The sequence below is a fragment of the Poecilia mexicana genome, unplaced genomic scaffold, assembly GCF_051168715.1.
Source record: "Poecilia mexicana isolate PSO_F unplaced genomic scaffold, ASM5116871v1 scaffold_12, whole genome shotgun sequence".
Classification (NCBI taxonomy): domain Eukaryota; kingdom Metazoa; phylum Chordata; class Actinopteri; order Cyprinodontiformes; family Poeciliidae; genus Poecilia; species Poecilia mexicana.
The window spans coordinates 17,574,169-17,689,736 of NW_028263381.1; the positions used below are offsets into that span (position 1 = coordinate 17,574,169).

The following is a 115,568-nucleotide window of genomic DNA, read 5'->3' on the forward strand; positions in this document are numbered from 1 at the left end:
GCAGAAGTGTCCAGTTGAACCCATTTAAGGCACTGGGGTTGTCTGTTCAAGAACTGAATGAGTGGCGCTTATGGGCGTTCACTCTGACTCTGTTCTCTGTAAGGAAGAAAGAAACTGTTTTAAGATGCTAACATCTTAAAAGTTATTCCAAAAATATATTTTCTTTGCTTTTGGTCCTTTTGTCATTTCTAGGTATTTTTATTTAATATAGAAACTATATGCAACACTCATTTTGAAATGTTTTATTATTGTTAGCTCAAGGCTGCCTCTTCTTTTGAATTTGAGAAATAAAATTGATATTGTACAAACACAAAGAAAGCTCTAGTTTTATTTTATAGGGGCTGTGAGAACTCGACATCGTTTCATTGATACATAAAACTGCATTACTCAACTGCTTAAGCTTTTCAAAGCATTGCTAGCACTTTGAGAATATGACTCATTGATGGAATAACTTTTTTATGATCATTATTAATCTCTAGTATTGAAGCAATGGGTGAGCAACACGAACTCATCAACCCTGCTTAACTGTTTAGCACTAAAATCGGAACAAATTTTAATGACCTACCAATAACTCATGTTTATTTCAACTATCTTTAGCAACTTCCTGTTGCATTTTTGTTTACTTATTTCAAACATGTTTTTAAAAACAATACAAGCAATCAGTTGGACAGAGAAAACATGTACATACATAATCAAGATCCAATAAGTGGAGGTTGGATTTCATTTCTGTTCTTCCCTATGAACATTTTTCTTTCAACATTTTTCATAATGTTTCTTGTAAAAGGAATAAAATGCTCACTTTCATATTTAACCATGTATGTTGGATGTATACATGCATGACTTCCGCAACTCTTCTCTATGTCCAAGCTATTTTAAAAGGACAAAAGGGTGTCATGTCTCATTTGAACAATGCCCATTGTCCGGAGGGTATTTGTTACTGAATATTGCTTCGATGTGGAAATAGTTTCGTTCCCTTTAATCGTTCCTTCCACCTTTTTTCTGTCGACATCAGAAGTGCTGATGATCCTTGTCTAAGATTACTTGACCAGAAGAAAAGAGGGAGGGAAGTGTGACAACAGTAGACGCCAGAGATGAAATCAGATGCACATAAAACCAGTTTGCATCCTTGAGATCATCTTCACAAATAAAACCATGTAGTAATAAGGAAAAAGGTAGTCCATGTTGCAGTCTTGTTGCAATGACCACATTCTAATGACTGTGATTTGTGGTGGCTAATTTGTGTTTGGATTCAGCAGTGAGCAATTACAGAGCCAGCGTAGCACATGTGGCACTTGGTTATGGTTTGACATGGACATATAAATGCAGTTCAAAAGTGCAGTACTGCTGTCTGAAGAGTTCACACAAGCTTAATTAGATTTTGCCTCTGTCTGGTTTGCATAAGGGCTCCCTGGGCTTACACAACACTTGTGTGTGTGTGTGTGTGTTCACATAGATATGTTGATTTTGTCATGTCTTGTAAGGTGAGTCTTGCTCTGACTTGTCTGCTCCTCCCACGCCAAAGTTTCCTAACACACCTACTGTTGCCACTCTGACCAGGATATCGTATTTTCAGTAAGTACGAACCTCTCCTGTTCTTCTTTATGCTCATTTAAGTTCTTTCCACTTTCACGCCAACGTTCTTGTGACGGTTATTTCCTAAATTCCTGTTTTTTTCCACATGCTTTCAGTTTTAACTGGAAATCAGGATGAGTCACCAGCAAACCGAAATGTGTCACAAGATGGATTAAACCTTGTAACATGTCAAATTATGGCATCCCTGACCAGGGATGTTTGTGTGACGTCGTTCATGTGAAAAGAGGGAGGAGGGGACTCTCTTTCCTTGTTTGTAGGGGGGGAAAAATACAGGCATTTGTTCACAGGACTCAGTTTTCGTCTTTTGTTCTCCGCCCACTTTTTTTTTATTCCCCAGGTGATCAAACTGACGGGGAAGTTGAAAGAATCTTTAGCAAGACAGCAGACGACTGGACGAGCCAACGGCAGCAGCAAAACCACCAGCTCACACGTTTGAAGATCCCAGAGTTTTCTTAATTGTTTCTGTGAGTTTTTTGGTGTTTTTACATATATATATATATATATATTTTTATTTATTTTATTTTTTTTAAAGCTTCTTCAAAAAAGGGATGCAGCACTCTAAAGCTATATTAACCAAAACAATACTATTTCATACGTGGAATATTGACACAAATTGTTGGGTAGAAACTGATATACATGTTTGGATTCTGTCTTATTGTGACTTCAAGTTACTGTAGCCCGTTCAGACAGAAATCTCGTGTTATAGATTGAAATGGCATGCGTTAGATTAGTCTACCAATTAAGTTAGGACCATAAGCTCAAAGCAGAAATGGCAAAAACTGATGGCATTTTGTAAGGCCAAAAGAGTAAAGTCATTTTTAAATGTATTTTTCTTTAAATGGACTGGTAAACTTTGCAAATAATTTGTTTGTGATGTTGCCTTTAAAATATTTAAGGGCAGGGTGCCAAACAATTTCTAATTCTGTGAAGACAACGCCTGCACTAATTCATTGTATTTGCCTTTCTGAGAAAGACTAATATAGTAAAAATTTGCATATGAAACTCTGTGAAATTTTAGTTGCATGAAAATTTTTTGTACCATCATTGACGAGGAAAAAGTTTAGAAGCGCATTTAAGCTGGCCCAAAAACAAACGGTACAGATGGTAAATTTAGCTGAAAGGCTTATTGTTTAAAATGAGATCCGGTTTATTATGAAATTAGCTTTTTGAGAAAAATTTAACCATTTTGCAAGACAAAGTGTACAAAAAAAAAGAGTTGAGTTCCACACTGTCCATTTTGATCACGCTTGTCAAACCGGTTTTCTGACTAGTTTTATTTTATTTTTTTTTTACAAATTCTTTGGCAAAAAAGTTTAGCTTTTGCACGATAAAACATAGTGGCATTTAAGAGAAAATTTGCTCTACTGTTTTTTTTAATTATTTGTAGAAGTGTAAAGATTGTTCATGTATTGCCCTGACCTGTCCTCAAGACATCAATTTCAGCTCCTGTTTTTGTCTTGCTTGTCATTGTCTTTTAGGGTGTGTTCTAACCAATTATTCATAATCTTTTCTCCTTCTGCTTTCCACTTAGCTTTACAAAGTTGTAGTGTGTTTTGTCCTCCCCTTGAACTTCTTCTAACACCATGGAGGACGACCACTGCAGACACAGCCAGTGCCACAGCCACGGGGCCTGCGAGGCTCCTTCGGACGGCGGCGATAATCTGGTTTGTACATGTGATCTGGGCTACAGCGGGGAATTCTGCGAAACAACAGTCAACGGGCATTTGAGTGTACCACTGACCATAAGCGTAATTGTTGTCATCGTCGGGCTGGTGATCCTCGCTTTTGTCTTTGCTAAGATAAGGCAAAGGCAAAAGAGGAACAAGAGGTACTTGGACTTATCATATAAAATACATTGTTGCGGTTTAGAATGTGTTGAAATGTTGTTGTTGTTTTTTTTTTGTTTAATTTAGTTTGCTTAAAAGATTTATCCATTTTTTTGTTGAATAAAATGAGAACATTTACTGGTGCTTGATTTGTAGCATTCATTAAATATTTTTGAATTCTTACTTGATGTTTACCAGCATTTAATTGTTTTTTATTTAGGATTGGGAAATTCTTTATTCAAACTTACACCTCAGTTTGTATGTCCTGTATGGTGTTTGTAGTTTTTTGGGGAGAATTTGTTTGCCTCTCAAGTAGACTTGCCTTAGTCTGCCCCTAGAGGACATTTGTAGTTTTGCACTCATTGTTTTGTGAGTGCAAAACTGCATCCCATTGGTGTGTTGAATGGAAAGTATGACAATACTGAAAAAAGAAAATTAACTCAGTCCCACTATGTTTTTTTTTTCTTTGTCAACAGAAAACAACTGGCAGCACAACAAGGTTACAACGTATCACCTTAATGTGGATAAATATGGAATATGTCTAAGGTAAGCATGTTTTGACCTAACCAGCTCCTTATTTTTGAATACTGATTACAAGGAAGAGGAAAGTATTTACATATTTTTTTCTTACTTGGGTAATGTGGGTAATCAAATGTATTAGCCTAACATTACACATACTGTCAATATTACTACCAATAATTTAAAAAAAATGCATCATGTGTCACTGGATCACATTGCTACAAGCCTAAAGTATTTAACTGTTAATCTTTCTAAAAGTAAAATATAATAAACACATCATCTAGATGCTAGTTTGTCAGCTGTTTTGCTCTTGAACTTTATATTAATTGATTAAAAAACCAAAATGTTTCTCATTCTTGTCCAGGTAAAAAACGTCTTGGATAATCCCCCCCCCATCGTGTTCCTGCTGCAGCCTCTGAAAGGCACAAACACTGAATTTACTGAAGCACCTTGACTGATGAGCCCGTTTGCTTTGTTCAGCTGACACAAATAATATTTTCTGCAGGACAAATATGAGGTTGTGTTGGATTTTGTTTCTACAGTCATGGCACTGTCCATGTCTTTATAGTTGAGTTAAACTCACTCTTTGACATTTATTTCATGCAAAGTCGTGCCAAGCACAATGATGCAAATGTTCAACCACTTTCTATGATGAAGCAGGAGCTTTGGCCGGAGGCATTGATCTCATGACAACCAGCTTCTTGTATTTAACTGGTGTTAGCAAGGATTTTTCAAGGTCATAAGGTTTTTGGTATCTCTACAAACGATATATAATTTACCCATAATTGCATAGTTTTATGTTTGAAATAATTTATGTGCTGTGTAGTTCACATTTTAGTGCTTTTGGTCTGTTTTTTTTTCTTTTGGTCTGTTTTTTTAAGCTAGATGAGGAAAGTTTTATTATATTTTATGTCCTGACACAAAATATGCCACACCTTGCAGACTTTTTTATATTTAGAAAAATATGTGGGTCCATCTGATCATTGTCTAATGCTTTGTCATAATGTTTTTTAATCCATTTTATTTCCTTGATTATGCACACAGCTGATAATTTTGTGTCCCATAATAATCACAACCACTACCAATGCAAATCCAAACTGCATAGTTATCTGTCCTTCTGTTTAATTTTTTCTTTGTTGTTAAGCAGAACATTTGTTTCTGTTTTTGTTCTGTGGAGCATTTGTTTGGTGAAAGTATCCAAGCAATTTTTTATTTTTTTTTTTAAGTGGTAGTGTTTACAATTTTCCTTGTAAATAACTATTTGATCCATGTAATGTCTTAATTCATGGATCAGATCATGGCTCTGTCATGTCATGTCTCCAAACTTATGGTCCTTCAGATGGTTGTTTGCTATAGGTAAGATGCTGACTGCATTCAATGTCCCCACAGAACCCTTGCGTCAAAGATCTAAGTAAACCCATTTTAAAGTAGCGTAGTCACTTTATACACTCTACAGCACCAGTAAAAGAAAAGGTTTGTGTGTATATAGAAGACATTGGCCATGTAAATTATGCTTGAAAAAATAGCTTCTTTTTTTTTTTTTTTGTACAAAACTGAACTATGAATGTTAAGCAGATCATTTGTGGATGTCTGCTTTAATAATTTGATTTCGACAAACTGCAAGACTTGTTTAGTTAGTTATTTTTATTGAGCACAAGACTAACAATCTTTTCCCAACAAAACCAAAATCAAGTCTTTGTTTTAGTGACTTGTTCTTTTTCTTTTTTTTCTTTCTTTTTGTTAGTAATTTTTTTCCCAAATTCCTCTGAGTAGACTGGAGTTTTCACATTTCTAAGCTCTGCTGCTGAACATCTATATTGTCACAATAGGGTAATTAGTCCTTAATTTCTCAGTAGATATTCTGGTGAGTTTAATTTTATACATCTATAAAGGAAAAATGCAGTAAACTTTTTAAGTGCTTTTTATATACACTGTTAAACAGTTGTACACAATATAACACTTGTCCTTTATTTTATTCTAATAAAATTTATTCTAATAAAATTTATAAAACCGTTTCTTTCTAAATGTCAGTTTTTGTATTGTTTTTGTAGCTGTCTTTCAGATTTCTTGAAGCAGCACAGCTATAGGTCGGTCTCTAATGCACAGTGTCACTGCAGTTAGAATTTAACTTCTGAAAACCATTCAATAAATCACTATCCATTTTGAATTTGCCCACAAACTTACTTATTAAAACAACTCTTTCTTTTTTTCAAATTTACCATGCAATCTGTCATCTGACAAATTTGGTGGTGAAAATCCTTTTATAATTCTAGACTTTGATTTGGCCATTCTGATGCATATGATTTTGTCCAAATCGTTCTATATTTATATTCTCAAGTGTTAAATTTTAGGGAATAACAGGAATGTAATTTGTATGCAGAGCTCATACAGTGGGTATAACATTTTTTTCCAAAACTAAATCATGCCAGCGTTTAAAAACTGTATGTTGTATCTAGTTTACCTCTGCCTAAAACTACAAAGCAAAAACAGAAGTCATCTTTATCAAAACCCTGGAAATGCACAGCACAAGCATGAGAAACTGTGGATTACCATTATGAACAGGCATGTTGGGTGCATGCTGAAAGATATCCGATTTCAGATGCCTCCTGCTCAGCTGTGTTAATCTCAGATTTCTGCTTCAAAAGCAGAAGCGGTTTTTGATATGGCAGATATGCCTCACAAAATGAGGTGGCATTCATTCAGGGACAGTACAAACACTTAAAAAAAATCTATCACTCGTGTACTAAACAAGTTTCCTGTTATCAAATCCTCTATATTCTGTTTACCCTCCTTGTCAAAGCTTGGTGTGTTAATCCTGTCCTTGCATACTCTCTCTCATCTGCTTTGATAAACTACCAACCTGCCTTGACATGTTTGTACAGCAGCCACAGAACCTACCAAACTCCTCCAGCAGGTGGTGCCAATCTGCTTTAGGATTGATGTGGGCGACACTGGAAATATCTGCTGCAAAACGGTAAAGGGGAAGTTACGTAGGTCTACCACTGACCATCATCATCTTCACTTTTGTTCTCGCCAAGAGGCTGAAGAGGCCAAAGCACAGCTTCAAATCAAATTCTCATTATTAATGTGTGTAGAATTAAATTATTAAATTAATTTTATTAAAATTATATATAAAGTAGAAGAATGAAACCTTTCGATTTACTTTCGATTTGCTTTTGCATGCAAAAGCAAACTCAGGGTGTTTTGTCAATTTCTACCTAATAAATTTGGTATAGACTTTCATATAGCTTTCTTAGAATTGTGATATCGGCATTGGGCCTTACTTTCCTCAAGGCCCAATGTCTGAACTTTTCTTTGTCCATTATTCATATATCACTCACATATATTATTTAATTTATTTTTTTCTTTAAACATTCTCTTAAAGTATATTTACCCAAAAAAAGCCTCATGGCGTTTTGTAGAAAATATCTTGACTAAAAAACGTTTTGTGGTCTCCCTCTACAGGCGAGCTGGGATTTTGCAATTAAAGCAAAATTACAACATGGCCTTCATATTCCTCAAAATTTACTATGTTTTTGTAAATTGGTCTTGTTTGTTTTCTCATCTAGTTTGATCAAAATTATCAGTGAGATTAAAAAATTAAGAAGTTTTGTCTTTATAGAAATGTTTGTAACCACAGATTTTCTAAAATTCACATATTTTGAAGCTCTAGGTAAGATGTATATATATGTGTGTGTGTCTATGTATGTGTAACCTACTATATAGGTTAAATGGGTGAATATTTATTATTTTTTAACAAAAAAATGGATGCCAATCAGATTTTCACCTTGCTCAACAAACGTGAAGACATGTTTCATATGTCTGCTTCACTGCTCTCTCTGGGGATCAGCCAAATCTTCACTTGCAGACAGACCAGTAGACTGTGACAGAATAACAGGTCTAAGGTCTCTGCTGAAAATGAGAAAGCTAACAAAACACATTTGTTTTTCAGTATTATAAGTGTTCTTTTCTGATTTTTTTTTTTTTTTTTGACTGTTTGCCTTTCCTCAGTAGAGGTTGTGCTATAACCTCTGCTCATAAATATACATGCAGTTATGGTGATTATATTTTGCTTTCTAATTTTGCTGTTTAAGATTATGCCATTGTTATTGACATGTCTTTGAGAAAAATGCAATAAATCCTCTGCCTAAATATGTTAATGAATACTCTACAGTTTACTTTTAAGTGCCTTTAAATTCTTTAGACTTTATGTAAAATAGTGTTCTTTTTAACTAAGGAAAGAAATATTGTGAGATTTCAAATGCTTTTTCTCCCAATTGGTCAGGTAGTTAGATGTTGAAACTTTCTTGTATATTACATAAACTACTACAAATACAGGGAATCAGATAATGTAGCAGGGTGCTGCTTCATTTAGACTTTAAATGACTAATTATTGATTAGGATAGTTAGATGGTGTATGTACAAGCTGCATTTTAACGTCATTCTGTGTTTGATTGATGAGCTAACATAAACTCCACTACATAAACTCCAATAGTCATACAAGACCAGAAGCAACCAACCTTGGTAACCTGAGAAAGTGTCTGAGACGAGATCAAACTCATGTCATGTCCACACGTGTTTTTAAAGTAATAGGCAAACCTCACGAGTCCGGTGCGTACCGACATGAAACTTGAAACTTTATGCTAATATTGACTCTTCTGGATACTTAATAGGAAGTTTAAAAGTATTATGGTACTTTCATTATGTAACTTGCTGTTACAGAATATATTTTTGTGAAGAAACAAAGTTGACTTTGATCACAATCCAAGTGTAGAAACCTTGAGGCAAACGATGAACTTTCAACAGAAAGTGTTTTGGATCGCGTGAAAAACTTGCCACTGGTTAAATAAAGGGGGATGATGATAGACGTGTTTCATAAGTGCTTTGTTTCATATTATGCCATTGGTTGATTTTGGCAAACTTATTGCCAAAATCAAATGTAACTTCTATTTACCTCCTGCAATACATTCTTTTATAATAATTCTATGTTGTGTTAGCTATTTTAAGTGAATCGACTTAATAAAGTTGATTCTGCCTCTGAGTTACTGAGAAACTTTTGAAAATTTTCAATGACCCCGTTAGTCATGTGTTGGTGTTTATTATGCTTGGGTGGCTGGGTTTCTAGCATTTAGATTTGTGTTTTCGTTTCTCATTCGCTCTGTTTTGGATAGTCTGTCTCTTTCTCTTCTGTCTTCCCTTTACTTCCTGATTTCTTACCGTTTCTGAGTTTCCCAGTCGTTCTATCAAAATTCTTTACAGACCATAAACCCTGCAGTGAACCAGTAGAATCTGGATAGAACTGAACAGAAGCTCCACCCACAACCATGTTTATCTTCAATGGTTTCATCCAAGAAACAATCACAACCTAAGTTGGATTTAAAACTGTCATTAGCACTAAGAGAAAACTTTATTTCTTAAACATCTGGGTTTTAACTTTGTTCAGGTGTTGGTGTGAGAAAATATGCTTGCCGCACCCCAGACACCTCTTGCACTTGTCATAAACTAGCACTCTCCTGGGTATTCAGTGTATAGATAACAAACAATTTACATCTGTAAAGCGGAGAGTCATCACAATGTTTCATTATGTAGGTTTACTACTACATACTTTGCCAGCATAAAAATCGTAATTAAAATTGTTTTACTGCATTAGTATTTCTTATGTTGTGCCTTCCTCAACTTTCTCACTAAAAATATTCCACTGACTTCCATGAAATACACTTTAAAAAAAAAAAATCTCATTGTGGTTATATTCAACTATTAATTCTGCAATACATTTTTCATAGTATTCAACCATCTCCATATGTTAATACTGTATAGTAGGTTAATCCTGTATAGTAATTTGACTATCAGGAGGTCCTAGAGAATAAACATCTGATTCATATGTATTTAAAGAATTTAGGAAATATGTCACTGATCAGGGCTGAAGCATACTTTTTTTCTTTGACCCAAAGCCTGACTCCTACTTGTGTGGAGGAAAATATTTCATATTTTTGAAATAATATTTCAAATAAATAAACTCAATTTTGAATATACTGAGTTCAGTAGTTTTGAAGTAATAGTTTTTAATGCATTGCCATGAAGTTGTAAATTTGAGAAGAGCGTATGTATTAAAAAAAATGCTTTCACTTAAGCTTGACTGAGACTGTGCCTTAAATAACAGGTCCTGCAAGAAGAACTGCATTGCAGTTTCCTGCAGGACTGTTGAGTGACAAAAGACTCACCAGGAACCTCACCTTTCTTTTTAGCTTTAACAAAGAAAATAATGCTGTTGTACAAGATGCATAAAGAGCCCAGCCTCTCAGACAGGTCAGACTACATTGTCTGTATACTTTGGGAGGAGAAGCCAGTAAACATGTGCGACTGAGGAAAAGAGAAATATAGAATGCAACTTGGAAAGAAAGCTTTGCTTCTTTGTGCAGAGGGAGGCCAAAACATTGTCCTTAGCCATTTTTTTCTAGCTTTATCAGCATCATTGCAAATATTTATTTTCATCATACTTTACTCCAACAGCAAATGCGCCACACAGCTTTAACCTAAACCAATAGACATATGTAGCAAGCACAAATTTCTAGCTAAAGAAAACGTCTCCAATTCTTTGCACTTTTAAGTAAAAAGGGGAACTCAGTAAGGAAGCAGAGTGCACATTTAATAAAGACATTCAGAACAAATGGCAACACGTTAATCACTTTGGGATGCTTCTTTCAACAGAGACTGCCTTTTATAAAGTGCTTAAGAACACAGTATTTACATAAAATAGAAGTACAAAAGCTGAGAAGTTCATAGACAGCAACATATAAAAATGCTTTCTTCATTAACAACAGGTTGATCGCCAGACATACTCATTTTTGTTCTCCAATTACAACAGATGTAACTTTTATATTTGCCTATTTAAAACCTGCAATACTCTTCATTTTATGTTCCCCATCTTTTCATTTTCCCCGTTTTATAACAAGTCTCTAACTCAGTCAGTTGCCTAACTCAGATGAGTCTCATAGATCAGCATCGTAGGGTCTGCCGGTGAAGGAGGGGTTGCTGGCTCCTGAGCGGGCCCCGGGGCTCTTGGCCCTGGGGAAGGACACATCTATGTCATCATCGACGGATTCCCTGTTGGAGGCCGGATAGCTGCTGGCGGCGCTGCTCCTGGGTCGGCTCAGGCTCGGCACCTCCACGCGTCTCGGCTCCCTTTTCGGTTGGCTCCTGGGGCCGAGGACATCTTCAATCGGCCTCTCTCCGCGGTTCCTCCCGCCACAGCAGCGGCAGCAACCGATGGACATGACGATGCCGCCCAAGACTTCAAATATTCCACCGATGAAGCCCAGTACAAGACAGTAGCCGGCGCGGGTGTCAGTCCGCACGAAGTCTGTAGAGATGTCTTTGAAGATGTGCGTGTACCAGGAGACAGGGATGAGGGTCAGGACGCCTGCGCAGAAGATAAGAATGCCGCCCACTGTGCAGAGGCCCCACCGAGGTTGGTCTTTCCAGCAGCGCACCCCCGGGATGGCAAAAGCAATCCCCACCAGATTCACAATCAGGGAGGCCAACATCAAACCCTGAGAGATCTCAATGATGTTGTTCGAGTTGTAAGCGGTGTCCGTTACTGCACAATTCTGTCTTTCAGTGGCTGTGGCGGCGATGCAGACGTCAAAGATCCCTTGCTCGTAGACCCGATCAACTGGAACGCCGGTGACCCCATGAAGAGTCCTCCAATTTGGGGCCACGGTAGTGACGAGACTCAGGATCCATCCGCAGGGAGCCATCACCATCCCGAAGATCAGGATCCCCGGGGTGCGCATGCTCGTGCGGACCCATTCTGTATTTCTTCTTCTGAAGTTATCCAAGAACGGCATGGTTGTTCTCAGTCCCTAACCTCGTGTTCAGAGATGGGAGCGACTGACTTTTGACAGCTATGAGCGGTGGCATTAAAAACAAGTCCGACTGAAACTTTGCAGTGGGCGGACACTTTCCGGTTTGTCCCAGTCTCTAAACAGGACAGGTGCGGCGCACCGCGCTGGAGGCGGGCGGGGCATTTTTTATTTTTTTTCATCTTCACCTGCTACCAAGAACAAGGACGAGGGCAGTTTCGACGAGGCTTTTTCTGTTTCAGATATGCGTATCTGATAAAGAACACGCCAGTTATTAAACACGTTTCAAATAGAAAGTCAAAATGAAGATAGAGCCTCGTTATTTTTCTAAAATGCAATTAAATTTGCGCTACTGATTGAAACTCACACTACAGGTAACACCCAACTAATCCACACAGGCTACAAGATGAAAACAATTAAGCCAAACAGAAATTAAGCCATTAAAAAAGGAAATAAAGGAATGAAGATAAAAAGGTGAGGAAAAGAAAACAAAAATCCTTACAATCTGTCAGTATTCAGAAAGCACTGCTTATCAGCTTAAATTAATAACAACTGGTTAAGTTGATGGCCTTTAAAATACATCTCATATTATCACAGCATGGCATGGGTAAAAAGAAAAAGATGAGTGAAGAAATCATCAAAAATCTGGAAATAAAACAAGAGTGGATTTTTCTGCAAGACCATAACAACAATCTCACAGTCATAGCAACTTTCATCAGGTTTCAGGGAGACAAAGTGAATGGCTGTGTAAATGATCTAGTTTGAATTCAATGGAAAGAACAATATCATAGAGATTACATTGGGATTAGATGGCAGTTTGTGTGGAAGGACATGCCAAACTCACACCTTAGCAATAGTTCCTCCACACATGAGAAATCTTAAAGCTGTCAGAACCAAAAAAGTATTATTGACTAAGTATTTAGTAAAGTTTTATAAGACAGGCTCAATAGTCTACGAACTGATTTGTGTGAGATTTATTATTCATTCAATTTATTAATTTACATTTGTGTATATTTGTGTGTGTGTAAAGTTTGCCCATTTTATTACAGCAGCATTTCACAGCCTCAGACATTTGTTAAGGTTTTTAGGTTTGCTTTACCACCCCAAGATTAGTGATCAGTGGTCTCCATCTTGTCAGTGTTTTCAAAACTTTTCACAAATTCATCTAAAGCTTCAGAGATAAAGTCTTGTTTTGACTATAGCTTGAAAAGGTCAAAACGGCTGGAAGAGAACTATTGATAGAAACAATGCTGTGCTGCTGGATTTTCTTGAAATAACTTGGGCTCATTTGTGCTCCAGCATCTTTCTCTTTCTTGTAGCCCCTTTTCTATCATCGTAGAGTACCCTGCAGAAAGTATTTCTGCACCTTTTATTTTATTCATTTATGTCTCCCAATACATGAGTCATAGTGGGTTTCTTGAGGATTCGTTTCTTCAAGTTAAGCATAAGCCTCAAGGGTAACTGGGTGTTTCTAAAAATGAAAATAAATACTCTTTGTGAATTTCAATGGGCTCAATAAAAGTAGTCAACATTCCAAACATAACAAGATTCCTTCAAAAGCATCTGTTAAGTTCACACAGCTCTCAATCAGTCTTTAATTATCAACAAAACAGATTAAGTTCTAGGGAGGACAGTTAGGTTCTAATCCAGTGCAAATGATCTTTTTCTTATTGTGGCTTAAATCGTATAGTTGAAAAATAATTGCCTTTTTTAACTGATTGGGATCAATCACTGATTGAATGCTAATTTATGCTAATGTTTTCACCAAAAGTGGAAAATTCCAATTTTGAGGTCACATTTTTCTGAAGGTGCGTGAGGTTGTTTGTAGTTTTGTTCCCAGAACTTTGAGAGTTTTGATACTTAAAGAGCAGCTGGCAGAGGAATGGCAGGCATGTCAACCAACCAGACTGACTTTGGATTATCATGGTGACGTGGCCTTATTTTTCTGTCCACATTTACAAAACTGAATCCTTGTCATGGTGACTGTTATCAGACGTCACCAACTTTTTAAAAATTATTATTAACATGAAACCATAGCTTCCCATCAATCTGGAATACGTTATAATGTCATCTACAAGCAATATGAATCCATCAACAAAAGGTGAAAAGTGTTTTCCAGTGGAAAACAGTTCTGATTTTCTCAGGAGGGAAGGTCCAAGCAATTTGAAGAGATGATTTATGCTATATAGCTAACATAGAACCATGACACATTGGAATCGTTAGGATGACCATAAAATCCTCTGAATATTAAAGTATTCTGGAGTCAAATGTGTGACCTGATGGCTGAATCGTAGCTAAAACTGAGTCAGTAACGGGACAGTTTTGCCAAACACAGTAGAAGAGATAGAAAAAGAATCACAGTGTTGCAACGACCCAGTCAAAATCCAGAACTCAAACTGATTCAAATGCCATTTTCAAGCCTTCAATGATCTGTGAAGAATGTGTTGTCTGTAAATTTCAGTGAACTGAAGCAATGTTACAAAGGAGACAATCTGGGAAACTTATAAAGACACACAAAAAACAGCTTCAAGTTACTGATGCTAAAAATAGCCCTACCTGCCAACTGACCATGGGATAAATATATATTTATGTAAATAAAAAATAATTAATTTGTATTTTTTCACATGCATTATTTTAGTTTTTTTATATTTACTTGAAAAATACAACAACAACAACAACAACAACAACAATAACAACAACATAAAAGTCTGCCTTACTTTACCTTAAAAATATTAATGTGGAATTGGTTGTGCATATGTTCTGATATGCAAAACACAATAACTAAAAGAGGGTGTACTCATTGTATGTTCTACACCAAACAGCCTAACAGATTTTTTTTTGTCTATGTTTTGATTTTAAGGTTAGCCCTGCAAAAGTAGGTTGATCAAGTTGTTTCCTGTAACTGGTGCCAAATATTTACACGTTTACAGTTTCGACTGACGAGCTGACTGACGAAGTGTTCAGATGCCAATGATGCCATTTTAGATGTGTCATAATTCATTTAAAAAGTTGTTAGTAAACAAAAGACATTGGACACATATATTATTAATTTGTAGTCATCATTTTTGCTTAGCTGTGGGACAATTATTGAGCTTGTTTATAAAAATCTAAAGAGGTAACTGACAGACACATTAGTCTAAACATATATCATTACATTTTGTTTTAATGGACTGCATAATATTCCAACTTTGAATCATGAATTTTCATTTGTTAAAACATTTGTTTGAGTTCATCTTTTACATTTTCAAGGATTGCTGTGAAAGCTAAACCTCACAAGGCTTTACCCTAGAAAGTCTGCTGCCATCTGATGGCAAATAAGTGTAACAGCTGTAACATTACTGGATACTTGCTTAAGGTTTATGTTTCAAAAGTGCATTTAAACATCCTTTTTGTTAATATTACAGACACCTTGGACCATGTTGTTTGTCTACTCTGGTTTTAAGGATTTATTTTTTATTTAATTACCTTTAGAAATCTGAACGTGTAAAAGAAAAAAAAAGCATTGGTTTCTACACCTGGGCAGATGGCCAGTCAATCATAGGGCAACACACAGAGGCACATCCAATAACCATGTACGAACAAATTCACACCAAACTGGAATTTAGAGGGATCATTTAACCTAAAAGTTCTGTTTATGGACTTTGGGAGGAAGCCTGGGGAAACCTAATTGAGCCACCGAGCAGTCTGTAATTATTTTTTTGAAAATAAATTGAACTTTATGCTCCCAGATATGTCAACATTGTTCAATATAGCAGCTATAAGCTACTGAAACTAAAGAACAACAAATTCGCGCATAAAATAATCACAGAATATAACAGAACAAGACATTATTTAGAAATCTAACGACGTAATAAAGTATTTAATAAATTCCTTCACAAAGCCTAGGGTATTTTTTCGTTTTTATTAAATTTTTATTTGTTTCCGTGAAGTTTTTGCCAAGCAGCTGTTATCCTGGTAATCCCGAGCGGAAGTTTGGTTTTCCAGGCAGGAAATTGTCAGCAGTGTTTGTGTTGCTGCTGGGGACTGTTGTGTTGTGAAAATGGCGACGCCTCGTCGCTCCTCCCAGCAGCAGCAGCAGCAGCAGCTGAGCGCCCTGCTGTCCTCACCCCCTCGCAGCGCATCTGTACCCGTCAGCCCGCCGGACTCGCCGTCTGCACCCGCCGAAGATGCTTCCCCGCTTTCCCTTGGAGCAGAAATGGAAAACGTGGCTGATGGTGAGGTAGCGCTGACCTCTCCCAACACCACTTCCCCGGCTCTGGCCCTCACACCCAGCAGCAGCAGCAGCAGCAGCAGCACTACTACTAGCTCCCCGACCACCACCGAGGGAAGCGAGACTAGCCCTGGCTCTACGCCGGACTCTGGCAGTTCTAACCCCCGCAGCTGCAGCAGCACTATTAGCGGCGATGCAAACGGCGCTTTTAGAGAGCTATTTGAAGCCTGTCGAAACGGGGACGTTTCCAGAGTCAAGAAATTCGTAGATGCGGTGAATGTGAACGCCAAAGACATGGCTGGACGGAAATCTACACCCCTGCATTTCGCTGCAGGTAACCATATGAAAACATAAAAAATAATAAAAAAATCAAATTTGTTTTGCTATGAAAAGATTGTTTTTGTCGAGCCAAAGAGCTACAAGAACAGGAAAAGTGTGAGCACCGAGTGCATTTAATCGCACGTGCAACAAGTTTTCTTCCATAAGCGGCAACGTTTGGAGAGAAAAATAACAGAAATAAAGAAAGTACAGATTTATTTTTTTTAATTCACGTCACTTTCAGATTTGTCGAAATTTAGTCAATATTTAACTTTTGGCTGATATGGGTTTCCCTGGCCAATGCCGATATTTATTGATCAGGATGGTCAATTCTGTTGTCCGTCATATTGACCGATGGGATTTAAAAAAAACGTCATAATCTATTTTACCCGTCATTTATTAAACATAATGACATCCAATTACATTTAATTTTCATTTAGTTTATTTAATATTCAAGCTGAACAGATAGTCCACTAGGGCTGTAGTGATACAATAATTTTACGATATGATACACATTATTCTGCTCACGAAACTATATATATTGCGATATTCAGCAAATGATACAATTCAATACACTTTTGCGATTTTCTGAAAGGTTTTAGAGGGACAGAGTGATTTTGGTGACATTTTGTGACTGTTATAGAGTTGGATTGAATTAATTTAACTGAAAACTGATCAAAAGCACCAACTACACAATACATGGCTCTGGTTGGACATGGACACAGACTTAAAGTCGACATCTGGACAAAATGAATCAAAGAAGTGGTGAGAAAACATGTTTCTTTTAATTGAAACAGTACAAACTGTAGCTTACATGCATTTGTAAAGTAAATAAAATGCACCAAGTACCCTGCTCTGAATAGTTTGATACCTTTTTAACCTTGACACTTAACATCTGAAGGAATCACTCTAAGCCTGATGACCTAATCACTCCTGGTAAAGCAAGCAGTGAGTGAGCAAGGTGACAGTTGGATGTTACGATACTTGTGGATGAATATCGATTTTTTTCTAGGAAAAAAATATAGATATATATTGCAATATTGATATTATTACACAGCCCTAGAATCCACATAGTCCCATCACACATCAAGCAGATTAATACGTGTCAATTTCCCTACAGTGATAAAAACCGCTGATTGCTGCCTCAATGATTACAGAAGAATTGAGTGCAAACAGTGAAATAGCCCTTTATTTTAGCACCAAATAGCAATATTGAGTCAGGTACTAAAGTAGGGCTATTACCCCATGTATTTCTCCCCAATTATTTGGACCAATAAATCATGGTTGTTGTTTTTTTTCCAACGACTATTAAAGTTCTGATTTTATGTTTTCATTGTTTACTTTTTATTCACTCCAGATATTACAACCAAAATATTCAAAATAACACAATTTTAGCAACATGATTAACTCCAATAATGAATTCATTAGAGTATTTTAGCACAGTTTGGATTAACTGTTGGTCCTTTGTTGTAATTAAACATTCTTTTCTATTTTTACTCAAGGTTATCATGCTGTGAGAATATTATGCAGTTAGCATATGTAGCATAAAATGCTACATATGTGTACTGGTGGGCTGAAATGAACTCCCTGAAGCAGCTGCTTCTTTCTGCTTTTTGGCTCCATAGATTTGGTGGTGGAAACGTTTTAGGGGATTCACATCCCATCGTCTTTCCTCACACACCCTCCAAAAAAAAGAATGATTTCATTGTCTAGCTGAAACTGTCAGAGTTTCCATCCTGAACGCGTTGTCTGCTTAGATACAGCCGACTCAAAGCATGCTTTCGCACAGAATCGATGTGTAGCTGATCCTACTTTTAAATATTGGTCAAATGTTAGCTTTATCAGCCAGCATTTATGCTAGCCCTGTTTCTACAGTGAGTCATTATGCAATTCTGTACTTGACTTCTTAGTAGTTCAGCCTGAACAGTGTCATAAAAGTGACATCACACATCTCTAAGTGTTACCTTTGAGTCAACACCCTGATCAAACTGTGTATATTTAATATGGTCATCAACATGGATGACACAACTGGCTGATTTGAATGTGTGCAAATAGATCAGGGTTAGGGTTTTTTCCCCCTTCTAATCAGCACCCTGCCCACTTTCATCTTTTGTCTTAGGTTTTGGACGGAAAGATGTGGTGGATCACCTGCTCCAGACAGGCGCAAACGTGCACGCCCGAGACGACGGGGGGCTCATCCCGCTCCACAATGCTTGCTCTTTTGGTCATTCTGAGGTGCAAACTTTTAACTATTTCACCAATACTTTTTTTTTGCCCTTCTGCTTCTAAGATCAGACTCATGTCTGTGGTTTTTGATGTTTTAAAGACATGGTCAACAGGGTTGGGAAATATATATTACGTATGATGTATGCGTTATCGATAATATTAGTTATTGACCACAGCAGAAGTATTGATATCGGCCCAAATTTTCATATTGGTTCCCTACATGGTTCTATTAAAAAAGTTGCATTTGGATACATTTGATTAGCAACAGCTGAGTTGTAGTTTTGTAATGACTCTACAATTGCATTCTTATTAAAACAAGAATCAATCTGTGTTTTTGAATGCATTCTACTTTTGTAATTAGCTTAAATATATCCAGTTAAAGCATGTTTTTTTGTGATATTAGCATTGCATACAGTCATGCTGTGAAAACAATATATTTTCTGTGCTTTGTGCAGCCCTGCTTGGAGCCTTGCTGATACTTCGGGATACCTAATTCTGTAAATTTGTAAAACCAAAACATTGTTCTTCAATAGAGTATTGATGTAATTCTAAATCTTGTTTTAGGTGGTGTCCTTGCTTCTGTGTCAAGGCGCCGACCCCAACGCTCGAGACAACTGGAACTACACGCCGCTACACGAAGCAGCTATCAAGGGCAAGATTGATGTATGCATAGGTAAGCCCACAGAAACAGATGCCAACGCCTGTACCTTACAAGTGGTTGTGTGAATGGGAGCCATTTACTGTCTCACTGTCCGGTGAATGTAAATGTCTAAGCTTATTGTCTTTTTGCCCTCTAAGACAAAAGTAGACCGTTGTGCGAAGGCAACAAAACGAGAAAAAAAACAAAAAACGGTGCTGCTTTGTTAATTTCAGCACAGTAAAAGCTGTTGGCTCCTCTGTGACGTGAATAGATCCCTTCATTGCTTTAGTTAACGCCGTGCATAATTTCTTGATATTAAAATCTGTATTGGCATTAACATAAAGTGTGCGTTTGCGGTTGTCTGTCGAGTTGTGTGTGTGTGTGTGTGTGTGTGTGTGTGTGTGTGTGTGTGTGTGTGTGTGTGTGTGTGTGTGTGTGTGTGTGTGTCAGGACACAACCTTGAGTTTTGTGGCGTCACAGATTCGTTTTAGAAACTGTAATGAACCACCCACAGGCTGGATGCGTTCATTTCCCATCTACAATAAAGCATCAAATATCCTATAAATTGCAATTACCGCATCAGTGTTTATACTCTTCGTGGGGAGAAGAGGCCATTGATTTTTGTGTCTCACAGGAATTTCACATTAGTATTTCAGAGGCTGCCTCAAAAGCATTACAGAGGTGTTTGGTTCCTTCACTCCACGGCAGCCTCGGCCTTTGTTTGGACATATCTGACATCACATCTAGATGCCTGTCAGTCAGACATAAACTGAAGCTGGCAGGCGAGAGCAGACTGACTGACAGTAGACAATCTTCTGAACAAAAATAATCTGTGAAATTATACTGGAAGGAAACAGATTTGACAATATTGATTGATCCATTCTTTTCATATCCCCATCCTCGCAGTTTTGGATTAGCAGAATGAGTCTTTGGTAAAATAAACAGATGAGCAACAAACATGTCTGTCAGTGTTTTTGTTTTAAACTGCTTTTGTTGTAAAAATCACTAAAAATCAACTGAATGTCCTTTAGAATCCATCTCAATCCAGGATATCTGTGCATTCTTAAAAACATCTTAAAATAATTTTTTTTAAAAGGAAGTTGGCCTTAAATTCATTAACAGGTGTTAAATTTTGTCATGGCAGCACTATATAATGTCGTAAATTTATTTATTTATTTTTTTTTAATCTTGCTGGATGTTTCTGTCGGGCAAAAGTTTGAGTCGTGCGTAAACATGTTCATTGGCTTTTGTGTTAGCCGTTTTTTTTTTTTTTTGCGTCCATCATGGGTAAGTGAAAATATGTCACCAGTTGGCTGAACTTCTGTTGCAAACTCTTACAAGGTGCAGTCAGTAGGAAAAAGAACAAACTTCTAAGACTAGCACTGTTGGGGTTAAGGCTGTGAAAAGCACAAAGCTGCTGCAGGAGGCATAAACAAAAAAATTACAGTTTTTACTATTCTTGATTTTAATACAGAAGAACCAACCATACCTTATTTTTGTAATGTTTTGGTTTTACATTTCATTCACAGTGGCATCAAAAGGACAAAAAAAGAAAGAAAGAAAAGAGGGGGTTCTTAAAATCTGAATCTTACAAACTTAGTCTTGTACAGGAGAGTGCAAAGCCAGGATTTAAGATTTAAATAATTGATACATGACATTAAGTTGTGGGTTGTAAGTTGAAAGAATGTGGAAATGCAAACCCATGCACATTATGCGAACAATTGGATTTCATCATTTTGGAGAATATCAAGTGCTGGCACCTCCATGCAGTTCAGTCTGACAGAAGTTCAGAACCTGCTAAAAGCAAACATTTTCAGGTCACATTATAAAATAAAATTCTGGCACCTACAGGACTTCAAGGTTCAGCGTTCATCGTTTTCACCCCTCTGGCAAAAAAAAAAAAAAAATCTACAATGCACTTTCTACTTGTCATTCCTCTGCTGGATCTGAACGTCCTTGACTGCAGTAGCGGGAGGGTGGTGGGGGTCCGTCACTGCAATACCATGTAGCAATAAGGGAGCAATGGTGTGCTGTGTTGAATACAAATACTCATGATGATGATAAATGTGTTTTTCTTCAGTCATGTTTTAAAACTGGTTTTCTCATATTTGTGTACTTTTGTTGAGTTGTGATATTTCAGTCTTAATGCCAAACAAAACAAAGCATGTACAACCTTCATCAAGTTGTTTATTTTTAAAAGAAGAAAAGTTATTTTTCTAGAGATTCAATAATTGGAAATCTTCCAGCTGATGCCAAATTTTCATTTTGGCATTTCTTTGACCTGTTCATTTTTGGAGGATTTCAATTAAGGTCACTGAAAAATATTTTTCAAGTCATTTCTTGGTTTACTTAAAACCCTTGTTCAAGAAATTTGAGCCAAAAGAGCACAATTAACCATAACAATTTGTTGCAGAACTTTGTCTCTTAGTTGCTGGAGGTATAATGTCATCTAAAGTTCTCGGTTTGGAAAACTTAAAAAACTTTCATTTTCTTCTAGTGAAGCTGTCCTTTTTTAATTCATGCTGATAAATGAAATCCTTCTCCATTTTCAGCTTTATTGGGTTAAAACTAACCAGTTCTCAATTTCATTACCCTTGACAAAATAAATCATTTTTTTTTGTAAATCCTATTATCCAATGTTCTTCAAAGAGTAGTCCTGGGCAGTCAATATTACACCGACTCTGAAAAAGCCTCTGACTGAAGACTGTTGTTGTAAATCAGTCATTTTAGGTTTGATTACTGCATAAATTAATATTAATAAAACACAGAGGCACTGTTGGCTTTACAGCTACTCATTTTGAACAGCTCTACTTATATAAAAAATTATAGCATAATGCAGCTGTACCTATAACTAGATGTGTGTTTTTAAAGGGTTAACACAAAGATTAAACTTTAGCTAGCATTACTAATAACGAGGAACACACATGGCAACTTTTTATCTTTTAAAATTTATTTGCTAATGTTAAAAGTTTAGTGGTTTACTGACCAGTTTTACCTGCATTTATAATAACACATATGTGACTTTATAGGCCATTCAACAGTTGCTTTTTGCTTTTATGCTGTTTGCAAGAATTTTTTAACTTGAAGTTGATTGGCTACATAATCCTTTTGTTTTCCACATTCAAGTGGAAGTAAAGCCACTAAATTATGTCCATCAGTCTTTTATAATCTGGTTTGAAGCCAAATGAAGAAGGGGCACCCTGCTTTATTGGAGGCGTTAATTTATTGGATTTGAAGAACAAGGGGTTCTTCAATTTCAAACAAAGGAACTAATGTAAAACCTGGCACTGATGCAACAACAAAACTGTTGGTTTCTAATTGTTATTATTGCCTTATGCTGCAGGATTACATGCAGTTAAAACTAGTTAGTGGCTTGGCATAGTGGAATATGTTTGCCACTAGTTTTCAGAAGTCTAGAGTGAAAACTTTATGCTTTATTTAGCACATGAAAGATTTGAAGTTCTTCCTTATTAGGGTATGAAGCCCCCACACTCTAAAAAAAATCAGATGTCATTTTCATATTCCTGCATTTAAAAGTTGGAAATAATTGGTTATTTTACAGTAGAGATAAGTAGTTTTACATTTTAAAACAGCTTTAGAAGTTTTTTGCTGTTTAAACACCTGAAGGCTTTCATTTGAACTCTGATCAAGACACTCGCTCCACAGCACAGCGTTTTCTCACTTCTAAAAGTGTGATTGTACTTGAGAAGAACTGCTTTCATTAATGTCTTCCTTTTATCATTTTTACACATTTAAAAGCTGCAGGACTAGGAAGCCCATCTGAATGTGTGTGACTTCTTTTTGTGTCGACTACATGTGCCTTAGCACAGACGTTGTCCATCAAAAGGCTGCAAATCTGACATTGTCCTGAAAACTAATCCCGCACAAAAAAAAAAAAAAAAAAGGATTTGGGTTGTTTGGCGAGGGCTTTAGCAGCTATTATGGGAAAAGCATAATCTTTGGAGACTCGACAGAAAGTGAGTTAGATGTTGACGGTTGTTGATGGAATTGGAGTTGTTAGCTTGCGTGAGGATGTTTTGCTTGAAATCAGACTTCCATTTTTATAGGCATGGATTTATCCTGTGGATGAGAGTCGTAGACCTGCAGTGTCATGGCACTTTTTTCTGATCTCGTCACGTTACAACCGCAAATCTTATTGGACTTTATGGGGATTTTGTTTGATGGGCCAACACAAAGTATTGCATTATATAAAATTTAGATGCAGACTCCCACTCCACACACAGTCAGCTTCATCTCTTTTTGTAGTATGTCGTTACCAACTTTTCATAACTATAAGAGGCAAAGACTACACAATATATTGCAAATGTATTTTCATCCCAATATCAGTGTGTGGAATATTCATATTGCAAAGGACTGTTTGGAGTGCAATAACTTTTGGCTAATGTATTCAAAGTGCGATGATCCTGTGTTTTACATGCTGATGTAATATTTTTGCCAATTGGAGAGAGACTCACTGCAGCAGATGCTCATAAATGACTTTGACCAAAAAGCTAAAAATGTAGGAAGCACAATAAGAAAAAACAAGAGAAAATAGTCATAAATCACAGCTGATGCAGCCTATGGAGAATTTTCTAATGTTTTGTAGCCCTGCAAAAAGATTTACATTTTGTTTTCCAGTCTTCTTTGCTACATAAAGCTCAGATTGGATTGAGAACATATGTGGAGTTTTCAAGCATTGACACAGATTATTTGGACCGATCGTATATTCATTTGAGCTACTTCTGGATTTGATGGGATGCAGCAAGGCAACGCAAATAAATGATACAACACCATTACATAAATCTAATCTACATTTCATAAATGGGTGTTCTCCAATAATTCTGGTGCACTTTTATAAAGCGTGAATTAAAATCGACAAAAACAATGAAGCTGAGCAAAGTTTAAACAAAAATAAAAAAAATGGCTGCAGTGCTAAACATTCATTCAGTCACACTATAATGAGCAGCAAAAATGCATTTTCTAAATTACGAATAATGATGTAAGTAAACTATTTTAATTACAATACCAATTTCGCAAATTTTGACCATATTAATTAAAATTAACCAAAGTCCACTATCAATTTTAAGTCACAGTGAGGCAATAAGAGCCCTATTCTCATTAATTCTCTGATGTGGGATATGAATAATAAAAAACAAAGGCAGAGGTGTTTGTAAATGTCTTTAAATCTGTTAGGCTGTAAGGAATGAAAGCTTTAAAAAATTGGAATACTTTGATATTCCAATTTTTCTGAGCCACATTTTATGTTGTCAATTGTGTATGTATCATTTCTTTTATTGCATTCAACGCATTTAACTTATTTGTTGTAACATGCGTCCTGTATGCTTCTCCAAATTGCTTTTTTCCAGTGCTTTTTTCCAAATGGTCTCACACGTGTCGCATTTATCCCAATTGGTTGATCTTAGCTTTGAAATTAGGGGTTGTTGTCCTTATAGAAGGAGAACCTTCTCACCCATTTCCAGCCTCTAATGGCATCTAACAGAATCATCCAACATTGCTCTGTATTTAGCTTTGTCCATCTTCCAATCAGCTGAAGAGCCGTCTCACTGCATGAAGCTGTCATTACCTCCAGGGTCGTGAGCGGTGTTGGTTTTATGTCACTTAGCGTTGTTGCCTTCCAGTTCAGTTGTGTGTTACTTTGTGTTGCTCCGTCACTTCCTTCCCCATTAACACACAGCGATTCTGACTCTGAATCCTTTTTCTAGGCGTCTAGTTGTTGTTAAGCAGCAGTAGCTATGTTCTGCCTCGGTCCGAGAGCAGAAGTCTATGCCCGATCGTCTCTGTTTTTCCTTTCCTCTCTGGCGGATTTTAGCAGTGCATTGTTAAGTGCCTCTGAGTCAAAGGGCATGTGCAGTGGGAGCCGCTCAACAATCACAATAGTGGCACGTCGGGAGGCAGAGAATCGACACCGGTGCCCTCAAAAGAGCTAATTTACAGCAAAACGGAGTGCGGGCAGAGTTTGTTATTCAGCTCATACCTGTTTGCAAGGCACACGACTCTCTTCTCTTCCCTCTTTCTATCCTCCCCTCCTTCAATCTAATCTGAATCTTTCTATCCGCTCTGCCGCTATTTCCCAGTCCTCTTGTTTTTGCTTTCCCTGTCCCTTCTTCTCATCCCCTCTGCCCCCTCCCTCCTTCCTCTTTTCTCCTCTCTCTCATCTTCCTCTCCGCTGCATCGCTCACTCAGTCGGAGAGGCGAGAGTCTCTCCGCTCGCACTCCTTCCTCGCTGCCGATGCCTCGATTAGCTCCCCCCCGGTCCTGCGCCTCTCTACTTGTCCGTTTTGCTCAGTCGGAAGCTCCCTCTTCCCGCTATCGTGGAAGTGCGATGGCTTCGGTGGTCTGTCACGTTGCCGCTTAATTAGGTCCCACAGTTATTTTTGCGGCGGAGTGCCTCAGCGAAGCAGTTCGGTGCTGTTTTGTTTTGACATGTCTGTTTACATCAGCGGCATGGCTCGCAGGGCAGGGGCAGCTGGGGGCAGCGGAGGGATCAGCACTAGCAACAGAGGAGGAGCAGCTGGGGAAAGAGGAGGAGATGAGAAGCGCGAAGCAGGGCACGCCGTAACGCTGCCCGGGGGTCCCGGAGTCCCGGCCGTTGGAGGGAGAGGGCCAGCGGAGGAGGAAGCTGGGGAAAGAAGTGGCGGCTCAGCCAGGGCAGTGTACGGAGCGGGAGGCGGAGCGTCAGGATGGGGACTGAGTGGAGGTGTTTGTCGGGGAGTTTGCGTGTCCGTTCAGGAGCTCAGCTACTGTCTGTGTCTGCCCTGTTGTTGCACAGTGCTACTGCAGCATGGAGCAGACCCCAACATCCGCAACACCGACGGCAAGTCCGCCCTGGACCTGGCCGAACCCTCCGCCAAGGCCGTGCTCACAGGTCAGTCATCTGCAACACACACACACACACGCACACAGAGACTTCCGACAAAGTTTGGGAGAGTCTTTAAGTATTACATTTAGTGGGAAGTGTTTTTCTAAACATAAGACAAAGATCCATTCATGAATCATCATCATCATCAGGATGAAAACTTCTTGAGATGAGAAATCTCTTTTACAAGTGCGTCCTGGTAAATATGTCCATCTATCCCTTACAATCCATCCATCCATCCATCCATCCATCCATCCATCCATCCATCCATCCATCCATCCATCCATCCATCCATCCATCCATCCATCCATGGGCCACTACAGTCCATCCATCCATCCATCCATCCATCCATCCATCCATCCATCCATCCATGGGCCACTACAGTCCATCCATCCATCCATCCATCCATCCATCCATCCATCCATCCATCCATCCATCCATCCATCCATCCATCCATCCATCCATCCATCCATCCATCCATCCATCCATCCATCCATCCAATGTTTTACTTGTAATTCCATCCAATGTTTTACTTGTAATTAAAAATGGTCTGTAAGGGATTCTTAAAATTTGAGCCTGGAAACTGAACCTTGTACAGGACGGTGCACATATAAACAGATTCTGTTCTGGTTTTTCCCTGTGTTCTCCTTTGTCCTACTTTCTTGTTTGTTGTTTTCCCTTTCTGCCCGTTTAGCATTCTGTCCATAACTGTGGGGCTACAGGCAGTGTCACCTTTCCATTTTATCTATCATCCATAGACACAATCTTATTGTCATTCAGACTATACACCATACAGCACACACCAGGAAGAAATATTGTTGCAGTGGCTTTGAAAGACAAAATCCTAAGTTGATAAATAATGAAAAACGTATATACCAATTCTTATACATTTAAACATTGCACCTTGGATTTATGAGACATATTCAACTGTTACAACTGTTTAGGAACAGGGGCCTTTTTCCCATGCTCTGCGTACACTATGCACAGTTTATTTCTCACAGTTTCCATACCTTTAAGGCTCCTGTTCCCATTTCGAGGAGCTGCTTTTGCCTCAAACAGCATGCATCAGTCTGCAGCTCAATAGAACCACTGTCTATGAAGGAACTTTCTGTTTCCTACCTTCCCGGTCCGTCTCCAGTCTTTGCCTCGCAGCTTCTTTTGTCATTCTGTAAACAGCATGGAAACAGTTTGAGCCCAGAAGGAGTTGGCACCTCTCATTCATTACACTGTTGGTATGTGGAGCAAGGATCATTATCATGACTACCCTCATTATCATTAGTGTGCAGCTCCAGCTAACATGATGCGACCTAAATGATTTGAGTAAACATTATGCAAGTCCTGGTAAATAAGGATAATCCTTAGGAATAAAACAACTTTTGCTGCAGGTAAGTCCGAACGAAAATAGCAGCCTGAATGGCCTGTGTGCACAGGAATCGAGTTATGCATCTCAGTTTAGTTCATTTGTATAAATTGTTTCCACAGAGAGCACCATGAACGTTGCAGTCTTTGGGTTTTCAAAGGGTGCCGCATCTCTGCTTTGTGGCTGGTGCAATATGCATCTTAATACCCAGTTAAATACATTAAACATACAAAAGTAGCAAATTAAAGTTCCCCCTCATTTGGCGTTTTATTTGAAAAAACTTTAATTTGGATGGAGCAAACAAAAAGCCTTGAGAATACAGTTTTAATTCAATTAATTTGATTATTACTTAATGAAATAAAAGCTTTCTCTAGCTGGCTTTGCATAAGAATTCAAGAGCAAGTTTTAGTGCAATACGGAAAATCAGCCATATCAGTCTTTTAAGTTACTCAGCAGGGAGCAGAAAGATGTATTTTGTAGATTATGAGAAAGAAAAGAAAACTCTCAGTGAGCGAGTGATTAGAATAATGCATATGAATTTACACATTTATTCCCACTGCATTATAGCCCACATGCCATTTAATGATGCGCTTCTGCAGGAATACTGGTTGATCCGCTTACTGGTAAATATTCAAGCAGAGATACATCAGCCCATCAGCCAGAGATTTAGATTAACTGATTTTATTTTGATCAGCTCTGATTGGTGACTGGGAGGGAAAACACTGGCAGACTCAAAGTTAAGACCATCCAGCATTTTTGGTCTAAAAAACCAGCCACATGTAATTTGCTTTGAGATTTATATAAAAATGGATAAAGGACATACTACCTCTATCAACAAACCTGGAGCGTAGTTCTTAGAAAAACTAGCTTCACAAGCTAGGTTTCATTAAGCAATACTGCCCTTTTAATTTGGTTTGTTTTGTTGCTTTTGTTTTCCTTTGTTTTGAGGTTGAATTTTTTGAGACACAATGTACTTCAAGTGCAAATTATTAGAAACTTTCTTAATCTTGATATTGTTTGGAAAAGCTGCACACAAAGAGTGCAATTAAGAGATTTGTTAAAAATGTTATTGGGAATAAATTCTCTTTTGTGATTTTGACATAGAGTTAACTGTGATAAAGTCACCAAGTCATTCATTGACTTGTTTTTGAACATAAACCACCTGAATAAGGTTATTTTTCAGCATCTCAATTGTATTTGAGTCAAGACTTTTACTTTTTTCCCTTCCAAAACTTGCACTTTAGTTTGTCATTTAGAGATGCTCTTGCTGCTGTGTTTTGGACTGTTGTCCTGCTGAATAAGCCAAGAGTGCCAGAGCTTATTTACCAAAATTGATGGCCAGTCATTTAGCTTCAGGACTTTCTGGTTGAGAGCAGAATTTATGGTTCTGTCATTACAAGTTGTCCTGGTCCTCAAGCAGCAAGTCTGCCTTAGACCATTAAACTACCACCACTGAGCGTTGTTATTGTTCTTGTTTTTTTTTTGTTTTTTTCAGAAATGTTTTCAAGTAGATCAAACGTTGTGTGTACACCTTTCATAAAGTTTACCAAAAGTTAGGTTGATCATCCAGAAGCTTTTGGCAAATATGTTTTGGAACAGTCTCTCTTATGATGCATGAAAACTGGCTTTATCGCAGGCAAGTTAAAGTTATTCAGGGTTCATTTATGACCTCGTCGTTTAGTCGTCCACGAGCTCCTGGAGTAATTTTGCTTGTCTGCTGTTCTGTGTTTTCTCCATTTGATGGTAGCGACTCTCACTGCAGTTCATTCTAGTCCCGAAGTCTTAAAAATGACTCTGCAATCCTTTCTGCACAGATGAAAGGTCAATGATGTTGTTTGTCATGTGCTGTTGAATCCCTTTAGATCAAGGCATGATGTGTTGCTGCTTGACATCTTTTAGCCTTCATGTTATTGGACACATTCTATTGAAGTGATTTGTGGGTTTCTGCATGGCTGCCAGCGGTCAGATCTGGGTGTGGCTGGTGAAATTCACTTCAGCTTTCCAAAACAGTGTAGTTGATCGTTTAATTAGTGAATTAAAAAAAGTGGAGATTATTACTTGTTTTAATATCGCTTAAGAATAATTTAATAAGTTACTCATCATTTAAAAGCCACTTTCAGTTTGATTTAAAAGTTGGCAGAGTGAAATATGTGAGAGGCCAAATACTTTTACACAGCACTCTAACTAAATTATCTTCATTTTGTTAGCTACACAAGTAAAAATACATTTAAATCCTGAAGTTCTAACAGAACTCATCAGCTCTTCTTCACTATGGCTCTTGACATTGACTGTATTGATTTTCGCAGCATCAGATCTGTTTTGCACACACTTGCATCATCGGTCCCCATTGTTCTGCCTCTGTGGTAAATGAGGTGGACCTGTGGACACTTCAGAGATGAGCCAGACTGTGGCAGAACATGAGGGCCAATGATCCTGTGGAGAATGATTTATTTATGCAGGCGAGATCTGGTGTTGGTGTCAGGATTATTAAATGTTACCACATCTGTAGCTAACTACACAGCTGTTGTCAAAGTGGATTTAAGACGAGGGGAACTAAGTTGGTACAGAAAGTGTTGCCACATATTACATGCTCAATGAAGTCAATATGAGTGTGCTTGTGGAATATGATGGCATGTGGTAAAAGTTTCAGATTTATTTAAACATTAAGGAAACTATAAGCAGAAACCTCTGCAAAACAATATTTTTGCTTTGACAAACTGAATCTTCAACTAAGAAAGATGTAAGATGATGATACAATGGGAGCCACAATAAACAAGTCCATTCTTGTCCAAAGCAGTAACCCAGTGGTGATTTAGTTATTGTGGATGTCTGTGCTGATGTAGTTTATGTAGAAGCAACTATGGTAGCTACAACTGGGACAGCAACTCACGGAGGCAATTAAAACGTATTAGTCACCTCTAGCATTTCTTACCCCTCAAACAATATTAACGTTGGAATCTATAGGGGCAAAAGACGATCTATAATTCTACCTAAATTAGAAATGGCAATGAAAACGGTGGCTACACCTTCATTTGGATCAATAAGCAATCAAATGCAGAGTGACTCAACTTGAAAGTGGATTAAAAATACAGCAATAATGATCGAGGAATCAGCACAACCAAAGTTGACCAAGCTGGACTTTAATATTCTTAAAAATAAATAAATAAAGCAATATCAGTGGAGGAGTAAACGGAAAGCAGCACAGATTTACTGTCTATATAAACAAAACAATCAGCTTAATATCTTAAACGTTTTGTTTTTGCACAGTTAACACTTAACCATTGTAAACTGAACACTTTAGGCTTAGATTTAAGAGGTCCCATCCTTCCAATTTCTTCACTCCGTTCATCCATGCATCGTCTCTCGGGGGCTAGTGTCTACCTCCAAGCAGTCAGTGGGGGGAAGGTAAAACTAGGTTGTCTGTTAATGTAGGTTCAATGCAGAGACATGTGAGACAAGCAAGTGTTCACACACAGATTCAGAGGGCACGGACATTTAGGAATCTATAGACCAATGTAAACGGCACTCTGAAAGTACTAAACTGTCACTAAAGGAGATAGTTGCTACGGTTTTCTTAGTATGTCATAACAGAGAGCACACAAGACCACAACATAAAATAAATTGGAGAAAAACAAAAAATGGGACTAATCTGAAAAGCTGGATTCAGTCCAGAACTGTGTGATGTCAGTCTTTGGTTGCCCCGTTGCACATGGCACAGATCACCAGGAAACACATCAACAAACAGGCCAGAGAGAGACTTGAACTCAACTGTCCTTTAGCCATCCATCGGTGGGAGTGGATGTAAATATTTGAGCCTGCATCTCTAATTTGAACCCTTTTTTGGATCAGAGAAAATCTTTTGTACATCATCAGAACTTACCGAACTGAAAATGTTGTTTTTGTAACATTTAGGAAGCTATTTTGAGCGTAGCCTTTTGTATGTAAGGTTGCTCATTACAATGCCTAGTGAACTAAAGTAGGTGTGCGATTCTGGAAAAATGTCCATTTATCCCAGCAGGCCCTGAAATATTCTCTGATCCTGTAACTGAAATGTTTCTTATGAAAAATAATTAAAACATTTACTCTTGCCCGCTTGAAACATCTGAATCAGCTTTCCGTTGTCGCAGATGACGATTGAAAAGTAACTATCTGCGTGTAAAGACAGACGTTTGTTGCTGTTCTTCTTTGATTTCAGTCAGGTAACATCTTGAAAGTGCAACCTGTCTTTTTACTTGTATTGAAGGGCGCTAATTACATAAACTATCATCCTGCCACACTTTTTGCCATTCTGGTCGAATCCTACAGTTGTAATTACCGCAGTAAGTGGTGCGTTTAATGCAATGCACAGAGAGGTTGTTTTATTAATGGACAAAGGGTCACGGTTCCCTACAAGCTGTTACATTTTTACTAAGTTTTCAGAAAAAAGTCCGATCAAATAGCATGTGTTTATCTGAAGGATAATTCTACCTCGGTAAAGGTAAGGGCTCCATTTTGTTTTCTCCACTTAGAAGCTTTGCTCTATTCTTCATCCTCTGTTGCAGCGCAGCTTTCTGGTTCAGTCTGTAGCAATGAAAGCTCATATTGAGTCATAAATTAGCTATATTGCTCTGCCAAATCCAACAGGCTGCTCTCAGACATGATAAACTCAGATAGAAATGTGAAATAAAATGTGTAAGAAAATGTCTTCTCTAAGTGGCTCTAGTATATCGCAGCAATATCATAAAAAAAAAAAAGGTTTTAATTCGATGCATATGCAATTTTGTTCAGCTCTGCTGTCACAACAGTTGTTTTATTTGTGGTGTTAAAATGGAAACCTACCTATGCTTACACTTTATCAAGTGATAAAAGAGAACATGCCCAAGTTTGCTGGCAAATTATTAAACATCTCTGGAGCTAATTATGGATGTTTATCAGTTACTGGAGTGAATCTGCTTTGTTCAGCCTTATTTAAGGTGAGGCAGGTTAAAGAAGCCTGAGCAAATTAGCATTCTGTGATCAAGCAACGCAATTTTCAGCACGACCTCAAGGAGCTCCTGTCTGTGGAAAAGGTGAATGAGAATGTTACTCTAGAGGTGCTCATTTAATCAATTATGCACAGCAGATGATGGACTGCACAGCTAGAATTGTAACAAATACTTTTCAAAGTTTAGGAACAGTGGAGTTATAAGAACACAAACCTATAAAATACCAGCTAGGAAGACGCGGTTAAGGCTAAACACAGATTGCATTTTTCTGACTGATCACTGGTTTTTAAAAAGCCTTACTTGTGGAGGTGGATATGATCAGTTTTATCTGCAAGTATTGGACAATTATTTAGAAAGGCCCAAAAAATCCAACCCAACCCGACCCAAGCCCGTAGACGATGTGTCGGAGACCCGATCCGACCCCACTAATTAACTTTAATTGTACGTCCGAGCCGGAATAAACCCGACAATTACGTTTTTACTGCTTTTGTTTTTAGGGCATAATTTGAGTAAGCAGTGTAACTTCTCCCATTTTTAGCTTTTATTTAACATCTTCCGGCACCGTTTTGTGGCATGTTGTAAACGCAGAGTGATTGATAGGAGCGCAGCACGGTGGAGCTGTGTGTGCATTGTGCCAGTGTGCTGCGCTTGTTACAGTCTAATGAACTTCTGCCCCTTTCTTTCCTCAAAGCTGCCAACTCCTACATTTTGACAATACATTAACACAACTTTGTATTGTATATTCTTGTTTGGTTTTCACTGTGCTGAATGTATTGTAGGCTTTTTAAAAGCACCACAGAACCCAACTCCACCTGACCCGACCATCAAGCAAATCATTTTGGTCTGGTCCAGTCCTGCCCGAATTATGGGTCATGTTCTGGCTCGACCCATAAATCTAAACTCTTAACACCTGATCGCCGATCATTCAACATTTAATAAATCAATGCAGATTTATCGATGTACCCCTGAACTTTACATTTAATTTTAATGCGCCATTGTTTTGTTTTTTTCCTTTTTGCAGTATGTAACATTTCATGACATCTAAAATCTTACTTTTAGACAGAAATCCTATTCAGGATATTATTTGAATTTCTTAATGTTGGTGAAATTTGTATTAGCCAGGTACCTTTATGTTCAGATATTTTTAGACAATCAGGCTGTTTTATGGTGTAGTAATTTTTATACATCCGTTTCTGTAGCATGGTTGTGTTGACATTTCCTCTTAGATTTTTTTTGCAGTGTTTATGTATCAACACTGACCTTTTATTTACCATCTGTAGCATGATGGGGAACATGGAGCTGTTACACAATCAGTGTATTTTTAAACCGTGCCTTTTCTTAACCCCCCACATCTCTATTCAACTGCTTTCAGCTAATTACATAAACTGTGTTTTGACTGAGTCATGTTTGTTTGAATCATAGCTTTGATTCACCTGATTCCTATCATGAAAAAAAAAATCTGTTTTGATCTTAGCTGCCTTAGAGCTTAAAAACAGACACAGCCATTACTTTTCTGCCTCTATTCACTAGTGTGTAGCTGAATTGCTTTCATGCAAGGTCAAAGCAGTGATTTGAAGTGCTTTTTACAACTCCGAGGCCAAGGTTGCTTTCTTACTCTCCCATTCTTGCAAGTAAATGGGAAATTATTAGTGATAAAATCACAACGTCCATTTTTTTTGTCATTGTAATCATAAATGGTGAGTAATTAGTTCTGCATGTTCAGCAAAGTTTATAGAACGGTTTGGTAAGATGCTATGATAATTTGTAATTAGCTGGTAAAATCTAGAAGAATGTTCCTTAAAGGTGCTTGGGCTGTCATCAGTTTTGGTATCAAGTATTTATGAGGCAATGGAAAGCAAACTACTCACTGAAGGTAAGGAGCCTTCAGTAGAAACTAAGTTCAATGATACTGAATGGTGAATGAGTTCTGATGGCTACATATGAAGCTGTTCTATTTATTTCCAAAGGCAGAACTTGGATCTGCTTTAGAAGATCCAAGTTCTTTATACTGTAAGAGACTCGTCTTTTTCATATTAACCTACGTCACAAAAATATACAAAGGAAAATTGGTTTACATACTCCTCGTTAGGGTGTACAGAGAAGTAGACACAGTGTGAGCATTTGAACTGCTACGTCACTGGTTTGTTCCAACGTGTTTCTTTGTCTTATCACTTTTCTGTTAATGTGAAAGTGACTCGACTCGGTTGTTTGGTTAATTAAAAATAATTTCTAAGTACTGGCTTGTGCTGGTATTCAGTTATGCCTGCAGCTTGGGTTCATTCCAAGTGCAACAGCTAGCTAAGGCACTTGTACACTAACAGCCTGAAAAATCACTTTAGCAAACTGTGGATAAGTAATTGGGGGAAAAAAAAACAAAGTAATGATGTGAGAAGTCTCAGGGGAGCCAATGTTGGATCACCGCAGGAACTTTCCTTTACATCAGTCTGCTCTGTCGCTGCTGATTGATCTTTTTCTGCCCAGAAAGCAGTGATTAGGACACTTTCATCAAGTTGCGTCTACCCTTGAACACTCCCCCCTTGGATCCAATGATCTCTCAGACACTTTTTTTTTCTTCCTCCTCATCAGCTAATGTGGTGTTTAATGAGCTTGCAACTACAGCACACGTCCCCCTTTGCTCTTCATCTTTTCATCAGCCACAGTATCTGGTCTCACTCTCTTTGACACTTTGTCCATACTTTTTTTTATTTTCTCCCCCGCTGCTGTTTCTGATTACTTTCACTTATTCCATTTCAGCACTTGAAATGTTACACTTGGCCCCATCCTCTGCCAATCTGACAGGAGCACACAACTCGAAACCCTGTCAGTTGAACTGTTGGGTAATCTTCAGCCAACCACCCACACGCTAAAGTGAAGATTACACTGCCAAACATCGCCGCCAAAATGTTATAAATCCAGTATGAGGATAGGTGTTTATCCAGCATATTCAGCCAAATTAAGTGATTTTTACTGGAGGGGAAAAAAAGCCTGCTGAGCTCATTACATCCATCTGTTACTGGTTGGGTTAATAATGTTGTTAAGCTCTTGGTGTTTTAATGCTCAGTTGTAGAAAGCTGATTCTATTAAACTTCTAAAAACCAATAAATAACCTCTATTTAACAATATTTTATATACTATATATACATATATATTACTATCCGAAAGAAACAAGTGAAGCAGTGACTTCACCACTGCTTCACTTAAATAAACTCCCCACAACCGTGCACTGCATCACAAACCAAAACTACAATGACCAGGTGAAAAACCGCAAAGTGCTTGTGTTCAACTCGAACACAAACGACGCGAATAACATTTAATGCATAAATAAATATCTGGAAGCCGACTGAATCTCTATGGCTTCAAAATCTTCACACTGTTCCATTTTTAACGAGCCATAACAAGCAAAAAGTGTGAAAAACAAATGCAATGCGAGGATGTTTATATTCACACCTTCCTGTTTCTTTATTTGCATTGCTATAATTACCAATAAACTTTCTCAACTTAAAACAATGTAAATAAATACATTATTTATTGTCAGTGAGTAACTTATGTCTTTTCTTGTGGGCTGTTTTTATTTTTATGAGAAATATTTTTAGTTTGAAAGGCTGGTATGCATATCTGAATGGTGAAGCAAAAACAGAAGGAAGGTAGCATCTATATGTAGTATGTTTAGATTTCTGAAAAAACCTGATCTTACATAAGTAGTTTTTAATGGCTTTTTTTCTACTCGTTTTTGTAGTTAGTATCATGTAACATGATGTTTCCTGTTACAGAAGAAACCCTACGATCCTAATTGAGGCTACCTACAAAGTCTTAACCACTCCTGAAATGTTCCATTCAAAGTAAAATATTGAAGTTTGAAAAGTTTTAATGTAGGAGACTAAAAATGACAATTAATATTCATTTGTGTGAACTGTGAGTGTTCAGATTTTAGGAGTGAACGAAATGCTGGAATGAATATTCACTCAGAAGATAAATTTGACCAAAAAGAGCGACAGTCCATTAGCTCTTCTTAATTACCTCCATTGCTATTCAAAGATCAGCTGCTGCTTCGCCTTGAAAATCAATTCTCTTCTGTAGGCCAAGTCAACACACACACACAGACAGACACACACACACACACAGAAGTATTTCTCCCTGATCCTCAGTTTTTCATACTGGATCCACAACTCAAGTTCAACTTTTTTTTGCTCCAGTTGCCAAAAAATGTAAGTTTACTTAAAGTGACAACAACACAGAAAAGAAAAATAAAATGCTAGTTTTTATTTATTAATTTGTTGCAAATGGTACATTTGAAAAACTCTGTTTAGAAATCCACCAATCAAACTTTTATGGTAGATTTCCAATTGCCAATTTTTAACCTGGACTACTATGGCGTGAGCACTGATTTGGAGAAACAAAATCAAATGTTTGAGTTTACGACCAGTTGGTCATCAAGCAGACCAACTTTTTGGATCCAGCTGAACTTCATATGGCTGCACCAGTGCAACTAAGATGTCATATTTGTCAATTGGCAGATCTGCAGCCATTTTGTAGTTCTTAAGTTCCCTTCTTTTAATTGTCTGACCAATTTAAGTGTCTCTGTAGCTGATATTTGTACCCTATGTATTTACAAACCAGATTGACTCTTGTACCCATCCTCTATCATTCTATTGTTTTATTGACTTGGGTTTTTTTGTTGGCTGTGAATTGGGTGGCTATCTGGTTAAGCAATGTGTAACTAGTTTGTGTTTTTGAGTGCTGTGGAAACAACTGAAGTGTTCATTGAGTGAAAACACTGTAATCTGGATGACAACAAAGAGAGACGTCGTATTTTGAGCCACAGCTGCTCATTCAAGCTGAAAGAATCACAGCGACCGTCACATCAGAGCTGGCATATCTCAATATGTCCGTTCTAAATTGGTATTGACAAAGTAGGACTTCATCTTTTTGCTCTCCGAATTGATCTAAGGGAATAGACTTCAGATGAGGACGACTTTCTCTCTCTCTTTGATGCAAAGCTTTAGACAGACACAGGGGGTTGTAGGGCTGCTCAGTATCTGTCAGAAACTGCAAGACAACATCAATGTGACATTTTATATAACCGGTTTCTACAGACCTGTGAAGGTCCAGGATTCACTTGGGAATAATATGTCAAAAAGTGTGACGGTGTTTTACAGTATTGCAGCCTTCCTTCAAGGTTCCACATACTGAAGCATGCTGGAATAAGTAAACAGATCAGAATTGTTCTCATTTTTTTGTTATTCCACCTGGTTACTTAATTCCTCTACAACCTCAACACTTTAATAGTGCTAATTCTCACATGCCACAAAATAGTACCTAAACAGATTTGTTCAAATGTGTGAAAAGGTAACAGTGGATGCATTTTTTTCTGTTTCTTAAGTCACCAGGTAGTGACACACTCCTGACCCAACTACAAAGTGAACATCATATGCTAATTTGTCAAAAAAAACTGCTTTGTTGGAAAAAATATGTATTTTTTGCTGCTAACGTATTTTTTTAACCAGTTTTTACAAACTCAAAACTGTTGTCACTAGCAACGTTCAGGATCAGCTACAGCCACTTATTCGTTTTGTTTTACCACTGATGTGCCCCTGCCAATTGTTGAATTTGCACCATAAGAGTAAAAGGAAACGTAAACATAACATTCAGTAGATAGCACTTGTACTGAACAAATGCAGCATTTTTATAAATTAACTCTTGCAGAACTAAGTGCAAAATGCAGCGTTCTGCTTCTTAACTTCAAAAAGTGACACCAAACCAAAGATGACCCCCAGATGTCGCTGAACTCTGCTACGCAAGTTTCTCATGCGGCCATTAAGATTAAATATTCAAAACTTCTTTTGAAACTTCATCTGAATGAAGAAAATATGAAAATAAACAACTTTAATTGAGCGTTTTTGTTCCTCAAGAATTTACCAACAGATGGTCCCGGTTATCTTTTCAGCTTCTGGAGAAAGTTCCAGATGACAGAAACACAGAAAAGTTGTCTTCATGGAGATGTTAGCTGGCATAAAATGGACAAGAAAAATGTGTCCTCTGAGTATTTAATGGCTCTCAGACATTTTTATATTGTATCCCTGTCATCTTGTCACAGCTGGAACATCTACTAATCTAATTTTTTTTTTTTTTTCTCCTGCCAGACAAATTTTTTTTCTCATCCCTTGGAATCAATTAGAGTTTGTGTCCACCCTGTGCTGCCTCTCACACTAACAGAGCTCAATAGAAGCTCCTGGTGCTGTTCGACTGGAGCAAAAAGGGAAAACAAATATAACTTAATCGAAGCTGCGTTCCTGTCTCTCCATGAAGGTTTGGTGCTCCTGCGGCACCGAGATTGCGAGGATCCGACATGAGCAAACACTTCTCTGCTGTAAATAACGTGAAAAAGAAATTGACGCTATGAGGAGAGGCCCATAGTGGGCAGACAGATTCAACACAGAGGAAAATTGGGCTGCGCTCTTTAACGAACGCAGGCGGAAAACGATCAGATACTGTAGTTAGAAGTGCCACGGGCGTCCACAAGATGGAGAGAATGCCAGTGGAGAGGGAGAACCTTTATTGATGTCAAAAGAGGGAACAAAACAATGTCAGGGGGAAGAGAGGAAAGCCTGACGGGGGAGGAAAAAAAAGATGAAGATGTCTTCTGGTCTGGCTGACAGATAAAGAGATGAATTGATGCGACTTCCAGTGAATGTGAAGAAACTGGAAGAAAAGGGCTGGTTGACGGGAGCATATGGAAATCATGCGCACAAAGAGCTGCTGTGAAAGCTCCCTCCTGCTAATGCACAGATTAGTCTCACACCTTTGAGTGCGTATGAGAGAGAGAAAGTGAATTTGTGTTGCTTTCAGCTCCTTATCTGAGACAAACCCATTGATTACCATGAGGACTGCTGTTCGATTGGTCCCCTGTGATGAATGAACCTCAGTCTCAGTCCCCCTGAGATGCTCTGTCTCTTTCACAAACCCAGACAGATTTTTCTTTCGCTATCTTAAAAGGAAGAAAAAAAAGGGGATGGCCTAGTGAATAGAGGCAAAACAAAAATAATATGTATTTTTTTATTATGTGTGCGATGCGTTTCCAGAGTTCACTCACCCCATTTGGGCACTCTTCCTGCAGCTGAAATTGGCTAGTTTTCCACATCGCTACACAGCTCCACAACTCAAAATGAATGATGGTCAGCCGCTATGCAAGAGTAGACTGACAATAAAACGAATTAAAATAAAAGTTCAGTGAATTTACATGAAAATGAAGACAGAAACTTGAGTGCGTGGGTATAAAAAGACATATCCATATGCATCACTCATCCTCGTTCAAGATTCTGCAGGTTTGAAATTGATCCTCAATATAATTCGAGTGGGATGAATTTGGAAATATTGAATTATCATGAAATTTGGAGACTATCTTTTGTAGAAAGAGAACTATGTTAAACGTGCCATAAATCTTTTTAATGGTTCGATTGGGATTTTATGGAGTCTCATTGTGTTGAGCTGTCCCGGTGTGGTTGGGAAGCTGCTATGAATCAAATGGAGGAAATCGGTTGCGTGACTCTTCGTTTACGTGAATCAGTCAGGCTATAGTCTAATCTTATACAAGCTCATCTGTCCAAAAAAATAAAGTAAATAAAAAATTGCTGTTTTTAGTTATTTCAGTGCAAAAGAAGAGACAATGCTTTTGTGGCACACAAAAGCAGACAAATGTATTTGTAGCCTTACTTCTCATTGAGTGGTTCATTTATCCTGAAAGTAGTATAATTAAAAGGAAATGTCTAATGTTCATCTGCTTGCCTTTGGGCAAGGTTATTTTATTTGTGTTGCACATTTCAGCAATGGGTAATTCAAAGTGCTTTACATGATTAAAAAGAGGAAAAAAAAGTGAATGCTGCTTCTCCGTGCTTGGGTGTTTATAGGGGTTAGCGCTCGCTCTTGTCTGGGGTTGTAAAGTTTTACATTTTGCCTGCTCTGGCAGATGCCGCTGGTTGAGGTGGTAAAACAAATCGGTGGTATTATATGACCTCGTCGGAACATGTGCTCAACCTAATTTGCAGGGCACACTATTTTGCTTTTTTTGTCCAACTTTACGTAGCCAATTTACCTTCTGTTCTGGTCCTTCTTCTTGATAGTGAATAACATGTCATTCACTGTCTTCTCTGTCTTCTTTTCCTTTGGGATACACTTTTTCTTTTTTCAGTCTTGTAAAACCATTTACCCGTAGCTGCACAAACATTAGACGTTGGCGCATCTGACTGCTAATGCGCTGTAACTTTACGCGGCTCTGTTCCAGAGATTATTCTCCAGAACAGCACCTTTGTTTGGCTTTGACCATATCTACACCTGCTGTGCTATGTTAAAGTTTACATTTATCAAATCACAGAAATCATTTACCTTTAATAACATAAAGTTACCTCATTTTTAAAGTGCAATCAGTAATACTTTTATAAAAAATTTATATCAGTAATGATTTCTTGGTTACTGTCAAGTTGTCATATCAAAGACATTTTGAATAATGTCAACTTTGCATTAAAAGTGTCATAATTTACCAAATGACGCTTTATGACAACAGTCATACATATTCATGAAGGCTTATTCATGTTCATGACAGGTTTTTATGACAGTGTCATGTCAGTCTTATTCACCCCCCTTCAAATAAAGTGTTACCGAAATGTTTGATGATTCTTTAAAGCTTCCACAGAGGTATTGAGTCCTTGAAATGTCTATTCAGGATTAAAAAAATGGGAAACCCAGCAAACTCAACGTGGCTAACTTCTGGATGCACTGAACAAAAGGTTTCTCTAAGGAGATTTAGCTGCTGTACTCTGATAAATCCCACAACGGTGGTTTTTAGTGGCCAGCATCTACATTCAAATGAGAAGGTGGGAGGTGGTGACCAGAAAACACATTATTAATCCAGAGCAGCTCTCCTTGGTGCACTTTTGTGGAGCAATTAATCACATGGTGTAAGAGGGGAGTGCTGAAACAACAGTCTTTCACAAATTTCAGTCCACCTCCCATTTATTCTCCCTCCCTCCTTCTCTTTGAAGGGTCTCCTTCCACACAGATCCACTTTACAACGTCAGCTCTTGTGACCTTGCTGCGGCTCCAAGTACATCGGTCATCTCCTGACTCAGAGCCGGTCATTGTGTAACAGCAGATAAACCGCTTGTAGAATAAGTGATGTGTGATTTAGACACACACACACACATGCACACACACACTAACCTAAGGAAGCAGACAGCTGGGCCGTGAAGTTACTTGTTTCTCAGCGAGCATCATCTGCTCTGGTGGAGCTGCTTAACACACACACACACTGTATACTAGGCCGATAATGAAAAATTAAAGCTCACCTTTGCAGATTCACATATGGAAATGCACAATCAGGCCCTTCGTTGCACAAGAACTGGGATTTAAATTATGGTTGCTGATGTCTACAGGAAGTTACACACACCCACACACAGTACTCGCACACAGTATCATCATTCAGAGGGTTGCTGGCCTGTCCTGGGCTTTAACATGTCCTTGTGTCGTCTGTTTGGGGTCAGCCTCATGCACACACTTTACCTCTCTGGAACATGTTCCTCCATACCCCCTAAAATTCAGCTTTACATGATGTGGAACACCAAACACTTGCATATGATTTGCTTCTCAATGTGATGCACCTAGAATTTCAATTAATATCCTTAAATTAGCATGCGGTTTATGACTTGTGACTCAGAGGCTCTTATCACACTATCTGGTTTTAAAGATGCAAGAGCCTAACATCGTTCTCTGCTTCTTTTTATTTTTATTTTTACCCTTGTAATGTCATGAAACATGTTTAATTTGCCTTTTTAACCTGCCTTCATGTTAACATTTCAGAGAGTCTCACCAACTTTGAATAATATAAATTTTCTCCCTTTTTGGCTTCACTCAAAGATTAAATGTTGAGCAAATCGGAAAGGGTGGGGGGACTTGATGGCGCAGTGTTTTCATTTATAAACTCACTTTCATCTTCATCCATGTGTCTAGTGGGGAAGGACTAAAGTGGAAGATAGTAACAGCATATCTGTCCAAGCCCCTCTTTGCTGTTTAGTGGGTGTATGATATGACTAGAAATGAAGAAATGACTGCAGCACCACAAAATACTAACGTTAACATCACAAAGGACAGTTTCTAGAACTGTCTAACATTTATTGATAAAACTTGCATCTATGGTAAAATAACTTCTTTGAGTATCTCTAAAAAATATGAATACTTCTAATCGGAATGCAGAACGTAATTTCTTGAGACTCGAGTGGAAAAATTGGTGTAATTGATTTTTTTTATGAATATTTTTGAAGGAATTTTTGTAATAGAGAGAGAGCCACCAGCTTTTTAAAAACCAGGTGTGAAACCAACACATAAACTGACGAAAATATTTACTCAGGTGACAAATAAATAGAGAATTGTAATTATTGTAATGACAAAACTTTCCAGCAAGATTTTCCCCCTGCTGGCCACATAAAAGCACACAATGCAGGTGAATTTCTATTGGATTTTTAAAAATTATTTCTGAATTTGCAAGCCTTGGAGTTGGATTCCAAGGCTGTAGTTTTATTTCCAACGCAATTTGACTGGCAATAAAATTGTGGCGGTGAATATACGATTATGTAGAAAAGTTAAATGCAATCGTTTTATGTCAGAAAAAAACCCCATCACTGACGGTGAGGTGGATAATGATTTGCATAACAAATGCAATCCAACTTGATTCAAAGGCTGTCGGTTTACTTATGGGAAATTGAACCTCTCAGCTTAAAAATGGCTTAGAAGTCAAATTTAGTGTCTTGACCTTTTTCTTGTTCTGTCTGTTCCTCCCCCTCTCTCTCTCCCACTTTCCTCCGTCTCTCCCTGTTCAGCTCCAGCTTCTGTTACACCAATTATACTGTGTCAAATCCATGCATGTCAGCTTCCAGATCCCTAATCATCCCTTCTCTCTTTCATCTGTAATCCTTTGTTCCATCCTCCTACCCCACTTTTTTCCCCTCGCTGGTAACCTCTCCTCTCTTCTTCGGTCGTCACACATCTCCACCCCTCCGTCTGCTTCTCGTACTAAACCCATCCTCTCCATCCTCCTTTCATTTAGCTCCAGCATACCGTAGCACCTTGTCCTCACCCTTCGAGTTTTTGATTCTATTTCTAATTTCTGTTTTATGGCTCTTCCTGAGACTTGAGCAGCTCTGGATTTAGAAATGCCCTCTTGTTAATTTTTTAGTAGAAAATAGCAGAGATAGTTTTAATAGGTGTGAAATCGGAAAGCTTTGCATCGTCGCTATCACTTTTTGTCCCTCTCTGGAGTACATGAGACCAAATATGAGCAAAATTAGTAATTTTCTTTGGTAGTGTTAGTTTTCTGCTATGATTAATAAGTTGCATCATAGTTAAATATTTCAATTTTAAAGAAAAACCAGTGCTGTATATGTTTAGTTTCTTTTACCACAAAACGACAGATGTGCACCACAGAAATACCAACTACATTTCAGGAGAATATATGGTAACAGGTGGTTTTTATTGTGATGACAGGGGCATCAGTGGCTTGGGTGGTGGAGCAGGTGGCCGCTGCCTCGAAGATTTCCGGTTTTAATCAGATTTTTCCTGGGGAAAATCAAGGGGGTCGCACCAAGAAGGGCATCCGGTGTAACATCTGCCAAGTCTGTGTGCATGCAGCTGTGGTGTGGGGGGAGGTGCTTTAAAGCAACAATGTTTATTTTGAGAACAATAAAAGTTGTGCTAAAAAGTTATGTTTAAAAACTATCCGCAGTCTTTTTTTGGTATTGGCCTGGTTGTGGTTTCATTTTACTGCAGTCACTGCAATATTTAATGTATCCACCAGATACATTAAATATTGCATTTTATCATCAAACAATTCAAAATATTCTCAATTTGAGTATATTTTTAAAGATATTGATGCTTATTATTGCTCTATGAAACCAATAGGAAAAATATTTTAAAAATTCCAGAATACATTGCTTTCATGATTTGCAAACATCATACTCTACAGTTTGTCATCACAATAAATCAAAGTTCTAATAACGATGAGAAAAAGTCAAGATAACGGAAAATTTGTCCACCCCGACACATTGAAGCAGTCCGTACTGTCTCCAGTCATAGTGCTGAATAGATTTCAAAATTATGAGCAGAAAATCTATGGAAGTCCAAATGTGTCACAATTAAATAAATCAGTTAGTTTAGCAACTAATGAATTTTTAATCTTGACGATTAACTCAATGAGAATTCACATGTAAAGTCGTGTATTGTGTTATTTTTTATATATATATATGTGTATATATATATATATATATATATATATGTGTGTGTGTATATATATATATATATATATATATATATATATATATATATATATGTGTATATATAAATATTTTTTTTATTTGCACAAGTAAAAATAAATAATTTAAGCAGTAATTGAAGCTCCTCATCACTGCTGAAAAACTCTCATGGTTTGTCCCCCTTTTTTCCCCATCATCATTGTACCTGAATAAGAAACATCAATGTCACTACATAGCAGAGTTTCATGATGGGTAGGAGTCAGTTGAGTTTAGTTTGTACATGCATCGTGGTGCTTGATGTTTTTTGCCATTTGACATCAAAATAGGTTGGATTAATCTTGACACAGGGGTGAACGATATTAATTTAAAATTTTATCGCGATATTTTGTGGTACTATTGTGATAATAAAAATTATGATTACAGAAAACTATTTATTCTTTTTTAGGTAACTGTATGGGTGTGAATGGATGGCACAGTATTCACAACCCACAAACACAAAATGGCATAAGAGAAAAACATTCACACTTGAAACGGGCTTCTTCATGACGCTACTTACTCAAATTTGTGAAATATAATCATACTGATTTTTATTGATGCTCTTGTGGAACAAATAGTGGAGAAATTGTAAAAACATTTCTGATGTCAGTTTTTTAAAATTTAATATCAAGTATAAATTTATGGAGACAACAATAAATCAAAGTACTTCATCACGATAAATGATAAATGATATGATAATTGCCCGCCCATACCTTGACATAAGTTGACAAGAAAGCAATTTGACCATAGAGCTTCAGGAAATGTCTTGTTTTCCTATTTTAGCAACTTTTTAAAGAAATAGTTCAACCAATGTTATTTTGTTTAACTTGCCTTTTTACACGAGCAGTTTCTAACTAATAAAAAGAGAGAATGCAATTCGAAATTAAAAGGACATTTTTCTTTTTTTATTCTAGTTAAATAATAAAAAAATCTTCCATTTTCTCTCTGATTATTATTTTCATAAATAGATGAATAAAAAAGATAATTTGTGGATGAGGCTCATGTCTCCCCCCCTCTTGTCCCTGGCAGCAGAGACGCATATGGGAAGGTGTAAATGTTGTGGCTGTAGCAGCAGGGAGGCAGGAGATGGAGAGGGAGTCATGGCGAGGGAGATAAGGGGGAGGGGTTTGTTTATCTCCCTTCTTTAAAAAAATGATAACTGCGCCCCCAGAGTCCACTGGAGAGAACCCCCCCGCCCCCCTCAAAAAAAAACAAAGGTAGTCGGACGTAGGGAGACGGGGAAGACGGATGACTGAGAGCCGGGGACAATGGGACGCAGCATGAGCAGCGGCCGAGACTCCCCACAGCGACGCGTTAAAGACGGGAGGGACGGACGGACATACGGACTCACGGAGACGGCGCGCGTGCTGGACCGCCGCTCGTCGCCCAAACAATGAACGTGCTGTGGTCGCTGCCGGCAACACATCGTAGCCAGAGGGGTGCGCACTGAGTGAGAATGGCAGAGACGGAGAACCGGAGCGGGGGGGTTTAAATAGAAATGGGAAAGATGGTGTCTTCCCCCCCATAGATAGCATGTGCTTTTGTTCATGGTGGTTCTGTTTGCTCAATCATGTGTGTCTCAGTGTGGCTGATGTGCATTACCGGGAAACTGTCTGACACCATGATCTTCTGTAACCATTTAGGTGAATACAAGAAGGATGAGCTGCTGGAGGCGGCAAGGTGAGTACCAGTCTCTCTGCATGCTCTTTGTTTTCATTTCTCTCCTCTCTTATCCTCCTTTCAAACCTTTTAATGTGTTTTTTTTTAAATACTTTAATTCATATTTGTTTTCTCCTCCTTTTTTAGTCATGCTAATATTTGTTTTGTTTTGATCGTCTTTTTTTTTCTTTTTTCATCCATAAATCTTCCAACCTTGTTTTTATCCTAATCTTCATCCCTCTTTAATCTGTCTTGTCCTTTTTCATCTTGTTTGATTATATTTTTTTTCTCCACCTCAGTGCATGCACACACACTTGCACACACTCAGCTCCCACACCGGTTCTGTATTTTCAGATCCACAGAGCCTGGTGCTTGTGGGCCAGCGACACTTGTTCGTTTTCGAGGCATGTTATGGTTGCAGGCAGTTCATGTGGGCTGTGTGTGTGTGTTTTTTTTTTTTTTTCCTTTTTTGCCAGGCTCTCCCATTTGGAAATGAAGTAGCTCTCGATTTGGGATTGTGTGTGGGTGGTGGAGAGCTTGATGCCTCAACAGAACCCCCCCCTCCCTCGCCCTCGTTCCCCTCCATCTCTTCAAGCTCAGCACACACACATATAAGGAAGCATCTGGTTTAGAATGGACGTACCCCGGTGTATTGGGGGGTCAGAGGGCTGTTTATGTGTAAATCCAGAATGGTCGTCTCCCAGCTGAGCCCGTGACTGCCTTATCACCCTGTCATCATGAGGAGCTTCCTCTTATTTTAGGGTCATGCTCAGTCAGTTCACTCCCACGTTTGGCCTGCAGAATGTAGATGTTCGTCTAGTTTATTTATGTATCTATTTGTGGCCCAGATAGGGTTTGTGCAAAGTTATGCATGGCATGGGAGGAACCCTGTGGCCCCACGCACTGCTTGGAGGAAAAATGTTGCATGGATTAGAAAGCTAAGGTTTCTGTGCAGACTGGAAAAGTATGGAATTTGAATTCAGCATTTTCCAGGTCTGAATAAGTAAATAAGTAAAAAATAAGACACTTTTCTGATTTTATTCCTTTTCTCATCTATTAAAATACCAAATCCTCTCTTCTTTGTGTTCATTTTTTTCTTCCTTGTTTTTTCCCTTCATCTTTCCCCATCCCTTTTTCTTGTGTCCTGCCTTATTCCTTCCTTGGATCCTTTATTCCTTGTTGTTCCTTGCCTTTTTGTTCAATTCCTTCCCTCCTTCCAGTCTTCCTTTTTTTCCTTCCTTGCTTGTCTTCCTTTCTTTCTTTTCATTCCTTCTTTCTTTCATCTTTCCCTGTCCCTCTTTCTTGTGTCCCATCTTATTTCCTTCCTTGCATTCTTTCTTCCTTTTGTTGTTCCTTTTTGTTCCATTGTATCTTCAATTTGTATTCCTTCCTGTTTTCCCAGCCATTTTTCCCTTTTCCTCTATAATTTTTTTCTCTCCTTGTATCTGTTCTTTCTCCTTTTCTTGTTACCTTTATTTTTTTCTTTTCATACCTTCAGTTTGTACTCCTTCCTCCTTCATCTTCCCTACCTTCTCTGCCTACCTACTTTCTCTCTCTGATACTGAAACAAGCTTTTTCCTTCCTTCAGGCCAGCTTCCAAACCAAATGTGTCGCAGTTTGTGGGACATGTTAGAACATATTTTTGGCATATTCACTGGTCAGGAAATTATTTGATTTTTGAGTTTTCAACCAACTTGTCACCTGTCAGGGCTGGTCAAGTTGAACATTTCTGTCGCCAGCGGGTTTCTTGATGCATTTTCAGCTAAAATAGTTTGGACTGTAGTACAGTATGTAGCAAAGGAAGACAGAAAAGTGGTAATCTTATGGCACAAAAGATTTTCCTGCAGCATTAGATTTAAATATCAAAAGGATTAGTGATATTTTCAAGTTTGAATAACTGCATAATCACATCTAGATGTAAAGTAAAAGCCTGCTTTTCATTTTTTTTTATTTGTTCAAGTCGGTAAGTAAGAGCTTAGGTGGTTTGAAAGACATTAATAACATGAAAGTCGGAGGGAAGAAGCTTAGCTCATTTTGTAGAGACTGAACAGACTGAGTTCAAGAACATCACCAAAAGTTTTATCTTGTAGTTGCTGCATAGAGGCATCAAATATGAACATGCTTGTTTTATTATTTCTAAAATGTGCTAGAATGTCACATCATATTTAGCAGGATTGCACAACAATTGATTAGGGTGCTTGATTGGAGTAGTCTGTAAAGCCTCATATCTGTCAGTAATTTGGAACAGAGTTTAAAGAAGGGGTTTTGGGTGAAAGCAAAGAGGAATGACCTCCAAGTCAGCCACCATCAGCAATGATATGGATCCTTACTTTGGTCCAAAATAAAGTTCCCAAATCTACAAATATCTTTCCACAATCAGCTATTATTGAGCTGAGAACATCACTCTAAAAAGAACACCACTGCTAAAACTGACCTCTGAATGTCTCAGTTGTTTCCCTTGAACTTCCAAACCACATCGTGAGCAGCAGAAAAGAGAAATCATGCTCTTCTTTCTTTGGGAAGATTTTAAAGAAAACGCAAGCTGCCCAAAAACACTACGGTTAGAGTAATTATATTTAATCTTAAACAGACTGATCTAATCTGATTGAAGCAAAAGCATTTTATGGTTTTGAATCTTTCTTCACCTTTCCCAGACTCCCAAAAATTAAACATTATGGCGTCTCCAGGAGAGAATTGTGTTTGTGGCACATTCCTCGATGAAGACCACAGCAAGATCTGTTCTTTGCTTTGAAACCTTTTTGGTTTTTGAGGAGATAGAAAACACAAGTGCATTACATGCTCCAGATTACCATCAGGTAATATTCGAAAGAGAAACGAACACAAGAATACAATCATTTCAAAAGCTTTCTGAGTTCTAAACTGGCAGAATACATTTAGTTCAAGAGCATTATTTGACATGGAGTGCTTCTAAATGAACAGTTTTCACAACAAACTAGAATCATAAGCATTAAGAGCATTAGAGATTGTTAGAAATATCAGGGTGAAAGAGGTTTTGTTGAAAGTCCTGATGTAGGCCTTCTGTAAAAGTTGTGAGACAGCAAGAATGTAAAATGAGATTTCTCAGGTTCCTAGTCTCTAAAGTTGTGATTGGCTTTTAATTCTGTAGTCACACTGGGAAGATGCTGGGATTTGAAGCAAGGTTGAGCAGGGAAAGCTGTGAAAAGAGATTGAGGGAGCAGATCAAAAGAGGTAGAGTAAGAAAGAGGTGCAAAAGGGCAAGAGAGATGGGAGGTAGATTTGATTGAAAAGGGAGAAGGAAGGCAACCAGTGTTAGAAAAAGATGGAAGAGTGCTGGCGAGCTTAAAGTCAGAGGAGAGGAGGATATAAATGTCAATTTGGCTGGTGGTTGTAATCAGAATTATTGAAGCAAAGAGAAGTAGAGAAGACAGACGATAGTAGATGGTTATGGCATAATAAGGCTGCACTACTTTTTGTTTTCCCCCCAACATGTTGAAACCTTCTTCCTTTAAGACTGTCTGGGGGATGAGGCATGACTCCACTTGTCCTGGCCGCATCTCCCGACGGCCAATCGAGTTCCAGAGCAGTGACCTTAAAAACCAAAAACATAGATCAACATCAAATCTCTTTAGTCAGGCCAAAATACTCTGGGGCGTTTCGGCATGACAGAGCGCCTTCAAATCATCCCCCGAACATTTTCCTGGGTCTCTTCAGTCTCAATCTTCTGATAACATTTTCCTCCGATGTTTTTCTTCCAGTCTCGCTTCTTTTCTAAACCTCTGTGGCGGTGGTTGTAGTTCTACTTAATGTGTTGCCTTGGTTTGTGCACATTTTCAGGAGTGGAAACGAGGAGAAGCTAATGGCCCTTCTTACGCCGCTCAACGTCAACTGCCACGCAAGCGACGGCCGCAAGGTAAGAGTCAAAGTGCGCGCACAGAGGGACTGTAAAGCTGTAACGAGCTCATCACTGTCAACTACGCAACTGCATTTTTGGACGGTCATTAGGGTTACAAAGCCAGTCGGCTAGTGTTTTTTTTTTTTTGTTTTTTTTTTCCCCAAGAGAAACAAATGCTGGTATGACAGCTGTGAGCCTGTTTTAAATAATATGAGCACTCACCAGCAGGCATTGGTGTCCTTTCTTGGCTGTCAGTCATTTAAATGAATAGATGGAGACACAACTTTTTTCTGAACAAATTAGCACTCATGCTGAACAAAAATGATGCATCACAGCACACAAAAACCTGTCAGAGTCACGGCCAGAGCCCTGGAAAAATAAGCTTTTTCTGATGTCTTTTTTTCCCCCCTTCAGACAAGTTTTGTCATGTTGCATGCCCATTAGGGGTGCACCAATTTTCTGGCTGATTACTGATATTTAAAAAAAACCTAACCTGCCAATTCTGATTTTGTCCGACACAGTTTTTTTTTGTCTTAAAAGTTGCTAAATATAGCAAAGAAGTTGCTAAGTTGGCAACAGTGGGGCAGTGTTGGCAACAGCCCCATATTCCTTAATTTTGGGAGATCAGCTGATATTTTATTGCATCATAATAAGAATTTTTATTTGCTGTTGTCCTGATGAAATTTAAATTAATGATGTCAAAAATCTTCTATTGAAAATTTTATTTTTTATTACTTTTCCTACTTTACTCCCCAAATGTAACGTAATAATTAATTGCACTTACTTTTGATAAGTCCAACTTCTTTAAGTAAAATCCTGATGAAGCCTATTTCATGTAGGAATGTTTTTCAAGAGCAATATCCAAGCTTGTGCCTCTATAAATGCGTTGCCATGCATTCACAGACATACAGTTATCTAAAAATGAAGGAATAAATAGTGTTTTGTCATTATTTGTATCATTATCACAATAGTACCATAAACTATCATAATGTAACTAAATCCATATCACCCACCCCCATAGAGAGACTGACGGATCACCAGGTCAAATCTGCACGTGCACAGTTAACACTAGTCATCTCACTGTTACCAATTTAGTGACTTTGTTTTTAGATTTAGAGATTTTTCAGACAAAAGAAATTGGTAACATCCAAATTTGAAATCGGCAGACCAGGCTTTTTAATAAATATTGGTGATCAGTCAGAAACTGCAACCGGTGCACCCCTTCTTTTTAATAAATTTTGGATTTACTTTTATTGAAATTGCACCAATTGCAAGATGCTCAACAGACGACTCCTACCCAGTAGCATAGAATCTGATTGGTCCACACTAATCTTCATCTTCAATAGATTTTATTTGTTTGCAGTGGAAATAACAATTCTTCGTCGTAAGTTGCAGCGGACATCTTCATGTGTCCAAATACATAACCATGCATATTTGGCTAATGCGTCTTCACTTCCTAAATATGAGTTCCAAGTACAGATCTAGAAAAGAAGCAGATTTAAAACGGGTTTCTTGTCGAATGGAGTTAACTTAATCGAGTAGTTGAACCAGTCTGCCTTCGATTTGCTGCTGATGAGCCGTGAAGCAGAAAGAATCCCGGGGTTAGACTTGAGGGCATGAGGTAAATCTGGGTTCGCTAAATGAAATTCTAGGTACAACACAAGTACGCCGACCTCTGGAGAGAAGCTTTGTGTTATCGTCCTGTGACTCCAGCATCTGCAGGGAGCCCTGAGCTTTGGGTTTAGTTCTGCTGCTTTACAGCAACACGTCTGGCTTATGACTGATTAGTTCCCTGGATGAATGGGTGGAAGGAAAAGCAGAGTGTTCTCTGGTTTTAGTGGCTTCTGGCTTTAGTTGGCGAAGTCCCTCTAGTCCTCCACATCATTGCTTTCCAAGCTGAGAGAAATATAAAGCCCTGTTAGTCTGGTCTTCTCGTCTTATCTTGACGGCAGAGTGACAACGAGGCTCCACTCAGCAGAGATCATTATCCAAACAATTTTAGGATCCCCCAGTGGATCCTCATTGGTGTCTCTCAGGCATAATCTCTTTACATTATCAAACATTTTCTGAAACGGCGTTTAAATCAACCAAGCTCAAGTGGAAAAAGTTAAACTCCAGTCTTTTTCAAGCAAGTCATAGCTCAGTTTCAGCTCGACGATCAGATTCTAACTTTTCTTTTAAAAGATCACTCTAGTTTATTGGACACTGAAGCGAGGCTCGCTGAGTTTTATAGTGGCTAAGACAACTGCAGGGCCAATCCGGGACCCAAAGGGAGCGTTTTACCCTTTACTCTTGGTGGCTGTCAAATAAATGCCACAGAAGCCCAGAAGAGGCTTTTTTCTCTAATTATGGGTCCTTGAGTGATTCGGATGGTGCTCAGCTGCAGCTCGTGTTCATCATATTGCCTTCATATCCATTTGTGAGAGAGCATCTCCTCGCCGCGATGGGTCCGCGCGCCCTGTCGGGGAGGTGATGCCTCCGGGGAAAACCGTGCAATATGAAAACCTTCTGAGATGCAGGAGACACGCTCATGAGATCATTTCCAATTGCTTGAATTTAATGGAGCGTGAGTACATTATGGCAGCCATATCCAGAAAATAAAAACTGTCCCCTGACAGACAGTGAAGCGACCTCTCCTGTACAGTCTTCATTTGCGCTGCTCTTTAATTGCCCCGCAAAGACATTGTGCAATATGTTTTCCTGCCTAGTCTGTTTAATCCACGCTGCGTACTGGGAAGTTACTGCTAATTTAAACCGCAGTGGAGCTGAGAGGAGAGATTTACTGAGTTATACTTTGCGGGTAAAAGTATTAGATTAATTACGAATGTTAAAGAAATAAGGCGTCCATGTTGAAAATATATTTATTACGTTCCTTCACCAAGCTGGACTAATACGTGTTCTTTCAGTTTTGCATTGCTTTCTCGTGTATGCTTGATAACTGAATTGTTCACCTTTGCATCTGAATTATGCCTTTATTGATTTTCTGGGCATCTTGACTTGGTTTACTGAAGTAATGTGGACGTTTCTAGGAGATCTGACACTTTGGACTGCATTAGTAATTACAGTAGATCAGAATGAGTGTAAGGGTGGAGTTTCAGCGGCTAATCAGAGGGATCGACCTTCCTGTTAACTAAAGAGCAGCACCGTTAAATATTAAGAAAAACAAATACCTGCAGCAAACAGGTGTGTGTTGTCAATTTTTGATGAATGGAAAAGGAAAAATGATGATTAGGACTGTCTGAGTTACAAATAAATTGTGTAATATTAGAGAAGGATCAATCTGCAAATACTGAGAGCACCTCTGAAAACACAACTGCATGTTTTTATACCCTAATGTACACTAATATGGACTGTCAAGAAAATCTTAGCACTACAGCAGAAGCTAATATCTACAGTTTTTTTGTTGTTATTTTTCTTATCTCAGCCAATCAGCTCTAAGGAAAATGAGCAGCACCACTGATTTCACTGTTTTGTAAATGCCAGCCAATAGCATGTCAGGTAGCGTTGCGGCAAAAATATTTCAGCTTCCCTAGCTGAATTTTCTTTTGGGTATTTTAGATTTCGTCTATGAAAAAAATATGTAATTTTTCTGAGAATAGTTGGGAGTTAATTGCCACAGAAAAATCTACAAATTATTGAATTTGCAAACAGGCAGAGGGCCACTGTAGCCGCAATCAATGTGGCAATTTTCAGCAAGTATCAGTGAAGTCGTGCAGCCCAAAATTACATTTTCTCCTGCTACTAACTAGATGGTAGAACACAGTTCTTTGGTGTACTGTCTGTGATTTTGTTTAATATATGTAAGTTATAACAGTCACATGTTATCTAAGCTATATTTTAGGCTGACTACTGTATTTTTATTTCATCAAAGAAATCAGACCAAAACCAAAATGTCATAACCACTGATGGGGAAACAAAATCTCAGAAAATTTGTGAGAGGTGGTGTGTTATCAGAACACCAGAGTCACTCCTCTGACCCATATTAGAGCAGCATGTTGGAGCTCCTGCAGAAACTCCTGCTGGGAGAAACATATCTAAAGAAAAGAAAACAGCTTGGAGAAACTGCAGCATCATGAACATCAATAGCAAGTAAGTGCAACTCTGATGAAATGTAGTTATTTCACTGTGCTTGAAAGCAATAAAGTTTGAAAGCATATGCATGCCACTGATTTTATTCATTTTAAAGACTAAGACTCTAAATGGGCAAATGTTTAACTTAAATAATTTGTTCATTATAAAGGCAAGGGACGGGGGCTGGGGGAAATGGAGTGGTCACAGCTGCATCAGTGATCCTTAGATTAAAGAAAAGTAGATCTTCTCCAGCTCCTACACATTTGTTTTAGATGGCGTCTCGTGAACATTTGCTAGGCAATCTAAATAATAGCAAACTCATAGTAATACACAGAAAACCTGAAGCCATTCTGGGATCACTTTCCTGCTTGTAACACGGGGCCATTACAATGCCAGAAGTAAGCTTGGAGAAACTGCAGCAGAAGAATCATTCTGTGATCCAGTTAGCCGTCCTGTTGTTTCCTAAAGCTCCTCCATGTCCCCTATAGAGCAGCAAGTGTAGCAGAACAGAGTTTCTGCCTCAGCTGCAACTCTCAAAACATAAAAAACAGGTGCCGTTTCCCTCTTAATGCTAAAATATGCACAACATGACCTTCTTATATCTGATTCAAAAAGGCCAAGTTGTGCAGCGGACTGTTTGCCGACAGCGAGACAACGTCTGCCTGTATCTCTAAACTTTAAGCAACCTGGGATATCACATGTTCTATCTATTTAAAACATCTGTTTATAAGCAATGGATGAGAATGCTGTGTATTTTTCAGTGCCTGAGTGTACAACAATGCTTAAAATTCAAGAGAAACATGGGCCAAAGCACGCACAGGAGGATGGAGTCTGGAGTGGTGGATGAATCAGGGGCTTCAGCTTGATATGACATCAGGAGCTGGACAGATACTGATATTGGATCGGAACAGCCTTTACCACCTTCGTTTGTTGAAGCACAGATAGCTTTACAGTATTTCTGTAATTCGTCACGGTTGACCACGACATATTATTGTAGATCTGACTCTCTGGTCCAGATCGGACTCTCTGGTCCAGTACTCAGTTGGTTCAAAACTTGCATTGAAAAAAACAAAAAAAGAGAAATTTCTTTGTTTTTATTGGCAACTTCTCACCAGAGCAAACAGATATGAGGTACCTCAAGGTTCAGTCCCCACTTATTCAATATCTACATGCTCCCACTATTTCAGGTTATAGCAAGAAATTAGTCACCATAACTACTCGGTTGATACATAGCTCTACCAGGTGACTCTGAATTAATCCATGAACTGAATGCTGAGAACAAACAAATGCAAACAAAAACAAAACTGAAGTTATTATCTTTGGGCCTACAGAGGAACAATCTACGATCAGCACACAGCTTCAGTTTTTACATCTATAAACTAGCGATCAGGCCCAAAATCTGGGCATGCAAAACATATGATTATATATTTTCATGATTTATAGCATTTTGTATTACCTTGTTGCTGAAATGTGTTGTACAGTTAAACTTGACTTGATTCACACTCACACTTGGAGCTGCAAGTTAAAAGTAGCTGCTGTACGGAGCCTAACAGGATTTGTTTTGGCACCATAACAAGTTATGGTCAAATTGCCACTCTGAGACGATCCATTCAGACACATACAAATCCTCATAATCTCTCCAGTAGTAATCATCACAGCCACAACAGAGCATTCCAAGATTCGAACGATTGATTATAATGAAGCTTTGCTGTAAACGTGGAGAGCCACCTAATGTTCAATTTTCATCTTTTTGGCTTTCCTGCACTAACAAACCCAGTTCAGGTGATGAAATGTAGAATTTGGGGAGTCGAGAAACTGATTGGATACTTTATGCTCAGGTGACTAATCGGATAGCTGTCTTCCCTTATATTTAAGTCCTTAATCACAGCTAATTCAAATAAATGTGTTTTTAGTGGGCTTCTGCAGAACCTGATAACAAGCAGGTTCATTTATTGGAATTAGGTGCGGCGAAGCAGAGAGGCGACGTTGTGCAGAGCAGAGGGGTAATACCGTCTAAACTCAGCTAAGTTTACTCATGTCAGTTTGTTGGGTAAGTGATTTGTTTGACCAGTTTTGATGCTTTGGAGCCGAGTTCATTTTGACAGCAAAGCAGAGATAATTGGTTTCTGGTAGCCATTTTTATACTTGCTCATGTGTAGCATATCTACTCAGCTGCAAGCTGCGTGCCTCCTCTACCTACCACTTGTAATCAGTGTAACTCATGGGGGATGATTGAAGTTGTTCCCGATTTGAAGTGAGTGAAAACCATGGTGAGATGGGAAGCTGTGTGAAACTTTCAGAAAGAAGATTATTTGGTAAAAGGCTTTCATGACGTTCTGGAATAAACCAGATCCGGCATTTGAGGAAAAGAACCCCATGCCAACTATAGAGCACGGAGGTGTAAGAGTCATGGTTTGAGAAGGATTGGCTGCAGTTAGGACCTGACCAGTTCACCACCTTAAAGCCTACCTATTAAATGGTGCTTTTTTGTAAAATATGACATTGTTAAAGAAAGTAAAACCAAAAACGGAACTGGATACCCTAATATAACCTGAAATCCATACAAAAAATGTCTAAAAATGAAGAAATGGGAAATACTGGGAAGACTGAAATCTGAGGAACACATGGCTGAAACTTATAGAGAAGGTTTATCTAACTTCTTCCTTTACCGTATATACAAAGACAATTTAGTCTGGTAAGCACCATTGTCTAATTAAACTAGAAAATAAAGATAAAGTGGCTCATGCTGAATATAAGTTTTAATATGCATGGGTTGGCTGCTGGAGTACAGGCTTATCAAGGATTTTATAAAGTTACATTAAAAGTTATAAAATGAAGAAAAAAAAAACATTCTATTCATAGTCCTTTTACTGAGAAGCTATAGAAAGTGAGAAAATTATTTTCTACCGTTGTGTGACAGTCAAGTAGCGCTTTTTCTGACATATTGTTCGCAACTGCCAATCAGCCCATAAGAAGGCTGCAACACTTTTCCCTCACTAAGAGCAAATTGACTGTTTTGAAATATTTCTATGTGAGAAAGACTCTGATAATCATGCTGTAGACTCTAATGGGGTACTTCCCGTCACTATTGTAATTAGTTCCAGTTCTTTAGCTTCTGGGACAGATGGCCTGACTAATTTGTCAGCTAATATAAGGTAGCTGATGAATTGGTAGTATAATGTCCTATTCAAAACACTTTTACACATTTTAGTGAATCTTTATTCCGAATTTTGTCTGAAGTCCCTGAATCAGAAGCTAAATAAAAGTGAATTTCTTTTATAGATGACATGTAAAAACAAAAGTGTTTTGTGCTGTTGGATTGCATGTCACATCTTGTTTTATTGTCATATTTTTACTTGGTAGAACATTAGAATATCCTAAAATTGTTGGTTGCAAATAAAGAATAACTTTACTTTGAAGCAACTCTAAAAGTGTGATTTTAAAGGAATTAGCTTAATTCCTCTCCAACCACTTCAGAAATTATGTAAGCTCCAAATTTTTCCTGTTTATTTTGTAACGGGAAACGAATGTTTAGGGCAAAACGGGGACTGCAGCTGGACATTTTCAACATTTATCCCTCAGACGTATGAGTTTTATTTTGAATGCATTTCTTTATAGTACAGCCTTCACCTGTTGAGTGCTCGCGTGTTACCACCATGCACTCAGATGATTGAGGACCTATCGCAGAACGCTATTATTACCTCAGCTGAGTGGAGAATGTTATCAACCTACCGCCACTGATCCTGCTGCTCACACAGACCTGCTCATATACCACCAACAGCGCTTGCTCTTTAAAATGCTTCCTCCTTCCTGTCCTCCCACTGCTAGCAGTGGGGCCTGTTTTGTGTTTTTACCGTCCTCTTAGTTGAAGCTCCTCAAATGCGTCACCGGCGTTGTTGATTCTATATTCTGCTTTTTGTTTTAATTAGCACACTTCTAGTTTTTTGTCAGTCTCCGTCTGTTTTGGATGTATGACTTTGCAGAGATCTTGTGAACTTTTGATCCGTTGGCCAACCCCGGTCCTGTCCTCGCTGGTGGAAATATCAAAGCGCCAGCTGACAGAAAAGCAAATTTTAAGAATCTGAAGGAGAAAATAAAAGATTTTCAGTGGAGCGCTGTTTAAATTTTAATCATAGGCCAGTCCCGTTGAGAGCTTCAAGCTTACTGGCAGGTTTTATAATTTCTTTTTGATGAGAGACGTAGATCTTAGGGGTGAACTTTAACCGCAAAAACAATGGATATTTGACATTTTCTAAAGAGGTTCTCGAATATAGTTTTTCTGTTCTGTGAAGCCCTACAGTATAAACTACCTTCTAATATACACTCAAGCTTTCACAGATTGCCGATGGAGAATTTCATGCAATGCCAAACACTTAGCCACCACCAACACCTTTAGATTTACTATTTTCTGGCACCACACCGTTTTAGTTGCCATACCTTCTCTTTGAATCGCTAAGTTATCGAAAAGCTTCATATTTTCTGCACATTTTGCTCTAAGCTAAACTTTTACAGGATTTGGTGACTCTACTGCAAAAATAACAGTTAACAGCTGCTTTAGTTTTCTGAAGCAAATTACCTCCTAAGAGTGCGTCGTCGCTGCATAAGCGCACTGCTGAGATTGTTTGGTAGCGTTTCGGCGTTTTTCAGAAGATAATTAAGGAGGCACATAGCTAACATTTCCAAGCTGGGGATTGTTTCCATAGTAATTATGCTATTTAACTGAAATTGTGGAAATTGAGCACATTATAGGATAACAGTTTTAACAGCGATGTTTCGGTAGATAAGGACTTAACAACTTTAAGTGGTGGAAAGGCTGTTCTTGCCTTCCAAAAGTGATTTTCTTAAAAGCCTGAACTGAACTATTTTTTTCATGATGTCCTTGGAAAGGCAGCGTTTCTAGGTGGTAGGCAGAGCAGATAAGATAGACAGGTGTAGGCTTAGACACCAGCTCATGTGCTTTTGTGTCCCGCTGCATGAGTGCACAAGAAGAGCATAAGATGAGAGCTCTGGCTGCGGGTTATTTATCTTCCAAGATACTGGCAGGGCAGAGCTGTCAGCGGCTTTATAACGTGTGTGTGTGTGTGTGTCAGTCAGAGGAAGCACAGACAGTTTTGCTAATATGTTTATTGATCCAGTAATCTGACACTACTCATCTTGTTAGCGCATCCACCTACTCATGTCCAGCCCTGGCCTGAGTACTAATGCTGCCGAAGTCCAAACTTTAAGAACTACTCTGTTCTTAAAGTTCTAATTTCATGCCTGAGATGATCCTGCATTTCACTTCACCTCGGGTGTGGAGCTGGGGAGGGAGGGCGTTCCGTCAAACTGGAACAGATGCAAAAGCTGCTTGCTCAGCTGTGCTTCTTTCTTGTTTAAATGAGTGGCACCGACTGCTGGTTATACGTTCTGCTAAAAACAGAGCAAGTCACTCTGTATCCGTAAAGATCATAGGAATGCCATTGTAAAAGGCTTTTACAAACAGCCAAAAAAAAACTAAGATCCTTTGTACTTGTAGAGTATAAGTCAGTGTGTACATTACTTCAACTCAAACATTGTTGGATCCCCTTTTCATTTCATTACATCATTCAATTTTCTTTATTGTGAACCTGTCGGCATCCTACATTTAGAGTTGGCAGTATGCGCCCACTGTAGCCTGGAAAGAAGAACCTTTCCAGGCTACAGAAACCATGATGTCTGCTGACAGTGCGACAGTTTTGAGTCTCATTCTTTTGTCTTGGTCATTTGTAACTTTTTCTTTGCAACGGAGGCGTTAGCCATCGGATGCAATTGAACAAAAGTCCAGAAAATCCTACTAGGACTGTTGAACTTGATTTAAATATCACTGGATTCTATTTAATCGATTAGTCGTGTTGCCAAGGCGACTGAATGCTGGAATCAAAAATTGAATTAAAAGGTTTTTGTTTAAGGATGCAGCCAGTTTATTCAACACAACTCAAAAATTCTACATTTGTCCCAAAGGGAAATTGAATGTCGTCACAACCGACACCATCCAGGTATCTCCAGTGAGTCATGGTGGGCAGTGATGCTGCGGGCAGGGGGGATCTTTCGTAGCAGTCAGTCGCAACAGATGTGAAAAAACGCCTCTGACTGAAGACTCTTACTGTGTGACAGCATCACGACTGTCACAACATGCTATCAGCTCAGTGACATCATCACATGTTGGCATGAACTGCTAATCCACCTCATTTTCTTTTGATTCTCCTCTTTAGATCACCATCTGGCCGTTAGAAAAACAAAACGAGAGACGTTACAGTCAAGTATGTGATCCTTTCTGATTATGATCAGTGAAAGAAGAACTTCGTCCTTCTTTCACTGTTTTGTTCTTTGGCATCAACTCTACCGGGATTTGGAGTCGTAGGTCAGGTCTTATTTGAGTGTTTGACATGCTAATCAGCTTGTTGCTAATGTTACATGTTGCCTGAAAATAAAAACAAAAAGGTGAGTAAAAATTCTTCCAGCTGAACAGTATCCAAAACCAGAGGGAATAATTGTCCAAAGAATGGTGCTTTCACCAAATGTAATGAATAAATGTTGGAAATGACTTACTGTGATTCTGGTGGCATTTGTCTTGTCATGGTCAAAATTTCCCTGGGCTGAAAATCCTGTAATTTTCACAGGGCTGTGTACACTTGTGAGACCCACAGTAGAAAAACCATAACACAGAAATGTTTTGTTTTTTTTCTGCCTCATGATGCGCAAAAACCAAGTAGTTTCTTAGCTGCTTTAGTGTTTTTTTTTTTTTTTTTTTTTTTAAGGAACCAGTTAAGAATGAGCTTCAGCCCTGATCTGAGTATAGGGACAGTTTTTTGTGCGACCTTCCTTCCGTAGTGAGTTCCTGTGTTAGGTGTCGAGTCGATAATTCGCTGTTCGAGATCTGAAAGGGGAGACCTGAAGAATAGCATCCTGGCTGCACACGCAGGCGCTTCAACCACACTAAACAGAATGGGCCAAATCCACCCACCGCTCCTCAATACATCATTTCCCATTGCTATGGCAACTGCTGACAGCCAGCCGTCACCGTTGTCATGGCAACAGCTTGACAGGCTCGTAAGGAAAAACAGGGAGAAGGTAGGATGGAAAGAGGGATGAGGAATAATGGGAAACAAAGAGGGGAAAGACCACAGCTGTAGATTTAACATCCGGTTATTTTGAGAATAGTTTATATGCAACTCGTTTAAGATGAAAACAGCGTTACGTTTTCGGTTTGCGTTCAGAGGCGGTGTTGACGAATTCCAATTCAAATCCCAACAAAAATGATTAGGAGTCGTAGTGTCCTGACTGAAAGATGTCCTCTTCTCCTTCCTCCCTAATTTGGCTTTTCTTCCCATCTTCTTCCCCTCCGCCACTCCGGCCATCCTCTTCACTGAAAAGCTTTTAGATGATTAAAACTTGGGGGGGATTGCTCTTTTTATTGTTGGGTGGGCCACTGTAACTCTTGGTTCCACTGAAACATGTCATACTAATTTTCATTTCACAGTGGAAACACAGCACTTTTGGAGTGCAGAAGAACGTTATGCAGGGTTACGACACGATCTGGAAACATCTGGAATCGGTCGTTTTCAGCTCTGGATAGTGTGGTGTCAGTCTTATTTATTTATTTTTTTTTACGGATAAAAACACAAACATAAAGATGTCTGCATGGTAAATATAAAAGGTGAACATCCATCCATGAATCTTTCACGTCTATTGATCCATCAGTTTAGCCATCCTTGCTGTTCATCAGTCTTTTCTCCTTCCATCCATCTTTTGGTTCCAACAACCAACTGTTCATCGAGCAATTTATCAGTTTATCAGTCTGTTTGTCCATCTATGCATTAACTCATTTATTGATCTTTTGTTCTGTCGCCTCATTAGTTCAGCAATTGTTTTGATTATTCATCCATCGATTAGTTTATCCATCCGTTTGTTTTTATCCATTCTTTCTTCAGTCAATGCATCCATTCTTCCCTATCGTCATTTCAGCCATCGGGACATTTCCGTCCATCCTTACGTCCTTCGGTCAAATATTTTCTGCTCCATCTTCTTTGAACCAGTTGCAGAAACGCATAAACCCAAAGCTGCTGTTTTCATCAGTCTGTAAATGTTTTAACTCAGGAATCCTTAATTTATTTATGATGGCGTTAACTTTTTCTGTTTTCCTCTGAAAGTTCTGCAAACTGTGTGCTGCTGCCAGTCTGGGCCTGGATTTTCTCTTAAAAGAGATTTTTAGACTCAATTGGATTTTCTCGGTGAAATTACAGTTAATAATAGTTATAATAATAATAGTCAATCAGTACATATATCTCTTCATGCATGTGTTGTTCTCTTTAATATTTTGTTTTGCGAAGTATGTAGCTAAAGTCTGACTGTAGAAACATCCACCATAAAGCTCTGAATGTTTTGAAAACAAAACTGTTTTGGAAATACATTATTACATTAAGGTTGCTGAATTATTTGCTTTTAGAGCATTCTGTGTCTGTGTTCTCCTTTTGAATGATAGAAGTGAAAACCAAACAAAAGTTTGCCGTACTTTCAGTGTGTCGGGCTGAATACTCACCTGTCGCATCCCTCAGGATTTTAACACACACATCTCTTACGTAAGATGTAATATTTAGAGAAATATTCATTTCAGGCAATTGTGCAAACGGCCTAATCTGATCTTCTGGCGATATTGGCACCGGCAGAATTTATGTGCTTATGTAAACACAGAGGCAGTAAAAGCTGCTTTTTCTTTTTTCTTTTTTTATGCTCTCGCAGCATGGCTTCTGCCCAATTTCCTCTGAAAGCTTTAATTTAGGAACAAAAAAAAAAAATTATCTTCTTTTTCTTCTGCCATCTTTCATGTTCGGTAATACCTGCCTGTAGCTTTAAATGACAAACATCTTGGCTTCCTTAATATAAAACAAGATCACTTAAACCAGTTGTGATTTTTATAAAGAGGCAGCAGGCTCGAGCTCGCACACGTATGTAGCGGCTCATACAGGGTTGCCAGATTGAAGAGGCGGAGCTGAAATTACTCAGTCTGACCCTGGCAACCCCAGCATTGTGATGCAACTCAGGGCTCATGCTTTAAGACGGACTAAAATGCAGGTTTTTTTTCTTTCAGTTTACTTCTGTTTATGTATTTTTTTCAAGCTATTTGAAATAACAAGTGCTAAGGTACAGGCATAGAGAGAGAGTCTCTCTCATCTCTGCTGAGAGAGACTCTGCAGCAGAGATGAGGATGGTGAGTAAGCACTTGCTGTGTCCTGCTTCCAAATGCCGCTGTCACATCCTGTAAATACGTCTCCGCCATCTGTCCCTGCAGCAATGCCTCGTTCCTGCTGGCTGTCGCTGCTTCTCGGATGAACTCCTGAGCTGGCAGCAGAGATCGCTGAACATGATTTATTTTCTAGTGTTTTTCTCTGACCCTCGTTGGGCATTAAGAGTTCACCAGTGTTGGAAACGTGCCGGCAAATCTCAGCAAATTGGAATGTCATGTAACAGCTTTTTTTTTTCTTTTTTTTTTCCCCAAACTGTTCCAAGTCAAAATATGAAACTCATAGATACTATAGATTTATTACATAGTCATGTTTATTTTTTTTTAAATTGCATGTTTCTGTTAATTTTGCTGTAAGCTGAAAGCTACTGAAAGCCTTCAGTAACAGGCTGTTACATAAGACCAGTAAGAGGATTTTTAATTCAGAAATGTTACATTACAGCCGGCCATTAGCAGCTCATGCACAAGGAGAGCAGCCACACAAGACTGCTGCTAAGGCAGGATTTGCAGTATCGAACATATGCATGGAAAGTTAAGTGGAAGGAAAATGTGCGTTTTAAAAAGGCGCAAAGCCCAAAAGGGATAACTGCAATATTGAGTGGATTGGGAGTCAAAGAGCATTAAAAAATTTAAGAGAGATTCACAGTGACACTCCTGAACCAGTGACAATGTCAGAAGTTTCCCACATGATCTGAGAAGATACTGAATTGGACTGTTGCTGCAAAATCCTCTTTTGTATATATATATATAACACCAAATTTAGCATTTTATTTGGAAACTGAAGCACAATTTAATTGAATTAGGAAGAAGAGACACAGAATTCTAACGGCTCGAGGTCCAGGGTGAGGTGTGTGTTGCTAGAGATGATTGGGTTGATCCGCTGTTTTATCATTTCCAAAGTCGGCACAGAGGGCTCCAAATAAATTTTTGCTCTGACAGAGATGCTAAGTTACAGAACGTGGAACCTGCTCACACCTCCAAAACGACTAATGCTGGATTTAACGACCAGGGTATATCGATTCGCTTGATGGTCGACTGATTTCTCAGAGGTAAACCAAACAGAAAATCTGTACATGGGAGATGGAAGATGAGGGATACCAGAGACAATTTTGTGTCAGAATTATATTTTAGTTATTTTTTTTCCAACTGCAAATGTGTAAAAGGAGTTTTTGAACCGAATGGCTTAAGTTAACCAACTATCCAGTAGTGTAGTTATTTCTAAGACGCAACAGTAAAACTGATAGATGTTTCACTCCTGCGGTTTTTATCTCATCACCCCAAGTTTCTTCCTTTTAATTTGAGTGCAGAAAACTGTGGAATTATGACCCTGATTAAGTGTCTGTGGAGATAAACCTTTGACCTTTTCTGAAGGCATGCACCTGAGTCCAGTGGATTATTTACTCCAAACTCAGCCGCTTCAAGTTCATGCCTTCACAGATTGCAGTTGACTGATATTGTGATCTTTGCAACTGTGTTTTCATGGTCCCAACTGATTCCTTCCTGGAGGCAGCTGTGGAACAAACACAAGCAGAGTGAGTCGGGGGGATGATGCGACTGCACTGAGATTTAGACCGGCTTATGCACCTTTTAAATCTAAAAAGTAAACAGCAAACAAGCTAGGACATTGTGCTAGCTTTGTGATATCTAAATTTGAATAAATGTGTCGTCTTGTTGCGGCGCCATACAGAGTTGTTTTGCCGCACTCAGTGTGAGTAAATCAACAAACATGTTCATTCAGATTTTACACGCTGTATTATCTCCACCAAGGAGTGCATATGCCGCGCTCCGTTTATTTGATTATCAGCGGGACAGCACTAAAAGTGGAGACGCGTTCACGTGTTCCCGTAGATTTATCTGGCTGAGCATTTTCAAGCGTGTTTGTGTTTCACGTCAGTCTTGATTCAGATGCGCATAAAATCTACCAAGAAGTTGTTCGGTCATTATTTGAGGAAGAAAGTTTAAATTAGTTTGGTCACATCTGATCTGGGTGTTTTACGACACTGCGGTTCCTATGTTTATGATTCCTAATAACTCAGACTGCGTTGTTTCTGTGTTTGCTCATAACGGCATGCCACAGCGATAGGAATCTATTATTTCTTTGCAGCAAAAGTAAAATAAAATGACACAAAACAACCTCCGTTAGAGTTATCTGTATGAAAGCCAATAAAAGCCTTTATATCTTTGCAACATTTAAACTATGTGTTTCAATTCAGTAATAGTCATCCATATTAAGCAAGTCTATTAATATTTTCTTGTTTAATTGCAGAGCCATTGTAAACGGGAATTAAAAGTTCCAACACCCTCAGATCAACTTTAAAAGTAAAATATAAAATTTCTTTTCTATGTGTATTTAGCTCTGAAAATAATCTGGGTACCTGTGATTTTGTAAAAAGGAGTTATTGCATAACAAGATAAATATATCTTTTTCTTGTGTCTGATTATGGTACTCCAATAAAAGCTGAATTTTTAGATAAGCTTTAACATATCACAAGGTGAATGATGTTTAATTGATTTTTTTTTATTGGTAAGGTTGTAAAATTGTTAAATATCCAACCTTAAAACTGCTTTTTTTAAGGGGAAAAGGCCCCCTTGAAGTTCAAGGAAATCTTTTCCTCATAATGTCACTTGGCATAAAGCAGTTGGCTGATTTGCTGCCCAAATACTGTACTATGCATGAAAGAGCTTTACGTTCAAGCTTCTACATGGATCTCCCATAAACTGATTCTGTTTCTTTTATCGATTTAATATTCCCCACTACCTGCTGCGTGTTTCAGATTTAAACCAAGTCCTGTTCACAGTTGGTTCTTTAGTTCATGCCGTTCTGCGAAAAGCTGAGACTTGGTGGCTGTTTGACTGGAACCTTCCCACCGCTGTAGGTTTTCCCTTCAGGCTGGGTGTTGCTCCTGCTCTGAGGAAGTCTGGCCTTTAAAGGAGCAAATGAAGGAAATGCAGCACATGGAGCTGAAAGTATTTCATCCGTCTTATCTTAATGTATTGAGAGGTTCGGCTTTTCATTTACTTTTATAGGAAATTATTCTCAGAGTTACGGGCTGTAGATAGGATTGGGATAAAGACCTGTTCGCTCTTGCAGAAGCTCACTGACTCTAAATTAGCATTTTATCAGCACACTCTGTAGAACAAACCTATTGGCTGACATTTATTCTCCATTTTCTGCCGTTTTCCTGCACACTCTTACTCCTCCTGTCCTCTCTGTCTCTGTCTCTCCAGTCCACTCCTCTCCACCTGGCAGCAGGATACAACAGGGTGAGGATAGTTCAGTTGTTACTGCAGCATGGAGCCGACGTCCACGCCAAGGACAAGGGGTACGTATGACAAAAGCTGTTTAAATCCAGTTGAGGGTAAAGACGGAAAACATTCCTAGAGATGCTCCCAGCAGTTGTGCAAAAAAGATGGGTTTTTTTCTTTCTTTTTTTTAAGAATCAAAACATCTGATGTGAGAATAAATTTGTTTTTCCAAGCAGCATTTAATGCACATGAACTTTAAAGTAACACCTGTTACTTTAACACCAGATAACCTCTAAAGTTTCTCTAATATCTAAAGTTTAAGATTTTTTATTTCCTTAGCCATCATCTACCTCACATAAACTAAACTGCCCTAAGTATTAGGTTCAATCGTAAGAAATTACTACCCTACTAAATATCCCACCACTTTGTTAGTGGTGATATAACAAAGTGGAAGTCATTGAGAACAACAGAAGGTCAGACACAAAGTGCCGGGCCGTGACGGAGTGAGGTCTGCAAACCTCCAAACTTCATGTGGCCTTCCCGCTATCTTAACTGTAGAGAGCTTTATAGGATTGGTTTTCATGGCGTCCAAGCATTACATCAGCTGGTACAAAGCAAAGTGTCGGATACAGTGGTGTAAAGTACACCGCCGATGAACTCAAGAGCATTAGAGATGTGTTCTCGGGCGTAATGAGTCATGCCTTTCTGACGTTTTAATGAACAAGTCTGGGTTTGGCAGTTGCTAGGGCTACGGCATTTGTCCTGACTGTAATATGTTTAGTTGCGTTGCTTGGTGCGGAGGGGATTATGGTTTGGGTCTGAACTTAGAAAGGAACTCTTAATGCCTCAGCAAATGGACAAGTTCATTCTCCCAACTTTGTGGGGACAGTTTGGGGATGGTCACTTCCTGTCCAACCGACTGAAACAACGCAGGGCAGCAAAGTAGAAAACCTTCACTTTAGAGCGTCAAGCCAGACCTTCTCATCCAATATCGGTGTCTGACCTCACCAATGCTCTTACACCAGAATGGGTCAGAATTACACATAAACATATTTAGTAGAATTCATCACCATACGAATTTAGAATGAGGTGTCACTCATACACACTCTTTGTGTTTTGCCCCTTCCAGTGGACTGGTGCCTCTACACAACGCCTGCTCTTATGGACACTATGAAGTTACTGAGCTGCTGCTAAAGGTACAAATAAACACACAAACTGGCTATTTTTTTAAAGGTTTCCTAACAGATGACATGCAGCTGAATTGATATTGTTTGTAAATAGAAAAATTATATCTAAATTAAGGCTGAAAGTAATGATTATTTTATTAATTGGTTATTTTGATTATTAATCAGGGATTGGCATATTCTTCAGATCTTTCATTTAACCACTTAAGCCTTTTTACTCAATATTAAAATACATTAAAAGATGCAAATAAACAAATCAATTTATTTTTTTAAATAAGAAAACAAACATGTTGGTGCTTAAAATGCAATAACATAGCATTCCTTTGAATTTGAACCACATGGATATAAAACTTTGCTTGAGGAAATTTGGGTAAAACATATTTACAGATAAATGTGTTTTTTTTCCCTTAAATTCAAAATGTAAACATATTTGCCTTAATTACTGCTCTAATTATGATGTTTTTTGAGCAAATGACTTTATTTTGAGTGTGTGTGCTCCATTTAGCAATTAATCGACTATTAAATTAGTCGATTAATCTGATTAATCCTTTCAATCCTTGCCTAAATTGTTCATTAAAGCCTCAAAGGATCAAATTGCTCTCCATTCTTTTTTTACATTTTCACTCATATCGTGTCGTTTTTTTCGCTTTGCGTTCAGCACGGAGCTTGCGTGAACGCCATGGATCTGTGGCAGTTTACGCCTCTGCACGAAGCGGCTTCCAAAAACCGGGTGGAGGTCTGCTCTCTCCTGCTGAGCCACGGCGCTGACCCCACCCTGCTGAACTGCCACAGCAAAAGCTCTGTGGACATGGCGCCCACTCCCGAGCTGAAGGAGAGACTCACATGTGAGCATGGCTGAATGTGACGCTGGAGAAACGAGCGTTTCTCACGTTGGACTTCTCAAACCGACAAATTGTTAAATTTTTTAAGCATATTTATAGTTATTACTTCTCTTTCTTCCTTCAGACGAGTTTAAGGGCCACTCGCTGCTTCAAGCGGCTCGAGAAGCAGACATGACCAAAGCCAAGAAGACCCTCGCTCTGGAGATCATCAACTTCAAACACCCTCACACGCATGAAACGGCGCTGGTGAGATCTGCACCTGTGCTGCTCACATGCTTTTTTTTTTTACACACTGAAGGCACCTGATTTGCCTAACACTCTCTTGTGTGTGCTTGTGTTAGCATTGCGCGGTGGCGTCTCCACACCCCAAACGGAAACAGGTCACAGAGCTGCTGCTGAGGAAAGGTGCCAACGTTAATGAGAAGAACAAGGAGTGAGTGCTCTTTTCAGCTTCTTGCGCCGTTCGCAAACACCGAGAGGTTATTTCAGACGCGCCCCGACGCTGATTTATTTCAGAGGTGAAGATGACAAGTTGCTTTTCTGACGCGAATAATCAAAGGAGAGTTTGTTCCCGAGTGTCTTCAAGGAATTAATCAGGAAAGTGTGATGCCGGTCCAAGATTAATTTTGGTACCAAGACTGTAAGCCAAGCCTGAATTCAGTTTGAAGCCGTAAAATTTGTTTTGACTTGTTTTACGAGGATGTATCACCCTGTGGGTCACAGGCTGGGTTGAAAATGGTGGTCTAGTTTCTAGGTACGCCACAGTTTTAAAGAAGCGTGAAGCTTTCAAAACCACATAACCTCTCAAGTTAAGCCCTTTTTTTTTTTTAAGGATTTACCAAAGACAACCCCTCCTCACCCTGTTGCTGCAAGCACAGTTCTTTAAAAAAATGTTTCCTGAAATAGATCTGGGTTGTTAAAAAAAATGGATAGGAAAGTCAGTCGTGCTGTTTTTAGATAAAAAGCTGCAACACTTGGCTCGTCTGCTTCAAATTCATGGTTCTTTGTCCTCAAAATCCATATTTAAATGTCTGCATTTCAGTCAAGCTTGTTTTCCCTTTGCAAACTGTGATTACACACACTTTGAGCGTTTACTCTGGAGTGACTGAGCAAACGTAAAGAACAGACACAGACATACAGCATGGCAACCCGCCACGAGGCTTCACTCAACAACAGAGATATTTTATCTGTATTTAAATCTGTGATGATGCCGTTTAAAGGAAATCAAACAAAGTTTCTGGGAGGCGAACAGTTGGTGTTAAACTTGCCATATCTTCTTCTCTCTGGTTCCAGTTTCATGACGCCTCTTCATGTAGCAGCGGAGCGGGCTCATAACGACATCATGGAGGTGCTTCAGAAACATGGAGCAAAGGTAAACGAGTCATTTTAAATGCATTTTCCATATCTATGTTTTTAATTGATAAACTACAGGGTTTTATGCCATGTTCATATCAACAGAAAGAGATCCTAAATCTCTTCTGTTTCAAATAAGTTTGACCCTTATTTTGCTGTTGAATCATCTTTTTGAAAAGTTTTATTCTATACTACTACCTGTGATGGTTTCTTAAAATTGTTATTACAGGGGAAATTTATATTTCTGCTGTAAAATTAGCTAAAACCTCAGCAGATTTACAATACAATAAATATATTTGTTACACTGAGTCAAAGACAGACTCATAATTTAACCTTTGCTTTTTAAACCCGTTTTTTCTCACAAATCTCTAAATTTAGCTACTTATTCAACATTATAAGTTTGACAAATCAAAAAAGAAACATTTTACTGATCTTAAATATCTTCTTAGATCAAACATCATATTTTTGTAATATAGTGTGGTTGATCATCATACTCCCACCTCTAATTTACCCAGAAATCATTTCCCCAGCACACATGCAAATCTTTTTTTTTTTTTTTTTTGCCAAAATAGATGTAAGTCATTAACAATGGGAACATTTCAGTGTATTTTAAGTACATAAAGTGCAGCAGCTCCTTGGAGAGTCCTAACGGTGAGATGTTTGTGTGTTCAGGTAAACGCCCTGGACACGCTGGGCCAGACGGCGTTGCACCGCGCGGCGCTGGCAGGCCACCTGCAGACCTGCAGGCTGTTGTTAGGATACGGGGCGGACGCCACGCTGGTGTCCCTGCAGGGCTTCACCGCCGCTCAGATGGGAAACGAAGCCGTGCAGCAAATTCTCAATGGTATGCTGCGCTTTGTGTGGGCGGGGGCGGCGGGGTAGCAGGAAGAGCACATGTGTAGGTCGTGCTGGCGTTTGGTTGCTAAGCATCAGCTGCAGATTGGAGGATTATCCGGGAATTGTTCTGAAAGGTCGATATTGATATTTTCGCTGTGAAAGAGCAGGGAGGTAAGCAGGCTTTGAGTGAGCCGACTAGGGATTGAAGAGACTTGGCGTTACAAGTTCTCACAGGATTTTCTGAGTATAATGTTCTTTTTTTTTTTAATGAATGAATTACATCAAAATGTATTTATCCTCATCTAAACCCCTCATGTTTTTACATTACTTTATGAGCATTAAAGAAAAAAGGCAATTTATCCTCTACAGTGGATCATCGCCCATGTATAAATTGTTTCGCTCGTACCTCTGTGTACATGTGAAGAGAATCCAAATGCCTTCCTTCTTCACTTCCTATAACAGGCAGCTCAGAGTTTCAGGTTATTTTTTTTTTGTTGTTTTTTTTTTTTCTTCCCACTGATGTTTGTCCAAAGCATATTCAGGCTCTGACGCCTCCATTGATCTTCTTCTCTACAGAGAACGTCCCGGTCAGAAACTCTGATGTGGACTACAGACTTCTGGAAGCTGCCAAAGCTGGAGACCTGGATACCGTCAAGGTAGTTTATTTATTTCATGACGCATTTCTGTTAAATGACGGATGACTTCACTCAGTCTAACTTCTGAAATTAAGTAAATATTTACCTCAAAAACATAAAGGGACAAATAGATGTGGTACACAAGACATAAGGTTCATAAAAAGGGAAATATAAATACACATCTTGACTTAGCATAGTCAAAATTAGCAGCTATAACACACTAACTTGCTCTGTCTCTCATGTTGTTGAGGAATTTTAGTCATTTGCAGCATTGGTTTAACCTACTGAAGTTTGCAGACCTTTGTTTTTGCACAGTTAAGTTGTTAAATAGTAATTAAAAACACTTGAAGGTTTTCTAAAGTAGATGCTTACTGAAACCTGCATGTTTCAGCAAAATGTAACATGAATTTTATCCTATGTCTTTGTCTCAGTATTTCTTTTATGACTTCAGCAGTGTTGCTAATATTTGGTATTTATTGTATTGTTCTTATTATGCTTTCTAAAAGTGTGTTCTTAATAACTCACATGTATAAATAAAGGTTAAGTTAACTTAGGTTGAGCAATTATAATCCCTTGATTTTCTGTTTTTTTTTTTTAAACAGGTGTAGATTTGCTCCAGAGTTTAGGCTCATTTTCCTGTTAACGTCCCAGTCAGATCGGCACTTTAATAGTCATTACTGACTTGATAAATGCCAGATGTTAAGGCTAGCTAATCTGCAAAACAATACTGTGTTTGAAAGTAGGCTGCTGTTTGTGATTTTCTGCAGGACGGCTCTTCGGTTTTACCTCTGAGATCGACATTGTTAATTCTGGGGCAACTTTTCTACCCCACTGCCATGATTCTAGAACCGTTCCAAACAAGAAACACTTTTCCAATCTCTTACTAACATGTTAACTAAATCCTGCAAAAAAATTGAAGCAATGGGAAAGTTTTTTTTTTTTTTTAGCTTCTCTGAGCATCACAGTTGGTGTGTTTTTTTTCTTTTCTTTCTAGATTTACGTATTTGCTTTACGTCAAACACATCCATATTATTCAGTTTTCGACTCGTCTGTCCAGAGAACCCCATTCCAGAAGTTTACATCGATCTGGTTTTTATGTTTTTCTTAGAGAGGAAAGGTTTCCTCCTTGTCCATCTCTGAAGGAAGTCAAACCAGTGCGGCCTCTTTCTGGCTGTACAGTCTTACTCTCTCATATCCACATGAGCAGGAACCTGGTGGAGCTTGATCCAGGATCGTTCAGGCCTCTTGGTCATTTCTTTTAGCATCTTGCGGCCTTCATCTGCCAGACTTAGAAATATTTTAAATGTCCTCTATTAATCTCTCACGAGCTGCTCCTGTCTTCTTTCTGCAGGCTCCAGACATCGCTCTCAGTCTCATTATTGTGTTCGTTCAGTAATGAGACTGAGTAATGATGTTCTAATCATGTACACCCGGTGTGATACTCTTGTGTGTGCCCAGCTGTAAACAGTTTGATATAAACTGGTTTGTGAACCTTCGGTTACAGTAGAGCCAGTGGTTTCTCTTGTTCGGTTTTAAATAAAAATGCCCTGACCTTTACAGCTGTTCCTTCTGCTCTGGTAAATGTCAGCTGATTATTGTTCAATCAGAGCTAGTTTATTGTTGCCCTTTTCTGATTTTAAGAATAATAAAACCTTTTATTCTCATGATTGAGTGAACCATGCTGCAGTTCATGTTTTCTTTTTCCAGTAATGAACAACATACCAGAGGAAGGTAAGAGTCGCTCCGGGGAGACAGAAGACTGATGCCTGGCTTGTTTCCATGTTCGTTTTTAGACATTAGTTGTTAAATGGGTCAAAAAGAGGCTCTGAGCCCAGAACGGATGATGATTTGACAGATTAGCAGAGGAGGAGACGAGATCCCCTTTATTTATTTATTTATTTGTCTTTTTTTTTGTCACCCACTGTATGTTTTTCTGAGCTCAGATGCAGAAAAAAATATAATCCTGTGTTTATGTTTACGAAGCTGCTGTTGATGCTTCCATTAATGATCAGCCTGTTCGATGACACTCGTTCAGAGAGATTTAGACTAAAGAGATACAAGTGGGACGCAGCTCAGCCAAGATTGCTGTTGCTCGGAAAAGTATAAATTTAAGTGAAATGTTTTTCAGGTTTAGATAAGTACATAAAAGGAAAAGTCGAACATTTCAGTTTTTGATTTTTATTTGTGTATTGTCTAAAAGCTAAATGTATTCATTCAGTTAAGTTTTACTTACAAAGTAACTTGCACAGATAAAAAAAAAATCACTACATTGAAATATTAATGAAATAAATGAATATCTTGCTGCCAATTCATCTGCTTTTCTGTCTGTTTAAAATCTCTCTCTTCATCTTTAAACGTATCCAGTGAGCTAAACTGATCTTTAAACCACTGTAAAAAAATATTTGCCATCCTGGTAAGCTTTTGCTTTAATATTTAAAATTTATTTCAAAATAAATGATCTCTTGAAAACTTTAACGTAAAATGTTATTTCACGTTGACGGTACGGGATCCTTGTCATCTTTTTAAGTTTAAGTTCTCTGAAACAAAGAACTGAGTTAGTGCAATCGTTTTCTAAGCATTTGTGTGCGTTCAGTTCGGCGTGCATGCTGATTGAGGATTCTTTACTCCTTGTTTCTCTGCAGTCGCTGTGCACAGCTCAGAATGTGAACTGTAGGGATCTCGAAGGACGGCACTCCACTCCTCTCCACTTCGCTGCCGGCTACAACAGAGTGTCAGTGGTGGAGTACCTGCTGCACCACGGGGCCGACGTGCACGCTAAGGATAAAGGGTGTGTGAAAATAAGAGAAACATTCGACTCATTACTTTTTTTTTTCATACATAGTTTTAGCAAAGCAAGTTTTATTTTTGACTCTGCACCCCCCCGACAGCGGCCTGGTTCCTCTTCACAACGCCTGTTCCTACGGTCACTACGAGGTGGCCGAGCTGCTCGTCCGGCACGGCGCCTCGGTTAACGTCGCCGACTTGTGGAAGTTCACGCCGCTTCACGAAGCTGCAGCAAAGGGCAAATACGAGATCTGCAAGCTGCTGTTAAAGGTTGGGCTCAAAAAAAATCCTTGTCCGTCAAATACAATTCAGATCTTTTAACAATCGCATGCAAACCTGTGTCTTTGGAAACTAAATCAAAGTGACTTTGAAGCACAAGCACGCTTACTGAAATTCAACAACATCTCCTGCCTTATATTGATAAAGCAATCAATTATTCATTGTTCAGCATTAGTGGAATGTTTGCCAGCGAAATCACTAAATAAGTCATTTTCTTGACCGGACTGAAGACCAATTAAATCAGACTAAAAGTAACTCTAATTGGAATAACTGCTTCCTTTTTCCCTGACACGTCCACACAAGTCGACACGGCGAGAGTCTAGTGAGAGCTGCTGTCAAAGCTGTGAATTAAACTACCACTCTTAATCACATCTGATGATGTTTTATTCTGCTCATTAAAAATCAAGTTGCACGTTAAGACTGTTTTCTGGTTGAACTACTGAAATGCTCTCTTTGATTTCAAATAAGAGGCAGACATTTACAGGAAAGCCTCAGTCGATCTTGTTGAATTGCTGCTCTTTCACAGTTGTTTTAGGATATTTATTATGCAGAAGCTGCCAAGTCTACATAGTCGTTTAAAAAAATGTAAGTTGGCTTTAAATTCACCAGTCCCAGGTCTTAAATTTGGTTTGTCACCAGTTGCTAATATAGCTTTGGCAGCTAACTAGTTATCACCAGATGGCTGAATGACACCACAAGCATCCCATATATTTATAGTTTTTTTTCTGTCTTAAATTTTAGCTTAGCTGTTGTTACAAAGGCTATAAAAAGTTTGAAATTTGTCTCGAATTTGAATCTTGAACCTGTAGATAACCCTGATAAAGCATCATGAAATTAGGCGAAACTAAAGATCAATCTGTGTTGTTGGACATGTTTGATGTTTTCTGAAAAACATATGTTTTTGCTGCCAGACTGAATCAAGTAGAGATTTTTTATTTTTTTATTTTCTACACATTTAAATTTCAGTATTTAAAATTTCATCTTTTCTTTGTCATTTCCTAATGATTTTCCTGCTGTTGTTTTCCTGGACAGGTGATAAATTACTTTGTCAGAATGAAATCAGAAAGTAGGGAATAAAACTCCCACTAGACTTTAGGATCCAAACGGGTTTAAAACCAGCAGTGGGGTAGTGGACAGTTCCAGGACACCGGTGGACACCCAGTGGAGCGGTCCCACAACATCCAGTCCTAATGAGGACATTTTAAATTGTCCATTGAAGTGACAAGTAGAAACTGTAACCCGTGAGGACGCTGAGCGATGAGAGTGTCTGCTTTGCCTTCTTCCCATGCGGTTTCTGCTTCACTTAGCGTCTCGTATTACCATTTCTCCATCTCACCGACTCCTTGAGGACCGTCCAAGGTCTTCATCTTACTCATCAAATGTCATCCGCTTATTCTTATTGGCATCAGGGCTCTGGCATTTGAACTGGCTTTGTGTTTCTTTCTGACGATGAATAATTTTGGAACTTTTTCCAACTTTTGTTAGCTGAATGTGTTTTTTGTTTTTTTTGTAATTTCCCCACCATTAGCACGGCGCAGATCCCACCAAAAAGAACCGAGACGGGAACACGCCCCTGGACCTGGTGAAGGACGGCGACACGGACATCCAGGACCTGCTGCGGGGAGATGCTGCGCTGCTGGACGCCGCCAAGAAAGGCTGCCTGGCTCGGGTGCAGAAGCTGTGCAGCCCGGACAACATCAACTGTCGGGACACGCAGGGTCGCAACTCGACGCCGCTGCACCTGGCAGGTAGTGTGTTCTCAAACGCACAAGCACACACACACGTATCCCCGTTAGTGGGTGAAAATACAATGTTCCAGTCGAATGAGCATCACAAAGGTTTCCAATGCACCGTAGATCAGAAAGACCCGTTAAAGTTCAGATTTCATCTTGTCGGTAAAATCAGGTTATAAATGATATATGAAGATACATGGAACATTATTGCCTTTTGAAAAGATGGATTGCAAAATAATATAAAATTAAGCATTTTGTGTGTGTGTGTTTATATATATATATATATATATATATATATATATATATATATATATATATATATATATACTTCACAATGATAGTTCTCCAAACTGTCAATATTATCAAAGCTACTCATGCACATTAATTTCAGAAATGTTTACATAAATCAGGGATATTCTCTATGGAACAGTTTTTATAAATATTCATCAGGCAGACTGCAGTGCTGAACAAGGCATGCAGTTGCAGTCAGAAGTTTAGATAAACTTCAGATTTAAAATTATTTCTGTGTTTTTGGAGTTTTTAATGAGTTCATGTTATTTTTTGGTGGTGTGATATTGCTTATGTAAAATACGTTGGCAGTGAATTTTAAGAACTGGAAACACAGATTTCAGTAAATTCTGCTGTTTATAGTCCTGCAAGGTAAAATTATTTACACACACACACGCACGCACGCACACACACAATATTAGTGTAGAAATATAATTTTAACAGGCTTTTTCTATTTAAAATGACTTCAAGGTGTGTTTGAAATCTTTTTCCTGTTGGAACACCCAGTTCATCTCCAAGTTTCAAACATATTATTGTTGAAATTCAACAATACTGTCCACTTACTGCAGTGTATCAATAGCAGCCTAACGATATTATAAAATTACTGCAACGTCTTGGAAAGTCTGCCGTCTCCATAAATGATTAATGTACACACCTTTTTTATATACAAACACAATGCAGTCAAATTGCTTTAAAGTTATTATTTTGTCTTTTAATGATGTATTTTTAAGGATTTTGACATTAGTTATTACACTTTGTGCGATGCTCCATCATTACAGGCAGCAAAATAGTTCCTTCTGCTGCCAGAAGGCAGTCTTGAATTTAAAATCCTCACGTCGATTCCTAAAAACAGGCTTTTCGTCACCGAGCCCAAAAAGCTCATTTGCTGTTTCGTCTGAATGTAGAAGATTTCTGCAGAAGGTGTTTGGTTTGTCCAGTGAAGCTTCGACATCCAACCAAATAGAAACATCTAAAAAGGGCCGAGAACGCTGCAGCATGTAGATGGAAATGTAGGTCACCTCGTCTTAGACTGGAGCCAAGAATGTGTTTTCTATAACGTGTCAGAAAGTGAAAGTAAGTATGTTTTTGGTGCCAATCGCTCCCTCAGTCTCCTCCAGTTTGTCTGTCAAAGCCGCCCTTTGTTTTCTGGCGCTGCGTCTTGCCAACAGCGAGGAAGTAAACACAACCACGCAACTGCAGCCTTCAGGATGGAGTCGTTCTACCGGCCAGCAGGCTCAGTTATGTAATTGCATCTAGATCAGAGTTTTACCAGATTTGACACTAAATGTCTTTTGTGGTGCTATAAATTTTCTAGCAGTGAAAATGAAGCTAAAAGTGGAGTCTTTACCTGTTTGTCTGAAAGCTGATGTTCTTTTAGTTCCTGCTTGCTGATATCATTCGGACACAGCTGGTTGAGGGCATCTTGTACAATTTTTATCTCAAATATCGGCTACAAATGTAAGTATTCATTTAAAAATTGTGCTCCAATTAGCCAAATGTTTAAAGATTTACATTTTTGTTGTGCTTACAAATAAGGCGAGGCGACCTCAAATAGTCTCACCAGCCAGAAATAATGTTATTTTGGCCCCGAGGCTCAACAAGCCTCATTGTTATTTATATATTCAGCATCTGTAATCATCGTGTCATCAGTTAGAGCGATAACAAATCTGTTTGTTCTACCAAAGACACCTCTCAGACTCCAACAGGCACAAGCAGCGGCTTAATGAGATTCATACCTAAGTGAACATCCGTCTGTGCAAACCAGAGAAGGCTTTCGTTTCTATAATAGAAATTATAGACGTATAAAATCAGAAAGGGTTTGTTTGGCCTTTAACTGGCTTTATTGCTCTTTTTGTCAGCATTAAGTGGCTTTTAGCGCCAAACTCTGGCATAACAATCTGTGCTGTAAACAGGTTTGATGTAAACACCGACGAACAGCATGAATAAAAAATGAACAAAAGAAAAAACACTTTTGAAAACTAAACTGCATTTTTTCTTTCCACATTTTTATTTTTTTCTTGTTTTTACTTCTATAGAGCTTCTCTCGAAATGAGCATCCAATTTAATTGCTTGGTTGAGTTTTTTTTTTTTTTTTTTTTTAGAAGAAATTGTCTTAGGAAAACGTTTCCAAAGTTTATGACCCAGAGTGTTTAAGGTCCTTCAAAACCTTTTTTTTCTCTCTAGTTTTTAAGATTTCCATCAAATTGTATTTTCTGTCAACATATGAGATTTTAACTGTTTGATAACCTCTGTTTACCTTACACTTAGTATTGTTCAAAATTATTCCTAACACTTGCAAATTCAGGTTTTAGACCTAAAGACTTGGAATACATCACCAGAAGAAAAAAATGATCAAAATATCACCTGAATCATGCAAAAAGCTGATTCTAACAGAGATTATAGTGTCAATTGTTGAGAAGAATATAAATAAATGTAGACATGTTGATTTATTTTTTTGTTTTTTTACTTTTAAAATCCACGTGATATGCTTCCCCCGACTTCATTCTGACCTTTACGAGTTTTTTTATTTTTTATTTTCGCTGCGGAATAACTTCCACAGCGTAGCAGAGCATCAGATCAGACTAACTAGTTGGTCAAGCTGAAAATCAGACCAATTCTCTGTCTGAGCATTCGGTGCATCCATAGTTTCTGCAATCAATCATTCATACATTCAGCAGATCTTAAAACACCGACACACTTTCTGCCTCAATACGCTTTCCCGTAAAGGGAAACAAAACAAAAAAAACATTAAATGTTCTGTTACTTTTTCAGTTCACACAGATTTGATCCAGCTTCCTCGCCTCTAACGTCACAGTGTTGCTTCTTCTCTCTTGTCTGCTGTTTGCTGATTTCCAGCCGGCTACAACAACCTGGAGGTGGCCGAGTATCTGCTGGAGCACGGCGCCGACGTGAACGCTCAGGACAAAGGAGGGTTGATTCCTCTGCACAACGCGGCTTCGTACGGGGTGAGACTCAACGAGACGCTTCACGTAGCGTTTCTGTGAGATCAGGGATAAAAGTTATCGACACGTTCTCCCTGATCCTTCTACAAACTACGCTAATCAGTGCATCTGTTTGAGCTGCTAAAAACCCAAAGGAGAAAATTAGCATCATGAACTTTGACCTGTGACTTAAGACTTGGTAACAAATTAGCTTTATCCGTTGTGAAAATTGCTTTGCTGCTGTAAACCTTAAGGGTAAATCAACTTTATTTTACTGGAGTCCTTGGAAAAGCAACAAAGTTTTTAATTGAAGTATGTTCATCGGGTTGAATTATAAGCAAAAATCTGGTGTGTAAGTTTTCTCCCTTGTCACAACTATTCACTAAATTTTTTGGTCTTTAACATAAAATGGTGTAATGTGATAAATATAGTAACGAATTTGGTTATTTCTTCTTTAATTGTCCCCTGAATGAATCAGTGCTATTATGTGTAGATCCTCTAGAAAAGATGCGTGATTTAGTCTTTTTTTTTCCCCTTCATCTGGATTCCCACGAGGTTTCGGAGCGGAACAGTTCTCCTATTTAGTCAGCACGGCGCTACTAAAAAACTTATGAAGCACATGTTTGCATGAAAGCTTTATGAGCTCTGCGTAGTAGAACACAAACGTAAACCCACTAGGGCATCCCCCCCACTGTTCCTCACAAACACGTTACAGTGCGTTTGATGCAGAGGAAGGAAATCGAGGACAAACAACAGAGGGAAGCCACGTAGTAAAACAAGAATCCTGACCATTTTTCATTTTGTTATTTTTTTGTTCGGCATAACATCAGACGTCACAGTTACCAGACGACTCTGATCCTTTCTTTGTTTTCCATCTGTCTCGCTCCCCTCTCTCTTTTCGTCCCTCTTCCGGTTCTCCGTCCAGCACGTGGACATCGCCGCCCTGCTCATCAAGTACAACACGTGTGTGAACGCCACCGACAAGTGGGCTTTCACGCCCCTCCATGAAGCGGCGCAGAAAGGCCGCACCCAGCTCTGCGCCCTGCTGCTGGCCCACGGAGCCGACCCCACCATGAAGAACCAGGAGGGACAGACGCCGCTGGACCTCGCCACGGTAACGGCAGGCCGTCCAAATGTCTCCTGTGTGAAAATGTATCCATCTCCAAGTGATTACAGCTCACTATTTTTACCAGCGGAGCACCAGGAGAAGAGCGCGTAAGAGTAAGGATGGTACTTTTTCCACTAATGAGGCTCCCTACCTTGACTCCATGTTTGATTTGAGGAGCTGCAGCTCGTCTCGGACAGAAAACTTTTGCTGCTGACATCCGTGGGTGTGAAGTGTTCCCTAATTACAGCACTTCGTAAAAAACATGCATAGCCCTTTAACTTTTTTTTTTTTTTTTTTGCATTTGTTTTCCACAAACAGCAATATGTTTTATTGGGATTTTACGACAACCTGCGGCTCCTGAGCCACGTGTGGCTCTTTGGGTGCCTCTGCTGTGGCTCTTACATCATCTTTAGGAGTTTTTCTGTAAATTCTTGTTCAACAACAGACTTTTAGAAGTAACTAGCTCCAAACTAAGCTACCTAGCTTTCTTTATTTTCCATATTTATAGAAAAATAGTTGTCATTCTGGTAATGGAGGATTGCATTTTGTTCTACAATCTTAACTTAATTTTTTTTCATAAAGCATTTTATGTAGTACATATTTAGAAAACTGATTTTTGGCACTCTAGTCGAGCTTTATTTTGTAGCACCAGGGACAAAAGTGGCATTTGAATGGAAAAAGTTGCTGACCTCTGAGCTAGATCTATAAAATGTAGATGTGAAGCAAAAGAAGGTCATTGATACAGGTTTGTTAACAGTTTTTTTTTTTTTTATTTAAAAGTCTGAAAGTGGTGGTTTAGATTTGTTTCTATCTGAATTAATAGGTCCTCTGTGATATCTTCAAAGCTTATTCACATTGTTTTATGATTCATCTCTGCTTTAAAGTTCTCGTTGTCCCTGACCTGCGTAATGGGGCCCAATACAAATATCGGATTCCTCTTTGAATAATTTTCCTCCTGAGCTACTTTGGGTTAATCTGTTCCACAAAACACCAATAAAATACATAGAAACCTACAGTTTAAACAACTGCATCTAGTTTATCTGACTTGCATAAAAATCAAAGATGGAATCTGTGTCTTTATAAGTTTCCAAGTTCTCACACTTTTCCTTTCTTGCCGCTGCAGGCGGATGACATTAGAGCGCTGCTGATTGACGCCATGCCACCAGACGCCCTGCCGAGCTGTTTGAAACCGCAGGCCACTGTGGTGAGTTCCCATCAGCGGTGTTTAAGCGAAGGCCTGAAAGCAGGCGGTTAGATCTCAGCATGTGCAGCCGTCTTTAGGAGGCAAACTTTGAGCTAAAGCACAAAAAAAAAAAAAGAAGAGTCAGCGCCAGCGTAATATCTGAAAGGATTTCAGACTTGAGCTTGAACTCTACAGACAGTTTAGTCGGGAGCAAAAGATGTAAACTAAAAACTAATCGGACGTGTGAAACGCGCAGAAGCGGGAGAGATGAAAGCAGCGGAGCCGTCAGTCAAACTGGCAGCTCGGCAGCAGGACATGAAAGCTGCACAAACTCCAGCCGGAGCGTCAAACTACTTGGTGCATGCGAAGTTTCTCTGTCGGTTTCAACTTCCAGCTTCGGCGAAAACAACCGAATCTCCACTTTTCTCACGCAGGTGAGCGCAGGAGTGGTGAGTTCAGGCGCAGCCGGCGGCGTGGTCATCTCGCCGTCTCCGTCTCCGTCCTGCCTGTCGGCGGCCAGCAGCATCGACAACCTGACCGCGCCCCTCGGCGACATCGCCGCAGCGGGGGCGACGGGCGTCGCGGACGGAGCTTCGGGGTCCGACAGGAAGGAGGGCGAATGTACGCCAGCGGTTTCAGTTTCAAAAGTCTCAGTTGTGTTGATTTACTTATTTAACCAACAGATGTTTATTTAAGAATTAAATGGACTAAATGTGAACACATGTGGCGTCCAAACCTTTTGCCAAAAGTCCAAAATCATTTTGATTCTGTTTAATATAAAAAACTATAAAAAATTATTAATTATGACTTTTTTTCTATTTTAATCAACTCAGTAATAAACTAAACATGTAGTAAATCTATAAATCAATGCAGATTGAAATCATGTAAATGGGTCAGGCTTATTTTTTGGGTCAAACTCCTGTAAAAGTTGCTGGAAAGGTCGTCTTCTCTTCTTCTCCCTTGTTGTTGTGTGTAAATGCTGTTTTCGGCTGTTTTCACATGAGCAGCAGCCTCTGGTGAACCTACTGACGTGTCTGTCTGTGCAGCTCTGCTCGACATGACCATCAACCAGTTCCTGAAGAGTCTGGGACTGGAACACCTGCGGGACATCTTCCAGAGAGAGCAGGTACCCTGGGAAACGTCCTCATCCAACTCATTCACTTCTCCAACTTCATTTGTTTTGCTTCCATTTTACATTGCTCATATTTGTTGTTAATTACAGGGAATGACTCTTTCCTCTGGGATTAAAAGGAAAAAAAAAACATTTTAAATCCCACAAACCTGAAGACAGTGGTTATCTTGTAACTTTTTATTCTGGGGCTATAAACATTTTAATGAGTCTTCTGCATTTATTATTTACTACGGTTTGTTTTTGTGGGCACGCATCTGCAAACCTCGTGGCATTCCCATCTGCCTCATCTGTAATTTGTTTTTAGTCCTAATTAGAAAATTCTAGATAGGAGAGACGGGAAGGAGACAGATGGAGAAAAACGAACAGGAGGAGAGGAAGACGACCGTTTTTCCACAGGAAGAAAAGACCGGGCCGAGCGCCAGAGTAGATTCCCCACAAACGTGGTTCAGGAAGCGCTGATTTACTCCCGTTATCAGCGAGGAGCCGTATCTCCCATCTGATCTCCGCGGACAAATTTGCGGAGCAGGAAGAAAAAAAATCCGCCGTAATTTATTTGCATATCAGTTCTGTGATTACCGCCCACCGTTCGGTGACCTTTTCATCCTCCCTCCTTCCCTTTTCATGAATATTTGCCAGCCCTATTTCCTCCGATATGTCACGGATCTCTCTGGCTGTCATTATTAATGACTGCTGCTTTTTTACGATCGGTTTAAAATGACGCGCACGCATGTGTTTGTCAAACGTACAGCCACCGTGGGTGTGGCGGGTCCATCACAGTGTGTTATTTCCCACTTTGCGTTCTCTCGGTAGCATAAATCTGACGAGGCGTGTCGTTTGTCTCCGGGCAGATTTCGCTGGATGTTCTGGCAGACATGGGCCACGAGGAGCTGAAGGAGATCGGCATAAACGCTTACGGCCACAGACACAAACTCATTAAGGGCATCGAGCGGCTGCTGGGCGGCCAGCAGGGTCAGGAAAATACACCAACACACACACATTGCTTAATTACTGCTTATATAAGCTCATGTTCCTGGTAAATGTTGGAACAGTGACAGATTGCAGCATCATCTGAATCTTAAAGTGTCAGTTTATGTTTGATAAAGTTTTTTATGGTTTGCTGTGTTTGAAGCCTTAAAGGTCAAATTAATTTTTCAACAAATTTTATTCCCAGTGTGGGGGAAAAAAAATAAAATTGGAGAAATCCACACAACTTTGCCCTCACTTTAGCTTTTTTAGCTCTTAAGCTAAAAGATGAAGCATTTGAGTCTTAAGAGTGCAACAGAATCCTTTATGTAATCTCTAATTCTATGCTCAGATTTTTTTTTTTCCATTTGCCCCATTTGAGTTCTAACTTGTGTTTTCTAAACGGTGCGTTCAGGTGGAAACCCGTACCTGACGTTCCACTGCTCCAGCCAGGGCACGGTGCTGATCGACCTGGCGCCGGACGACAAGGAGTTCCAATCTGTGGAAGAGGAAGTAAGCACGTCCTCACATCTCACTTCACCACCCGCCTGCCTGTTTTGATTTCAGGTATGAATATGCGTTTAGCTTATACCTCGGAAAACACTCGAGCGAGTAGACGAGACACATATAAAACAAAACGGCGTCACAGCCGATCAGAGTATCAGTGACTGAATTACTCCGGCAATGGAGAAGAAGTGATTGAAGGAGACAGCAGATGTCTGTGTAAACGGGCCTAAATTAATGAGAAGTGACAGATGTTAACTGGAATTTCACAGGTAATTTTCCACGTAAAATGACTCGACTCTAGTTTGTGATTCTCTCATTACGGCTCCGTTTCCATCCTCACTTTCCTTACTTTTGTAAGTCTGCGCAGCACAGTTCTCGCATTCCTGCTGAGGCTTCACCTCTGCAGCTGAAATGCCTCTTAATTTCCCTCGAGTCCCATCCAGGTATTTGGTTTAATGAGTTACTGCTCCACATCCGCCGTAAATATATGGATTCTGTAGCAGCTGAGATAGCAGATAAGCAGCACGTTTCCCGCCTGCTTTGTTCTTGGTTTTTAATGCGCCGCCGCTTGTTGATGTCGCCCTCAGCTGCAGAGCACCATCAGAGAGCACCGCGACGGAGGCAACGCAGGCGGAGTCTTCAGCCGGTACAACATCATTAAGGTGCAGACTGGAAAGCGCGCTCACACTCAGCCTGCACTCGCACATAAAGTGCCATCACTTTTTTTTTTTACCGGTTTACTGTTTAAAGCTTAAGATTTACTCAGATTTTTAAACTTCTGCACAAACTTTCTGCCAACTTTCCCCGCTAACTTTCTTCCTCTCTGCAGATTCAGAAGGTTGTGAACAAGAAGCTGCGTGAGAGATACGCACACCGGCAGAAGGAAATCGCAGATGAGAATCACAACCACCACAATGAGCGAATGCTGTTTCATGGTAAAAAAAAAAAAAAGAAAAAATGAGATGAAAATAATTATGTATTTAATTAAAATAAAATAAAATCCAAATGATATCTATTTTTATATTATGGATTGAAATAAATACACATATTTTATTATCTAGATCATTAAAATATATTTTTACTAGTGCAAGTTTTTAATAATTAATTTAAAAAATACAAATACAATATAAACATTTTTAGAAACATAAAAAATGGTGTATAATTTTATCTAAAACAATGAATTTATTTGTTTATGCTTTTATAAAAATCTTATTTAATTTTAATTTTGTTCAATTTATGCATCGATTTAAGTTATGTGGTAACATTTTGTATTAATAGAAAACATATTAATGCTTTATAAAAAACAATTTCATTTAAACATTATCATATAGCATATTATGGCTAAATACATCTAAATAAGTTTAGATGTATTTAGATCTTTGACATAAATGTCAATTGTTTGGTCAAAATTGACAGTTATGTGTAAATGTTTGGATTTCCTTGTGGCTCAATTATTTGTTTATATTTAAGTGAAGTAAATTTAACAATGCCAGTTTTTGGCCAGGTTTTTTTTGGTACGAGTGATTTTTACTCTACACTACAGTAAAGTGAAGGTAGGAAATGGTTACTATACACTTCAAGGTTCTAAAATATATATTTTTTCTGATTTGATCCAGAAAGAAAAAAAAAAAAAAACTACAACCATAAAACAAGTTCAACCTCAAAATTTGTTGCAAGCTACAAACTTCTCACTATTTGAGGGGAAAAAGCAACAAAACGAGGCAGAATTTTCCCACCCATGTTGGAGATTCCCGGGAGTTTGTAGTGACTTTCTCCTGTTTGACAGATACAAAACGCAGTTTGGCCAAGGTTCAGCCATTCGTGCTCTGGAAGATTAACTTTGTACGCCGACGTTTTCTTTCTTCCAGCTTGACTGGAAGCTTGAGCGGATCTCGCTTATCACCCTTCCCCTTTCGACCACACGGCTTACTGGGGACGGCGCCCTCAGGGCCGCGGCGCAGTGCAGTTCCTTTAAGGCGGCGCGCGGCAGAGCTTGAAATCCCAGAAAATAATCTGGCTTCTCTGATGCCTGAAATGGCCTGTCTGGCTCCAGTCGTCTTAGATCCTTCTCAGATTGTATATTTCCCAGGAAAAACACCCCCTGATGCGCCGCGTCTTTCATACTTCGTGAATCAGAGGGCGATCCTTCACGTCATTTACCGAGGCATTCAGAGCAACTTGTGTTGGAGCTTCCGACTAAAGCAGACAATTAGGTTTAAACAGATTTGTTGTGGAAAATTAAAAAAAAAATTAAAAAAATGTCCATGAGGAGATAAATCGAGAGGATGTACCGGTTCAACAATGAGTTTCTCACTTCCCCAGGTTCCCCCTTCATCAACGCGATCATCCACAAGGGTTTTGACGAGCGACACGCCTACATCGGCGGCATGTTCGGGGCGGGGATCTACTTTGCAGAGAACTCCTCTAAAAGCAACCAGTACGTCTACGGGATCGGTGGAGGGACGGGGTGTCCCACTCACAAAGACCGCTCCTGCTACGTGTGTCACAGGTCAGCCACTCCTCTGGACTTCAACTCTTAATTAGTGAGCTGAAGACTGAAGCACACTGGATGGGGAATATGTTTTTTCCTTCTGCAGACAGATGCTGTTCTGCCGGGTGACTCTCGGCAAGTCGTTTCTCCAGTTCAGCGCCATGAAGATGGCGCATGCCCCCCCGGGTCACCACTCGGTCATAGGGCGACCCAGCGTCAACGGGCTGGCGTACGCAGAGTACGTCATCTACAGAGGGGAGCAGGTCAGGGATTCAGATTAAATACTTTTTGTTGGACTTTCAGCTGTTATATTGTTTGTACTAGTAATGTAATTCACGATTATGTTAGTAATCAATTATTCCGTTTTGTTTAACCATTTAAGCTTTTCTACGTAGTATCAGTAATGCATTAAGAGACGTAAATGAACAAATTCTTCATCTCCTTTTTTAACTATGACACAAACATTTTAGTGCTTAAAATGTTTTCATTAATTTTCACTTCTACATCTGGAACAGATTCGGTTTGTGCTGAAATAACGCAGCTAAGATCCACATTCATGTTTCTGTGTTCTTCAGGCTTACCCAGAGTACTTGATCACCTATCAGATTATGAAGCCAGAGAGTCTGGCTGCGCCCGCTGCCACTGCAGAGCAGAAGTCCTAAAGGACCGTCACAGCTGGAACTGAAGATGACCAGAACAATTTCCTTAACGGACCGTAAGCGAAGGAGGGGGGGGGAACAGTCCACACCTCTGACGTCAAGTCTCTGGAGCTGAGTCCGAGGGGGTTGATGTGAAATAATCCCTCGAAAGATGCTGAAATATGCTAAAAGAGCAGACTGTAACCTGTAAGTTCAGTCCAAAGTCAGCAGACGGCAGAAATCCATTCTTATTTAGTGTGATGATATGGAGGAGATGCAGGTTGTTCAGCCGTTTAGAGGCTCAGTCACAAAAGCCACAGACTGTTTGCTGTTTTGGTACCTGTGTGCCGCTCGTCCGTTCTGTCCTCACATCTTAATGGTTTGTTTTGACAGCCGGTCCCTCTTTTGCTGCTTTGAATCATTCACAATGAGAAATTTAGCAACGGTCACGCCGAGAGAAAAGAAATTCTGAGCGTTTAATCTAACATTTCCACCCTGTGGGGCTGAACAAGACAGAAGAAGACAGCGTGAAATGAGTCTAAACAGAAATAACAAGAGCACTGTAGACAAATTACACCCCGGAGGCGAAAAAACCAAAGGCTAATGGGACGCAGTCGGACCACAATCCAACGCTGCGGACGTTCCACTGCACTCTGTTAAAGGGACCAGCTTCGCTTTGCAACCAGTGTTGGGATAAATCAGCTCATTTACAGAGCAGCCGGAAAACATTGAACCCAAAAATATGGACGCTAATAACAAAAATAATAACAATACACACAGTACTTTTGCAAAAGTATCCAGAGCCGCTGAGCTTTTTTTGCAATTCCACATTATAACCACAACCCTCAATGTATTTAATTGGGATTTTATTTTAAAGACCAACAGGAAGTAGTACGTTATTTTAAAGTGGAAGGGTACGTTACTCGGTCTGTCTGTTCTCTGATGTTCCCCAATAAACATTCAAGGCCTTCATGCACAGCTCTCTCCACATGAAGAGAGTTGCTTGCATTTGATTTTATTTTGAAGCATCAGGGTAAAGAGGGCTAAATGCAAATGAATGCCACACTTTTCAGATTTCTATTTGTGGAAAACCTTTAAAACTTAGAAGTTTTCGAGGACAGAAAATGTTGATTATTCTTCCGTCTGCCAAACTGTTATCCGCTATTACTTAGTTGGAGTGTCACGGAAATCTCTTGAAATTCATTGGAATTTGTAGCTGTACGATTTGTGGTGTAAGAAAGTTCGACTGGTTTGAAGACTTTTGCTGCGTACTGTGTGTTCTTATTGTGTTACTGCTCAATTTCTGGTCTTAATTTGAGAGAATATGAGATTTTTGAGGTGTTGAGTGTTAAATCTCTCCTCTCTGCTCTTAGAATCACCTAAAATAGTTACAACTTTATCAATAAGAATGTTTAGAATCGTAAAAATAAAAATACACTTACTGCTGCCTTTCCAGACCATAACTAATATTTGCACACAAGCACCTACACACAGTTTTATTTGGCACAAATTAAAGACACTACTGAGAAGGACTGATTTTAAAAAAAAAAAAAACTTCACTTTTTAAGCTTTCAGTGCAATCACTTTAACATTCGCAATTCATTTCAGTGTAAACCACTCCGACATCCTAAATGTGGATCTTCCACCAGTAAGTGTTTAAACTGCAGTAGCGGCTTAAACCAGCTCCAAGTTTAGTCACTACAAATGCTCAAATTTGCTGTAAAATGCCAGAAACACCCAAAACCCAGAGGTGACATTTCAATTAAGTGTAATCCTTTCTTGAATGGATCTTAACTTTTTAAAAGAAAAAAGTTTAAGATCGTGATGAAGAAACTGAATGTACCGGATTTAAAGATGGAAGATAAAAGGTGCCTCTCCTCAGTTACTCATTTAAATTCACATGTAAAGCAAGTTTTGTATTATTATTATTATTATTATTATTATTATTATTATTATTATTATTATTATTATTATTATTCTGTATCACGTATTGTCTCCGAGATGTTTGAAAGGTGTGTTTGTTTACATGAACCAGCTGCCTTCTCGTCCCTTTCCTCTCTGGCTGTTATCTGTTGCCGCCCCCCGGTGGCCGAACAGTGTAACTGCCCGCTTGTGCTAACGAGCGAAAGGGTACGCTTTTATTTTCAGTTGTACAATTCAGGAGGGCATTACTGTAAAGCTGTGGGGTGGTGGGTTAGTTGTAAATAGTGACGTTTTCTCGCTGTATTTCACTGAGCCATTCAGATCACAGACTGAACAGATCGCCGGTGTTTGTTTATGCCACAAGTTCTCAATAACGTGAAGCAGAGAGAGTTTTCCAGCGTTTTTTTACCAGGTGTAGACAATACATACTGCTTATTTTTATTTTCTGACCATATTCTCCTGTTGATCGTTGGCTGTTTTCTAATGATGACACTTTACATTAGGTGGGACCACATTAAGGCAATTGTAAAGTTAAACCAGACTATGTTTATTCCTGCACAGTTTAGAAAAAAAAAACAACATAATTTGACTTCAGCATTTTCCAGCTGTGGAAAAAACACAGATTTTATTTTCTATACTATTGGCCCTCCCTTTCATCCACCCTGTGTTATGTTCTTCCTTTATCTTTTTCCACTTTTTATTTTTCAAGGTTTCATATGAAGAGCCTGCCACAATTTTTTTTTAAATAAAAAAAAGTCTGGAATTCCAACATGATGCTGGTCCTGATTTATGATTGCTGGTTTCACATATTTTTTTGTTAAAAAAAAAAAAATGACTGAAAAGTTTCTTTGCTCCAATAGGATTTCATTCATGTTTATACTATTTGTGTGTGTATGTTTTATTATTTTATTTTATCTTATTTTATTTTATTTTTTTTAGAAAGTAAAGTTCTCACTTCGTTATTTGCCATTCCAACTCTTGGGGAAAATCAGACGGTTTTCCTTTACGACATAAATCCAGTGAGCAGTGAGACGATGTGACAAAATAAAAATTCAGTTCATTACGGAAAATACCAGAACGTTAATCAACCTGTGGACAGAATAAATTACCGCAGGAGAAAATGGGGAAAAACTGATAAGCATGAAATTAGGTTGGCATGGAAATGTCCATCTGATGAACGCTGCTCACATTAAGAGAAGAAGAAGGCTGTGTAAACAAATCTTTTGTGTACCGCCATGATGTCGGTCTAAAATTTAATTAGTTTTTGGTTCATACAGAATTTTTAATGACATTATTAAGATGAGCATTGTTTCATTAAAAATTGGTAAAACTCCAGATGGGCCTTTTAATGGATTTGTCTGTGAAAACTGTTTTTATGCCTAATTCCTGTTCAGTTTAAATGGTCTGTCTCTTGCTGATTTTGTCTCTGTCAGCCATGTTTTTGTGTATATACTGGAGGGACTGTGTGTGTGTGTGTGTGTGTGTGTGTGTGTGTGTGTGTGTGTGTGTTTGTGTTTGTGAAATAAATCTGTGTTCACTTTCTGGCTGCCCAAAGCATCAGATGAAATGACGCGTTTCCTTATCCGTTATGTCCGACCTGCTGTTGTACAAATGGTTGTACAGATCTAACGTGAAACACAAAAACTCCTGTACAGAAGAAAATCCTTAATAAAAAATAATTTTAACTTTATTTCACAGTGGAGGTTTCTCTCTTCTTTTTTTTTTTTTACCTTTTTTATACACAAAGCAGTTGATAATTAAGGAAAAACATTTGTTGGAACTACAGCTGTACCTAATAAAGTGGCAGGTTAGAGTATATAATTAGATGAGTCAAGATTTTAGTCTTGAAAATAATCTTTAGGAAAATGTTTGCAATGTAAATACGTTGAATTTAACAATTTAAACTGTGATCAAAACTTTTAGACAAGTTGCAACATTTAACCTAACAGCATCATGAAAATCTTTTTCCTTTGCCATCTTATAACAGGCTGAAGTTATTACAGTTACATGTTCTTGCCAGTGGGTGGCGCTGCTAACTAACAATTACTCCAGAATCATTCAGGTCTCAAAAATAATGGCTAATATTACCAGTTTTTCAAAGGGAATCATTTTTCATGTTAAAATGTTTTCCTTTTAACATTTGCTGTTTTTATTTATTTTCTTATCGATAAGCCATTTCAGACTTAAGACTTCTAATAGTTGTGGAAAGTGATAAATCTGTACCTTATTGTCTCTGTTAAAATATCACAATTTTAATCCAAAATGAAATGACTGGAAGTTATGTAAGTAGCAAGAAAAATATGTGTAAATAAATCAGCTGGTATAGTTATCGTTTGTTTGCCTGAATGCTTATATGACTGATAAACTATTTGCTGCATTTATATCACTTTTAAATGCCATCATTTAGTGATGCCAAAATAAAAAAAATGGAATAAAACAAAACGTTCACTTTCAAGTTATGTAAGAACATTATTTATTCAACAGTAGATCTCCAGTAATAAATAAATGCACAGGTCATTCATTCCACAATGAAACTGAGGGGAAACATGTTTCCATTTGAAGGGTCGATATTGCCATGGTGAACCGGAGAGAGAGATGCAGATGGGACTGAACACAGAGAGGCATATTAAGACGTACAGATACAAACTACACACATCTGTACAAAGTATTGCATTTTTCATCCACTGGCCCCCTTTTTTTGTCCATCTCTCAGTACAAAGATCGACTCGGTCCGGAATCACCAACGATGTGCAAATCAACCAATAAAATTACAAATACAGTATTGCATCACTTCAAAGTGCTACACAGAGAGAAAGAGGTGCTGACGATCTTTAAAAAAAAAAAGTGTAGAAACCTTAAACGTGTGTGTGAGTCTGTATGGGCGTTCAGCTTTGAGTCTAGTATAAAAATGAACTTTTTTGCCTTTATTGGTCTAACACAGTGTTCATCTTAGCCTGAAACTTTAGTAATGCAGGAGTGCCCACGAATTGTGATGTAATGATGTATATATTTTTTTGTGCTTGACTGGTTTTGAAGTACAACAGTCAATTCCTGATTGTGTTTTTCTATGTATATAAAAGTGCTCGTTTGGGTGATTTAATACCATTAATAACCAATAATTACTAATTTACTATGTTGATGAGAAATAGGCATGGGTCGGGTACCAATTTTAAGGGATGACAAAGATACAATTTAAAAACTTGTAAAATAGTTTCCATATAATTCCTAGGGGTTAAAGTCTTTATTGAGAGATGCCAATAAAAAAGGGAAAGAGTAGTGACGCACCAGTGTCCATCCCCAACCTGTTTCTGTTCACTTCCTGTGAAGATTTGCAAGAAAGCTAAACTCCTCTGTTTTGAAGGAACACCACCCATAATTTATTAAGAATCAAAAGCTAATATTTTATAAAGATAAATTGTCTTATGGTCTCTTTCTGTGCTTTGTGTCATTAAACTTGTGTAAGAATTGTACCACTTGTTTAGTGAAAATGAATTGAAATTTAAGGCAACGTGCTAGCTGGGCCTATTTGGGAGCAGGCTAGCACTCTTTAAGTAGGCTAGCTGTTATTTTGCTGTTGAAATTAGACTTTAAAACTAAACTAAGCATTTTTACAAACATCAAAAGTTTAAATCCTGAAGTTTACTCCAACTTTATCTTTAAAACAACATTTAGTAAATCCACACAAATTAGCTTGTTGACTCTAGCTCTGGTTCTTGGTTAGCTAGTTTGCAAGTGAATTAATTTGTTTAATCATCTATGAGGTCTAATAAAAGTAGTACGAAAAACAAGAAAATTGTGCAGGTGTTTATTCTGGATATTTACTTGCACTTTAACACTATTTTTTTTTATTTATTTTTTTTGGGATAGTCTACCACAAAACCTTGACTGTGAGAATTTCCTACCGGCCCATGCCTATTGAGGATTCTCAGGGGTCTGCCAAACATCCATCAGTCTACTGTCTTGCAGTTACAAAACAGAAAATAAATGCCAAAAAAAGAACAACTTACTGGGGGATACCTTAATGAACAAGGCACAAACATCTTAATGGACCATCCACTGACACTGATGCTTATTTTTGCTTTTTATCTGAAAAAATCTTTTTCAAGGCACCAAGCAGGAGCCACTTTGTTCTTCATGTCAAATCACTGTAAAGAGATAAAACATTGCTGAGAAGAAGTGAAACCCAGTTCGTTTTAACTAAAAAAAAAATATGAATAGTTTACCACCCACGTTTAAAAGGAATGGTATTTAAACAGACTGTCTTCCAGGGAGTTTCATCTAAAAAGAGAATCCCAACTTTTCTGCAAAATATCCCCAAAATCTTTTCACTCTTCCCATCAGAAAACACCTCCTATTTCCAGAAGTTTCGGCCCTTTTTGCCTAAAAATATTTATATACGATGCAGAAGGGCTTTTCTGTGGTGTCAGGGGTTTCCCAGTCCATTTACAAGGGGCCCCAGTCTTTTTATTTGGCATCTAGTTCTATTTATTTTTAACATCCTCAGTGAGAAGACGAAGAGCAGAGAAGAAAAAAAAAAGAGGGAGGGGGGACAAGTCTGACATGAGAGGCAGAGATGAGAGGATGAGGAGGAGGGAGGAAGCATAAAGGGATGAAAAGGGAGATGAGAGGAGAGGAAGAGGACGTGTGAAGGGCAGGAAGCTCCGGTCGGATCCCCGGCAGAACACCTGTCACTGAAGAGGCTCCTGCTTTCTGTCACCCTCGTTTTTTTTCCCCTCCCTCTTTCCTTCTCCATCCATCTCCTTTGTCCGGCGACAGGAGGGACACCCGAGGAGGAAAGAGGGAGTGCTTAAAATTCCCCCCTTCCTTCCTGTGTCCATCTCCTCTCCTAAAGACCTCGTCTCCATAGAAACAAGCTATCTTCATACTGAGCTTATTCAGTCGGCAGGCATGAACGTGTGCGTGGGAGAGAGGGGAAGATAGGTTCGCTGCTGCTCAGGCCTCACCGTGTTAGGTTTCTGTGTGTGTGTGTGTCAGTGTGTCTCTGTGCATGTTGGAAGAAAAGTGTGTCCGAGTTAATGTCAGTCCAACACTCCGTGTGAATGACGAACAAGTCCAGAAAAGACATTTCGTTTTTGGTCAACTGGAATAAATCTCTCGTGAAAACTGACTGAGTGTTGGCTGGTTTGTGAAATTAAAAAAGACGAAGAAGAAGAAAAAAAAAGGTCCTTTTCAGGCACCGTGACGCTTCTCGCCTCCGTGTCGTGGAAGTACGGACACACCTCAGAGGTCAGTGACACCGAGAGCTCCTCCAGCCCAGTCCGCTCTCGCTTTGAGTCAGGATATGGGGGTAACGCTGTCCATTAGCAGCCGGGTGAGGTCGTGATGGGGCTGTGGTGCAGGTAGGCCGGGTTCACCACCGACACCGGGAAGTTGAAGATGAACGGAGACGTGGGCGTGACGGCCGTCGAGCTGTTGGCCACCGTGGACTTGGGTCCGAGCAACGGGCTCGCCGTGGCCGCGGCTTCGGCGGCGCAGGATGTGGCGAGGACCTGGGACTCGAACTGCAGCAGCTGGCCCATGAAGCTGAAGTTGGGCGAGATGATGCTGCGGCGGCGGCGCACGAACTCGAAGGCTTCGTCCAGACGCACCCGCTTCCTCTTCATCAGGTACGCCAGGCAGATGGTGGCAGAGCGGGAGATGCCCGCTTGACAATGGACCAGCACTCGTCCGCTTGAGTCTCGTACTGAATCTGGGGAAAGAGATGGATCACAGTTCAGAGACGTCTGTGACTGGGTGTCACAGCAATTATACAAACACAAATAATGCTCTTGAAAATCAGTCCAGTTGGCAATGCACATCTTTACGATACAAATCACATTAATAAGTATAATTTATATCACTAAACTACATACTGTAACTGTATTTTCAAATTTATTAGGATTTATTGATGCTTTCTTTGAACAAATGGTAAAACGGTCAATCCTAACAAGTATAGTTTTGAGGGGATTTTAAACATCATTAATTGGAATTTATCACGATAACGATAAATCAAAATTCTTATCACTATATGAAATTTATCATGGTAAACAATATAAGTATTGCCCACTCTTACTTCTTTGTTTTGCAATTTTCTCATGCTTAATTAGTTGTTTAACAACATCGAACTGATTTTAATATCAGAAAGATAACGAAGTTGAAAATTATTTTTGTTTAGTTTTTAAGGGAAAAAGATTTCCAACTCAACCCTAGTGTCAATATAACTGGCTCCTTTAATTATCTAATGTCTCTTCTTTTTCAATGCATTTTTCCACTGAATAAATCTCTTAGTAAATGTTTGTTGTGTATTAAAATAAGTCATACTTTAAAACCTCTACCCCTTTCCTCACCCTTATGCGCATTATTTTTGCACCCAGCAAGTAGCTTCTATCACACCAGATGCACAGTGACGCCTCGCCTAAAAACCGCTTTCGTTTTTCTCTCCTACGCACTTTCGTGCCTCTCTGCGCTCTCAAACCGATAACTAACCTCAAAGTGAGAACGCTGCAAATCACATTTACAGTAACTGAAACACACAAGTGCGAAATTTGAATCATTCTCTTCTTCACACTTCCTCCTCTGGCCTATTTATGGCTCCGTCTCAGTGTGCACACACGCTCTTAACTTTCTCATGAAAAAAAAACAAAAAACAACAACCTGATTTAGGTAATGGTTTGATTACAGCATTTACAAGAACTAGATTTTTCAGCTTGTGTGGCTGAATGCACCAAGTCTGAACCTTAAAGTGTGAGGGTGGGTTTTATTTTTGCAGTACTGCTAAAGAATTTTCTCCATTTTTTACAGACAAATTAGACGAGAGGTATACTGTCACTGAAATTCACTAATCTTTAATAGTTTTCCCTTTTAAAGAGACACTCTCATACAAACAGATTGAAAGCTAACCCCAGCATCGCGTTTGCTCACTCGGTAACACCGGATGAGTCAGACTCTAGTCCCACAGCAGCTAACTATGACGCATACCAGCAACCTTCACCTGCACACACACGCATAGACATCAGAGCCCATGCTAACACTAACTTGTACTGCACAGCACCAATACGTAAAATAAAATCGCACTTGAATACATAATGCACTCAAAAACAACAACAAAAATGAGTTACAAGCGCGGCAAAAACAACATTTTACCAAGTGTGTTTGTTCTAGTTTGCAGTGCAGATATTTTAGTGCACCTGAAAAAAATAACTTATCATTAGGAAGATGTAGGATGTTGTTTTAATTCAACAATTCCTCAACATTGATGAAAATTGCTATTCTCATCACGCCGTGCGGAATCCACACAGCACAAAGCAAAACATAAACACTGCAGCCCGTCACATTTTGCGAGCACAGTCCCGTCAGACACTGACCTATGAACTCGATGGCCTCCAGGAACCAGCAGCTGATGTCTTCTTTGTGGTTGTCCTCCACCGGGATGCACTTGTACTGGTAAGTGCCCTCGAAGTGGTTGGGACAGTCGGCCGACACGTTCAGCAGGGCGGAGATTCCGACGCTGTCCAGGACCTCCTTCTTGGAGGCGTGAAGGGCGCTGCCAAGGTAGAGGAAGGGCAGGATCTCGACGGGGCCACCCTGGAGAGACACCAACAGGAGGAAGATCTTCACTAGCCGCCCCTGAATTAGTAATAAATGGCTCATGTCGGACAGAACGGAGCACAGAGGCCCGGTGGCTTGACTGCAGCTTCATATTGTCTAAATCGCATTAACAAAGCTTCTTATTAGATAGAAATGGGTTTATTATTTGTGTGAGAAACACAGTCGAACTGTTTGGGTTGTATATTTATGGGTCACGTCGATCCCCTGACGAAGCCACATAATTCAGCTGAAATACCGGCGTGTTTTTCATGTGGTTTCACAGCGCTTTGCTGCTCTGAGCAGACCGTGTTTGCAGCTGCTCCTCTGTAACCAAAAGCACCTCAGTGCCCAGGCAAGGAGCTGGCATACATATTATGACTAATCATGAAACTTCCTTGAGAATGGAAAAAAAAATCAACAGCAACATAAAGGTTGTTTTGGCTTTGACTTGTTTGAAAAATATGACTTGTTGATCAGACATTAAATGTGATGTTGGCTAATATCTATATGAAAACCTCTATCTCACTTTGAGTTTTATTTCCGAGCCCCTTGTGAGCACATTGCTTAATGAACATTGAGCCTCCCCCCCGTTTACCGGACCTGAGAGGTCGACGGGTCAGCAGCCGTCCCTTATTGACAAAAAGCTCTGTCTGTTTATGTCACTGCCGCTGACGAATTCGGTCCTGACACAGAGTCAGGAAATGATCAATATGGCTAAGAGATGCCGAGCAGGGAGGGGCAGAGTGGGCTGCATCGCTCTCGGCCAGTCACTCCATCATACTTGCCACAGGAAGTTGCATCCTTCTCTTAAACTAATTAAAAAAAATGCACCTGACAGGACAATGAAGCGATTTTCTTGGAGAAACACAGACATGCAAACAGAAGCTGGGTTGTCTAAGTCTCTTGGCCTCGTGAATTCCAGAGGAATTAAACCCAAAGCACATGTGACTCCGAGAGTTGCGTAAAATCCGCAGGCTCAAACAAACAGATCACTGTCCGACAAAAAATCAAGGCCAGTTAGGTCACAGGAAGTTGTCGAGAGCTGAATCGATGCCGAACTTTCAGCCCACTCCATTAGGGGAACTTATTTTAAGCATTTTAATCAATTTAAAGTAGCCTCAAGACTGGAAGTTAGTATGTAACATGAGTCCTTCAATAAAGCACTCATAACCCTGGGATCTGTCTGAAAGAAGGCATGGGCCTGTCTGACACACTCACTGTAGAATAACCTGAATTTTTTTTTTATTAAATATGGAATGATGACATTAAACTTTTAGGTTGGATGATTCCAGAAAACTGTGTAAGAACAACGTATGTTCCTACATGTTAAAATTAGGCGACAAGACTTATCTCTTGCGTTGGTGAAAGACAAACATAGCTCTTTATCAATATTTCCGGTCACGTAAAACAAATACAGTTATGGGCTGGAACCTAATCACTCTTATGGAGGTTATGTCTGTTTATGAGCTGAAAGCAGGCTATTGAAGAGCAAATTCACCATAAGGAGCAGCACAGCGAAAAGGGAAAAAAAAAACATATTTAGCACAATAACCAGCTGAAAACGTTATTACATTTTCCAAGTAGTCAGTTTTCATAAAAACAAGCGTAACCGTATCTATATTTAGGATGTTAAAACGTTGAAAAAATGTTGCAAGACAAGAGAAATCAAGCAAATAAAGTGAATATAAAACTGGTGATTGTAACAGTATAGAAAATCAAATCAAAATGTGTAAATATTACAGCCAAATTGATAAGAATGTGATAACTGATGACGAATATTATTATATGAGCTCACCTAAACTAAAAGCAGAGCAACCATGAAATGTTTTCAGTTTTCTTTTAAATGATAAATATGTTACATTATTTCAGCAGATCTTGTTAGTTTTTGGTTTGAAACGCAGACACACATTAGGTCATATTATACATTTCTGATTTTTAAATATTTGAGGAAATATCACAATGATGCCTTACAAAAGTAAATATTTTTAATGTTGACTGGATTACGATTTTTTATTATCATTATTTTCTTAATGCAGGACAAGCAATGAAGCAGAGGGTGACGGTTCTACCTGGTCGTTGTGTGGCGTCCCACACGATGAGCAGGAGTCGATGCTGGACTGGCTGGTGAAGGACGGCAATGATTTGTTTTTTAAGCAAAACTCGGGATACTCTGCGTAAAATCTGTCATATCCCCCTAGAAACGAACAAGAAAAAAAATATTAACAAACATAATGTCTGATGAACACATTTACAGATAATCATAATAAAGTTATGCAAACTGAATGTGCAGCAGGATCTCCCAGCATCTTTCAATTTATTTAAAACATTTCCTTCAAAAGGGAATAATCAACTGCAGTCTGACCACAGCGGCTTGTGTCAAACCGTATTAACCATGATGTGTCATGTTTACCAGCCGTTCAGACTCTTGTGCTTCAAGGCGTCTGCATCATTAGGATGCAGGCACAGACGCACACACAGAAAAAAAGGGGGATGCGCCACGGCTTGCAGCAACTTCTGCTTTCAGAATCTAAAAAAAGACAACCTGACTTTACAATTTTCCACTTTTTTTTTTGTTTAAATTATCATTATTCATTTCAGTTTGTCCCTTTTCACTCCCTACGGAGGAATCCTTGTGAAATAATACAGGCTGTGCTGAGTGTCACCGAGGTTTTCATGTGGCTTCAACGCATCAGCATTACCTCATCCACTCAGCCACTGAGCTATGAACGCGTGGATGTGGATGAGTGTGGATGTGAGAGATTGACTATATAAATATATACATATCACCTGTCATCATCCGATATCAGTTAATCGATTATAATGTCAAATAATTGCGATAACTGTGAACATTAATTATTATATTATTATTATTATTATTATTATTATTATTATTATTATTATTATTATTTACAAATTTATAGTAGTCAGCCCCAAGTGAATGAGTGAAGGTGGTCTAAATGGGAGGTATTTTACCTTTGAGCAGGTACACCAGTGTTCCTTGGGAGTCCCTGAACAGCGCGTTGAGCACCAGGGTCACCGTGCTGTCTTCCTTCACCGAGTCCGAGTCCGGCGTCCTTTCGTCGTACAGCACCACGACGGAGTACATCCCGGAGCGCAGGCGGCCCCGCACCTCTTCGTCCCCGGCCAGGACCTGGTCCAGGCTCAGCACGGAGCCCTTCGCCCTCCTTCGGACGATGGTGTTGCAGCGCGCGTTGACGGAGCCTCGGATGTGCCCGGCGCTGAAGGCGAGGAAGGAGCGGCAGTCCAGCACCAAGCACCGGCCGCCGTCGTCCTTCAGGAGCCGCTTCAGCACCGTGCAGTCCATCTCGCCCAGGTCTTCCATGGCACCTCGATGCAGATTGTGTGTGTATTAGGGTATGGGGGGGTTTCACTGGTGTTTATCTCTTCGCCTGCCGAAGCTGAAGAAAGCTCGCGCTCGGATCCTGTGGTGGATTCCCCCCTCGCGCCTCTCTTCTATCTGCGCATCACCGTATCCATTCAGCTTCTTGTTTCCTCCTCTCTGTGTGTCTATCCTAAGAACTCTTCTGTCTTGTTTTTCTTTTTTTCTTTTTTTTATGAATGGGTACATCGCGTCACGGCGGAGGTGACGTCAACCAGCAGCAGCCAATCACAGAGCTTTCGTTTATTCATTGAAAAAAAGAGAAAAAGCAAAAGACATCAATGAAACTGAAGGCGACAATGAAACACCAGAAGTCAACAGCTCTTAAACTCTGGAAAAAGCACTAAATGGAAATCAGCTGATAAACTTGTTTATCCCTCAATCCCAAATGTCAAAACAACTTAATTCAATATTATTTTTCACAGACTCATCAAAGGAAAATTTAATGATCTAATTTTCTTGGCCAAAAATAAAACTTAGGTTTGGGGAAAGAAAAAAAAATCTTATGTAGCCTGAAAACATTAAATTAAGAACCTTCCCATATGCGTCACCATACTACATTTTATGAAATTGAAGATAAAACAAAACAAACAAAAAACCCAGAATAATTAACTTTTTTAAAACTTTACTTTTTAAAACTTGTTTTAATACACGAACATCTAGCAAGTGCACCATGCATTTGTTTTCAGACCACCAGAGTCAATACTTTGCCTGTATTTTGCTTTTCACATCTAGATTCCTGTGTTTATCCGTTCCTCTTTGCAAAATAGTCTGAACTCAGTCATACATGACAGAGATCTCTGTGAAGAATAGCTTTCAAATCATTCTACATATTCTGATTTGGACTGATGCATCATGGATATGACTGGGTAGTTTTAACTAGGAACATATTTTGATCTAATGCAATGGTGTTTATAGGGTCTTTTACAGGTTTTCTTCCAGGATTGCAATGTATTTAGCTCCATCCATCTTCCTTAAATTTTTAACCCTGATTTTAGCCTTTACCACAACTTTATTCCTGACCTTTCTACTGTGTTCCCTGTTCGCCATTGTGCCGTTTGTTAAAAAAAAAGTATGATGAACCCTAGAACAGAGCATAATTAAGAACCGAAACTGACTCACCAAACTTCAACCCGTCTGTACAGGCTTGACTCATAAGCGGTAAGATGTTCCTGCATGCACTAGACATGAACTTCAGGTATTTCATACTGTTCTTATAAAAAAACTTAAGCATTAATATTATTTGTGTTGCATGAAGTTACGTATAAATTGCTTTAGATTAGGAAAAAAAATGCTTAGATCATTAGAGTCATTGCTGTGTGCTTAGTTTTATTACATTCCCCAACACTTTATCTAATCTTGCAGTATTTAAAGCTCACCTATAACACCGGCTCTGTCTGTTTTCGGCGCTACGGGACCGCAGGTGGGTGTGCTTACGTCCCTGCATGCATGTGCGTGTGTGTGCATAAGTCTGAGCGCGCATCTGCGTGTGTGTGGGTGTGTAATCCTACAAGCGGATGCAATTTGCATCTCCCATCACACAAGCCTCAGAGCGTGCTCAGGTATTTGCATGTTGATCTCATTTCCATGGTTACAGGGGAACGAGAGCAGCGAGGCAGCAGATGACAGGAAGAGAATTCAGACAAAAACAGACTGAAAGCAAAACAAGCTCAACCTGGAAGAGAGAGAGAGAGAAAGCAGGTGGAGGGACAAATATGGGTGGGTAAATATGCAAATGTATTTGATTTATGATTTATATGCAGATACAAATCTGTGTTAGAAGCTTTGAAATGTTCACAGTCTAATCGAGTTTGAAATATTTAGAGGTATACCTCATGTAATCACTAGTTTATATAACAAATTCTCCCATCTAATTGTCATGTCTTAATGTCAGATGCAAATAAAAAATAAAAAACAACAAATGCAAGGAAAACTCGGCAGAAGCTTATGGCAGTGGCATATATATGATATGCTTAAACTACGTTTGTAAAACCTCAAAATTCTGTTTTTCTACAGAATTAGATACAAACAAACATAATTTGCTACAATAGAAAGGTCTCAGTGGCTCTAATGCTTCTTGTCATGAGAAGCTTTAACCTATGAATTACTCAAGAGATGAACTATTGTTTTTACAGCTCAGAAAGAAGCCAGTCTCACTGCCAGCAGCCTGTCACGAATGCAGTTGTTTTTCTTTGTCAAGGTTGTAAAAACACAAAACATAACACAATTTAACAGATATAACAGTTAATCTACTACAAAAAGAAGAACAGAAATATCCTTTATTTCTGTGCAACAGCAGCAAGTAGATTCAAAAATCAGAATACAGAATACAATGAAATTACTGTACAGTGAGAGCAACGTTTCAACACAAAACACCTAATTCTACATTGACATTATTTGAGTGAAAGATAACATGTATTTGTATTTGAAATCTGTGGCAAAAATCTCACCTCATCTTTAAACATCTCGAAATGTTTTATCATGGTCCAGTGATATAACTTTTATTTTTGCCTCTCTTATTGTCCACATTCTCTTTGAGCAGACTTCAAGATATGTCAAACAAAAAAAAAAAAAAGAAAAGACCTTAGATAAGGAGTGATTTAAAACTTTTGCACACTACAACCAATGCTCTCAAAATCTGGAATATTCATCAGCTGAAATAGCGTCGCACTATCTCACATTCGTATTTGAGTGTTGTTTGAATACCAACAAAATTTATTCGGATTTGATCCCCAGTTTGTCCTTTCTGTGTGTGTCCTAATTTGCGCCAATAACTGATTCTGTTATTTTAATTTTACATGCAATAGAAACAACAATACAGGGTAAAAAAAAAATTACTCTGACATGGTAAGATGGAGAGGCAGAACGGTGCAGGGAGAGGAGTCGAAGCAAAGGAGTCGTAGGTAGAGATGGATGACTGGATCCGATAGAAAATGATCAGAAAAGACAGGAGACGACTTCTTCTGCTGGACTGCAGATACTAACGGATCACATGTACACCATGCTGCATTACTATCAACCCCAAACAATGCCTTAACCAGGCGGGATGGTGCTGCTGCCGTAGCAACAACAAAGAGGTGTGGGAGGGTGGAGAGCGAAGGGAGCTGGGGCGGGGAAGGACTCCGAGGGGATTGGCTGGAAAGAGACTCTGCGGTGATGTCATCGCTCTCTCCCTCCTGCTGCCATGTGGTGTCCATCCATTCATCCCCTCGCATCACATCCCCCATCTGCACTCCGTCATCCGTCAATACAGTGGACAGGAGGGAGAGGACGGGGTAAACAGCTATCATCCTCCTCCTCTCGTATCTGCTCCGTTTTCATCCTCTCAGTAAATAGCGGAACACAGTTTAGCATGCAACCAAACAGCATCCGGGATTCTTCTCGTGATATTGTGCAATGTAGAATTTGACCTTGAGGCAGAAATCTTTATAGGAGAGGTCTAATGACAGTGTGACACAAAACGTGTCACTTCCATTTGGTTTTATTTCACAGCACAGGTGGAAAAAAAAACAAACAAAAAAAAAAAACAGCTCATATACCTAAAGCAGCCCGAAGTTATTGGAGAATGTAACAATTTACAGCTGTGCCACAGCTGGCGGAGCACTTCCTCTATCAAACGTTAATTTCTGTCATCCTTATGTCCTCTTGTCCTTGAGCGAGACATACAACACAGATTGCTCCTGGTACTCAAACCGGTTCCTGCAATAATACATCTTGCGGGTTAATGCCACTGAATAGTTACTCACTCAGAAGCTATTCTGATTTCCACTGGAAAAGGAGGTGGGAGGCGGTGCGCCATCATTTACCCTCCTGGGCAAAACATGGTACTGAGAACAAAACACTTAAAGTGTCTCCAGTCAGAACCAGCATCCGACGGGAAAATAAAACTCCATGCAAATCAAATATGCATTGAAGTAAATGCTGCTTTGTAATCAATAAAAGGGGATTTGAAGTACTGCACTTCAGTCTGCGAGGGGCGGGGAAGAAATCCTCACGAATGTGTTTCACACAGGATAAACTAATCATGTTTGGTTGAATATTTCCTTTACTTACACCATTCTGATGTTTTTGAGACTGTTTTCAGGCTGTTTAAAGGAAATTTGTACTGGTTTTGAACCAGTAGGTTCAACTAATCTGGATTTGTAGCAACAACAACAACAAAAGGGAAACAAAAGATGCATCTTCTGCAAGTTATATATTAATTGATTAACCCCTAACATCAAAAAGTGATGAACTGCCCTAACCCTTTAAGGCTCTGTTGTTGATTCAAGCCTGGTGGCTGCGTTAATCTTTTATTTAGGTTTTGCTGTAAGTCCTGCAGCCTGATGAGAAATGACCTGAACTGACCTATTCCTTTGATGGTAACAGAAGCGTCTAATAAAAGCCACTAATTGTCTGCATGCAGCTAATGAACTCTGAGTAATCAATAGAACAGTTAGCAGGTTGGTGTTTTCAAATCCAAATCAGTAAAGACAAGCTAGCCTAACGTGTCAATACAAACAACACACCAGCATCCACTTGTATCTCTGCACCATCTACGTACACACATCCTGAATTTCTCCCTCTGTCTAATCCCATAATCCACGATTAAGCTTTGACTGACTGACTGCTGCGTTTTCATGAATCAGTTCGTATTGTTTTGTCACATGTTTGTGTTTATTGTCAGACAGGCAGAAAGAGTCCAAGTGAAAACGAGAGATGAGAGCTGCATTAAAAATAAAGGACAGAAAACGGTTGTTATGGAAAGAGGGCAGCGGAGAGAGAAGCGGGATGAGCTCAGCAGCGGAAGTGGGCGAGAAGTGGCATGGTGGGGGCTGTTACTCTGTTTGGATCTGATCTATATTTTCTCTTGGAGACACGTTGATGCTGCTGCAGCACCGAGATGAGTTTTCATAGCTGTTTCACCTACTCAGTAGAGCTGATGAAACCTTAAAGTATAATTTCCTCCAAAATAATAGCATTTTTTTTCTGTGGTATTTCGCTAGTATGCTACTATTTGAGCCTGCTAATAAACGGATGTTTTAAGAAAGTAATCCATCCAGATGCAAAACAAGTTAGGGTCCAATCAGGGTCATTTTAAAATATATATGAGAGAACGTTCAGTAAATTCACTGGTTGGAATATTATTGTGTTGTTCTTCTAATATTATGTCTACAAAAAAATATATATGTCATTGTTCTGCGATTTATCTTTCTGTGAAGGACATTTCAGAGAGCTTCCACAGCAGAGTTTAAGGCGAAAACTCTGCAGGCTTGTTTTTCATCCTGTTTGCCCAAAGCAGTCTGTGGCAACTGTGAGAGTTAATAAGTAATTTGCTCAAAAGGTCACAAAGTATTTACCCTAATTTCAATGCAACACACTCCTGCCTACTTACTATGAACCCTTACTGGTCGTCTTTTTTTCCTCTGCAGCGTAGCATTTTTTTAAAGGTGGCTAAGGTCATCGTAGTGTAGCTTCCGTTTGAAGAAATGTTTTGTTTATTTTTCAGGTTAAAGTTGTATTTGACTGAGAAGATCAATAAAGAGCAAATAGGCAAAATATGCAATCATTTTTAGGGTGAAAGTTGGTCCTTAACAGAAGTTCTGCATTTAGATAATATCTTCTTTCATTATATTGTTTTAGCTTGCAAGCAAAACAAAACAAAACAAAAATAAAACCCAAGCCAAAACAGATATCACCTAATTCAGTCTCACTCACATGCAACAACAACAAAAAAACTCCACTATTCAAATCTCTTTTCATGTTCTGAATATTCAAAGCAGTTCAGGATGAAATCAGTAGATCACATCCAAAGCTATTTTGCCCAAACATACACTTCTGCAAGCACATTGTCCTTTTTTTTTTTTTTTTTTTACGACACGCAAATCTCATTTTCAAGCAAAATACAAATGTTTAGCTTCCGAGAACAAGCATGAAACTTATGATCATAACCAGAAGGAAGTGAAATGTTTTAATGCCCTCCGCTTATAAATACTGTCTTGCAAATTGGGCATGAGCTCATCGCTGGATAATATCACAGGCTGGTGCTTAGAAAGATGTTTACACAAAGGTGACGCGCCAAAATGAGTCAAAACTTCAACATCATGTCTGGCTCACAGGAAAGCTTTACGTCTAAGTGAACAGATATTTTTGGGGGGTTTTTCTTTGGAAATGCAGTTGTGTTGAACACTTATCCATAAGTTTTCTTAACTACATCTCCACTAATTCTCCTCATCTACCTTTCTGTAAGAGAGAAAAATCCTGAAATTATCTAATTTCTCTTAACAAAGACCAAGATCATTTTGGCCAAACAAATTGTTGCAATTTAGAGATTAAGGCAATTATGACTATTTTTGGTTTTGGAAATGTGTAAAAAAGAAATTGTGTGTGTGTGTGTGTGTGTGTATTTTTAAACACATTAGTGAACAAAACCTATCAAAGGTTTGTTAAAACATGCAAATTAGGTGGTATTATTACCGTCAGTGATACCTTTATGACTGATAGTAACTGTTAGTTTCCGTCTGTGTCTAAATATAAATCTATTGCATTAGACAATACTCAGTATGATACCGTACCATAATTATAGATCTTGAACCCGTTGGACATTTTAACAACAGAAAACCTTAATATCAATTTATGCCATAGATTCACACAAAGCAGCGCATAACCATAGAAACAACAAAAAGTGACAAAATTATTTACAGCTTAAATTCCGAATGGTGTGGATTCACCCCCTTTTATTCTGATACCATCTAATAAAACCCAGTGGAACCAGTTGGAATCGTCTGTGTCTGCCTCAGGGAAACCGCTCATCTAAATGCAGCTTCTGATTGAACCCGATGAGCTCCAGCTGGGACCGGTGTCGCCCGTCACACCATGAAGGAGAATGCATCCACACACACTCTCCCCACAGCGCAGGGATCCCGACACCACATGCAAAACACCGTCTGTGGCGGAAAACGAAGACTGCATCTCGCTCTGAACGTGTCATCCATGTCAGGAAAAAGGGAAGCTGCTCAGAGCTGATTGGAAGACGAAGCGAAACACATAGCAATGGCGGAATAAAAGCTGTGAGAAGCTGCAAAAGATCTGAGACGGGAAGAGAGGTTGACCCTTCAGCAGGGCAATGCAATGATAGTTTAGATCAGAGATTAAATGTCCCAGTTAAAGTCCAGATGTGTGTTTCTATAAATTATAAACTCAGGATGGCTGAATTTAAATATACGCCACACTTAACAAGCATAACCATTGATTTTGGGTAAATGGCATTAATTTGCACTGTTCCAAACTAGGGGTCAGGGGAAAGACCCCTGACCCCTAGTCAGGGGTCTTCCTTTGCTACAAGGAGTTTGCATAATCTCATCATGTTCAAAACACATGCGTGTTCGGTTAGCTGATCAGGGCGCATGTTTTTTTTTTCTCCAGTTTGTCTCTGAGCTGCACTGTTTCCTGTGAAAAACATCCACAAAGCTGGTTCTGCACAGGAAATAAAACTTTGTTTTGCCTTTTATCATCCATGTTAGGAGGGACAAGACCGGATTTAGGGATTAACCTTGGAGACCCTTTTATCGTCTTTCAATATGTACGTTTTTGTTCGTTTTTGGGCTGCCACTTTTAGAATTCTTGGTTCATCTGTTTATTCGGTCGGCCGTGGTTTTCCCTCCAACCATCTTAGAGTGTCTGTAAATGGACAAATGAGTGAATGAAGACTGTGAGGAGGATTAGCTCTAGGTCAAATCATGCCAGGACTAGAGCACAACTTGTGTGTGTGTGCGTGCGTGCGTGTGTCTGGGTGACATGATGCAGCGTAAGCAGAACAGACACAAGGATTAAAGACAGGAAACAGGCAGCTTTGAGTCTTTTCCCTCATCTGCAAACAAATCCACTCACATTTACAGTTGCTATATATGTAGGACATTCACTGTTATTCTTAAATCAAACAATTTAAAGTTACATTTCATTGTAACACAACCCAACGCTCTTTCCACTGTAGAGGGGCAAAGGTAATCTGACGTGAAGCAACAAGCAAACCAAGCACAACACAAAAAAACGGCAGCTACAGATCGATAATAAACGTGTATGGACACCCTCTTGATTTTAAAACCGAATAAAAACAGAATAGGAAAAAAAATGCCCCATTTTATAATCTGGAGTTATTCCACAAAAAGCCATCACAGCTCAAAATCATTTCGATTTCCTTCAATTCTTTTTCACACAGAGGAGAACTGCTCATTATCTCCAGACTTCTTGCTCTTCGGTCTAATCGGTCTAAAAGGACAGAGAGTTTTCTTTCGTTGCCTCAGATACAACTTGACAAACCTGGACTGGGTTGCCATTTCCTTTTATCCTTGCAATAATTTCTAAACATGACCCATTTGTTCTAATTCTTTTTTTGCTGACATTAAGGTTATAATTTAATGTACCAACCAGGGACTGTTGAGTCTAAGATGGTGCTTCTACAACTTGCTTTTGTTTTTCTAAGGTCAAACTTGCTGGGACGTTCACTAATATTTACCCAAATCTTGACCTTCCTTTAAGCCAATACATCAGAAGAAGGACTGACAAGTCTCTATACAAGAACATTTTCAGTCATTTTGGAAGACATATTTTTGTGTCTGTGGAGACAGACATGGTTTTTTTTGTTACATCTTGTGCTGACCCTAAATAGATGCTGCCCTGAGCAGTGAGCCATCTCCAGTTCTTAAGAAATGCCACTGTCTAAGAGGATTGTTGTCTTTCTCACTACAGAATGGTGGACCTTCAGTTTTATAAAGTATGGTCAGATTGGGAAGGGGTAATAATAATAATGTGTCCTTCTTTCTTTTATCATTGATAAGTGAACATGAAGGAACAAAAACCAATCATGAGAGCAAAAACTGAGGAGAGGAAGAGGAAGGGAGGACAAGAGTCCTGGAGGATGATCGAGAGGAAGCGTAATGTCCTTGGTAATGTGACAGTCACATTTAAGAGACTGAACTTCCTGTAACTAAGTGTGTGTGTGTGTGTGTGTGTGTGTGCGTGCGTGCGTGCGTGCGTGCGTGCGTGCGTGCGTGTGTGTGTGCTTAGGAGCGCAGCTAGTCAATTGCCCAATTGCTTGACAGCCAACATGATTACCAGAGTCACAAAACACACACTTAAAACACTTCCCCCCCCTCGAGGGAAGCTGCCGGAAGCACAACTAAGACTCGCCTCCTCCTGGCGTTATCTCAGTGGGTTTCAATGTGACACGGCTGAATCACGCTGTGTGTCACCACATTTGACAAGCTCATGCCTCTTGCTTGGATTCTTTTGAAAGATCCGGCTCAGTTGTGAAAGGTCAAGATTGAGCAGATTATTACCAAACTCTAACCCCGAGTCCACTTCGAAGCTTTAAACAAAAGAAATTTGCTCAGTTATGCTTTTGCAGCTGTGTGCTGGTCTGTCATGTAAAATTCCAAAAAATATTATAAAGTGAAAAACAATAAACAGCTCAATTATTACGAATACTTTTTTAAAGACACTGCAGGTTGTAGTTCTTTCTCACAGCTGTGTTTATGGAGGAAAACCAAAAATGTAAGCGAATCAGAAAACACAGAAAAAAGTGCAATTAATTCTAAATATAAACATTTATCTCTGTCAAATTCTCTGTAATAACTTTGTTGTTAAACTTTTGGGTTCTTCAGACGTCCATTTCTAACACAGTGTGAATGTGACCCTACACACTGAGACGAACATTTTCTGCATCGTATCTGGTTTTACCTCATGGGAACAGAAGGCAGACCAGCGAATTGAATGTGTATCTGGCAGATCACCAGCTTAAATCCACGAAAAGCTAAAATTACTACAAGGATGGAGCCAAAGGCGGCGCAGTCTTGACTCCAGTGTGAGCGCTTTATTTCTAATTCTTTCTAAAATCGATGGTTCATTTTTGTACTGCCTTAAGAAGCCACAGTAGAGCAGAGGGCAACCTCACCTACACTTTAAATCAGCAGATTGAAAACTGTTTATAGGGAGGCTCCCACACAGCTACACATAAATATACATTCACTAAAAAAGAAAAAAAAAAGAAAAAGAAAGCTGATAAATAAACAAATGTATTACATAAAACCTGACCATGTTTGATTGAATGTTTTCATGCTCAAATCTGCATCTGTGTATCTCATCTACTCAGGTGAGCTGCTACATAGAATTACTTGTTGGGTAAAAAGGGTCAAGCCGCATTTACTGGACCTCTCAACTAGTCTCATTGCATTTTGGCTGACATGACACGATATTTTGCCTTTTTTTTAATGCACTCTGGAGTATCCTCTTTGACTTTGTCATGGATACTAATTGTCTCTTATTGCTGGGAGGCTCATGCCCTTTGCTTTGAGACGCTGTCCATTTTAGCTGGCATTTTGGTTAAACTCAATTCTTTCACTTCTATCTACAGAATGTTATATCATTTTAAGATAGCCCAGACCCAATTATGGTCACAAAATATGGTTTAGTAGACTATTTATGTTTTTAAAAAATGGCTGAACATCACATCAGATTACACACACACACACACACACACACACACACACATATATATGTATATATATATATATATATATATATATATATATATATATATACACACAAAATATTCGGCTGCTTTCAGCCTGTCAAACATTTATAATTTTAAATTCTAAGCTAACCAGGAAACACTTTATAACATTTAGAGAATATGACTCTTTTGATTGAACACTGTGTTTCCTGTTCTTTTAAAGAGTCATGTTCATCACATTAAAGACAGGCACTATTCTGGGCAGCTTGTTACATCTTCAACGGTTGGAGCCAAGCAAACCCCAAGAGAAGGACGAAGTGAAAGTTTGCTGGAGCTCGCAGCCCAACTCCTACTCAGTACATTCACTGAAGCCAAAACACAGAGCCCTCGTTGCAGTGTCTAAAAATACGTTTGAGCTTTGCGCAATTGAGAGAGAGGACTTTTGCTGGCACTTACAATGTTGCAAGCGCCGGTATCATCACTAATTGCGTAAAAACAAACATGTCTTCCACTGGCGTTCAGCCTGAAGACGGAGCAAGATTACTTCTATCGGTGACTTAGTCGCTCTCATGAGCGTAAATGGGACTGTAATAAATCATTTCAAACCATTTTTTTGCATACGTTGTGCAGTATATCCTATAGAATTCAACAAAACCTGATTGTGTTATTATCTACTGTGCACAATACGACATGATGTGAACTTACACAGTTTGTAAACAGGCACAGACGAGGCCCATGCAACAGTGCTGCTTGCCAACATGTTTTGTTTGTTCCCTTTCGCTCGTTCCGTCGTGCAACACTCCACCTCCTCTACTTCCTCCAAACTGAACGTCACTGGGGGGGCAAAGCCATCACCCCGGCAGCTAAAAACAGGTCAAGTGTTGTTCCGTGATGTTGAAATCGTTAACCTCAGCCCTCGGGAGAGAAGGGGAGCATGAGAGAACGAGCATCATGGGAAACGGGAGGAGTCAGGGTGGTTCACATTGTTTGAGAGACAAAGTGAGACGAGTTTGAAGAGCGGCGCGTTTTATCCAGCTCTGCCGCAAACCACTTATTTCCTCTCCATCCCTCCCACACTGCTTCTGAAATCACATCTGCACCATTATGGAACGATACTTGTGCTGAATTTTGAAATTACAATAAATCCACAAGAGGATGATGGCTACTCCCTAAAATAGTCTGTGGGTAGTTATTTGTGGCGTTATTTCAGCGTTGAGGATCGCTCGGGTCAGGGTGGAAGCATTAAAGAGAACTAAAAGGGGGCCCTCATCATTTCATTAATGTAATCATAATGAATCCCACTGGTTTATTTTTAGTGGGAGTGTGTTATGTAATAAGCTTTCACTGAAAAGGTTATTGCTAAAAAAAAAGGAAAGAAAAAAAAACACAAAGGAACTAAGTAGAAATAATGTCCTTTTAAACAAATTAGAGAAAAGATTTAAGAAAAAGTAAATGTGGTAATCTCATTAGAAATTGGTTAATCACTAAAAACTTATGAAATGCTCAATAAAACAATTAGAAGAACCATGCGGCTCGTCCTATCAAGGCCGGATTATCCAATGATCATTGAGGGCACAGGTAGGGTGGTAGGGAAGATCAGTATGTCACTTTTATAAAATGAAAAAAATGTTTCTTACATATTTGTTAAAATTGCCATTATGCCATGACAGTATAAGACATAGAACCTGTGAAAAAAATAATAATAAAAAAAAAAATGAGCTCCTCTCTGTCTTTTCTGCTAACTGGAGAAATATACAGCTCAGTCAAAAACAACCAATCAGAGCCAGGAGGAGGTTCTTAGCGCTGTTGATAACCATCATGTATGCGCCATCTATTGTTGGCGCTTCTCATCATGCTAAGGCTATTTAGCTTGGCCACCAATGACAGCTGATGAACAGTTTTCCTATAATGGTGAATTGTTTCTCCACATTTAGCAGCACATACACAAGCATGATCGATAACGCTAAGACTCTACCTTTGGCTCTGATTAGTTGGTTGTGACAGAGCGGTGCATTTTTGCAGGCAGTAGGAGGCATAGTGTTTAACATCCATCCATCCATCCATCCATCCATCCATCCATCCATCCATCCATCCATCCATCCATCCATCCATCCATCCATTTTCTGCCACTTATCCAGGGTTGGGTCGCGGGGCAGCAGCTTCAGAAGGGAGGCCCAGACTTCCCTCTCCCCAGCCACTTCTTCCAGCTCCTCCGGGGGAACCCCAAAAGCATTCCCAGGCCAGCCGAGAGACATAGTCCCTCCAGCGTGTCCTGGGTCTTCCCCTAGGCCTCCTCCCGGTGGAACGTGCCCGGAACACCTCACCAGGGAGGCGTCCAGGAGGCATCCTTACCAGAAGCCAGAGCCACCTCAACTGGCTCCTCTCGACGTGGAGGAGCAGCGGCTCTACTCTGAGTCCCTCCCGGATGACCGAGCTTCTCACCCCATCTCTAAGGGAGAGCCCAGCCACCCTGCGGAGGAAACCCATTTCGGCCGCTTGTATCCGTGACCTCGTTCTTTCGGTCTTGACCCAAACCTCATGACCATAGATGAGGCTGGGAACGTAGATCGACCGGTAGATCGAGAGCTTCGCTTTTTGACTCAGCTCTCTCTTCACCACGACAGATCGGTACGGCAGACACTGCCCCAATCCGCCTGTCAATCTCCCGCTCCCTTCTTCCCTCATTCGTGAACAAGATCCCCAGAACTTAAATCCTCCACTTGAGGCAGGACGACCCCCCTGACCCGGAGAAGGCACTCTACCCTTTTCCGGCTCAAGACCATGGCCTCGGATTCAGAGGCACTAGGTCTCATCCCGGCTGCTTCACACTCGGCCGCGAACCGCTCCAGCGAGAGCTGCAGATCACGACTTGATGAAGCCAATAGGACCACATAATCCGCAAAAAGCAGAGATGCGATCCTAAGGCCACCAAAACGGATCCCCTCAACACCTCGGCTGTGCCTAGAAATTCTGTCCATGAAAGTAATGAACAGAATCGGTGACAAAGGGCAGCCTTGGCGGAGTCCAACTCTCACCGGAAACGAGCCCGACTTACTGCCGGCAATACGGACCAGACTCTGACATATGTGTTTAACATATGGGAAAAAATTTTATATTTTTGCAAAAGTCACATACTACAGTTTTAAGGAACAAAAACCAAAAAAAGTTGTTTTCAAATTAGATATTATTAGATATTATTACTTCCAGCCTGTGTATGAATTCATTGCCTGATTTTCTTTGTTAGTAGGTCACATCTGCAGTAAACGGTAAACTATATAAAGTTGTTATATTTTGAAGCTTCGCCTAGACAACACCGTGAAATATTAGCTTGAGCTCTAAAAGCACAGCACATTTATTAGCGGGCTGCCGAATGTGGAAGGGATTCAACTCGTGGGGGCAATCATCACACTCTCTGAAATCTTTCACAGTTCAGCTTAGGTGTGTGAGCAGTTCTAAATGTGATTCTTATAAATTGCTTTATTTATGCATGAACTTCCTGAACCCGCTGCAGGAAGTTCATTGATGTTCTGTGGAGACGAGAGGCCAGAAGCTCATTTACAGTAAAACAGGAAAACTCCTGACCTTTCTTGAGTTCCTCTAACACACACACACACACAGAGAGAGCGATTATGGAACCACTTGCTGCCGTAAGTGATAGTAGACTTGTTTTTTGGTGGAGTGCTCCTGAGGGGTTCCCGGTGGATCTGGGCAGCTGCGCAGGCAGGACTCAGCAGCTCAGGGAAGATGAATGAGACAATTAAACAGAGCTTGATGGCACCTCTGTGACTAATGGTTTCCTTTGCTGCCTGTCTGAGCACAGACTAACATTAAATAAGGAGCAAAGTAGTATTTTTGTGTCCTTTGAGGTTATTTTTTTATGAATTTATTGCATACACAGGGGGACTTTTCTTTGTTAGTAGGTCACATAAGTAAGAAAAACAGCTGTTTATGTTGTGACTTGTCTCACTGCAGTAACTGGTAAACTATATAAAGTACTCACTCCTATTTATGTTTTACTTATTTTATTGCTTTCAGTATAAATTAGTTTTTGAGCACAATTTATACTGGAAACAATCTTTTCAAAACTTTTTTTCAAAATCAGGTTAATTTATTGAATTTATCAAAACATATTGTGCTTATTAAAATTTGAAGAATTTTTTTTTTTCTTTTTTAGGCAGATCAGAGGTTTCCAACCTGCGATTCCACATGCGATTCTTTGGACCTAATGACACTTATTACCTTTGGCTAAAATTTAAAAGGAACTAGTTTGCATTTTTAAGTACAGATATAATAATAAATCCAGGTTTTAACCATTTCTTTTCCTGCAATATCTATGTGATTAAAAAAAATTATCCTCTTATTTTTACCTTTATTTTAAACTAGGCCTGTCACAGTAACACATCTTTAGAGACGATACATTTCACCAGTTATTGATGA

General features: G+C 39.2%; 3 protein-coding genes and 1 long non-coding RNA gene across 4 annotated transcripts; 2 read left to right on the forward strand and 2 right to left on the reverse strand.

Moving 5' to 3' along the window:
- Positions 1–1,489: 1,489 nt before the first annotated feature.
- Positions 1,490–5,951, forward strand: LOC106922648 (uncharacterized). The gene is made up of 5 exons (XR_001419234.2): positions 1,490–1,572; positions 1,931–2,057; positions 3,125–3,421; positions 3,896–3,965; positions 4,303–5,951. It is a non-coding gene; the product is annotated as an uncharacterized LOC106922648 (long non-coding RNA).
- A 4,612-nt stretch (positions 5,952–10,563) lies between these two features.
- Positions 10,564–11,850, reverse strand: LOC106922647 (claudin-23-like). Its single transcript, XM_014995235.2, has one exon. It carries the CDS (start codon positions 11,783–11,785, stop codon positions 10,928–10,930), a length of 858 nt encoding a protein of 285 aa, XP_014850721.2. The 5' UTR covers positions 11,786–11,850; the 3' UTR covers positions 10,564–10,927.
- A 3,817-nt stretch (positions 11,851–15,667) lies between these two features.
- Positions 15,668–91,345, forward strand: LOC106922643 (poly [ADP-ribose] polymerase tankyrase-1-like). Its single transcript, XM_014995230.2, has 29 exons — positions 15,668–16,344; positions 18,448–18,563; positions 19,119–19,227; positions 25,985–26,080; positions 46,368–46,404; positions 50,200–50,275; positions 66,816–66,910; positions 67,963–68,029; positions 68,676–68,862; positions 68,984–69,105; positions 69,201–69,292; positions 70,153–70,231; positions 70,885–71,056; positions 71,626–71,705; positions 74,327–74,472; positions 74,573–74,738; positions 76,276–76,495; positions 79,625–79,734; positions 80,636–80,824; positions 81,942–82,022; positions 82,436–82,622; positions 83,048–83,127; positions 83,982–84,102; positions 84,512–84,609; positions 85,191–85,265; positions 85,433–85,538; positions 86,926–87,112; positions 87,201–87,357; positions 87,670–91,345. Exons 1-29 carry the CDS (start codon positions 15,840–15,842, stop codon positions 87,754–87,756), a joined length of 3,843 nt encoding a protein of 1,280 aa, XP_014850716.2. The 5' UTR covers positions 15,668–15,839; the 3' UTR covers positions 87,757–91,345.
- Positions 91,346–92,111: 766 nt separating this feature from the next.
- Positions 92,112–101,341, reverse strand: dusp4 (dual specificity phosphatase 4). Its single transcript, XM_014995234.2, has 4 exons — positions 100,216–101,341; positions 99,312–99,436; positions 97,020–97,239; positions 92,112–95,365 (listed from the first exon to the last, which is right to left on the reverse strand). The coding sequence occupies exons 1-4, from the start codon at positions 100,583–100,585 to the stop codon at positions 94,977–94,979; spliced, it is 1,104 nt and encodes a 367-aa protein (XP_014850720.1). The 5' UTR covers positions 100,586–101,341; the 3' UTR covers positions 92,112–94,976.
- Between the last annotated feature and the right edge of the window lie 14,227 nt (positions 101,342–115,568).

Excerpts from the sequence above, each read along its gene's own strand:
- LOC106922647 (XM_014995235.2), bottom strand. The coding sequence starts at position 11,785 with ATGCCGTTCTTGGATAACTTCAGAAGAAGAAATACAGAATGGGTCCGC.
- LOC106922643 (XM_014995230.2), top strand. The coding sequence starts at position 15,840 with ATGGCGACGCCTCGTCGCTCCTCCCAGCAGCAGCAGCAGCAGCAGCTG. Across the intron at positions 74,739-76,275 it reads TCTGCAAGCTGCTGTTAAAG|CACGGCGCAGATCCCACCAA; the intron begins GTTGGGCTCAAA and ends CCCCACCATTAG. Across the intron at positions 82,023-82,435 it reads TGAAACCGCAGGCCACTGTG|GTGAGCGCAGGAGTGGTGAG; the intron begins GTGAGTTCCCAT and ends TTTCTCACGCAG.
- dusp4 (XM_014995234.2), bottom strand. The coding sequence starts at position 100,585 with ATGGAAGACCTGGGCGAGATGGACTGCACGGTGCTGAAGCGGCTCCTG. Across the intron at positions 99,437-100,215 it reads ACTGGTGTACCTGCTCAAAG|GGGGATATGACAGATTTTAC; the intron begins GTAAAATACCTC and ends GTTCGTTTCTAG. Across the intron at positions 95,366-97,019 it reads GGAGGCCATCGAGTTCATAG|ATTCAGTACGAGACTCAAGC; the intron begins GTCAGTGTCTGA and ends CTCTTTCCCCAG.